At 38.8% G+C, this 144179-nt stretch overlaps 7 protein-coding genes across 7 annotated transcripts; 4 read left to right on the top strand and 3 right to left on the bottom strand.

Moving 5' to 3' along the window:
* The first annotated feature begins 23801 nt into the window (after positions 1-23801).
* On the top strand, positions 23802-35516 carry LOC126779887 (atrophin-1-like). The gene is made up of 4 exons (XM_050504037.1): positions 23802-23814; positions 30441-30546; positions 31342-31437; positions 32450-35516. The coding sequence occupies exons 1-4, from the start codon at positions 23812-23814 to the stop codon at positions 35458-35460; spliced, it is 3216 nt and encodes a 1071-aa protein (XP_050359994.1). The 5' UTR covers positions 23802-23811; the 3' UTR covers positions 35461-35516.
* Positions 35517-37082: 1566 nt separating this feature from the next.
* On the top strand, positions 37083-61735 carry LOC126779947 (zinc finger protein 57-like). The gene is made up of 15 exons (XM_050504163.1): positions 37083-37419; positions 40021-40134; positions 40825-41034; positions 44773-44932; positions 50448-50584; positions 57167-57295; positions 57710-57798; positions 58062-58184; positions 58257-58364; positions 58978-59098; positions 59317-59399; positions 60319-60436; positions 60713-60817; positions 61010-61144; positions 61625-61735. Exons 1-15 carry the CDS (start codon positions 37321-37323, stop codon positions 61700-61702), a joined length of 1809 nt encoding a protein of 602 aa, XP_050360120.1. The 5' UTR covers positions 37083-37320; the 3' UTR covers positions 61703-61735.
* An 800-nt stretch (positions 61736-62535) lies between these two features.
* LOC126780039 (mitochondrial ribosome-associated GTPase 2) lies at positions 62536-73489 on the top strand. Its single transcript, XM_050504290.1, has 6 exons — positions 62536-62854; positions 64005-64131; positions 66719-66846; positions 67498-67684; positions 72534-72620; positions 73143-73489. Exons 1-6 carry the CDS (start codon positions 62585-62587, stop codon positions 73439-73441), a joined length of 1098 nt encoding a protein of 365 aa, XP_050360247.1. The 5' UTR covers positions 62536-62584; the 3' UTR covers positions 73442-73489.
* A 2187-nt stretch (positions 73490-75676) lies between these two features.
* Positions 75677-83945, bottom strand: LOC126779982 (zinc finger protein 383-like). The gene is made up of 11 exons (XM_050504214.1): positions 83716-83945; positions 82909-83028; positions 82017-82235; positions 81050-81280; positions 80644-80762; positions 80097-80193; positions 79675-79790; positions 77851-77962; positions 77193-77294; positions 76228-76359; positions 75677-75785 (listed from the first exon to the last, which is right to left on the bottom strand). Exons 1-11 carry the CDS (start codon positions 83818-83820, stop codon positions 75711-75713), a joined length of 1428 nt encoding a protein of 475 aa, XP_050360171.1. The 5' UTR covers positions 83821-83945; the 3' UTR covers positions 75677-75710.
* Positions 83946-84723: 778 nt separating this feature from the next.
* Positions 84724-88393, top strand: LOC126780090 (RNA pseudouridylate synthase domain-containing protein 1-like). Its single transcript, XM_050504355.1, has 5 exons — positions 84724-85061; positions 86029-86266; positions 86720-86875; positions 87080-87197; positions 88152-88393. Exons 1-5 carry the CDS (start codon positions 84969-84971, stop codon positions 88354-88356), a joined length of 810 nt encoding a protein of 269 aa, XP_050360312.1. The 5' UTR covers positions 84724-84968; the 3' UTR covers positions 88357-88393.
* An 881-nt stretch (positions 88394-89274) lies between these two features.
* On the bottom strand, positions 89275-100442 carry LOC126780038 (U1 small nuclear ribonucleoprotein 70 kDa). The gene is made up of 9 exons (XM_050504289.1): positions 100016-100442; positions 99175-99357; positions 98756-98818; positions 97227-97308; positions 93506-93607; positions 93294-93434; positions 92392-92491; positions 91633-91802; positions 89275-91087 (listed from the first exon to the last, which is right to left on the bottom strand). Exons 1-9 carry the CDS (start codon positions 100157-100159, stop codon positions 90975-90977), a joined length of 1098 nt encoding a protein of 365 aa, XP_050360246.1. The 5' UTR covers positions 100160-100442; the 3' UTR covers positions 89275-90974.
* An 11829-nt stretch (positions 100443-112271) lies between these two features.
* Positions 112272-128784, bottom strand: LOC126779984 (serine/threonine-protein kinase ULK3-like). The gene is made up of 13 exons (XM_050504218.1): positions 128609-128784; positions 127545-127702; positions 123458-123542; positions 122633-122687; positions 122286-122373; positions 121232-121347; positions 120433-120530; positions 118007-118159; positions 117626-117783; positions 116871-117010; positions 116410-116528; positions 115832-115927; positions 112272-113639 (listed from the first exon to the last, which is right to left on the bottom strand). The coding sequence occupies exons 1-13, from the start codon at positions 128693-128695 to the stop codon at positions 113580-113582; spliced, it is 1413 nt and encodes a 470-aa protein (XP_050360175.1). The 5' UTR covers positions 128696-128784; the 3' UTR covers positions 112272-113579.
* Between the last annotated feature and the right edge of the window lie 15395 nt (positions 128785-144179).

Below are 144179 nucleotides of genomic sequence, written 5' to 3'. Positions count from 1 at the left end.
ACGGACATCAACGCTAAGGACTGTCATACGTTATATTCAATTTAAGAATATTAATTGTTTTGTTAAGACTACTATAGTAACAGCCTTCGAATGTCCCTGCTGGACTAAGGCCTCTCCTTTTTTGAGGAGAAGGTTTGGAGCTTATTCCACCACGCTGCTCGAATGCGGGTTGATGGAATACACGTGGAAGAATTTCAGTGAAATTTGACACATGCTGGTGTACTCACGATTCTTCACCGTCAAGCATGAAATGAATTACAAACACAAATTAAGCACATGACAATTCATGGTGTTTGCCCGGGGTTGAACCCACGATCACCAGTTAAGATTCACGCCTCTCGGCTTCCCTGGACGCGATATATATAAGATTATTTTCATACTTTCTCATCTGTATCCTCAGTTGGCTGATACGTGGTCATCCTTCTCATCTCCGGCGAAAGTCGCCGCGCCCTACGGCCTTGTGCCGGTGAAAGTGTGCTCATCGCCAGCAATTAATAACCTGCTGGGTCAAGTGTGGCTTCAACTAGCTTTTTTATTCAACCAATTCCGTCAACTTGAATATAATTCGTATAACCTTACCCCTATCAATTCCCTATATTAGCATCAGCTTTTATCGTTAAACAAAAATCAAATTAAAGTTACGCGTATATATTTGTAAAAGCGTTTTACTCGCGGCTTCGCTCGCTAATAATACAGATGTGCATTAATATTAGTCAATTAGTAATTATTTTATATATGTATACAATACCTACGAAAATACGACAATAAATGTCGAATAAAGTATTTTGATTTACTTAAGAAGCAAGTTTCTAGCAGTCTAGCCGGTTCTTCGCGGTAGAATCTTTAAATTAAATTTTGTTCCGTTTGTTGTTGTTGTTGTTACGTTACGATACAAAACCAATAAAGCTTACTTAAATAAACAATTTAGATTTCGAAACATCGGTGAGTGGGTTTTCCCCGGTTAACAAAAATGGAATGGAATTTGCGAAACGAAAGTTAAAATTTAAAAAACATATTTCGTATATTTTTAAATATCTGGTCCTGATATTGTATTTTAATAATTTCTATAAGTTTTACTTCAATATATTGCTTTGTGAAAGCCCGCATATTTAGGGGCCTTACCTACACATTGGGGCCGAATTTTACTAATTAATAACGATTGAGATACGTTCCCGATTCAATTCCGATCCAACTTTGATATGATTAAACTTAATTGTCAAAGTTTATGCCAATAGTCGATAATTAAATTGAAGAATAAGAAATCGGTTAAACGGCAACGATCACGCTTCGATACGATTGCGATAATTTGACAATTTGTTAGTAAAATTGGCCGTCATTTATTCTACCGCCAAATAGCTATAGTCCTGTTTTATTCTGGTTTGAAATGTGAATGACAGTGTAACTACAGGCACAATACGTAACTCCTAGTTTCCGAGGTTGGTAACGCATTGACGATATAAGATACTTGCCTTTCACGCCGAAGGTTGTAGATTCGATTCCCACCCAGGACAGACATTTGTGTGCATGATTTGTGTGACACGTCTGTTTGTCTGGGTGTAATTATCTATAAAGGTATGTATTTACAAAAGAAAAGTAGTATATGTCGTATCAGTTGTCTGGTTTCCATAGTACGAGCTCTGCTTAGTTTGGGATCAGATGGCCGCGTGTGAATAATGTCCCAGGATATTATTGTTGGAATTAATTATTGTAATTTTTTCCAACGCAACACGGTTGGAATTTCTTCCAACGCTAATGTCTAATGTGGTGATAACTACTTATTAAAAAAAACCGAAGGCTCTGATCTTTTCAGCCGGCATATCAAAATTTTATTCCATAGACAGACACAGTAACAGCCTATTAATATCCCACTGCTGGGCTGCGGCCTCCTCTCCCTTTTTGAGGAGAAGGTTTAGAGCTTATTCCACCACGCTGCTCCAATGCGGGTTGGTAGAATACACATGTGACATAATTTCATGAAATTAGACACATGCAGGTTTCCTCACAATGTTTTCCTTCACCGTCGAGCACGAGATGAATTATAATCACAAATTAAGCACATGAAAATTCAGTGGTGCTTGCCCGGATTTGAACCCACGATCATCGGTTAAGATTCACGCGTTCTAACCACTAGGCCATCTCGGCTTTTTAAACAGACACACAAGGTATCAAATCTGCCCCAACATGCGACATTGACTATAATAATTATTATAATAAAAGGACACACGCCTCATAATCGCGTATCACAGTGAATCGCTTATCTCTAGCTAGCTCAGGGTAATGATAAAGGGGATAACAGTTTGTATGAAAACCCGTCATTTTGAAGAAAGAGCTATTGAAATCAGTGTTTAGCATTCTGTATTACAACGCGAGTGAAGCCGCATTTAAAGCGCTAGTAGAATATTCTGTCTACGGACGTTGGTGACCACTTACCAGCAGGTGGTCATTATAAGACACCGACAGACAATTTCTTTTAACATATATGAATGTTTTAAAGTCATTTAAGTCTCCGAGGTGACATTTTCCGCGAGTAATGCGGATATCCTGTTCTCGTCTTACGGTGAATCAGCCAACAGCTGGCTCATTGTGAAATACATTCGCAAACCGGAAAGCTGCTGCCGGATTTACAGCTGGAAATGGTGGTGGTAGATTTATTTTAAAACTAGTTTCCACCTGTGTCTACGCCTGCATGTGTTCGGTACAGGGATCGTTTATAATAAATACACTTTATATACTTATGTCGTGTTCTTGCATTTTAATATTTTATTCACAAAAGATTACCGGGCAGCTGCGCGGGCATATTATAGTTAATGTGTGCGCAAACATACTCTTTTTTATGACATATGTAGGCGGACTTGTAAGTGGGCTATCTGATGGTAAATGGTCACCACTGTCCGAAGACACTGACGTTTTGGAATATCAACTATTATATAACATCGTCAACCATCGACTGGCTCACTCACCAACCTTCTAATCGGAACACAATAATACAAAGTGTTGCTGTTCAGCGTTAGAGTACCGTAGACGGGCTTGCACAACAACAACAGGCGCAAGTCCAACGGCTTCACATGCTGCCCGATATGAACGGAATCAGCAATCGAACCCAAGATCTATGACCTCGTTAATCACTAGATCTAAAAGGCATTCAACGTAGACATTTGTTAAGCAAATTACGTTAAGGACGACAAAGAATTTGATTTAATTACAATAAATAGTTTGAATTAGCATATTTCCGAAACGTTAGAATAGGGATGAGAAAGTAAATCAGTTACGCCTTTCTATAATTAACAATTGCATTAAGTTACAAGTGTATATAAATGTGTGAGTAGGAAGTTTTTTGTAATGCCTAAACAGCCGAAATAGCCCAGGGGAAAAACGTGTGAATAAGTGACATTGCGTGACTTGAAATTGTTTGTTATTATGAAATTTTGCATATACGTTGTATGGGATACGGAAAAGGATGTAGAGTACTCAACCCTTAAACGTGAGCGGAACCGCGGGCGGAAAATGGTAAATAATAAATTTTGTGGTTGGTACAACTGTAATATGACATAAAATTATATAAGATTATAAGATTATCTGTTATTCACGTATAATCTATAACCACAGATAATGAAAGTGAATTTATTTCTAATGTTATTATGGCTTTTTAGGGTATTGTTTTGAATCGAAAAGAGGTTGCATATACAATGCTCTAATGAGAACGCATATGTGGTTGAAATTAGACACATGCTAGTTTCCTTTAAAGCACGAGATGAATTTTATAAACACTTTAAGTACATGGAAATTCAGTGGCACTCGCCCGGGTTCGAATCCGCAATCGTTAGGTAAGATTAACACATTCTTACCTCAGAGTGATGTTGGCAGTTGATTTATACTCATTTGCTAAATAAAAAAAAAACTATGTTATTTATCATTTGAATAAATATCGTTAATTAGAACATTTCATCGCACACGTCGAAATAGTAAATCACCATATAAACGACATATGGTCAACATTTCACGTGTGATTAAGCGAGTACTTACAGAATCGCGATACTGTTAATCAAATTGAGTACTTATCTATCTTTTAGTATAAAATACTTAGGTACGAGCATATGGGCCACCTGCTGGTAAGTGGTCACCAAATAATGTCAACCATAGCTTACATAGCCAATGCGCCACCAACCTTGGAAACTAAGATTTTATGACCCTTGTGCCTGTTATTACACTGGCTCACTCACCCTTCAAACCGGAACACAACAATATCAAGTATTGCTGTTTTGCGGTAGAATATCTGATGAGTGGGTGGTACCTACCCAGACGAGCTTGCACAAAGCCCTACCACCAGTAATATAATACCAGATACGAATAGAGTTATAATGATTGCATTTAATATCAAAATAATATATAAAATAATAATAGTAAAAATGTTTTTTTTTTTTTTTTAATGGCACAAATCTTAAAGCGAATATAATTTTTTTCTTGTTACAAATTTTTTGTTAAAAATATTCATAATTTTAGAAAAAACAAAAAATAGATTTTGATGATAAAATATGCATTCTGCGTCTGAGTTACTCGTTACATTCTAGATGCATGAACTAATTAACCTAGATTTTGGCAAGAAATGTTTAAAACACTGATATGTCTGTAATTTCTAAAGTAATTTAGCACTTTTTTCCTCTAATTTCAAACTTTAAATTGTTTTAAATATCAATAGTTATTTTTGAATTGCGAAAACCTCAACGAATTTTAATGTTATCAATGCAAAATTGAATAATTAAATTGCGTAATATGACTAAAACGTTAACTTACTAAAAAATTAAATTAATCACCTTGCATTCATTTGATAAATAAAAAAATAAAAAACAAATTCCATAACGCTTACGATGCTATAAAAAGTTATAGATGACAAGATGATTGTATTTTTAAATAAAGAACACACAAATATGACGCAAGTGAAACTCGGACCGGTTATGTCAAACAGCGTTCCAAATTCGAAATATTGAAATGGCCATAACTATCGCTTTCTGCTTTTCCATATTATGCAAATTCGCCAAATTCCAACCACACCAAAACTTATAAAAGAGAAAAGAAATACATCCTGTTTTTGTATTGAATTAAAAAAAATATATAAAATCAATTTTAAACAACGACGCGTAAAGCTCAGAACGCAATGGCGGGAAAATGGCTGGAAATTTCATTGAAAATAAACTTTTAAATAATCGCCAAATAAAATTCAACTCAATTGCTTTAAAAATAAAATTTAATGTCTCTCACATATTGATGTGACTACAGGTTTCGTAGACACTGGTCACTATGAAAACAAAGTTATGTAATAATAATTTGAAAATTCAATCGTATTACTTGAATAATAAAGTATATTTTTCAATAACTTGTACAACGACTACAGGTTTAAGCGACACACTGCCTCGATGTATGGGGAGTAGCCCACTTTCTTCTGATCATCTCAGTCTTGAAACACATCTCCATGACTTTGGACTGAAATGGCAATTTAAAAAAAAAAAAAAGCGCGCGAGTGCTGTGACATTTGTGCTATTTTTTTTTAATTTAATCTTTTGACAGCTTTTGTTTTTCTTTTTTTTAATTAATAAAGTGTTTTGTGACTTTGGAGTGGATATATTTTTTAAAGATGGTAAGTTGCACAAGTTTTTATAACCATTATAAAGTTTTTTTTTTTTTTTAATTATTTACCTGTAGAAGGAAGGAAGGAAAAATGAATACAAAAATATGTAGAAAATATGGAATAATGGAGTTTATTATATATTTTTAATGCTTAATGTTTTATATTTTTTAATAACGTTTGTACGTTATTAACATAAAACGTATAGTATCTAAGAGTGTTTTAATTTACATTATTTAATTTTATCACAATTATTAAGATTAAAATACTTTCAAATAATATTAAAATATGAGTTGCATTGAAATTAATTAAATATATTCAAATTTTTCTAAATTCAGTCCTATCGCAATCTTAATTTTATTACCTTATAGGCTTAAAGCATTTTTTGTTTTTAATTACACAACTTTCTAGACGAAATCCGATATTATACAGCCTAGTAATTTTAGCTTTCTAAGTGCTTAAAGTTTTGAGTTATCTGTAAATAAAATGACTTGGCGTTTCGAATTATTTATTTAATGACACGAGTATATAAAGAATATGATATATGAATGTAACATATCTACATATGTATCTCATAGCCAAACGATCTTCGCGTCTTAATGAGGCGACGGTCAAGCATGTGTGCCTTTCACATGCACTGACACGTACATATACGATAAACTTCATGTAAATTAAGTATATATCGCTAGCAATACTATACAAATCGAATGATATATTCCGTCAGAAAAATTGCATTCAAACGTTACACAAAAAACGTTGCAAACTTTAGATTAGAAAATTTACATCTTTTTAGTTTAATAGTATAAACGTCTAAGTTAACATTAAACATTATTAATCAAATAAAACAATAATTTATTCAAATATACTCATAAAGGCACTTTTGAAACGTAACGTTATAATATAAAAAAATATATATATTAAATGTTTAAGCTACCAAATTCGAAATATAGATTCTAAAGAAAAGAACCGGCAAGAAACTTAGTAGTTACTATATAACCTTAATTTAAAGATAATATTAAAAACTTGCATAAGCTATTTCTGTGCTATGCATGTTCAAATATAATTCACGGCATTGCCTTGCTTTGAAATGTGACGTCATTTCCTATAGGAATTTTTAATTTCATTAATCAAGTTTATACTAACAGCCTGTGAATGTCCCACTGCTGGGCTAAGGCCTCCTCTCCTTTCTTTGTGAAGGATTTGTAGCTTAATCCACTACGCTACTCCAATGCGGGTTGGTGGAATACAGATGTGGCAGAATTTCAGCGAAATTAAACACAAAGTTTCCTCACGATATTTCCCTTCACCGTCAATCACGAGATGAATTATAAACACAAATTAAGCACATGAAAATTCAGACATCGGTTAAGATTCACGCGTTCTTACCACTTGGCCATCTCAGCTTTAGTATAACGTATTCAGCCCAAGATAATTTTGCTAAAAAAATACAATTACCTGTTGCCAAAAATCCCGAGGTTCATTTAAAACGATTAATCAAATATTCAGTGGTGCTTGCCAGGGCTTGAACCCACGATTCTCGGTTAAGATTCGTGCGTTCTAACCACTAGGCCAGCTCGGTTATAGGCTCCAGTTTATATTACTTTTATTTAGAAATATGTACCTATCGTTGTTCTATAGCGTTGCTAGAAATACAGTAACAACTGTTATTTCCTGTGGTACCTAGAAGAGAAATACTGTATGGTTTGCGATTGTAGTTCACCTTACTCACAGATGGGCTGAAGCGGTTGAGTCCAAGGCAGCGCTACCCACTCATCAGATGTTTACCTCTAAACAGCTATATTTAGTATTGTTGCGTTCCGTGCAAGCTCGTCTGGGTAGGTACCACCCACTCATCAGATATTCTGCCGCAAAACAGCAATACTTGATATTGTTGTGTTCCTGTTTGAAGGGTGAGTGAGCCAGTGTAATTACAGATACAAGGGTCATAACATCTTGGTTCCCGAGGTTGGTGGCGCGTTGGAGATGTAAACGATGGTTAACATTTCTTACAATGGCAATGTCTATGGGCGTTGATGACAATTTACCATCAGGTGGCCCATATGCTCGTCCGCCTACGTATTCAATAGAAAAAAAATCTTAGTTTCCAATGTTTGTAGCGCATTGGATGTAAGGGATGGTTAATATTACATCGCCAATGTCTATGGGCCGTTTGCCCGTACGGTCAGATCAGAACCAACGGCTTTACGTGCTTTCCGAGGCATGATATATTCTAGAAGTTACCGAGAAGTTTTCAACTGATAAAAGTCAATAACTTTTTAAATCTTATATATGCTATTAGAACTCTTTCCGTTCGTGTCGGATTGCCGTCAATCGGATTATGAGAGCTAGGGAATAGAGAGTGCACCTGTGTTCGCGCACACTCTCGTGCACTATAATATCTCCTGCGCAGTTGGCTAATCTGTTGGCTCTTGACTTGGCTGTGGCCGAAATCGATCTGGAGGACATTATACGCTAATAGGCAGGCGATATTATTTTATATAATAGTAAAATCCATTTACCATTAATTTAAATTTAAATTATTATTATCATGTAAATTTATGTAAACGCGAAGTGAAGTGAAAGTGCTTGAATATTAAGTGTAGCTTGTAAAGCACTTAAGCTATGAGTAATGAAGACATGTTTAGGGTTCCGTACGGATGAAATGAACTAAAAAATGGCCGACACGGAACCACGATGTTAAGGAAATTGATGGTTATCGATATACATCTGAACTCATGAATCACTCCAATGGCGAAAGCCGTGTGAAAATAAGTTGAGTAGTTTATGAGTTTATTGCGCTTAGATAGACAGACAGCTGACAGCTGTGGTAGGCACTTTGTTTTATATATATTGTGATATATTTAGGAACCCTCTTGACGCGTGTTCAACACACTTGTCCGTTGTTTTTAAAGTAGGCAGGTGACACCCCCCACTCCTTGATAAGTACACACCTGTCTGCTTCCAGTACCGTAAGTTTGTAGCTGACCACTGATAGCATGTATTTAATTTATTATATTATATATACCTTATAAGAGCCGAGATGGCGCAGTGGTTAGAACGCGTAAATCTTAACCTATGATCGTGGGTTCGAACAGGGCAAGCGCCACTGAATTTTCATGTGCTAAATTTGTGTTTATAATTCATCTCGTGCTTGACGGTGAAGGAAAACATCGTGAGGAAACCTGCACGTGTCAAATTTCACTGGAATTCTGCCACATGTGTATTCCACCATTGGAGCAGCGGGGTGGAATAAGTTCTAAATCTTCTCCGCAAATGTGGAGAGGAGGCCTTAGCCCAGCAGTGGGACATTCACAGGCTGTTACTGTATACTTTATTGAACAATCTACCTTAATTTTTTTCAAATTAATCATCGATGCCAATGTCTATGGGCGGTGATGACCACTTACCATCAGGTGGCCCATATGCTCACCCGCCTTCCTATTCATTATATATATAAAAAAAAAAAACTTTCAATTGGTGAAACAAAGGCAACGACATCGGAACGAATTATAATAACAATAGAATTTTATAAAGCAATGTCAATTATATTATTACACATTTCGACATTCCCCCTTTTATATAAATTGCGACAGAACTTTGTTTTTATATACAATAATAGTTAGTGGACTGTGTACTATTTTTATGTGGACTGTGTATTTTTTTATTATTAGTCTTTGTATATGCACCTGTACACTATTAACGTATTAATTGTCGTTGAGTTAAATGCCAAAGACCTTACTCACACGCAGCCCTAAGGCGGACTGTCTTATGAAAGATATACGAGATGAGATCTTAGAGAATTTTTAGTACTTTTTATAGTTTTTACAAATTATTAACAGACTAAAATTCAAGAACTGATGTTTTTGATAAATTTATACAAATTTATCAATCATCGAATCCAGGCTATTTACGTTATTTTACTTGGTGGGTTCATTGCAAGCCCTGGGTATATACCACCCACTCATCAGATATTCTACCGCCAAACAGTAATACTTAATATTGTGTTCCGGTTACAAGCATGCACGAGTGTAACTACAGGCACAAGGCACGTAACATCTTAGTTCAAAGTTGGTAGCGCATTGGCAATGGATGCTTAATATTTCTTACAGCGCTAATGTCTATGAGCGGTGACTTACCATCAGGTAGTCTATTTGCCAGCTTACCCATTTAATAAAACAAAAAATGTACTCGCGACAGCTCAGAGGATAAGTTGAATGTACTTTATTAAAATTAATAAAAAGGGGTTTCCTCATAATCCGGGCTCTTAGTTGCGAAGACACTCCTTTGGAGGGCTCCCTTGGTCTTCATACTTGACTACAAACCATGATTGGTAATAATCTTGATGGATATGAGAAGGATATGCACTCTATCTTCAGTATTAGTTCCTTCATTCCTGAAGACGGTGGTGCTGGCGGTTCACGCTCATTGCTTTGTATTTGCATGTATTTGCTTCCATTGGCTATAGTCGGTCAGCCTAGCACAGAAATCAATTGACTAATCCTGTCTGACCATCCAGTCGGTGAATTACACTAGCTGACTTAACCACAAGTCACGATATACACGTCACCACCACAAGAGGAAACGTCACACATATGACGTTTCCACGCATTAACCTAAATACACAGCAATAATTGTTTTTAATTATTTATTTCAATCTACCCGCTTCCTCCGATTGCAGATAGAGCTATTTTCTCTTTTATAGAATCTGTATGACGATTCGACAGGAAATGCTGCATTCTGCATTCTTGACAACATTACACGCGGTCGCTTGTACGTTATTTTAAAGTTTTCATTACTTTAATATAACGATATGAGTGGGGGTGCTAAGTACCTTATGTAAACTGACAACGTTTATACGATATTTTATTATAAGCGCATTAACTTTCGCATACATATATATAATATCCTGGGACATTATTCACACAAGGCCAAAACCAGACAACTAACATACAACATATACTACTTTTCTTTTGTAAATACATACTTATATGGATAATTACACGCAGACTCAGAACAAACAGACATGTTCATGCACACAAATGTCTTTCCTAGGAAAGTAAGTTTCCTAAGGAAGTAAGTATATAATGTACATATAATGTTCTTCATCTTCCTAACATCTGCACCACACAGCCCCCCCCCCCATTACTAGTACTTATATTTGATATTGGTAATAATTAATATAGCATTTATATAACTATGCTTATATATAATGGTCATTGAATTCCGATAACGTTTTAGAAATTACTCTATTATATAACATAGAAAATACATATTATAAAATGCGAGCTTGTCGATGCTTTCTCTATCCGCTATATACAAATACATATATTATAATCAATCATACTAAATAGACGGGTAGGCGTTGCTAGCGATCTCTCCGTATTACAGACGTTTTTCTTAAACAACGCTAAGAAAAACTGAGCCAAGTCCATCTTAGCACAGCGATACATTATTATTATTATTATATATTTAGCGTCCAGAAATGAAACTGATTTTATTTTACTGGTGGTAGAGCTTTGTGCAAGCTCGTCTGGGTAGGTACCACCTACTACTTGGTATTGTTGTGTTTCGGTTTGAAGGGTAAGTGAGCCAGTGTAATTACAGGCACAAGGGACATAACATCTTAGTTCCCAAAGTTGGTGGCGCATTGGTGATGTAAGCGATGGTAAACATTTCTTACAATGTCTATGGGCATTGGTGACCACTTACCATCAGGTGGCCAATATGCTCGTCCGCATTCGTATTCTATAATTAAAAAATCTCGCATTCGTATTTTTAAAAATAGAACACCAAATCGTATAAATAGACGTAAATAACTCACTCAATTACTCTTAAAAAATACAAATAACACTAGAACACATTCAACAAATCACAAGTCGCGCCAATAATTAATTAATTACTTTACCTTTCTGTACACAAACAAAATTGCGGTTTGAATATGGCGCGCGTCTTTTTTTTTAACAACGCTGTTTGGTCAAGGAATTTCCTATATAAGCTTATAACTTTTGCATTGTCATGTTATAGTATTGAATTAAATGCAAAGCTACCTAATTCGGAATGTAGATTATAAAGAGAACCGGTAAGAACTTTACGTACGTGGTAGGGCTTTGTGTAAGCTCGTCTGGGTAGGTACCACCCACTCATCAGATATTCTACCGCAAAACAGCAATACTTGATATTGTTGTGTTCCGGTTTGAAGGGTGAGTGAGCCAGTGTAATTACAGGCACAAGGGACATAAAATCTTAGTTCCCAAGGTTGGTGGCGCATTGGCTATAAGCGATGGTTGACATTTCTTACAATGCCAATGTCTAAGGGCGTTTGGTGACCACTTACCATCAGGTGGCCCATATGCTCGTCCACCTTCCTATTCTATAAAAAAAAATGTTCCTTTCCACCAAATTAAATATCTATACCAAAATAGTAAATGCGAAAATAACTCTGTTACGCTTTCACGTGCAAACTACTGAAACGATTTTGATAAAATTTGCTTTGGAGCAATACTACTAATAAATCGTCAATTTATCGCAATCGAATCGAAGCATGATTGTTGCGGTTTATCTATTTTCCTATTCTTTAATTAAATTATCAGCTAGTACAAAAGTAAATGTTTAAGTTTGGTTTTGACACAACGGTATATGTTAACACCATGTTGGTTCGGTTACGATCCGAATAAATATAATATGTATGATATTGTACTGATATTCATAGAAATAACTTGGAATATTCTATATTATTTGGTTATCAATATTTATTTTTTATCTTTATTTTCTGTGAAATTTCTGAAATTAATGTATTTTGGTTAAAAAAAATATTACTTCATTAGGAGGAGATTGATAGCTTCAAAACTGTTAAAAAACTAATTGATATCATGGCGACTTACTCATTGATCAATACAAAGCATTGTCAGAATCCACTCACCACTTACCTGCCATCAAGACCTTCATTGACCGCTACCATCAATACATAATTGAAACTATACTACTATTATAATGAGATAAGATTAGATTTTTTGTATGTTTGTTTGTAACGGGTAAACTCAAAAACGAGAAAACGGATTTAAAAAATTCTTCCACCTACATAAAAGTACATTATCAGCGATTAACATAGGTCATATATTATTTTCAAAAGAATTAAAAAATCCCTACGAAAATTGCAATAATGTAAGCCAAGGTATCAAAATTAGCGGCTATGATGGATAATAAATTGTTCGTCCCGACGAAGTCGTTGCGGGCCGCTAGTGCAATATATTTCCTTTCATTGATAGATCATGAGAAAATTAACATACACGCAAATTTAACCCGTTACACCTTCACAATAAGATTGATATACGTGTAGCTTACCATGAAATCGAAATTATTTTTGAAAGGTCTTTCAAATGAAAGTAAAAGTTATTTATGTAATATATAAGAGTCGTTCGTGTTTAATTTACATTATATAACTATATACATAAGTAAAAATTAAAATACAATATTAATAGGCCTTTAATAGAGCTAATTGAAGCCGGTTGGCGTGGTTGGTGGATGCTCGCCATTCACGCCGAAGGTTGTGGGATCGATTCCCACCCAGGACAGATTTGTGTGCATGAACATGTCTGTTTCTCCTGAGTCTGGGTGTAATTATCTCTATAAATATGTATTTACAAAAGAAAAGTTATATATGTAGTATATCAGTTGTCTGGTTTCCATAGTACAAGCTTTGTACAAGCTTAATTTGGGATCAGATGGCCGTGTGTGAATAATGTCCCAGGATATTATTATTACTTTCGCATTTATAATGTTAGTAAAGTTAGATAGGAATGAAGATTCTACATGATCCGACTAGCTAGTGGCTACCCACCCAGCTTCGCAACTGTCTATGGTCTACATAAATCGTTTCTATGTAATACGTGTAAACCTTCCTCATGAATTACTCCGTCCATTGGTTACTGTTGGTAGCACTTTGTGCAAGCTCGTCTGGGTAGGTACCACCCACTCATCAGATATTCTACTGCAAAACAGCAGTTCTTGGTATTGTTGTGTTCCGGTTTGAAGGGTGAGTGAGTCAGTGTAATTACAAGCACAAGGGACATAACATCTTAGTTCCCAAGGTTGGTGGCGCATTGGCGAAGTAAGCGATGGTTAGCATTTCTTATACCGCCAATGTCTATGGGCGTTGGTGACTTACCATCAGGTGGCCCATATGCTCGTCCGCCTACCTAAACTATAAATAAATTGGTGAAACCGTACGAAAATCCATTCGGTAGTTTTTCAGTTTATCGCGAACACGCAGAGGGAGTGAGAGGTTTGTTTTATAATATGTAATGACTTAATTTGTTTGACGAAGAAGAATCACTACGAAATTTCTTGCCGGTTCTCGGTAGAATCTACGTTACGAATCGGATATTTACTGTCGTAGTGTTTTGATATTTACGTAAAAGGCTTCTTGAAACTGTACTAACATTATAAATTCGAGTGACTTTGTATGTCCGTAACTTACAAGGCCGCTGAACAGATTTTGATGAAATTTGGTATGCAGTTTAAACCTCAATGAAGGCTATGTACCTAACACCAGTCTATTACGCTCGCGGTCAAAGCGCCGGGCGAAAGTTAAGTATAATTTGACTTGATTTAAGCACACAGTTAAGTTATAATTAAACAAGGTCACTCGTACAACTTATGTTATAAGCCGTTCTCTTCATAAATAAATCAATGTTTTTACATATGTCTATTTATTTGCTAATTTCTCTAAAGATTATTATTTATGAATCTAACTTTCTCTCGTATTCGTTTGCAGTTTTCTACTTTTTTTTAATGTTATTAATGTATTTAATTTAACATATTTTTATTAATATATTATAAATATTTAGATATCTACATATACTTAATGGAACGCTGTTTAATATATTTTTCGTGTAATCACATTTAATAGTAAACTATGTACAGACATTATTTTAATATACAAAAAAAAACACAATATACATTACAAATTTATAGCAAAAACACGCCGTCTAAAAGATTGTCCTGTGGCATTGTACCCAAGACGCAGGCACTATTGCCTCTGCGCCGCTAGACTTAGCCTTTGGGCTAAATAAGCGCCCGCCAGGGTTCGAAGTGTGGACCAGTTTCTTAAAAAGATCTTAGATTTAGGCGCTGTTTAATTGTGTATTTGTTAATGAGTGTTCGCGCAGTACGATTCTGTAAGAACTCACTTCATCACCTGTGAAATGTTGACACACGACTTATGGTGATATACTGTTTTGATGCGTGTTATGAAAAGTCGAGATGGCCCAGTGGTAAGAACGCGTGAATCTTGACCGATGAACGTGGGTTCAAACCCGGGCAAGCACCTTTGAACTTTCATGTGCTTAATTTGTGTTTATTATTCATCTCGTGCTTGACGGTGAAGGAAAACATCGTGAGGAAAACCTGTATGTGTCTAATTTCATCGAAATTCTACCACATGTGTATTCCACCAACCCGTATTGGAGCAACGGTGGAATAAACACAAAAAGGGAGAGGGGGCCTTAGTCCAGCAGTGGGATATTTACAGGCTGTTACTGTACTATGAAATGTTATAACTATTACGGTCAATGTCGCATGTCACTTACTCACTTTACACGACCGTTTCCGACCGGAGTCATTATTGAAAATTCGAGGAAAATATGCTATATGACAAATAATATACTTGGTTTGATAAATATAGTGCTTAGCTACCATCATTTGTAATTAGATCACCAGCTCATTTCCTACTAAAGAAAAGGGTCTTAGCAACTCTCTCAGGTTTGATTGATTTGAAATTGCAGTGCTCGACGTGAAGATGATGATTGTCTACTTTTTTAGTTAGTTTTCAACGAGCAGTTGTTTTCTCTGAACTAAACATCTCGTCAACGGAGATTTATCTCAAATTACCGCAACGGTTCCGTGAACATTTCTAAAAAGTTTTTTACGTTGAAACTACGTCGCGTGTCAAAATCACTCGGCCGATGCATAACAATTGTATATCCTATAGTTGTTATACACTAGCTAGAATGCCTTGTTGGTCTAGTGGCTGATATGAGGCTGCTGATCCGGAGGTTCTCGGTTTAAATCCCAAGTCGTGACATTAAAAGTTATTGATTCTACTGTCGAAAATTCTAAAGTCGAAAATACTGTCGAAAATGCACTATAATATGTCCTATGCAGTTGGCTAATCTCTTTTAAGACTTGGCGCCTTTTCGAAATCGATCATGAGGACATTATACACCAGCTGCTCCACTGCCTGCTCGACCCCGATTTTGTAGTATCTATTCTTTATTTCTATGTGGTTCCATAGCACAACTCCCGTGAAATGGAATTAATCTAACGTAATGCTATCACAAAAAAGTTATAGTATTTAAAAGGCACGCACGAGGCACTGAAATTTAGACACGGTGGAAATTAAGGGATTCAGATATGATTTTGATAACTTCCATCACGGACTCTTACTAATTTAACTTAAGTATGTGATTTGTTCCATCTATATTAATGTTTTTCTCCCTATCTTCAAAGGCAATGGCAAGCAAGATCAAAATTCTATTTCAGATTGCTGTGAACTAAAATCCGGTGTTCCCGTTGATATGTGCATGTACCAATTTTAATTTCCTATTTTGCTGCTGCCTCGTTTTTGTTTTTAGCTTTTCTTTTTGTAGCGAACAATAGTAATTAGTGTTTTAATTAGCGGAGTTTTTGCTTTCAAACTATTTAAATAATCCGTGGATGTATTATAATTGTATTATGTAAGAATGACCAGTGGAAAAATTGCTAACAAGCCTAATAAATATATAAATAATGTCCTCCAGACCGATTTCGGCCACGGTGACCAATCTCAAGTGAGATTAGCCAACTGCACAGGACATATTATAGTGCACAAGTGTATGCGTAAACAAAGGTGCACTCTCTATTCCCTACCTCTCATAATCCGATGGGACGGCAACCCGACACGACCGGAAAGAGATCAGGCGCAGGACCGACGTCTTTACGTTGATTGTAAGAGGAAGGGAACACGTGAGCTGGATAAATAAATTGTTCTCTACGTTCATCATTGTACTAAGCTTTTATTTACGCGCCCTCACCAATCACGCTGATGATTTGCAGCTCTATATAAAAGATGGGGATGGGGTGGATGCTGTTGTTATCCTTACACCCTTGCTACTAATATTATGAATACGAAAGTTTGTTTGTTTGTTACACTTTGACATCTTAACTGCTTATCTGATCATCATTAACTTACCTACACGTTATCAGTTGAACAGAAAAGGACATAGAACACCGCCCCCTCATATGAGCGGCCACCGAAGCTCGTTACCCATAATTTATATAACAAAACCGGTCTAGAAAGTTCGGTATACAGGTCAATACTAATAAATGTCAGACCATAATTATTGGTAGCTTGAGGTAATGATTAAACTTTGATGGACCGTTAATACCTTCCAATGGTACGTGGTCACTATCGTCTATAGACATTGGCGATGTAAGAAATATTAACAGTTTATATCACCAATGTGCTGTCAATAAGCACATGAATATTCAGTGCTTGCCCGGGTTTGAACCCACGATCATCGGTTAAGATTCACACGTTCTAACCACTAGGACATCTCGGCTTTTATTTACAAAACGTTTGGCTATTAGTTTAACTATATAGATATCTTGTTTGAAAAAATCTGATTTTTCACAAAGAAATACTAATTATAAACCGAGTGAAACTCATTCGATCGTTATTATTAATAAATAAGGCATTATATAAGCTTATATAGATGATAAAAGTGCTCGGAGTTAGTATTCATTGATTTAGTCGTACATAATATTTAATAATCTACAATTATTACACGATTCATTGATTGAAAAGTGAGTTCCTTGCCGCGTCTCGATATAATTTACACAATAAACCGGTAAGCTTTACGTTTTTAAGCGATTTCCAATAAGGACTGTTCGAATGCGACAATTGTTTTTGACGGGCCGGTTGGCGTGGTTGGTAGATTTTTTTCACGCCGAAGGTTGTGGGTTCGATTCACACCCAGGACAGACATTTGTGTGCATGAACATGTCTGTTTGTCCTGAGTCTGGGTGTAATTATCTATATAAGTATGTATTTACAAAAGAAAATTAGTATATGTAGTATATCAGTTGTTGTAGAAAATCCGTTATCAAGACGGAAAAGTTTAAATACCTCGGGTCCGTACTGCACGAGTCTGGTACAATCGACCTGGACGTCAGAGCTCGAATAAACGCAGCCTGGGCCAAATGGCGGTAAGTCACCGGGGTAATCTGTGATCGCAGGGTACTGGTGAAATTCAAGGGCCTTGTGTACAAGTGCATCATCCGACCAGTCTTATTGTATGGCAGCGAGACGTGACCAGCGCTCGCGAGACACGTTCAGCAACTTCACGTCGCGGAAATGAAGATGCTGCGGTGGAGGTGTGGCGTTACGCGACTAGATCGCATTCGTAACGAGCACATCCGTGGTAGCCTTGGCGTTTGCGATGTAGCGGTTAAGTTGCAGGAAAGCCGTCTGCGTTAGTTTGGCCACATTAGCCGTAGACCACCAGACTATGTCGGGAACCGATGCCTGGACTTTGTTGTCGAAGGCCCTAGATCCCGCGGCAGGCTCAAGAAGAGAAACTTATAAAATTGACGTTTCATTTTGTTTCAAAGATGAATTATATTCAAATGTGTAAAAAAACTTTATCAAAACTTTACACTACGCGTTATGAACATAGATAAAACGCTCACATCTATTGGAGAGTTCAGCGACCTTTCTAAGATGAATATGAAAGTGAAACAAATACGAAGATCGCTGCGTAGAATGTAACACGCTTTAGATATGCATAATACTTGTTTCCGTTGAGGGGCGGGGCGAGTTCAGGTGCTCGGCCCGGTTCGGACTGTAGATTCTACCGTCAGCAACCGGCCAGGTACAATTCAACTAATAAACTGTCACTTTATAGCAATCGAATCGAAGCGTCATCGTTGCTGTTTTTCCTATTGTTTAATTTGATTATAGACTATCAGTATAAATGTTAACATTCAAGTTGGGTTGGAACTGAATCGGGAACGTATAGGCTAGTAGCATTCTACCCCTGTGTTATGCATTTGCTCCAATTTGGTTAAAGGTTTAATGAAATAATTATAATATATATATATATATATATATATATATATGTACATATATATATATATATATATATATATATATATGAGCCGAGATGGCCCAGTGGTAAGAACGCGTGAATCTTAACCGATGATCGTGGGTTCAAACCCGGGCAAGCACCACTGAATTTTCATGTGCTTAATTTGTGATTATAATTCATCTCGTGCTTTACGGTGAAGGAAAACATCGTGAGGAAACCTGCATGTGTCTAATTTCATTGAAATTCTGCCACATGTGTATTCCACCAACCCGCATTGGAGCAGCGTGGTGGAATAAGCTCCAAACCTTCTCCTCAAAAAGAGGAGAGGAGGCCTTTAGCCCAGCAGTGGGACATTCACAGGCTGTTACGGATATATATATACATAGGCTAAGTTACCAATCACCGTATCAAGACGCTTTATCAACACTATTTTTTTACTTTCGTTATTTTAATTTCTTATTACTATTTCAATACAATTTATATTTTGTTTTGTGATATGCACTTCACTCATATTTCAATATAATCTTAATACCCATTGTTTACCTTTTCGTATTTCCTATGTATGTATATTGAGTACCGCTATGTAATATTTGTTTTTATTTTAATTTTTAAATGATTTAGTAATTATTTTATATGCTTGCCTTGTTTTCTATAATTGAAGGAGCACACATATTTTATAACGTTACGTTCACGATGTAGTTTTTTTTTATAGTATAAGTAGGCGGACGAGCGTATGGGCCACCTGATGGTAAGTGGTCGCCGACGCCCCATTAAACTTCGATAGACATTGACATTATAAGAAATGGTAACCATCGTTTACATCGCCACTGCACCGACCTTGGGAACGAAGATGTTATGTCCCTTGTGCCTGTAATTACACTGGCTCACTCACCCTTCAAACCGGAACACAACAATACTAAATACTACTGTTTTGAGGTAGGATATCTGATGAGCCCTACCTCCAGTGTAGTATAGTGTAAGCCTGTATCCTTTGTTGGAGATCTCTAATAAATATATATATATGTCAAGCCGGTTTCCGTGGTTGGTAAATACTTGCATTTCACGCTGATGGTTGTGGGTTTGATTCCCACCCGGGACAGACATTTTGTACATGAACATGTCTATGTGTCCTGAATCTTGATGTAATTATCTATATAAGAATGTGTTTACAAAAGGAAAGTAGTATATGTAGTATATCAGTTGTCCGGTTTCCATAGTACGAGCTCTGCTTAGTTTGAGATCAGATGGCCGTGTGTGAATAATGTCCCAGGATATAAAAAAAAAAAATAAACACATCCCCCCCCCAATCATTAGGAACAAGCTCGAAGTGGCACTGTATATCTAAGTTCCGGTATAAAGGCCTTGATGTTGGAATAGTCTTGAATATGTGTGTAAGTTATGATGAGATATGTCATTAAGATGCCTGGAGATGTTGTGTGGCAATGACCTAATGGCATATGATGCCCTAATGGTTCTGTGGTTAGAATACGTTTAACCGCAGATAGGACTTTTTCCCAGCATTGGAACAATTTTTACTTATAGTCGCGCCCGTGGGAGTTCAGGTGTTTGATACACTGGTCATTTCTGTTCACTTGAAAACGTTTATGCAAAATTTTATAAAAATGAGTTTAGTAGGTACGACTTAATAAACAAACTCACAATCCCATTTTTAATTTTAAAAAGGATTATAAACAAATAAGAAAATAACATAAATTATAAGTTGTTACATTTTGCCTTCTACCGCAAGCGAAGGGGCGAACAAGAGCGAAGTTAGCTGCATATGTATGTACGTTGCCCCTGATTTGTGCCTAGGGCCCCAACCAACTGAGGGGCCCCAGCCAAAAATGAAATAATTTAACTCTAAACGCCTTGCAATATCAAAGTAACTCGGGGCCGGAGCTACGTACGTAACACCGGCCCCGAGGTCCGGTTGTGAGATTTCGTGTCTGTGTGTGCGTGTTTGAAAACATGTCGAATAGCATTTCTACAAATACTTTTAACCGACTTTCATAGTTTTTAATGATTATTATTTACTACTTTCCACCCGCGGCTTCGCGTGTGGGGGTGTTGGGTACAACGTGTATGTAATATTTAATAGATCGATTTAATAGTTAAGACGTGTAAGCGTAACGAACAGATGAACAAACTCACTTTCACATTTATAATATTAGTTAGTATATATTTAACATTTATTTGACATATGTCAAAAATATAAAGAGTACTAAAATTTGTCTATGATCTCATCTCGAAATCTTTCAATAGATTTATAGAGTATAGGAGAGACAGTCCGCCTCAAGGCTTTTTTAATAGCATAGTAAGGCGGACGAGCATTTGGGCCACCTGATGATAAGTGGTCACCCTTAGACATTGGCATTGTAACCATCGCTTATATCACCAATGCGCCACCAACCTTGGGAACTAAGATGTTATGTCCCTTGTACTTGTAATTACACTGGCTCACTCACCCTTTAAACCGGAACACAACAATACCAAGTACTGCTGCTTTGCGGTGGAATATCTGATGAGTGGGTGGTACCAATCCAGAAGAGCTTGCACAAAGCTCAGTAAACTCGGTGACCACTAATATAAAGACGAAAGAGCAATAATATATACCACAAAGCAGACGCTCCGCCTGTGGAATTCCGTTAGTGACGTAAATCCTTTAATGTTTGCGATTTTAATTTACATAAAGCCTATTTCTATAAAACGTATATAATATTTATATAACTGTATTAACTTTAAAAGAGACAATCGTTTTGAAATCACAGACAGACACTTCAATTGTATTTGTTTGTACAGATAAGCCTAAATAGTTTTTATTTTTTATTTACTTGTTGCTGTTGGCTCAAATGGCCTCGGCGGCATCACGACGAGGGGCGAGTCTTTAAGATACTCAGCCGGATGTTGGGAGCCCACTTAAGGGCTCAGAATACGCGTGTCCTAAGGTACGCCTCCTGTGAAACCGAACCGAACCTTAGGGCACCGTCGACGTCTGGAAGGAGGACACTATGTTTGCAATGATCCCGTCATACGCCTAAGCGCGGACGGGTTATAATAAAAGAGGGACCTCGACCCGGCCGGCGGGGTCGCTGTGTGTTTGCTCTGTAACCTATCATGTTGATATTGGCCGATTTAATCTTATCATTGGAGGCGATAAGGACGTCTTTAAGACGCCTACAGATCGGAAAGGGAGACCACTGAGGGCTTTTTTTTGTTTTTTTTTTTTTAATTATATTTCCGGGAAGGCAAATCACTCTACCCCACCTGATGGTAAGTGGTAGTAGAGTCCAAACGGGACGACGGCCAGTGCAGACGGGAAGAATGTTCTGCACTAGCCGCCCCCGCCTTGCCGGCCCGCAAGATGCTGTACTTACAAGCCTAAAATTGTGTACAACATAGATACGTACGTAAGCTATAAGTTGCTATAACTTTTGATAAGCTGAACCGATTTTGATGAAACAAAAAGTAAGCGGTACCTTGTAATACTCCTTATAAAAATTTATATACTAGTTTTTTGTGAGATACCAGCCATTTTATATATTTAAATATTATAATTCAAATAGGTAATATAATATGTAAATCATAATGGCAAATTTCGAAGAATTTTCTTATTTAAATGAATTCCACGCAACCTAAGTAATTTTGTTAGTTTGTGAAATAACGCTAAGATTATAGCATTTTCAAGTACGAAGGCGATGGTGCTGGTTATATACAGCCGTATGACGACATTCCAACAGTGAAAGTGACAGTCAGGTGTCAAATGAAAGTTCATATATATATATAGATCTATATATATGTGAGGTCATACGTCCGTGTTTAACTTCCGAGCACTAAGATCATATATTAACATTTATGTTAAATAGGAAAACTATAAAGAATATAGCTTTTAGTTTTAAATTGTTATGAATAAATGAATAATTATACTATAATTTAATATATTACAAAATATATATGTATTAGAAATAATATATATAAATTACGATATTGCACTTTTATGTCTTTTTTTTTCTTAGACAACGATCTGAGATCGTTCAGCCTAAAAAGTCCTTACTTTATATCCAGTTTAAAAAAGATAATAATATCCTGGGACATTATTCACACACGGCCATCTGGTTCCAAATTAAGCAGAGCTTGTGCTATGGAAACAAGACAACTGATATACTACATATACTACTTTTCTTTACGTAAATACACACTTAAATAGATAATTACATCCAGACTCAGAAAAAACAGACATGTTCATGCACACAAATGTCTGTCCTGGGAATCGAAGCCACAACCTTCGGCGTGAAATACAAGTCTACCAACCACGCCAACCGGCCCGCCATAAAGATTAAAAATCAACGTCGAACTTATAAACGTTACTTAGTTATTTAGTTAAATATTATTAATTTAAAACATCAGAAGACAGCATTGTTTATTGGCGGGAAATGATTTATTAAAAATAATCAACAAAAAATATTAGAGAACAATGTGTAATCAACGATAATTTTAAAATTGAATTTTATTATATAACTAACCTAACCTTTTGACATTAATTATTATCATTGAAAAAATATCTTATTGTAATTTTATCACACTAAACATTAATTAATATTTGCTCGCCATTTCCTCAAAACATGCTCGGATACCCATTTTGTTTTTCTTTTTAATACCATATAATGTTACCATGTTGCTGCAAATAAATAATTATTATGTGTTTATAGATAGCTCAGTCGAGATGGCCCAGTGGCTAGAACGCGTGAATCTTAACCGATGAACGTGGGTTCAAACCCTGGCAAGCACCTCTGAATTTACATGTGCTTAATTTCTGTTTATAATTCATCTCGTGCTTTTAATCATCATATTCAGTCCACATTAATCCACTGCTGGAAATAGGCCTCCTATAGGCCAGGCGCGCCAATTCTCCCGGTCCTGTGCTAATCGCATCCATTGAGCACCCGCCATTTTCCTAAAATCGTCTGACCATCGGGCGTGTGGTCTGCCCACTGGCTTTTTCGCTTCTCTAGGCATAATAATAAATATATTAATTTTATCATTTTCTTCTTTCAGATACCGAGATGGGGAATGGTGAGAACCACATATTAAAGTATTATTCACATACTAATTAGCATATCACAGACAACTCTTTGGTAGAAGGGCGTATTGTCCAACTCTTAATGTTTAAATTCCAGATTATTTTTGTTTTATTAAATAGGCAGGCGGCCTGACAGATGGGTCAGTCGATAGTTGTGTCATTGTTATTATCGGTCTTTGTATATACACTTATATACTATTAACGTATTAAATGTCGTTGAGGTAACTGACATAGACCTTACTCACGCGCAGCCTCGAGGCGAACTGTCAATACTCTATCTATCTTTAGATAGATATGGAGATGAGATCATAGACAATTTTTAGTATGTTTTATAGTTTTTACATATTCCTAACAATAGTAAGTAGTCACCACCCTATCGCTTACATCGCCAATGCGCCACCAATCTTGGGAACTAAGATTTTATGTCCCTTGTGTCTGTAATTACACTGGCTCACTTACCCTTCAAACTGGAACACAACAATACCAACTACAGCTGTTTTGCGGTAGAATATCTGATGAGTGGGCGGTACCTATCCAGACGAGCTTGCACAAAGCCCTACCACTAATAAAAAGCTAACTTGAACCCCGAGAAAGGACATAGGTCATTTTTTTTATAAAACCTGCCGACCCAACAACACACGAGCGAAGTCAAGCAAAATTAGTATAGGCATATATTGACACAGTAGGCAAAGCTTTCATCGTAATTATTTACATCTCACGCAACATACATACTAATCTAAAGTCCATTAAGCACACATTAAGTGACCGTAAAAGTAGGTCTGTCTCGTGTTCCGTATATCACAGAATTCTATGTGATTTTTAAAACTCTTAATTATATTTATTATTTGTTAATATAATATTATAATTTGTTAATAAATTTTGACATCTTGTGTGTAACGCTAAGTTTAAAGTGATATTTTTACTTTTGTATCTTCTAAATTGAGTGACAATTAAGCTATACCACTGCTGGGCGAGAGTTTCTTATATAAAGGGCAAGACTTGGAGCTTATTTCACCTCGCCGCTCCAATGCTTGTCTTTATTGTATGTCATCATGATCATTATTTAATCGAATTTCGAAATTTAGTTGACTAGTTGACTACCGCTTACCACGGTAATAATAGTACTCCAGACATCGGCCACGGCGGCCAATCTCAAGAGAGATTAGCCAACTACGCAGGAGATATTATAGTGCACAAGTGTGTGCGCAAACACAGGTGCACTCTCTATTCCCTAACTCTCATAATCCGATGGGACGGCAATCCGACACGATCGCAAAGAGTTCAGGCGCAGGAATGGCTTTACGTGCTTTCTGAGGCACGGGAGGCCCACACTTCCAACTTCCAGACTCCGGGCTGTTACTGTGAATTTTTCTGACAGAAAAACCCAATAACTTTTTATTGGCCCGACCTGGGAATTGAACTCAGGATCTCCGCGTCTGCGGCCTTACATCAAGCCACTAGACCAACGAGGCAGTCAACCACCACATGTATATGTGCTATGTATGTTATATATACAGGGAACCAATCCTACTAACAAACTGTCACTTTATCGCAATCGAATCGAAGCGTGATCGTTGCCCTTTATCCGTTTTCCTATTATTTAATTTAATTATCGACTATTGTTATAAGAGTTAACAATTAAGTTTGGTTTTGAGACAGCGGTATATGTTAACATCATATCGGTTCGGTTCCGATTCGAATAAATACAGATGATTCAAAGATGGATCGGAATTGAATCGGGAAGTATCGTAACCGTTATAAATTAGTAGAATTCGGAACCTAGGTATACGGGTATCGTATAATCTCTTCCGCATTCCTGACGTTTGTGCATGCTGTATGCAAAATTCGATAATCATTTCAGTGGTTAACACGAAACGCGTAACAAACATACCTACCTTCATTTATAATATTAGTCAGATTGTTCTCGAATAGGATACAATCGAAATATAACAAATGAAAACCGTAATTTCACTACGAAACTCTAAATTCATCTGCCATTTATTACAAGTTCTTATATACTTTTAGCTTGCTATGTACATTTGTTTTCATTGCTCGATTACGTTGAAGTAAATATCGGTTTGTGTTTTCTTTTGGGTTCTACTAGCTTAAGCTTCGCACGTGTTGAATAGGGGTCTATGTACAAAATTTATATGGTAATATTATAAAGGACTTGAGTTAGGGCTATGTGCAAGCCTATCTGGGTATGTACCACCCGCTCATTACATAAAAATAATATCCTGGGACATTATTCACACACGGCCATCTGATCCCAAGCTAAGCAGAGCTTGTACTATGGAAACCAGACAACTGATATACTACATATACTACTTTTCTCTTGTAAATACATACTTATATAGATAATTACACCCAGACTCAGAACAAATAGACATGTTCATGCACACAAATGTCTGTCCTGGGTGGGAATCGAACCCACGACCTTTGGAGTGAAAGGCAAGTATCTACCAACCACGCCACCGGTCCGTCAAAACCCGCCAATCAGCATGATTAATATTTTAAACATAAACTGTTTTGGTTCAAACGGTACACGCTAGTAAAGCTCCCTGTAGCGGCAGCGGTGAGGGGTTGAATAACCCAAGATAACGATTTGAACGATGATAATGAGTTTCGAAGGTGTGGAAAAATAAAAGATGCGTAAGGCTCTCAATTCAAATTGCATGTAATGTATTAAGCCAATGTCCAGAGATCAAGGTGAAGGGGTGCGGGTACAATAGTCAAATTAACCAATCACGGCCGATAAAAGGTATGAAGTTGTGTTTGGCATGAGGTACGTAGTTGAGTATCTCGACCCGAGATGTCGCTACCCGTTCTTAACTTGATAGGAAGTATGCCTAATTACGCAAAACCTTTAATGAATTATACACTTATACCTTCCTCATGAATCACTCCGTACATTGGTGAAAACTGTTAGTTTTTGAGTTAAGCGCGTTCAAACAGACAGACAGCCACGGTGGGTCTTTGTTATATAATACACATAAAAAAAAATACAATTTTGTATGTATTTACAATCGCATATTTTATATGTGATTATATATAAATATATAATGTACATGATAAAGGACTTGAGTTAGGGCTATGTGCAAGCCTATCTGGGTATGTACCACCCGCTCATTACATAAAAATAATATCCTGGGACATTATTCACACACGGCCATCTGATCCCAAGCTAAGCAGAGCTTGTACTATGGAAACCTGACAACTGATATACTACATATACTACTTTTCTCTTGTAAATACATACTTATATAGATAATTACACCCAGAATCAGGACAAATAGACATGTTAAATAGGTGTTAAAGTAAAAAATAATAAAAGATTTTAGATGAAATTTGACAGGATGAACACAAGGCTCAAAATGATTAAGCCGCTTTGCGTGTAACGAAACGGAACACTTTTGAATCTTATTTATATAGTACTTAAATTAAGCAAATATAATCAACATTTGTTACCCTAAAGCCTCCAGACCTCTAAATCCCGTGGGTATGGAAATGCAAACAATACTTCTGCATTGCATTTCAAATTACGGAAGTGGTAGTGAGATGTTTTCTAAAATAAATACAGTGATGCCAACTTCCCTCCAAATTTGGGGGGAATCAAGATGTCCATGGGTTTTTTTAGAGAGTACATTTATTTAGGGGATTTATTATTTAAGTTTTTTTTTTCCTTATAAAAACGTACGACTCTATACAATTTATATTAAGCTTCGAATGCAACCAACAAACTAAAGCAAATATAAACTTCAAGCATGGCTATAAGTGAAATATCAAAAAACTATAATTTATTGAGAATAAAATAATAGCTCAACGGTCAGCGTTGTACAACACGTAGGAGGCCCGAGCTTCGATTTCTGGTCACCAAATGAATAAAAATCGTTTAATTTCATAGTTATCATCACAAATATTATTAGGTCATTAATTAATTTATGTAAATGTGTAAAATGTATCCGCATAAATACAACAGCTATTTTATACTACTTGAATGTATTTGTACAACAAAAAATTTTAATCGATATTTAGCGGAATTTGAAGTTGGTCCTAATATTCCCCATATTCTTTAGGAGTTGGCATTACTGAATAAATAGTGATTTACTTAAAACAAGATGGCAACACTGTCACAGAGCTCATCTGCTCCCGTTCCCAAGTGCATTAGGTTAAAACACTAAAAACCCACATACTACACTTCTTTGTCTAACAATGCTATAACAATGTCAGTTCCCAGGCTTATTATCACCAATCGGAAGTAGAATACTAGTTAGAACTGCTTACATCCAGTTTTTGTATCCACTTTAACAATACTAGCAAAATAATATATTCATTACTTCCGATAACAGATTAAAAAAATACATTGATTTGATTGTTTATTTACTTAATATACCAAAATATATGATGACCAGAACAGTACAGTAACAGCCTGTGAATGTCGCACTGCTGGGCTAAGGCCTCCTCTTTTGGGGAGAAGGTTAGGAGCTTATTCCACCACGCTGCTAAAATGCAGGTTGGTGGAATACACATGTGGCGGAATTTCAGTGAAACTCGACACATCAGGTTTTCTCACGATGTTTTCCTTCACCGTCAAGCACGAGATAAATAAAAATCACAAATTGAACATGCACGTGAAAATTCAGTGGTACTTGCCCGGATTAGAATCCACGATCATCGGTTAAGATTCACGCGTTCTTACCACTGGGCCATCTCGGCTATTGATGACCAGAATATAACATTAATTACATTTTCTAATCATTAATAAATAACATATGATAACAATAAAAAAATAATTCTTATCGAGCAAAAATATCAAGAAAAATAAAATTCCAATATGATAATTAAATTGAATGCGATTTTTTTTGTACTTAGTGTTAAAATAAAACCAAATAAGAGTTTTATATATAAAAATATTTACAGATGATTAAGATTGAATTATTATTTACAAATAATAACAACTATATTTATCTTTTATAAGTGACATCGACTGAATATTTTATGCTCGACACAGATGAAGCCAGAAAAAGTTGCTTTATTTGGCGCGCATCTTTTTTTTACAACGCTTTTATTTGGACCAAGGAATCTCCTATCTTTACTTTAAATGTGTATAATTTAAATTGTTCTGTTTTTTTCTCTTATAAATCAGTATTATAAGGGCCCCGGGGCTGTAAGATGTCCCCTAATTCCCGACCACCTGACGGAACTCTAAAATGTAATGTATCTAAAATCTAAAAAGTATAAATCAATAAACCTTTTCCCACCGCTACGTAAACTAGATTGTTCACGAGCGTGCGAAAGGAGAAAGTATTTTTTTTTTAATTCGTTGACCTGTGAACGATGATTGAATGTTACTTCCCATGTGTGACTTTAGCATTATATAGATAAAACTCACACAGACCTAATAACTCCTATCTCTAAATACTAGTAGATGAGTAAACTTTTTTTTTTTGAAATGGCTTAATAAAAAAATTTACATATACTAGCTAAGTGTCTTCGCACGGCTATATAGGAAGAGAAATGTATTTTGGATAGGATTTGCGTGAAATCCGTTCTTAGTGAGTTTCTACGTCGGGGATGAAGTAACTGTGACAAATTTCAAGTCAATCGAGCGGATAGTTTAGGAGATCTCGTGGTGAGTGGTATTTCGCTTATATAGTATATATTTACCGTGTTTATACTAAAGCAGTGCGTTGAGAAAATTTTCTTGTATAATATTATCAATTATTAGTTTTAGGGGGGGGGGGGGGCTTTCAAATGGTACCCAACATGGAACATTTTTTTTTAATTTACTTCCTTGTATTTTCGAAAGGGTTGTAGTACTGGTTAATAAAGGATTTTATCTCGAGTTAATATTTAAGCGATTTACAAATCACCCCATTTACCAACCCAACAATTCCTCCAGCACTAAGGGCGAAGACATCTCCTGTGTATTTATTTACGCGTCCATTTATATATCTGAAGCTACCGCGTCGAATACCAAAGTGAAAAGCGATATTTATCTAAATAAAACGTGTAAAACTATTTTGTTATATATTTTGATACGGTATCATACTTTGTGACAATTGACGTGAATTGAGCTAATGTTGACGTTATTTTTTTTAATAATTTAAACAGAATGATTACATAAGAGCCGAAGTGGCTCAGTGCATAAAATTCGAGAATCTAAACTGATGATCGCAGGTTCAAACATTTGCAAGTACCATTGGATTTTCAAAGAAGTGGGGTGGAAGAAGCTCCAAACCTTCTTCTAAAAGGGAGAGGAGGTCTTAGCCCAGCAGTGAGATATTTACAGACTGTTAATTTATTACTGTGGGTTATTTGTGGTTATTGTGTTACTGTGGTTTCACTAAGCCACCACCACCATCAAATAATCTACCGCCAAACAGCAATACTCAGTATTGTTGTGTTCCGGTTTGAAGGGTTAATGAGCCAGTGAGACTACAACCAAAAACCTACATAAGATCTTAGTTCCCAAGGTTGCTCGTCTACCTATTTTATATAAAAAATACTATATAGCCTATAACTGTTTCGAAGTATTTATTCACCATATTAATAAGATTAGTAATTTTCCGAAAATCTGACAAAAAATACAATTTTTAATGTTATTATATTATTTCAGTGGGCGGTGGTGTTACTGGTCGCGCTGGTGACAGCTGACGACAGTCCACCCGGCCTAGTGAGCAAGGATAACGAGCAGGATTTAGTAGCTGAAGCATCACAATCGGGTACTTCCTTCTATTTATGTAATACCAGCTGCTCGCCCCGACTTCACTCGGGTTGACCAGTTGTCTTATCTTGTTAACAGTTGTCTGATCTTAGTTGATATTTTATAGGAATATTTTTGGTACCTTGGTTTACATTATTGCGATTTTCGTAGGGATCTTTAATTTTTTTGAAAATAAAATATAGCCTATAATACTCTCTGGTAACGTAGCTTTATACAGATGAAAGAATTTTCGAAATCGGTTAAGTAGTTTTTGAGTTTATCGATTACAAACAAACATAAAAAACAAATCATATCTCTGTATAATATTAGTATAGTAAAATTAGTATAATCGAGTGAGTCGGTTGAACGAAAAACTTCTTCTCTCTTCTGATTAAGAGAGCTGATGAACCGTGTTGACCATGAGAATTTAAACCCACATGAGCTGGTGAATTTTCATGCGTTTATTTTGTTTTTATCTGTGCTCGCTCGAAAACGTCGACAGAGATTTGCATGTTGTGGCTGAAAATCTTCCACGTGTATCCACCAAATTGGAACCAGCGTGGATGGGAAGAGGCAAGCCATCGTTTGAAAGAGGACAGTGGCCCAGTTGTGGGCCATTGACAGATAGATAATTTGAGATTAAACTTAAATGTGCATTGTGTCGTTTGTCAATAATCAATGCTTATCAAGCGAGAATCCTCCAGGCAAGGTGATGTAGGGAAATTCCTTTATTTTAGAGGGATTCAAACCAAAGTAACGGTATTAAGCGGTGAAGTAACTTATTAAATATTTATAACAAACAATTTATTTTCAGGTGCGCAAGCGCAGAAACGAGAAGCAGGTTTATCAAATTCCTACGGCGAGCCGTTACCACCTGATGCGTATGGACCACCTTTAAACATACCTAGTGGTGAGTACAATTCTTTTAATGGCATGTACCGCGGCTACCGCGTAAAGGGACGTGTATTAGCCAGCCTATGTGTTTAGGGGGTGGGGGGGTTTATAATCTATTCCGTAATCCGTAACAGCCTGTGAATGTCCCACTGCTGGGCTAAAGGCGTCCTCTCCACTTTTTGAGGAGAAGGTTTGGAGCTTATTCCACCACGCTGCTCCAATGCGGGTTGGTGGAATACACATGTGGCAGAATTTCAGTGAAATTAGACACATGCAGGTTTCCTCACGATGTTTTCCTTCACCGTAAAGCACAAGATGAATTATAATCACAAATCACAGTCATGTGCTTAACATGAAAATTCAGTGGTGCTTGCCCGGGTTTGAACCCACGATCATCGGTTAAGATTCACGCGTTCTTACCACTGGGCCATCTCGGCCCATAATCTATTAATCCATCTCTATTCCATTAACAAAAATCCATCCCTCCTCACAAACTTTCACGCTTTTAATATTAGTTGGATTTCCTAGTAATCGTCCCACAGCAGGGTTCAAGTCTCTCCCCACATTATTTGTTTGTAAAGAAAGTGCAAAAGTCAAGAGAAAGTGCTTTGAGCCCGTCGTACTCGGGTTATAGTGTACTGTTGTAATTTTTGAATAAGAACTACCGAATGTGGTCAGGTATCTTTATGTTACAAGCTAGGCCTTATATACTCTAAGGAATACAAAACTATAGCGTGATTCAGAATACAACTAGCGCCCTCTAGTGACTAAAAGAAAAATTAAAATTAACAATTGATACAATAACGTGATTTGATTTGTAATAGTGCGCCTTGTACGAGTTTTCTTAGTTATTTAATAGCGTTAACGTTAACTACGATTTATACGCAATGTAAACAGCGTCGTCTAGTGACAATAATCGGAATTCAATATAAATCGCAGATAACTTCAACGCTACCGAATATCAAACCAAACTCGAATACGGCGCACAGACTGCGTGTGAGAAAGTTATTTATATTTTTTTGTTTCAGATTTGCCGCATCCCGCTCCCGTTTACGGAGTTCCAGACACACCATCGTTCTTAGAAACTCCTCCAGGTGCATACGGCCCGCCATCTCCGGTTGTATTTCCGAACCAAAACTACGAAGGGCCCCCACCACCGATCGGCAAGCCCAAGCCAGTTTATGGCCCACCAAAATTCCACTCAAATAAACCAAAACAAACTTATGGTCCTCCGAAACCGGTATATGGCCCCCCAAAGAAGAACTATGGTCCACCAAAACAGACCCTTCCAAAGCCTACATACGGTGCACCATTTAAGCCACCAAAAATCTCGTTCCCGAAGCCTGTTTATGGAGTGCCTAAACCAATATACGGAGCACCCAAACCTGTGTATGGACCACCAAAAGTCAGCTATGGGCCTCCAACACTAAATGTGCAAAGCTTCCCTGAATTACCTCTGTCGTTGCCACAAAACTTTGGCACAGTTAGTGCCAGTATTGGTAACATTGGTACAGGCGTAGGAAGTATAAGCACCATTGGAACAAACTTTGGAAGTCTAGAAACAAGCGTTGGAACGAGCATTGGTACCAATTATGACTTAGGATTAAATCTTCCAGCGCCAATATACGGTACTCCAATCACTAGTTTGCCAGTAAACTTGAAACCTAACTTCCCAATACCAGCAGACACTTATGGACCTCCAGGACATCCTCTTGGTCCTATTGGACCGAACGACCAACTAGTAGTACAAGATTTCGGAAGTATTGGTCATTACGGACCACCTCAGCCAGACCCAAATCCTAGACCACCCCATCCAGGTATACCAGCGCCACCGACACCTCCGCACGTCCTTTACGACGGATGGAAACCAATTCCAGGAATCTCAAAACCATTGTTCGACAATGTTGAAAATGTTCACACGATACAAAGTATCCAACACATCGGACATAATAATGGACATATTGAAACTTTGGACCAATATGGACCGCCGCCACCACCTCCGCTACTCCAAGAAGTGAGCATCAATATAGACGGACATTCGCTGCCAGACATCAATCAAGAGGCACACTTTTCTGGCGCACAAATATCATCAGGCTATTCAACTGTACATCAAGATGCGTTAGCGAACATTGATTTGAACGCAATCGTCGGTGGAGACTCAAACCACATTGACCAATCAAAGACGGTCTTCGAAGCACATTACACAGAAAACAACAATCCACAATCCGACTTCACATTCATTCAATCCGCTATACCTGAAAAAGTTATTGTCGATTCATACGGCGCTCCGCCTTTAGACTCCCTCTCTAATGGTCCCTACCCTCCATCACATAGACAACAAGGAGCTAAAGGACTCATACCACCATCAGGCACATATGGAGTACCGCCGAGTAGCCAATACGGCGCTCCACCAAAGCAGCTTCCAGCTAATCTACCTATACCTTACGGATCATTTTCAGGTGGTGGTCACGCTATTCATTCTGGTGGTCATTTACCTAGACATCCTATCAAGTTCAGAGATTCAGTACCCGAAGGTCTAATCCAGCAGATCGGTCAAATATCACATCACAAAGACGCCCATGGAATTGATCATGTGAAACAAGGTCCCGCATATTTACCGCCACCGATCCGTGAGATCAAGGAAATAAATCATCACTCTGGAAACCATGGGTTTAATGGTGTCTCATTCTCCATTGAACCATCGAATTTATACAGCCTACCACACTCAGGGCATCCAATAAACTTCCAATCCCAACAACCCAGTAACTTATATGGCTCGCCAATTGATTCTTATTCAGCGCCGCTCTTAACAGTCGCTGATCATACAGCTTCTGGATCTACGAGCAACGCTGTAGCAGCGACGATCGATGGTACGATATTAGCCAATTTATCCAACTTAGAGGCAGCAGCTATTTTGAAGCACTGTCCTTACCACGAAGCTATATTAAAAGCAGCTAAATATGGCGAGAAAATTCCTGCAGAATTAGCATCAAGTTATGTTGCTAGTTTGAGCTCATTGGGTTCCGCGTTCCATAAGCATCAACAAGCATTATTGTCATCCCAAAACGGTTTCAACACGCCAGCAGAAGGCAGTGAATCAGTTTCTTACAACACGAAAGATTTATCAACAGCTTCCCATACGTTAGTCCAAACTGTATTACCTAATCAAATAGATGACGGGAAAACAGAGAAAACGAGTGTCCAAAAAGGGAAACCAATAAAAGATGGCAACAAAGATTTTTACAAACAAAACTCTCTGTCTGATCAAATATATCACACGTCAGAAAATATCAAGAATTTGAGCGAAGAAACGAAGCAGCTACAACAGAAGATTGTCTCTTCAAGTCAAAATTTACATCAAGTAAACGAACAAATAGCTAACTCGCCAGCTAAAAACAACCAGGCGACGTATTCCGTCCAAATACAATCAGCTGACGACGGCCGGGGCAAGGCGACATCACCATCGATACCCCACGAACAGCTCCTATCAGAAGGACTTCTTCAGAGCATATTACAAGCTATCGAACAACCAGCTCAAGGTAAAAACAACGACCATCGCAGTCAAACGAAAAATATTTATAAGCAATCAACAAACCATCATCAAATAAATCAAAACTATTATCAGACAAGCGTCGACAGTTTGGAACAGGGACTGGTTCTTCCAGCCGGATACGAACCAGTTGACAGATCTAAACAACAAAAAGACCTTGAAGTGCAAAGCACCAATGACATCAAGCATTTATTGCAAAAGGAGAGTCATCAGCACTTCAACGACTTCAGTCACGGTGACTGTGACCAGCGAGCGGACAACTCCGTGACGCACACGATTGTCGTCCCGCCGCCCAACGTCGACAAAGTCCAACCCGTGGAAGAAGTCGAAGACAATGACGTAGCTATTTACTTCGGAGAACCGGCAAAGGATAGTGATGAGAAAAACCAAGAACCGGTCACGGAAATATCGGTAGCAACAAGTATAAGTGAGAACGTAAATAAATATGGCAAAACGCCGGAGTTCGGAGAGAAGATTAAAAAAACGTGAAACTCGTTGTTTATGTTGTAATCTAGTCTATATAGAACCAGTGAGCTGATAGGACATTTGACAGCAAAAAAAAAGTATAGCCAGATGGATCGTTGTACGTTTATGTTAAATATATTTAAAAAAAAAACAAATATTTAAATATAAATTTGTCCATTCCATTGTTCCATTTAATCAAAATGCACGTTTCATTTTTTAAATGTCAAAAAAATAGATGTTGCTAGTTGAGTGAATCCAATTTGAGAATGACATAATAAATGTCAAAATTGTTTTATATAAACTTCACTCAGTATCTTATCTTGTGTGGTATTAACATTTTTTTACCAACAAATATATAATATGTAGAAGGTCGAAAATAATCTTGCCTTAGACTATGTATGTGTCTTTTGTTTATTACAAATACATATAAATGAGTAATTTTATTTCAATTTCAATTATAAATAATATAGACACAAATAAGCTCACTGGGGCCATTTAAGATAATTGTTAGAGGCTCTTATTTAAATTATTTCAATAAGTTATTATTAAACAGCGCCATCTGTTGACAATTTAAAACTCGCCCCAGTTTCATCGATCTATTTATCATAGATCTTTGGAAACTATGGGCGCGTTTTAAATTTACTATTTATAAATGTATTTATACCAATAATATTAATTTTAAGAATATTTTTTGGGTATTCTCTCGGTAATTTATTATTAAATTATTATATGTGTAACTAGTACTTACTAGTGTTAATCGATTTACTTATTTATAATCGTATTGACTGTCGTTTTGTTTAATTCGTTTTTAAGCATGTGAAAGCGATTAATAAAAACATACATTTATGACTGTTTTTTATTTTTGTTTCTTGCCTTTACTCGTAGAAAGAAAGGTCCGGACTTAGATATCCAAAGTTAAATCCCTAGGCACTGACTTTTGAGGCCAAATTCCAAAGCGGTATGAGTAAAATTATATTATTCTTTGGCTGAAGCCGTAAGCCAGTGCCTTGTAGGCTTTATTCCCAATAAAAAAAAACATATTCTCAACGATTAGCTTGTCATTAAATAATTCCTAGGTTTTCCTTCTAGAAGATGTTTACCCTTCTACGATTGTAACTCAAAAGTTAATAAAAAAAAGGGAATGCCAATGTACTCACGAGAATTTATATGTAAGCATGTGAGTTCGTGTACCGATTTCACACACACACATTAACGCACTTACAATAAAAATCTAACGCTGACATCACCTGACGCTCAAAATCTTACGCTTACTCGTCTGACGCCCGAAGTCTCAGATTGTCTCGATATATAATCTACCAAAAATTATGCGTTACATTGTAAGCAGTATTTTACGGTTCACAATCATTCGACAGTTTACAATCTCGCGAAATAGATTATAATCTAATGGTATTTACAATTTTACGGTAACAATTATATTCTAAACTTGCCTAAATGAGCTTATGAGTAAATTTTTAAGATTTCACAGATAAACAAACATATCTAAAAGCGATGACGTTAAGCGGTAGCGTAGCGTTTATATTTCTTTATATTTACAATTATTTTTTGCTAGCCTAAAGTGTCACAATCATAGGCATAGGCCATGCCTGATAACAGTAGCTAATATTTCAGTGCCCATAATCAATGTGCGCGGTAGAGCGTGATGTATTGGTACTGTGTTTATCGCAAATATCTGAAGTCCGCTTTATGCTTAGTCCTTAGCCCTAAAGTTGACATTTTTAAAAGATGGCTACATTGAAAGAATTGAATTTTCACCTGTCAAAAAATTTTATTGATGCAATTGAAAATAAACAAAATAAATAAAGTAAATGTGAAATATCGAATAACTATAATATTATGAAAATAAGTGCAATTTGAATATTTAAAATGAATTTCAACGTTTGTGAAGGTTGCTTAAGCAAAAATAGAAACTTAAAGACTGTGGATGAGACCGATAGAAATTTATTTTACAGTTTTATCAATATTGTAAGTAAATTATTATTTTATTGTTAAATGAACAATTACTTCTAGATATAGAGATTAATTTAAAATTTTATCAATTAGCACAATAGAACAAAAAAGTTTCTATACAATTGTTTTCTTTGCATAAAATTGAAAAAAAATAGATATACCGATTTAATATTTTCAGCTTCTAGTGAGCCTTACTAGATATTAGTATCGCTGTTATTATAAGGCAATAACGTTTTCTTAAATGAAAATCTAATTACTCAATATTAAATTTTAATTCTATCAAATTGCTTATAATCATTCAGAAACCAATGCTTTTCAGTGCTAAGAATAAATATGGACAAATTTTACAGCTAGAAATTTAAATATTTTTAAATTTAATTTTATAATAACATCATTTGAGATGAATGAATAGAGAATGCATTTTTGTCAGTGTATGTTAGCAGTATACTTGTGCCCTTAAATCTTGCATAGTTGCTTAGTCTCCTTTAAAATTGGCTTATGTGACCGAAATCTGTTAGGAGGATTGATTGATAAACAATTTATAAATATAAAAAATATAAATAAATTTATTAGTTTCTAACTCAAATAAATATATAATTCCTATAGTAACACATTCCCTTCTATAATGAAATCCTATGTTTATAAAACTATATTTACATAGATAAAATAAATATACTAATATACACTAAACTTATAAATAAATATTCTGGGACATTATTCACACATGGCCATCTAATGTAAAACTAATCAGAACTTGTACGATGGAAACCGGACAACTGATATACTACATATACTACTTTTCTTTTGTAAATACATACTTATATAGATAATTACACCCAGGCTCAGGAGAAAGAGACATGTTTATGCACACAAATGTCTGTCCTGGGTGGGAATCGAACACACAATCTTCGGTGTGAAAGGCAAGTATCTACCAACCATGCCAATGGCCCATCAATATATATGATAATTAGCGTGTCTCAGAGATGGTTTCAGCAAATAATATCATCATACAAGTAGCCCTATTTCACAGTTTCACTTGGTTTAAATTTAGTCTAGTGTCAGTTTTTTTTTTTTTTTTTATAGAATAGGAAGGCGGACGAGCATATGGGCCACCTGATGGTAAGTGGTCACCAACGCTCTTAGACATTGGCATTGTAAGAAATGTCAAACATCGCTTACATATCCAATGCGCCACCAACCTTGGGAACTAAGATTTTATGTCCCTTGTGCCTATAATTACACTGGCTCACTCACCCTTCAAACCGGAACACAACAATATCAAGTATTGCTGTTTTGCGGTAGAATATCTGATGAGTGGGTGGTACCTACCCAGACGAGCTTGCACAAAGCCCAACCACCAGTTTATGTTCTTATAATTAAAAACATAAGTTCTTGCCGGTTGTTTTCACTGGCACTTTACTATGAACCAGAGATAGTTCTACATTTAATTTAAAATTGTACAGTTACCATTCAATAGTGCTAATAAGACTCTACTTGAATTAGAAATATATTTCTGTACCTCTATATATAAACAGGCAAAATAAATTACTTCTAAACCTTTTTTGGTTGTCAAACATTTAACTTTTTTTTTGTTTGATGATTTAAGTGTTCCTAAAAAAAATTATAGAAATAAAATGTTCGAAATAAGCAAATGTATGTATATTTTCCTCAAATTTTCAATGATGATTTATGGTTGAATTTCAACCACTGAGCGTATATTAGTAAAATTTTATTAGCCTATGAATTTTCCGATCAATTTGCTGACTGAGTCCACATATAGCTTATTTAAATATAAGCCACCTTGTGATGTTATATAACAACTTTGTATGTAACCTGTTTACTATTAGACAAAATATAGTTCTTACCCTAAGCAGAAAATAGGAATTTTTTTAAAAAGAATATGGTGATAGGGCTTAGTGAAAGCCCATCTGTGTAGGTGACGCCCATTCCGTACATATAGTGCTGCTAAATATAATTCTTTGCGATGTTTTCCTTCTCCAAGTATGAGATGAATTATAAACACTTGAACTCATGATACTTTGGTTAAGTTTGTTCGGATTTTGTATTCGGTTAAATAAATGCTTATTGTCACCGACTAATAATAATGGACGTGAAAGTGTTTGTTTATTTTTGTTTTCCCTTAACATGTTAACAACTCAACTGAACATCATGAAATTTTGCATACACATTGTCAGGGGTTCAGAAAAGAATTTCAGAGAATGTAGGCCCGCATAGGCGGGCCGGCCGTCAGAGCGCCACGGTAGCATGCTAAAGCGATCCCGTGGCGCTCCTCGTTAAGACGGAAAGGGTATCGCTGGTTTTATAGTGGGTTTTCCGATGTTCGGGGTGCACTCGGCGCCTTGGACACCGGCGCGCCTCACATACCCCTCACTGTTCCCGTTGGGGAAACGCGTAATGCGTTTTTCCAGTGTTAAAAAAGGGGGTCCAGAAAAGAACATAGAAAACCTATATAGGGTACCACGTCTCGGAAACTAGTCTACAATGTTCAAAGGGGTTCAAAGGGGTTTTGTGGAGGTCCAAGGCAAGAGGAGGAAAGAGTTCCAAATACTATATGAATAGTTCCAGTTTATATAATAATAAACATATCTTTTACAGAATTATAGCAAAAATCAGTTGGAATTGTGCTGGGAGTGCAGAGCACTATTGAATAAGTTTCAGAGGTTCAAACACCAGATCAGACATGCACATGACATACTCGTTAGTTATATGGTAAGTATCGATATAGTTTACCTGGTGGTACCATCCACTACACATATTTCACATCCAAATAGCAATAGTATTTTTGTGTTTGAAGGAGGTTCCAATTGCAACATTTTACTGGTGGTAGAGCCTTGTGCTAGCTCGTCTGGGTAGGTACCAACCACTCATCAAATATTCTATCGTGAAACAGTAGTACTTGGTATTGTTTTGTTCCAGTTTGAAAGGTGAGTGAGCCAGTTTAATTACTGGCACAAGGGACATAACATCTTAGTTCGGTTGGTGCGCTTTTTTGATGTAAGCGATGGTTATTATTTCTTACAATGCCAATGTCTATGGGCGTTGGTGACCACTTACCATCAGGTAGCCCATAGGCTCGTCCGCCTTCCTAATATATATAAAAAAAAATAACATCTAAGTTCCCAAGACAATGTAATTAATTAATATTCCTTACAACACAAATGTCTATGATTAGTGGTGACCACTTAACATTAGGTGAACTTTATAGTTATAAGCATTTATTGTTAAAATACTGTAATAAGCACACGATGTGTCTACATTATAAAAAATAAAATAAAAAAAAGTGTATAGGCAATAGGTAAGTCTGTGGATGTCATATAAATTAAAAAAAAAAAAAAAAAACTTCAGATATGCTAATCATTTTTCTCTCGGTATATCTAAGAGTAACAAATTTAATTCCAGCTTCATCACTCAACGATAGCATCACTCTCCAATCTCACGACGAGCCTGTGTAAAAATGAAATTATATATGATAGCCAAAACGCTAGCAGTCCGGAAACGCCATCATTGGCGTTCGTTAAGATTGAAGACGAAGAAAATGATTGCAATAATACGAATGGAGTCAGTGACGTGAGGGATGGAGACGATGACGACAGAGAAGGCGAGTTGATGGTGAGTGTTGTTTCCTTTCACGCACACATTTTTTTCCCCCTTTTTTGGCATGTATCTATGCTATTTGAGCGCAAAATAATAATAATATTGTCCTCCAGACCGATTTCGGCCACGGCGGCCAATCTCAAGAAAGATTAACCGACGCAGAAGATATTATAGTGCACAAGTGTGTGCGCAAATACAGGTGCACTCTCTCTTCCCTAACTCTCATAATCCGAGGGGACGGCAATCCGACACGACCGGAAAGAGTTCAGGCGCAGGACCAACGGCTTCACGTGCTTTCCGAGGCACGGGAGTGTACACACTTCCAACTTCCAGACTCCGGGCCGGTACTGAGAATTTTCTGACAGAAAAACCCAATAACTTTTTATTGGCCCGACCTAGGAATTGAACCCAGGACCTCCGGGTCTGCGGCCTTATATCAAGCCACTAGACCAACGAGGCAGGCAAAGAGCGCAAAATATTCTGCCAATGTCACGTATAAAATAGATGAAACATGTGATATGAGATTATTTGGTTTCCACGCACACATTAACGCACTCACAACAACTGATGTTACGCTGACGTCATCCGACGCTCGAACAGTCAGTTAACGCCTACCGTGCAAGATGTATGAACTGTATTTATTTATACGTAAATTCTCGTGATAACCTTATCAACTACTCGAACCATTTTATTTTTCATATATCAACTGGCCATGCACACGCACCGCACACTTCGCGACAATTTCAATATTTTCGATTTTCCCGCGTTCCATTTCTGTCACTTTCGATGACAGATGTATAGTGTAGATACACAGATAATATATATTTGTATTATAAAATACTAGTTAATGTATTATTGTAAGTTTCAAATAAAAATGAAAAAACTAGACCGGACTAACGAGTCATCGCAGACATTATGTCAATATCACGCCTGATAATTCGTCTTTTCAGTAAGTAACAGTCTGTAAATGTCCCACTACTGGGCTAAGGCCTCCTCTCCCTTTTTGAGAAGAAGGTTTGGAGCTTAATCCACCACGCTGCTTCAATGCGTGTTGGTGGAATACACATGTGGCAGAATTTCGATGAAATTAGACACATGTAGGTTTCCTCACGATGTTTTCCTTCATCGAAAAGCACGAGATGAATTATAAATAGAAATTAAGCCCGTGAAAATTCAGAGGTGCTTGCCCGGGTTTGAACCCACGTTCATCGGTTAAGATTGTTTAATGCTTTGCCTGAGTCCGTATTTCCCGATAGGTACAATGTTGGTGTCTTCAAATCCAGAGTAAACAGGTTTCTTATAGGCAAGTGTGCTACATCCTAGACCGTGTCGTTGCTTAACATCAGGCAAGTCAACAGTCAAACGCTGGCCTATTAATATTAAAAAAAAAAAAAATCACGCGTTCTTACCATCTCGACTTCAATCAACAGCCAATCGTTGTCCACTGCTGAACATAGGCCTCTCCCAAGGTGCGCCAAAGCTCCCTGTCCTCCGCCTTCCGCATCCAGTTGGTGCCCGCCACCTTCTTAAGGTCGTCGGTCCACCTGGCTGGAGGGCGCCCTACGCTGCGCTTGCCGATTCGCGGTCTCCACTCTAGGACTCGTCTGCTCCAACGGCCATCGGTCCTACGACATACGTGACCAGCCCACTGCCACTTCAGCCTGCTAATTTTGCAAGCTATGTCGGTGACTCCGGTTCTTTTCCGGATAATCTCATTTCTGATCTTATCCTTCAAAGATACTCCGAGCATAGCTCGCTCCATAGCACGCTGAGCGACTTTGAATTTGTGGACTAGTCCCGCAGTTAGTGTCCACGTTTCGGCACCGTATGTCATGGCAGGTAAGACGCATTGGTTGAAGACTTTCGTCTTCAAACATTGCGGTATAGACGACTTGAGGACTTGACGAAGGTTGCCAAATGCTGCCCATCCCAAGCGAATTCTTCGATCGGCTTCCTTCTCGAAGTTGTTCCTACCGATTTGTATAATCTGTCCTAGGTAGGTATATTCACTAACAACTTCGAGAGGTTTCCCCTCGACGTATATCGGTCCCGGCACGACATGCCTATTGAACATGACCTTGGTCTTGTCCAAGTTCATGCCGAGACCGACACACCGGGAAGACTCGCCTAGGCTACGCAGCATTTCGGTGAGTTGTTCCAGCGACTCTGCTATGATGACGATATCGTCGGCAAATCGAAGGTGTGAGATGTACTCGCCGTTTACATTGACTCCATACCTAGTCCAATCCAGCGTTTTGAAAACGTCTTCCAACGCGTTGGTGAACAGTTTCGGGGATATTACATCCCCCTGTCTCACCCCTCTGCGCAATTGGATCGCCTTCGTCTTACAGTCCTGGATGTGGACAGTCATTGTAGCGGCGTTGTACAGACATCTCAGTACCTCGATATATCTCCAATCGATATGACATCTCTGCAATGAGTCGAGCACTGCCCAGGTTTCGATGGAGTCGAAGGCTTTCTCGTAGTCCACAAATGCCATACACAGCGGCTGATTGTACTCTTCGGTCTTCTGCACAATCTGCCGAACAGTATGGATGTGGTCCACGGTGCTGTAGCCTGATCGAAAGCCGGCTTGCTCTGGGGGCTGGAACTCGTCAAGTCGTCTGGCGAGACGGTTCGTGACGACTCTTGAGAACAGCTTATACACGTGACTCAGGAGGGAGATTGGTCTATAGTTTTTCAAGAGGGTTTTATCACCTTTCTTGAAAAACAGTACCACCTCACTCCCGCTCCACGTTTCCGGGGTCTTGCCATGTTGGATGACGGAATTAAAGAGGCTTGCTAGCTCTTTCAGGACCGGAGTCCCGCCTGCCTTAAGCAACTCTGTTGTGATTCCGTCATCTCCCGGAGATTTGTTGTTTTTAAGCTGTTCTAGAGCCGCCCTAATCTCTCCTTGGTCAACGACCGGGAGCTCCTCGGAGTAATGGCGCATAAGAGGGGCGCGCTGGTCATCAATACTGATTCCCATGGGTTTATCCGATCTTGAAGAGAACAACTGCCCATAAAACCTCTCTACTTCTCCGATAATCTCAGGCCTAGAGGTAAAGACCCCTCCATTTTCAGTTTTAAGTTTTGTCAGACGCGGCCTCCCAAACTTGCGAGCGAACACTTTCGATCCCCGATTTTGCTCAATCGCAGCCTTGATGGCACGGGTATTGGAGCGTCGGAGATCGCGTCGCGTCAGCGTCTTTATTGTTCGGTTTAAGGCCTTATCTGACAAAAACGATGGTAGTTCTCGTCGTTTTCTCATGAGCTCGAGTGTCTCAGCAGAGAGTTTTGGTGCGTTGTCTCTTCTCTGTGGCGGAAAACACTTGCGGGATGTGTTTTGCAGTATTTTGACCAGCGTGTCGGTTCTCTCATCAATGCTGCTTATGGTTTCCAACGCGGTGAATTGATTTTGAAGTTCCATTTGGAACTTTTCGGAGCCTTGAGCAGCTTGGAGCATGGTAGGTCGGAGAGTAGACCTCATCATTCTCGATCTTTCGGCTTTTAAGTTGATATTTAGAGTGCCTCGAACCAAGCGGTGATCACTTCCGGTATTAAACCTGTTGATCACTGAAACATCTCTAAATATGTGCCTTTTATTCGAGATGATAAAGTCTATCTCGTTCCTTGTCACGTTATCGGGGCTTCGCCAGGTCCACCTCCTCTGAGGCTTCTTTTGAAAGAAAGAATTCATCAAATCGACGATCATCTCGACTTATCTATACTTATATATACTGATCTTTTCAGATCGATCTTAAATTAGATCCAATTGAACAAGAATCGTACGCGACCGGACGTGACGTGGAGTCCGGTATCAACGACGACAAGTTCAACGACTCAGACGACGAACCTCTGAAAACTGTGAAGGAAGAGAAAAATAAAGGAATGAGAAAATTTGGTGATAAAAGTGAGTGCAATTTGAGTTTTTTTTTTCGTTATGATATAGGTAAGCAATGACCTTAAAAAGGTGGGGGGCACCAACTGGATGCGGAAGGCGGAGGACAGGGAGCTTTGGCGCACCTTGGGAGAGGCCTACGTTCAGCAGTGGACAATGATTGGCTTGTAAGGACGGGACTAGGTAAATAAAGTAGATGTTTAAGGTTTGAAGATAAATTTATTACTGCTCTCAATACCATGTGTCAGCTGCTTATATACTACACTACATGCCCTACCAAACAAAAAAAAATGTTGGATACATTAACATTTTTTTTAATCAAAATACAATATGAAAAAGTAAAATAAAATTGAATATAATAATAATTAAACAAAATAAAACAAATATGTAAACAAAGGTATAATAATGCAGTGCTGAAATTTAATATCAAATATCATAATAGGTACAGTCATAATCACAAGTCTTAATAAACAATATGTTTAATGATCATTCAACATAAAGTCTTGTCCTATTTTTATGAACAGTTTTTTCTTTACCATTGACTAAAATTACAACATTCGGTGATAAATCTTTAACAACTGTATATGGACCTAAATATAATGGATCAAGTTTGCTAATATTTTCATTTTTAATCAATACTAAGTCTCCTTGTTTATACTCCACTGGGTTTATACTTCTATCATATTTTATTTTTCTTAAAATTTTACAATTTATGAGGTTTGTTTTAGCATCATTTTGTGACTTTTGTAACCGGTATTTTAGTTCTATTGCATAATCATCAAAATTGTAAATTGGATCTATTGTCGACCTAAGATTACTTGGTAAGTTACATTGTTTGCCAAACACTAATTCGTATGGAGTAAATTTTGTACTCGAGTGTACAGAAGTGTTATACGAAAAACACCAGTAAGGAATCCATGAACTCCATTCCTGACTATGACTGTTAACTTGCATTCTTAAATAAAATGTTAAATGTTTATGACTATTTTCAAGTGATCCTAAGGTCTGATGGTGGAAGGCTGTAGACTGTAATTGACTTATATTTAAAATTTTACAAACCTCTTCCATTGTAGAATTTATAAATTCAGTTCCTCTATCGGTCACGATCTGCCGAGGGATGCCATATCTAAGTATAAAATTATTTACTAGAGTTGTAGCTACTGTGCGCGCATCCTTACCTGCTATCGGATATGCCTCGACATATTTGGTGAGGTCGCATTGGAGCGTTAAAATGTAATTATAATTATTATCTCTTGTCAATGGACCTACCAAATCTAAATAAATCTTATCAAAAGCTGAATTTCCACAGTCCGTTATGGTCATAGGTTCTTTTATGGTATTTAAATATTTATAACGTTGACATTTACTACATTTTTTTACAAAAAGCTTAACATCATGCTCTAATCCTGGCCAAAAATATTTTTTACGAATGTTATTTAACATACGTCTTATTCCTGCGTGTCCGCTAGTGGGCAGGATATGATAATCGTTTAATATAACTCTTTTCGTATCGTCGTCTATAATTTTTGTAACTCCTTTAATTACGCATAAACGGGGTCCGGACCACTTACGCATTTTATTAATAACCTGAGCTAGCTCTTTAATTATTTGAAAATTATTCTCATCTTTTATTACATATAACGTATTTATTTTTAAATCGATACAAAATGATTCCATTTCCCTCACAGAGACAGCTCGTGTACACTGGGATTGGGTAAACAGTTTCACAAAAATTGTACGATTTGACGACGAGTATGCATAATCACCACGCTCTAATGATACGCATTTTTTAAACTTTCTCCATTCTTCTTCATTCACAAATACCAACTCCGTGTAATACTTCGGTAGTTTTAACATCTCTACAACTCTTGGGTGATCAGTCCAATCGTCAGTAGAAATATTAGAAACCGAAGTAGAATTACAAGGTTTTTCATCAAGCTTCTTCTTTTGTGCCCTTGTAAGTACTGACAAAATATGATCATTCATCGCCTTTAATTCTTCACTACTAATTTCTATGCGTGACAATGCATCTGCAGCTACATTATCACACCCTTTCACATAAGTAACCTTAAAATCATACTCTTCAAGTATTAGCCGAAATTTTAACAATCTACTGGAAGGATCTGTCATATTGTATAAAAATATTAAGGGTCTATGATCCGTTTCTATAATGAACTTTCGTCCATAGAGATACGGTCTAAAATATTTAACAGACCAAACAATCGCTAAAAGCTCTTTCTCAATCGTTGGATACCTACGTTCAGCTTTATTTAAACTACGACTGGCGTAAGCTATTGGTCTACGATCAGCATTACATAAAATCGAACCTATTGCATACCCTGAGGCGTCTGTCTGTAGTATAAATGTGTTATTATAATCGAAAATAGGATATTGTAATATTGGAGGGCTCATTAACATTTCTTTTAAAGTACTAAATGATTTTTGACAGTTTTTATCCCAATTAAATATTACATTTTTACGACATAAATCATTTAATGGAATACAGATTTGGGCGAAATTCGGAATAAACTTTCGATAATAGTTCGCAAAGGCTACAAATCGTTTGAGCTCGTCTACGTTTTTAGGAACCGGATAATTAATTAACGCCTTAATTTTTTCTGGATCTGGTTTAATGCCGTCCGCTGATACCACGTGTCCGAGGTATAAAATTTCTTTTCGAAGAAAATCGCACTTATCAGGATTTAATTTTAAATTAACTTTTCTAAGCCTTGTTAAAATATCTAACAAATTTTTATTATGACTATCTAAATTTCTTCCGAAACAAATTAAATTATCCAAATATACAAAACATTTATCGTAATTAAGTCCCGACATTGCTACTGTCATTAAGCGTGAAAATGAACCAGGACTGGTTTTCAAACCCATAGGCATACGGGTCATTTGATACTGGCCAGACGGTGTTGTGAATGCGGTATATTTCCTACTGTCAGCATTTAGCTTCGTTTGATAATAAGCTTGTGTTAAATCTAATTGAGAAAAATAAATAGCTCCTGAAAGTGAGTCTAATATATCACTTATATTCGGAAGGGGAAATTTGTCATGCATTATACAATCATTTAATTTCCGAAAATCTATCACTAAACGCCAGCTTTTATTATTATCTTCTGATTTTTTAGGTACTAATAGTACTGGGCTAGACCATTCGCTGTTAGCGGGTTCGATAATATCATTGGCCAACATTTTTTGAACTTGTTTTTCTATTTCATCACGTTGAGAAAACGGTAATCTATATTGTTTAGTATAGACCGGATTCGTATTAGCTTTTAGTTGTATATTTTGTTCGTAAAGATTACACGTACCTAACTTGTCTCCTGGCAAGAAAAATACGTCAGCATATTTCGCACAAATACTTTGTATACTAATGCTTTCTTCTTTGTTCAAATGATTCAATTTAATTAATGATAATAATTTCCGAACTCTTTTTCCGTCCAAATTTTCTTTGTTAAACGAACAAATATTATAATTCGATAATAAATCAATTTCAGGCCTAAAATAACTAAGATTAATTTCTGTTTCGCGAGTATTTAAAATTTGAATAAATATTTTTCCCTCTTTCGGTTGACAGATACTTCCAGCGATAAATACACCTTCACACAATTCTCTGGGAAATATAACACACGATTCATTCAAATAAGAATCAACTTGAAAAAACTTTTCACACCTCGGAGGTACCTTTATAAATGTATTTTTACCTAATTTTCCTAAACCTAAGGAGAGCGTAATTGGTTTGTCGAAGCTATTTAAAGTAAATGTATTATTTTCGTAATTTAATACACAATTATAATTAGTTAAAAATTCTTGTCCGATTAAACCATCTTGAATACAAGGCAAATTCTTTAAGACATAAAACTTATGTTTGAATTCTATTCCACATAAGGTAAACGGTATGTAAACATAGCCCTCGGTGTACGAGGTGCCACCAATACCATTTACGGCTACGCGTTTTGTATGTATTGGAATATTCCTATCTCTTATTACATCGTATTTAATCACTGACATCGAGGCGCCCGTGTCAACTAGCATTCTATATTTGGTACCTAATATTGTAAACTCTACGAAATTATTATATGTATTGCATGCTAGAATAAAGTTAGGATCGAAAAAACTCTAAGTTTTGGTTATTTTCCGAAGTAGTAACCTGTATATCGTTTTGGGATTGATTCATAAGATACCCATGCTGTTTTCTACCGTTATTATTTCTACCTCGCGATACTGCACGTTCAAAATTATGTCCGCGTCCTCGAGAATTACTTGTGGATCCTCTATTGTTTCCTCGGTGGTATAAACTAGATGTTTGATTCGGCATCGGCCTAAATGAACTATTTGGCGTGTAATCCATTTAAATCTTAAGAAACGGCTTAAAAATATACACTTAAAAATAATGATAAAATATGAATAAATCTATTGTCTATAATACCATAACACCTTTGCTGATGACACTATTTCACTTCTCCTTTTATATATTTTTCACACTTTTACACTCCTATTTTTTTTATAAGCATCTATTGATGCGTCTCCAGGCTAAACGACACGTTCCTGATTTCTTTCTCCAGTCTCTGGTCCACGCCTCGAACGTCTGAAAGCGCTCCTGGCCATCTCCTGACGCATCCAGTTTATGTGGCAGCGTTTATATAATTTATATATGGCAAACTTTGGCCCCAAAATTAAAAGTAAAAGAAAAATACCCAAAATTATATTTGTCACTTTCTGATTTTGGTGTATTAGTTCCACGTCGGCCGAATTCACGCCTCCTGCGGCATTTTGTGCAACCACAATTTGTTCTTTACTTTGTTCTTTGCCCATTTTGTATTATGACGCTACTAACGTTCGAACAATTAAATACACGAATGTCCAATATTACACAGAGCGACATTATATTGTTATACTGCACTTCGTTAGAACCCGAAACCGAACCTTAAATGGCAGGGTCGCCATGTAAGGACGGGACTAGGTAAATAAAGTAGATGTTTAAGGTTTGAAGATAAATTTATTACTGCTCTCAATACCATGTGTCAGCTGCTTATATACTACACTACAGGCTGTTGATTGATAGGTAAGCGGTCTGGTAATACCTGATGACAAGTTGTGACCTCGCCTATATACATTGGAATGTCTCTTGTGCCTGTAGTTACACTAGATCACCCCTCGAACTGGAACACAATATTATTGCTATTTAGCGGTAATAAATAAATATCTGATGAGTGGGTGGTACCAGACGGGCTTACACCCTTAATTACTCGTCATTCCCCCAATTTTCATGATTTGTTGTGTACAGTGATTATACAATATGAGTACATACATACATAATGAGTAAAATTATCGAAAATACAATCACGCGAATTACTTCCGGCTTTATTTACTTGAATGAAAATCCTAACACACATACCTACATAGATATAATGTACAAGAGTCGGATGGTTATTTTTCAGTACTTTGCTATCGTTCCTTCGGTTGAGATTGCAAAGACCCCCCCCCCCTTAATTGCATTCGATTATTGTTACCACAGATAAAATAAACTCAACAAAGGACACGAAACGCGAGCCGTCCCCAGGGGTGGTGCGGAACGCGCGAGTCAGCAAAAAGCTGCAACAGCTGAACGTCAGCAGCGATCAGCTGCATATGGTAGTGCTGACCTGGGAGGAGGTGAGCTGCCATTTTTTTTTTCTTTTTTTTAACCACTTTTTCTTTTGCCGCTGTAAACGTGGGATCTGATAAAGCACTTTGCATAACTCCGACATTTAACCGACATAGCTGAAATCTATTTATCAATGTTCCCTAGGGTCTCTATATTTATTATATTCTACTAAAACATGATGTATGTATTATATATATATCATACCACAAACATTACAATTACGGGAATCAGCCTTTTTTATGAGAAAAAGGAAATTGTTACAAGGGCCCAATTGTTAATGATCAGAGCGAAGTCTACATAATATTTTAGTATGCGACCTATTCATTTTAACATTTTCGAATCATGGAATTTGAGGAGGCTGATTTACAATCGTTTTATACCATATACCTTTGTCTTTTGAGCGTCGGTCAAAATATTCTCGCCATAAAAGCCAACTTGCAGCCTTAAATGTAGGTAGAACTTCTGCAAAGCTAAGTTTAATATTGAAAATCTTTCCTACAACACATGTCGTTTTAGCTCGCATATCGGCCTCCTCGTTACCTCGTATACCGATATGAGACGGTACCCATAGCAATCTCAGTTGCCGATTGTATTTAAAAAAATCATGTACTTTTGTTAAAAATATCAAAGGCGCCTCTGGATATAAAGGTATACCTTTATATCCAGAGGCGCATCGAGCCAAATGCTTCTGCTTCTGAGATCGCAATGAGTTCCAATGTCATTATGGAGACATTCTCATTTATTTTAAAACAACCCTCACAATTTAAATTTGGATCATAAAAGGCAGCACCTAAAAGGTTATTATCAGTTTTGGAACCATCCGTGAAAATTCTATACCAATCTCTATATTCCTGTTCTAGATTACTGGTGGTAGAGCTTTGTGCAAGCTCGTCTGGGTAGGTACCACCCACTCATCAGATATTCTACCGCAAAACAGCAATACTTGATATTGTTGTGTTCCGGTTTGAAGGGTGAGTGAGCCAGTGTAATTACAGGCACAAGGGACATAAAATCTTAGTTCCCAAGGTTGGTGGCGCATTGGATATGTAAGCGATGGTTGACATTTCTTACAATGCCAATGTCTAAGAGCGTTGGTGACCACTTACCATCAGGTGGCCCATATGCTCGTCCGCCTTCCTATTCTATAAAAAAAAAAAAAAAAAGATATGAAGTAGTTGTTTGTTTCAAAAAATTAATGCCTTAGTTGTTTTTTGGACCTTTAACATCATCGAGATTAATTTTAATAAGATTTTTAATTCCAATCTGTGAAACCCAAAATTGCAAGGAGAACATTTCCAACAGCTCTGACGAGTGAATGTTATATATTTTGACATTGGCTTTTATTAATAAAGATTTCTTTTTGTTTAACCAAAAATTGTTAGTTTGAAGGGTACTCATGGTTTGTAAAATTTCCAATGAAACATCCTTTGAGAGAGAAATGCGCTTAAGGACAAATTTATGTGCTAAAAAAGCTCGTCTAACATATAAAGGTGGTAAACTTATCTCGCTTTCCATAACATGGATTGGCGTGCTCCTTAAAAAACCACCTATAATTCTAAGAGCTTGATTTTGTATTTTATCGAGTTTAGAAAGGTGTGTATTAGAAGAATTTCCTATCAAAAAACTAGCGTAATCCATTCTGCTTCTGATAATAGACAAACAAAGGCGTCGCAGATGCTTAGGATGAATTCCCCATGAAGGACCAGCTAGAACTTTTATTATGTTCAAGAACTTTTTAACAACTTCCTGTATATGTATTTTCCAACGCAAACTCCTGTCCAACCAGACTCCTAAATATTTAACGTAAATTGCTGAAGGTACGGGAACATCATTTATTTTAAGACAAGGTAAAATTATCCTTGCACCTCTACTAAGGTAACAAAAGTTACTTTTCTTATTTGATATCTGTAATCCCAAAGAATTTAATTTCATCACAATAGTATTTAAAACTGACTGAATTTTTGATTCACATCGTTTTAAATCCTTATCACTGATATACAATACAAAATCGTCAGCATACTGTGAAATGTATACCTCTCCAGAAAAACATATTTCATGTGTTGCAATATTAAACAATAAAGGCGAAAGAGGATAGAGAAGGAGAGATCTCCTTGTGCTAAACTTCTGTTAGCGTTCCTAAAAATCTTGGCTCCCTCTTCAGATTGAATAAAAAATCGACGATTGCTAAGGAAGTTCCATAAATATTTATAAAATTTTCTAACCTAAATCATTAAGAGTATTAAGAACTTTTTCCACTAAAATGTTATTATATGCATTTTCTAAATCTAAGAAGCACGCCACTGTTAGAATGTTTTTGGCAAATCCCGCTTGAATATAAATTATCAACCTTGACAACGAATCTAAACAAGAATGACTTTTCCTAAAACCTACCATATAAGGTGAAAAAATACGACTTTTCTCAAAATACCATTCCAAGCGTTTTGCAATCATTAAGTGAAATAGCTTACCGTAACCGTAACAGCCTGTGAATGTCCCACTGCTGGGCTAAAGGCCTCCTGTCCTCTTTTTTGAGGAGAAGGTTTGGAGCTTATTCCACCACGCTGCTCCAATGCGGGTTGGTAGAATTCACATGTGGCAGAATTTCAGTGAAATTAGACACATGCAGGTTTCCTCACGATGTTTTCCTTCACCGTAAAGCACGAGATGAATTATAATCACAAATTAAGCACATGAAAATTCAGTGGTGCTTGCCCGGGTTTGAACCCACGATCATCGGTTAAGATTCACGCGTTCTTACCACAGGGCCATCTCGGAAATAGCTTACAGATGCATGATATTAGTGAGAGGTCGTAATTTTAAGTCATAGTTATTAGTGCCAGGCTTAGGAATAGATAAAATACGGATACTGAGCCATTGGTTGGGACATATCCTGATGTGTAAATTAAATATATGAAGTAAAACCTTTTTTGCACTTTGCGGTAATTTCTATATCATCGAATAGATTATTTCATCTTCTCCGGGAGAGGTGTCTTTTTTCTTAAGGCAATTTTCAAATTCTTCAAATGTGAAGTCTGACTCAAGAATGTTATTTGACGATGAGAAATTTGGCCTAGAATTAGTTGCCGACGCTGGAGTTAATGACTTTAATAAAGTTTCCTGTTTCTCCATAGTTACCCTTATACCACTTCTCTTTAAACCTTTAACCCAACCCATTCGACGCCACATTTCTGTACTTGATATAGTCTCATCAATAGAGTTACAAAATGCATGACGATTAGCACTTTTTGCTTTCTGAATTGTCTCCTTAGCTTCCTCTATCTTTTGTTCCAATTTATTCAAGTTATCCGGAGTCGGGTTGTTTCGAAACTGATTAAGAGCTAACCTTCGCTGAGCTATAGATAACGATAAAGATGGGGTCCAATAATTACGAGGTTTAAACTTTGCATATTTTAATAAGAGGGACGCTTACTTCAATAGCTTCAAAAATTTGTTCTATAAAGTAGTTGTACATCAACTGGATGTCGTCATTAAAAATCCCAAAATCCAAGTTACAAAACGATTGCTGAAGGGAATTTTGCCCAATTAATCTTTTTCAAGTTACGTTTCTTCAAATATGAACGAGTAGTTAGAATATTAAAAGTTATTTTGATTATAAGGCGATCACTATTCAAGTTTTCATTTAAAATATTCCAATCAGCGTTAACTGCTATATCAGAGATGATTGTTGCAAATACACTTAACAAGCTGAACCATTATTGAGGGGAATGAAGCCACATTAAGTGCCGAATCTTTAATCTGTATTCATCTGCTATCAGTTTTGTTAGACCAGTCACTTGATGTGCATTAAAATCGCCTACTATAACTGTCTTTTTACGAAAACAAGAAAATAATTCATCCCAATCGAAGTTGTTAGTATTTACTGAAGAAGGACAATAAACTGACAATATATTCTCTAGACTTTTACAGTTAAATAACTTCACATAAATAATTTCTATTCCTCTATTCGAAATGTTAACCTCGTCAACTGTATTTTTTATAGACTTGTGTAGTACTATTGCTACCCCTCCGTAGGAATCAGTTCTATCCTTTCTGAAAATATTATAATCCTTCATAAAAATCAATTTTTCTGGATTCAGCTATGATTCACTAATTAAAGCCAAATGGATTTTTTCTTGTAATAAAAGTTCAACCAAAAGTCTCACCTTTGGTCTCAGACTTTGAGCGTTCCATTGCAGCATATTAATTTTAAATATTTTAGAATTATCCATGATTAAGAACATTAAAAATACTTTCAAAACATTTTCCCTCAATAAAGCTATTGTATAAAAATCGCTTAAATTCTTCAAAAATAGCTACAACTACACCTACAATTTTCTCCTCTAATTAAGTATTTGAAATAATAACTGTTTTTATCTTATTTAATAACTTTTTAAATTCATTTTTCATCCCTGAATTTCCTGCTGCTTCTGTCTTCTGCTCTGAGCTTTTAGTTATTGAAATTTGGTCTTTATTCAATTTTGAATTTGTCTTCATTTTCTTCTTTTTCTTCGGCACCGCTTTTTCAACTTGTTTCTTTGTATTAAGGTCTTCAGATTCTTTTCGTCACTATCTGGGGTAGTATTTTCGTTATGGGGCTTATTATTAGATGTTATTTTTTATTATAATGAGGATTAGATAAATTTATAAGGTTTTCTTCACTCATAACTGGATTAAATTCTTGTGTTTCATTATTTTGACGTATTTTAAAATTATTATTTTTTTCAGATTGATTGACGTCAGCTAAAATTTGCAATGCTTTCTTATATGTAATATTTTCTTTACTCATTATCAGCCTTATCTCTTTTTCTTTTAGAAAAAATGGACAAGTCTTATCTAAAACAAAATGAGTACTTTTGCAGTTGAGACACTTCAAATTAACAGTCTCGCAATTTGAATGTTTTGAGCTTCCACATTTAGGACATATCATCTTCTTTAAAGGGCATAATTTCAAAGTATGGCCAATCTTCCAACATCCTGAACATTGGGTAACGGGAAAAACAAAAGGAGACACTTGCATTCTGCAACCAAAAGCAACTACACTTTGCGGAAGAGTAGTACTTTTAAAACTGACTAATACTTTCACTGTCGATCCATTTTCCATTTTCATTTAGGCGCTTTAGACGTTTTACAGATTGAATCACACAATCACATTCCAAAATATCGTGAGGCTCCTTTTCCGTCATATCCATATCAACTCCTTTAATAAGTCCATATGATACTCTATTTTCAAGTCTTGGCAGCGGTAATTCAATTCTTCAATTTTTTTTACAATTTAATAATTTATTTGCGTCTTGCTCTGACTTAAATTGAACACAAAATTTTATATGGTGACTTGTACTTTATTTTCACAGTGCCTGTAATATTTTCGTTTCTTAACAGTCTAGCCATAGCCATTTGTTTAGGAAGTTCACTCAAAGAAGTCATACATATTTCAGAAGTATTCGGTATTACGTCGTTCGATAGATTTTTTTGGGTTGCAGAGTCACTTCTTATTAACCGTTTTGAACTCCTTCTTGTGACAGCTATAAAACCATCATCACTATTATAGTCCTCTTCTCGATCTTTTCTTTTCTCTGCGCACCTAGTTTGGCCTCCTTCACATTCTCTCATACTTTGTAACGTACGTTCACATTCTTTAATAACCTCAGAATCACTTTTATCGCCATCCTTTAAGCCGAGATGACCCAGTAAGAATCGCGTGAATCTTAACCGATGATCGTGAGTTCAAACCCGGGCAAGCACCAATTTTCATGTGCTTAATTTGTGATTATAATTCATCTCGTGCTTGACGGTGAAGGAAACCATCGTGAGACAACTTGCACGTGTCAAATTTCACTGAAATTCTGCCACATGTGTATTCTACCAACCCGCATTGGAACAGCGTGGTGAAATAAGCTCCAAACCTTCTCCTCAAAAAAGGGAGAGGAGGCCTTTAGCCCAGCAGTGGGACATTCACAGGTTGTTACAGTACAGTTACACTTTTATCGCTCAAATTAACGAAATTGTCATCTTCACATATATTCTCTTCCATATTTTACATATGAGGGTAGATGTGAAATAAATAATATTAACCGATCGGTCGAAACAGACGAAACGCGTGCGTATCGTAAACAAGCTCGCGCTCGAGCTGCCATTTGTAACTTTAACTCGAACAATATGAGTCATATAGGTATTGTTTCATCTTCAAGCTGCCGTCGAATTTTGTACCTTAGCAGAAACGAATTACAGACGAATATCGACTAGCCAGCGACCATATGAAATCCTGAGAGGTTTCTTGAACAATATCCATTCTCAACGGAGACTTGGGAACTTCACACCCAGGTTATAGTGCACAAAGGTGTGCACACACACAGGCAATATATTCCCTCTTACGTTTATGGTTATGGAGCGAGTGTCCCATGTACCAGGAGATCATATACAGAGAGAAGGTCTCACCGAACGCGGATGATACCAATTTTGGAAGTTTTGCAGTTCTTCTTAAATTAAATTAATTCGTAGGATTGTTACTCTGAACTTAAATTATACATAAAAGTTTTTCATCGAGTTATATGCTTACGTCACTGCACCCCCATTTCCCTCTTTCCCCGCAGGTGGAGGCGGAACGTCAGCGCGCACTGCAGAGCGAGTCGTTTACGCGTCACGAGTACCGCTGCTACGACTGCGCGCTCGGGTTCAACCACCGCTGCAAGCTGGAGGACCACATGAAGAAACACGATCCTGTGCGTGACACGACAGGCATATATGTCTAAAGTAATAAATGTTGCCCACTGCTAGGCAAAGATTAACATCGCTCAATATCACATTTTCGTACAACAAGAAAATTGTCAGGCTTGCATCTAGTAGACCAACTTGGCGCCACTGATTAAGGCACTGATGGGTTTTGAATCCTATTTAATGTGATTTTAAGGTCAAACTTTATTATGTACTACGTATAAAAGATTAACAGGAAATACTTGATATTGCTGTGTACCGATTTGGAGAGCGAGAAGTGTAACGGCGGGCACGCGAGCCATACCATCGAACCCAAGATTGGTGGCGCATTGACCGTGCAAGAGAGGGGGGCCGTCTCTTAATGTCAACGTTTGCGGTTTTATACGTAAAGCGAACGGTGAATACAATCGTTGCATGTGCAGTCGTCCGGCGCCGCCGAGTGCTCAGTGTGCCGCGTGCGCTGCCGCGACCGACACGCGCTGGCCGCGCACCGCCGCCGGCACCGCGTGCGGTGAGTGGGGGGGGCCTGGGACTGTACGCGTGCTCACAGCTAGCTGCGTGTGTGTGCGGCGCGGGGGGGGCGCTCTGGGACTGTACGCGTGCGCACAGCTAGCTGCGTGTGTGTGCGGCGCGGGGGGGGCGCTCTGGGACTGTACGCGTGCGCACAGCTAGCTGCGTGTGTGTGCGGCGCGGGGGGGGCGCTCTGGGACTGTACGCGTGCGCACAGCTAGCTGCGTGTGTGCGCGCGCTAGCAGTCTCCGTGCCGCTGTGCAGGTGGCGCTGCTCGTGGTGCGGCTGCGACTGGTCGCGCGCGGCGGTGTGCGCGGACCACGTGGCGCGCGAGCACGGCGGGGACACGCCCACGCACACCTGCTCCGTGTGCGGCCTCGTCGAGACGTGAGCGCTGCGATAGATATCATTGCTGTCCCCCGGGGCACCGAGTAATATAATATATCGTTCGCTCGACAGATCTCTAGGAAAATTGCGAAACCACGTCAAAAACCACTCGGAGCGGCAGAAGTGCGAGCTGTGCGGGAAGACCTTCCGCGACCGGACCTCGTTGAGGACGCACCTCTTGTAAGTGTCAAGTCCGATAGTAAAACGGGGTGACACGATCCACTTACCACTTGTAGTGTAATTACGGAAACAACAGTCTTAGTGTCTTAGACTGACTACTATTTAAAATAGATTAATTGGTAACGGGCTATCTGACGGTAAGTGGTGACCATTGCCTATATTGGCACTGTAGAAACCATCCTTAACATCGCCAATGTGCCGCCAACCATGGAACTGATATGTTATGTTAATGAGCCTGTAGTTACACTGGCTCACTCACCCTTCAAACCGGAACATAACAATACCAAGTACTGCTGTTTTGCAGTAGAATATCTGATGAGTGGGTGGTACCTACCCAGACGAACTTGCACAAAGCCCTAACCCCAATGGGGCGCTAATTAGGAATTTTTATATATTTTTTTTTTTATCCTGGGACATTTTTCACACACGGCCATCTGTTCTCAAATTAAGCTTGTACACTACTGTTATACTACATATACTATTTTTCTTTTGTAAATACATACTTATATAGATAATTACACCCAGACTCAGGACAAACAGACATGTTCATGCACACAAATATCTGTCCTGGGTGGGGATAATATTATGATTTTAACAAAAAATATTTTTTTAGCATTCACAAAGGCGAGAAGGAATACGAGTGCCCTCGGTGTGGGAAGAAGTTCCTCTTCAAGAAGGCGATGGAGATCCATCTCGTGACGCATGACGAGTCCGCGCATTTGTACTGTCATCAGGTGAGTCCTCTCCTGTACACAATCTCCTGGTACACGAGACACTCGCTCCAAAGCCCAAGATTGGTGTCTTATCATTGGGTAAGACCTTCACACTGTTTATGATCTCCTGGTACATGAGACACTCGCTCGTTTTCGTGCCCGAGATGAATTGCGAAAAAATAAGTCATCCCGTGTGACATCCGCTTCAAATAACTGTCATCGTTTCCGTTTTGTTTCAGTGCGACATGAACTTCAAGAACCGCATGTCGTACAACCAACACTTGAAGTACAATCTGAAACACATCGACCCGGCCAAACTCAAGTACGTACGGATAATATTCGTCTACCTCTCTCGCTCTATCTGTTATTCCGTCTTCTTCCCCCCATTCGCTTTTATAAACTGTTTTTGAACGTTTGACCTTGAACTGTCATGACGTCATCGATCGACATATAAATAATCTGTGGCATTCGTTTTGAATGTCGGCGAAGTTGTTATCGAAACTTTGTAAGTAAAACTAAAGTGCATTTAAGTAGTTAAGTGTAACAGTGTCGTGTTATAAGTAATAACAGCCTGTGAATGTCCCACTGCTGGGCTAAGGCCTTTTGAGGAGAAGGTTTTTGGAGCTTATTCCACCACGCTGCTCCATTGCGAGTTGGTGGAATACACATGTAGCAGAATTTCATTGAAATTAGACACATGCAGGTTTCCTCACGATGTTTTCCTTCATCGTAAAGCACGAGATGAATTATAATCACAAATTAAACACATGAAAATTCAGTGGTGCTTACCCGGGTTTAAACCCACGATCATTGGTTAAGATTCACGCGTTCTAACCACTAGGCCATCTCGGCTTTAATCAATAACTTTGTCAGCTCAGTTGTGTTATTTCTTTTATTTTTGAAGTGGTAGTGTGGTGTGTTGCATTATGGTGTATGGTAGCGTGGCGTGTGGTAGCATGGTGTCTCGTCTACTCTATTTCAATGGAAGTAGGAAGTTGTGTTAATCGAGAGCTGTTTGTAGTGTACAATAAAGTAGAAAAATTGGCGAATCTTATGGAATGTGTAAATCGAAGTGTTGTTCATCTCTATTTCTTTTATCGTTGTACATTATGGTCTGATTTAATTTTTTAACGATGTTTCATGTTAAAATGTTCGTACGCTCCGTAGTTTTGTGGATGTGTCTTAATATGTTTTTTCCAGAGTATGTAATCATGATTGTGTATGTGTGTGTCCGTATATAGATACGCTTGTCAGTTGTGTGACAAGAAGTTCGTGAAGGCGACCCGCCTGGAGGAGCACAAGCTCGCCGTACACCTCAAGGTCACCCCCATCGCCTGCTCCGTCGCCGGCTGCAACTTCGTGAGTACATGATGAATTTATATGTACTACATTAATGAATTTGATCAAATCATGTAACATTAACAATACACTTACGTACTACTTACAAAAGACTTGACACTGCGATTTACGAATTTCAATAAATTAATCAACGCCATCTAGTGACGTACGATATGAATTATATTTTACTCTAAAAAAATGTACGGTAGGAAAATTTAATACTAACATTACTAATTGTTTGTACATTAATCCGAGATAAATATAATGTATATTAATATTTAGTTATGTGCCCGCCAGACCTGCTCGTCCAGGCCCGTGCTGCGGACACACATGCGAATGTTGCACCGCAACGCGCGACTCGCGCGCAATCACGTGTGTGACGTCTGTGGGAAGACTTACACCGTGAGTACACCACACGAGACACCATGCTACCACACGCCACTTTACCACACACCATACTACCACACACCACACTACCACTTCAAAGAAATAACTGATGGGAGAAATATACTGGATTGTTTTATATTTGCCTATTTGTATGTATTAGAATAATGTTAAGTTTTATGTACATGAAGTATATAAATGTCGGCACAGACCAAAAAGAGCCTGGAGGGGCACCTGCGCACGCACACAGGCGAGCGGCCCTTCCGCTGCGACAAGTGTCCGGCCGCCTTCGGCTACGAGGCCGCGCTCTACAACCACAACAAGCTGGTACACTTGAAGCCTAAGGTGAGTTTTGGGGGAGGGTGGTGACTAATCAAAGTAAAAAATAAACTAAACTTGGGGATTGAAATGTTATGACACTTATGCCTGTACCCACCATCATTATTACACCTCCGTTACGTTAGAAAGCACGCAAATCCTGTTTTATCGCTTCCATCGCACTATGAGAGTAAGTGTATACAGTGTGTGTTCGAAATTATTTGGCGTGGTTGGATACTTGCCTTTTACGCCGAAGGTTGTGGGTCCGATTCCCACCCAGGACACACATTTGTGTGCACGAACATGTCTGTTTGTCCTGAGTCTGGGTGTAATTATCTATATAAGTATGTGTTTGCAGAAGAAAAGTAGTATATGTAGTATATCAGTTGTCTGGTTTCCATAGTACGAGCTCTGCTTAGTTTGGGATCAGATGGCCGTGTGTGAATAATGTTTGAGGATATTATTATTGTATTATTATAATTAAAAATGTTTTTTTTCTTTATCTAGTGTGGCCGCAGCCGTATGGCAGTAGACTGGAACATCAACGTGCCGGCACCGCCGCAAACGTCCAACGAACTCACATAATGTACTTATTGATTAATAATATATATATAATTTGATTATTTGTTTTCTTTAAATAATATTATTTATCTACCCTGTTTTATTTCAAGTATAAAATACATTTTATGTAAAAAATAAGTATATTGATTGGCTTTAAGACGTAAAAAAGAAAAACCGACAAAGGTGTTTTTTTATGATAAATATTTAGCTCAATTTCGATATTTTGTAACTGTTAGCCACAGAGCATATAATCACTGCGTTCAGACTTGGGCAAAATGTAATCAGATTTATTATTAACGATTACAATGTGTCATCATTAATCACGATTACAATAAAACGAAAGTAATCATAAAACTTAGTGAGTCAAGTGTCACAGAGCATCCCCGCGCGCCCTCTTCAGAAACAATCAAAATTTGTAATCATAATCGTTTATTATTCTTCTGATTACATTTTGTCCAAGTCTGGATGTAGATTCTGCATTAGAATGGCAGACAATTGAAATAGTTGTTAAATGGTATTTATATAGTCGTTTCATTAGACAACTGGTAGCGAATTTATGAGAATACGAGATAAAAAAGATGTTAATCCTGATTCGATATATACTTTTGGCATTAATTAAGTGGAACAGGATGGAAAGTTTTATTATTAATAATTAATAAACTATTAAAAACTTAAATTGATTTTTATATAAAAAGGGATATTCACAAAATAATATTTATTGCAAATAATTTGATTTCAATAACTTTAATAAATTTATCTACTTTGATAAGTTGCGATCCTAAACGAATAATCTATTTTCCGAACTCCTATTGAAAAGTTATGTCATAATAAATGTCAACAAAGTATGCATTTGTCAAATAGAAAAACAATACATAATAACCTAAATTTATAAATGAAAAGATAATAATGAGACTTGCAATATTATATCGTGGCCCTAAATTAGCATTTTCACAAATAACTCGTAATCTATCAAATGAAAACGTGCCGAAAGCTTTGCGTAGTCTAAAATCAAAGTCTACTCGTAATAACGCACAGTATTACGTAGATTATTGTAGAGTTCGAGCTGTTGGTGGGAATGGGGGTGATGGGTGTGTTTCTTTTCTAAGTGCATGGTGCAAGGAACACGCGGGGCCCGATGGAGGGGACGGTGGTCATGGGGGTCACGTAATTTTTCAGGTATTATTTGATTTTAATTTAACTACTTATTATTTACGTTCCTGGGTGTCCTGACACTTGGGTCCCAAAAAAAAGTGACGGGGATGTTTATCCAGCAATTACTATTTCATATTCAGACTTATATATACCGTATAGAGAAGCAATAATTCACAAGAGGGAATGCGCTTAGCATTTCATAGTTCTGAACGATATTTAAGTGATAGGGTGTTTAATGTTAAATTTAACACACTAAAATAGTAACAACAAGGCACAATTGGCTATGTAAAGAATTACAGTTGAATAGAAAAAATATATATATTATAATATATAACAAGTTATTTATTTATTTATATTTCAAATAGGCAAACTGGGACATGGGCCATCTGGTCATTGATGTTCATGCCTCAAGCCTGCTATTACACTGACTTACTTGAAAATGGGAACACAATACTAAGTATTACTGTGTGCTAGAATATAGGATAAGAGAGTGGCATCTACCCAGGCGGGCTTGCACAAAGCCCTACCACTCGGTTTAAGAAATTGAAATAAATATATATTCACTCCCATTACAATAAATATATATAATATACTAAACCGATTTATAGCTATTTATATATAGCCTATTCGAAACAAAGTCAAATAAACAACTTTGACTTTTTGATCTTGAATAAGGTCCTCCAGACCGATTTCAGCCATGGTGGCAAACCTCAAGAGAGATTAGTCAACTGCGCAGGAGATATTATAGTGCCCCCAGGCGCACTCTCTATTCCCTAACTCTTATAATCCGATGGGACGGCAACCCAGGACCTCCGGGTCTGCGACATTTACATCTAGTCACTAGACCAACAAGGCAGTTAAGATCTTGAATAATATATAATATTAATAATGGAATTGTGAATAATGGCATTTGGAATGTTGAATACCATCTAAGTTGTTAAGTGGAATAGTATTGTATTATAAATAAAGATATACTATCGAATGGAGAACTGTTTGTAGTGCGTAACAGCTGAGTTATAAGCGAATCGCATGAAATATGAGAATATAAAGTGTATATAATACTTCTACTTTGATTAGAATAAGCTATAGCAAAAACAATTTGCTATGTATATATAAAGAACTTTTATATTATGTTTTTATTTAGACTAATATTGGTTTCGTATGATATTTCCAGGCTACACACTCCAAAAAGAGTTTGAACCATTGCAAGTCAGTAATTCAAGCTAAGCACGGTGACAAAGGTTCCCGGAAGGACTGCAATGGCAAAAATGCTCAGCACATTGTCATAGAAGTGCCACTAGGTATGTTTATATACTATTCTTTTAGAAGACATTATTATTATTATATGTCTTTGGATTTTAAAATGAAAGTGAAAGCGATTTTAAAATGAAATTGAGCCGGTTGGCGTGGTTGGTAGATACTTGCCTTTCAAGCCGAAGGTTGTGGGTTCGATTCCCACCCAGGACAGACATTTGTGTGCATGAACACCTCTGTTTGTCCTGAGTCTGGGTGTAATTATCTATATAAGTATGTATTTTCAAAAGAAAAGTAGTATATGTAGTATATCAGTTGTCTGGTTTCCATAGCACAAGCTTTGTACAAGCTTAATTTGGGATCCTGAATATTAACACTAAAATAGAACGATCGCGAATATTAACACTAAAATAGAACGATCGCGGTTAATGAAGTCGACTCTTAGACCAACTCTGCCTCAGGTCGAAGCTGGTTGCGAAAGCTTCCAGCTGGAACTACAGAACCGATTTGCCATGTTGGAAACCAGGCAGGGCATTGACGACGCCACCAATGGTCTGGTGCGTGTCATCCGCGAGGTAGGCCAGAATTACTTTCGACAAAAGAGCAATGGACATAAGTCGAAGCTCTCAGGCGAAACTCTGAACGAGATGACGAGGAGACGAGAACAGCAGAACATGACGCCATCTGAGTGTCAGGCACTTAACAGGAAGGTTAAAAAACTAATAAGGCGTGACACAAGACGAGCGAATACCCGGAATATTGAAGATGCTATAGCACTCAATAGGGGCTCAAAGGTTTTTGCAAAGTCACATACCTCCTGTTGTCACCTGACAAAACTCAGAACCATACAAGGCACAACCGTCACCTCAAAACCAGAGATTCTAGCTGAAGTCGAAAAGTACTATGGCGATTTATACTCATCACGAGTACCTCCACCTGAGTCCCACAGTGCGGATGACCCACGAGCCAGACTAACACGCCATCTATCAGACAATCTTCCCGACATCGATTTGGGCGAGATTAGGATTGCTCTCGGGCAACTTGGAAACAACAAGGCTCCAGGAGATGACGGAATTACCTCAGAGCTTCTCAAAGCAGGAGGCACACCAGTTCTGAGAGAGCTGGCTAACATCTTTAATTCCGTCCTCCACAATGGTATAACACCGAAGACATGGAGCAGAAGTGTGGTGGTGCTGTTTTTCAAGAAGGGCGATAAAGCTCTTCTGAAAAACTACCGCCCCATTTCACTTTTAAGCCATGTTTACAAATTGTTTTCGAGGGTAATCACGAATCGTCTTGCCCGAAAATTCGATGACTTCCAACCCGTGGAACAGGCTGGGTTTCGAAAAGGCTTCAGTACCGTAGACCACATACACACACTAAGGCAAATAATACAGAAGACCGAGGAATATAATCAGCCTCTATGCCTAGCGTTTGTGGACTACGAAAAAGCCTTCGATACCATCGAGACCTGGGCTGTTCTGGAATCTATGCAGAGATGCCTAATTGACTGTCGGTATATCCGGGTGGTAAAGTGTTTGTACGAAGCCGCAACCATGACCGTCCAAGTACAAGATCAGAGCACAAGACCAATCCAATTGCATCGCGGGGTAAGACAGGGAGATGTAATATCACCGAAACTCTTTACCAATGCATTGGAGGACGTCTTCAAGACGCTCGATTGGAACGGACGCGGCATTAATATAAATGGCCAACACATTACACATCTGCGATTTGCCGACGACATTGTCATCATGGCGGAGACTCTGCAGGATTTGGAAGAGATGCTAAACAGCCTGAGCGATTCTTCAAGACAAGTAGGTCTCGGGATGAACATTGAAAAGACCAAAATTATGGCAAACCGTCATGTATCCCCGAGACCAGTGGTCGTAAATGGCTCTCCACTTGAAGTTGTGCAGGAATATATCTACCTGGGCCAAACTATACAACTTGGCCGGCACAACTTTGAGAAGGAGGCTAAAAGAAGAATACGTTTGGGCTGGGCGGCATTCGGGAGGTTACGTCATATTGTTGAATCGTCTATCCCACAGTCGCTTAAGACCAGGGTCTTCAATCAGTGCGTCCTACCTGTAATGACTTACGGTGCCGAAACGTGGACACTTACCGTAGGACTGGTCCACTAATTTAGGGTCGCTCAGCGAGCAATGGAACGCGCGATGCTTGGGGTTTCTCTGGCAGATAGAATCCGAAATGAGGACATTCGCCAGAGAACTAAAGTCACCGACATCTCGCTTAGAATTAGCTCGCTGAAGTGGAAGTGGGCTGGTCATGTCTCCAGGCGCATTGATGGCCGATGGAGCCGACACGTGTTGGAGTGGAGACCACGCTTAGGCAAACGTAGTGTAGGACGCCCTGTGACAAGATGGGCCGACGATTTAAAAAAGGTGGCAGGTTCGGGATGGATGCGGACTGCCCAAGATCGGGATGGTTGGCGTTCTATGGGGGAGGCTTTCGTCCAGCAGTGGACGGCAAAAGGCTGAAAAAAAAAAAAAAATTGGGATCAGATGGCCGTGTGTGAAAATTGCCCCAGGATATTATTATTATTATATTATTATTAATTCAAATCGCTTGAACAGACTTACAATTAAATTTAAACAATCTATATTCTTTTAGGTACAATAATAAAGGATAGCAATGGCCGTGTCGTTGGAGATCTAGAGGAGGAGGGTACGATGTTCGTCGCGGCGAGGGGGGGAGCTGGGGGGAGGGGGAATAAATTCTTCCTGACGGATACAGAACAAGTAATGTTTCTTTTGTTTTTTTTTTTTTTTGTTTTTAATATAAGTTGGGTAAAGTGTTATATAATAGATTGATAAAATTGTTAAGTATATAAAATAATAGTGTCTGTTTGTCATTTCAAAACAATAAGTATAATATTAGAAAAAACTTAGAAAACTATTATTTTTGAATAAATTTGATGATTATCATAGACAAACGATAATATAATAGACGAAAATAAATATTTAATGTGAATATCAGGAAATAAATATGAATAAGCCGAGATGGCCCAGTGGTGAGAACGCTTGAATCTTAACCGATGAATGTGGGTTCAAACCCGGCCAAGTACCACTGAATTTCATGTGCTTAATTTGTGATTATAATTAATCTCGTGATTGACGGTGAAGGAAAACATAGTGAGGAAACCTGCATGTGTCTAATTTTACCGAAATTCTGCCACATGTGTATTCTACCAACCCGCATTAAAGCAGCGTGGTGGAATAAGCTCCAAACCTTCTCCTCAAAAAGGAGGCCTTAGCCCAGCAGTAGGACATTCACAGGCTGTTACTGTACAGTACTGTAATATCAGGAAAATTCTTCTAAAGCTGTTTTAAATATAATATATTTATTAATAAGAATTGTTATTGAGATAGTGATGTGAAGGTATCCTTCAGGCCCCAATGATAGCCGAGTTCGGTGCAACGGGCGAGACCTACCAGTACACACTGGAGGTGCGGTCCATGGCCCACCTCGGCCTCATCGGGTTCCCCAACGCTGGGAAGAGCACCCTTCTGCGGGCGATCACCCGCGCCAGGCCCACCGTCGCCCCCCACCCCTTCACCACGCTCCGACCACACATCGGTATGGACCTGAACAAACTTATATATTGATTTACTATTTATTAATGATTATCTACATTAATATTAAGCGCCAATAACTTTATCTGTCGCTCTGTTGCGCTTTTACGTTTAAATCACTGAACCGATTTTAATGAAATTTGCAATGAAGCTGAAACGCCAAAAAAAAAGACATAGACAATTCGTTTAATTAATACCGGCCGCAGGACGTTAATACTGTACGAGCGGTATACTGTCGTGCAACGCCATCTAGCGGCGAGTTGAGACATAGTGCATAGTATTAAAAACTTCTCCATGAAAAACACATGCATGTACAAATTCCAATGCTGATTCGAAGTCGATTAATCTCAAATAGTTACACAAACAGCCATATATATGTGTATTTTGTCTATTTACTTGCTCACCTAAGTATATACTGCTTATCAAAATTTTTTATGGTATAGGTAGGCAGACGAGCGTATGGGTCACCTGATGGTAAGTGTTCACCAACGCCCATAGACATTGGCAACCTTGGGAACTAAGATGTTATGTCCCTTGTGCCTGTAATTACACTGGCTCATTCACTCTTCAAACCGGAACACAACAATACCAAGTACTGCTGTTTTGCGGTAGAATATCTGATGAGTGGGTCGAGGAGTATAGATAAATTAATATATTCACACATTCCATGCGATTCGCCACCAGCTCCGCTGTATCGTACACCACAAACACTTCTCTATCAATGTATCTCCATATACAACACGACACTGTTACACTCGACTACTTACATACACTTTAGTTTTACTTACAAAGTTCCGATAACATGCCGAAATTGCTGCCACAGATTATATAAAGGTCGATCAATGACGTCATTACAATTCAAGGTCAAACTTCTTTATCTTTACTCGTGCTATTGGAATCAATATGTAAAAAAATGTTTAACAACGGACATGATTTAAAAAAAAACGTTTATAAAAATAAATGAAAGAGATGTAATGATGGGTAAGAGCGAAATATGGATTGCCAGCTTCCTACACAAGCGTAGCCTTCGAGTTTTAGTTGATGGTTGCGCTTCACAATTCTATGTAGTGAATGCTGGGGTCCCCCAGGGATCTGTGCTATCTCCCATACTCTTTCTTTTGCATATCAATGATATGCTCTCCCTTGGGAACATACATTGCTATGCAGATGATAGTACAGTGCATGGTGGATACCACGGACGTGCAGTGGCTGGGCGGGCGGAAACTGAGGAGAGGCGGGAGAATCTTGTCATTGAACTCGATAGGACGTTACAGCTCATTGCCAAATGGGGTTCTGATAATCTTGTTGAGTTTAATGCCAAGAAAACACAGGTATGCGCTCTCACAGAGAAAAAGTCACCATTTTACCCACATCCCTCCCTCTGTGGCATACCGCTGATGATACAAAGCAAAATCGCCATGCTGGGGATGGACGTTCGCTGCGACCTTAGTCCAAGGGATTACATCGAGGCTATTATAAAAACAGCTTCACGAAAACTCGGAGTTCTGAACAAGGTGCGGCGTTTTTTCACGCCGCAACAACTGTGCCTGTTATACAAAACACAGGTACGGTCTTGCGTTGAATATTGCTCGCACCTTTGGGATGGCTCCGCTAAGTACCTACTGGAGGCCTTGGACCGGTTGCAGCGACGTGCAATACGCATTATTGGCGACGTAAAGGTCACAAACACCCTTGAACCTTTACAATTGCGTCGCGAGATAGCAGCACTGAGCGCTTTCTATCGACTGTATCACGGCGAGTGTTCTGAGGAATTATTCTCTCTAATTCCTGCTTCCCCCTTCCTTCTTAAGTCCACGCGAGCTGGTTCTCGATGTCACCGCCTAACTGTGACATCAATTCCATCGCGCACAAAGAAATTTGGCAACTCCTTTCTTTGTCGCACTACCAAAAAATGGAATTCCTTACCAGCTCACGTGTTCCCCTCCTCTTACAACCCGGGTTCCTTCAAACGAGGCGTGAAGAGGCATCTTGCGGGCCGGCAAGGCGGTGACGGCTAGTACAGAACATTCTTCCCGACTGTACTGGCCGTCGTCGCGTTTGGACTCTACAACCACTTACCATCAGGTGGAGTAGAGTCATTTGCCATCCCGGACATATAAAAAAAAAAAAAGATAGATGTTGTTTCTCACGGAGACACAAATACTCCGTCACACGTTACACGCTTGAAGAATCCTTCAAAGCGAAAGCCGGAGTATGCTTGTTCGTCAGGACGGATGTTTGCTGTCACCGACTGCGCTGCTTGGAGGACCCCTCCTTCTCCATGTTGGTGGTACGTGTGGACCTGGTTCGTCAGAGTCGAGTCTACGTGTGCCTCTACAGATCCCACAATGGTGACTTGGAGACAAGCCGATTATTTGACCATCTTAGTCGGGTGGCAGATGCTGCGCAAGAGCAATTTCCTAACACGGAATTGGTGTTTTTGGGGGATTTTAATGCTCACCGCGAATCATGGTTGAAATCCTTCAAAACTAACCATGCTGGAAGGACTGCTCATGCGTTTGCTCTCACACATGACTTGACCCAACTGGTTGATCAGCCCACCAGGATCCCAGACATTGATGGGCAAGCACCTTCTCTACTGGACCTTCTGCTGACTTCTCACCCGGTGGAATATCAGGTTGTGGTTCAGGCTCCTCTTAGCTCTTCGGATCACGGCCTTATATCTACCAGAGAGCCACAGGCCAAGCTGCCGCCACTAGCGGTATGCAAACGTCGCGTTTGGCACTATAAGTCGGCAGATTGGGACGGTATGCGCGACTACTCTGCGTCGGTCCCTTGGAAGCAACGTTGCTTCAGTGGAAATGACCCGACAGCTAGTGCCACTGCTGTTGCTGACGAGATCATGTTGGGAATGGAATACTACATTCCTAGCTCAGATCTCGTCAGTAGGGGTACGCGTAACCGTTGGTTCACTCGTGAATGTAGCGATGCTGTATCATCTAAGCAGGCGGCATATCGCAAGTGGATCAACGGCTGCATTAGCGGGGCATCTAACATTGACTCACTGAAAGCAAACTACAATAAAAATTCCAAGTCCTGTAGAAAGGCATACATGAGAGCGGATGCACAGCGCATTGTACAGATTGGTCATGATCTTGTTTCGCATCCTAGGGACTCCCGTAGCTTCTGGCGTCTGACCAAGTCTGTGCAAAACAATTTCTGCCAACCTTCGCTGCCACCGCTCAGAAATCCGGACGGATCGCTAGCTCACAGTCCGCAAGAGCAAGCTGATCTCCTGGCTAAACTCTTTGCCGATAATTCCGTCATCGATGATTGTAGTGCGCTGCCACCTACAATACCTTCATGTGGCCATACGATGCCTGACATCAAAATCAGGCAACGTGATGTGCGTGAGGAGCTGCAATCACTTGATGTACGGAAAGCTAGCGGTCCCGATGGGATGCCAGCTATAGTGCTGAAGAAGTGCACAGCGGAGCTGTCTCCTGTGTTAACGCGCCTGTTCCAACTTTCTCTCTCTTCGGGATGTGTGCCGGAGGCTTGGAGAAGAGCTAATGTGCAAGCGGTTCCCAAAAAAGGGGATCGGTCTGACCCGGCAAATTATCGGCCAATAGCTATTACCTCAGTACTTAGTAAGGTGATGGAACGGATTTTAAACAACCAACTGATCCATTACCTAGAAGATCACTGTCTAATTAATGATCGTCAGTACGGGTTTCGACCAAAACGGTCCACAGGTGATCTTCTAGCTTACGTAACACACCTCAGGGGTGAAGCTATCGACAAGCATGGAGAATCGTTGGCTGTCAGCCTCGATATCTCCAAGGCTTTCGACAGGGTCTGGCACAGAAGTCTTCTCTCCAAGCTGCCGGCATATGGTCTGCCTGCTCAGCTATGCACCTGGATTGCCAGCTTCCTACACAAGCGTAGCCTTCGTGTTTTAGTTGATGGTTGCGCTTCACAATTCTATGTAGTAAATGCTGGGGTCCCCCAGGGATCTGTGCTATCTCCGACACTCTTTCTTTTGCATATCAATGATATGCTCTCTCTTGGGTACATACATTGCTATGCAGACGATAGTACAGTGCATGGTGGATACCACGGACGCGCAGTGGCTGGGCGGGCGGAAATTGAGGAGAGGGCTTTTTTTTTTTTTTTATAAAATAGGAAGGCGGACGAGCATATGGGCCACCTGATGGTAAGTGGTCACCAAACGCTCTTAGACATTGGCATTGTAAGTAATGTCAACCATCGCTTATATAGCCAATGCGCCACCAACCTTGGGAACTAAGATTTTATGTCCCTTGTGCCTGTAATTACACTGGCTCACTCACCCTTCGCTTTCTATCGACTGTATTACGGCGAGTGCTCTGAGGAATTATTCTCTCTAATTCCTGCTTCCCTCTTCCTTCTTAAGTCCACGCGAGCTGGTTCTCGATGTCACCGCCTAACTGTGACATCAATTCCATCGCGAACAAAGAAATTTGGCAACTCCTTTCTTTGTCGCACTTCCAAAAAATGGAATTCCTTACCAGCTCACGTGTTCCCCTCCTCTTACAACCCGGGTTCCTTCAAACGAGGCGTGAAGAGGCATCTTGCGGGCCGGCAAGGCGAAGGCGGCTAGTGCAGAACGTTTTTCCTGTCTGTACTGGCCGTCGTCGCGTTTGGACTCTACTACCACTTACCATCAGGTGGAGTAGTCATTTGCCCTCCCGGCGAATATAAACAAAAAAAAGATAGTAATGTGTTATTACAAAATAAATATAATGTAATAAAATTATAGACTAGCGCTATCTCTTTCACTCTTGTTTCTCTTTCACTCTTGTTTGGTTTCTTGGTAAATTCAAATGTATGTGATGTTGTTTTCTCGGTAGGGATGGTCCCGTACGATGACTACGAACAAGTCGCGATAGCTGACTTGCCCGGTTTGATACCCGGGTCGCACAAGAACTACGGTTTGGGTGAGAATTATACTGCTTGCAATTTTTTTTTTAGTAACAGCCTGCTAATGGTCCGCTTTTTTCAAGCCTCTACTAGTTTGGAGCTTACTCTACTACGCTGCTCCAATACGGGTTGGTCGAATTTCAGTGTAATTAGACATAAGCAGGTTTTCTCACGATGTTTGCCTTCACCGTAAAGCACGAGTTGAATTATAAACACAAATTAAGCACATGAAAATTCAGTGGTGCTTGCCCGGGTTTGAACCCATAGTGGGTTAAGATTCACGCGTTCTAATCACTAGGCCATCTCGGCTTCAATTATTATTTGAGTTATAATTTCAAAATTATAATTAAAAATATAATTTTATTTATAATTTCAAAATGTTTGTTAGAATAAAAGATTTTGTATCGTCTGTGACGTGGAATATAGATGGTATTTTTTGACAGAATTTGCATTAATAAACAAATGAAATAAAGCAGTTCGTGCTTTATTTCCAAATCACACCCCCCCCCCCCCATAAATTTGCATCGTGATAATCGCAGGCATCCAGTTCCTGCAGCACGTGGAGCGCTGCCGCGGGCTGATCTTCCTGCTGGACGGCAGCAGCTCGCCCGCTGCGCAGTACGCGTCGCTGTGCCGCGAGGTGGCGCTGTACAGCCGCGCGCTCGCCGCCCGGCCGCGCTGCGTCGTGGTCAACAAGGTGGACCTGCCGGCCGGGCGGCGCGCGTACGAGCAGCTGCGCCGGCACCAGCGCGCGCTGCCGCTCTCCGCCAAGACCGGTGCCCACCTGGCGGAGTTCCTCAGGGTCGTGCGCGACATGTACGACGCGGACGCTGCGTAGTGCTCAGTTCAGTTTTTATCGTTCCTGTTAATAAAATATTTAAATTGAGTGCCTTTTTTATTTACTAACTTAAACACTTGTAACTAAGAAATGAATTTTATTTTTTACTTAAAAAAATAATCTGAATATAATATTATCGTTTAAAACAGTAAAAAGCAAATGTTTCACATTTTGGAGCCAAACAAACACTATATACATATATAATAAAAAATATATAAAAATTTAGTAATTTAATGACAGTCAAATTTGTTTAATATTTATCTTTACATAAATATTAAACAAATTTGACATTCAATTGTGATAACGTTGGTCTATAGATAAGTTATCTGTGGTATTCGTTGTGGAATCTTGAAATATGACGTTTTAAATGTCACCGAAGTTTTTACCGGAACTTTGGAAGTATAGTTAAGTGGATATAAATTGTAAATCCTTTAACTGCCATCCCCGTAATATTAAGGGTTTTAGAAAAGATAACGCACCACCTACATAATGTTACGTAATGCTCATATCGTTAAAAACCTTGAGTATATTAACTAAGTTATATATATTATTATAATTAACTTACAGCGAAATGTGGCTAGAATACTAAAATTAAGTCGTTCAGCGGTGCGAAGAGTGTACAAACGCTACTTGGAGACTGGGGAGTATCGCCGGAGACCAGGATCTGGTAGGGGGCGTGTCACGAACCCGACCGATGACCGTTTTATTGGTTTGACGTCTTTAAGAAACCGACATCTTTCGGCTGTTGACGTTCAAGGTAGACTCCGAGAAAGTCGTGGAGTGTCTGTGAGTGAAAATACTGTAAGAAGAAGACTTCGAGAGCAAAACTTAATCCCTCACAAGCCAGCAACAGGACCAAAACTCACAGCATCCCATCGACAAGCAAGACTACAATTTGCTAGGCAGCACGTCGATTGGACACGACCAATGGGAGACAGTATTGTTCAGTGATGAAAGCCGAATGTCTCTAGTAGGCTCTGATGGACGACGTAACGTCATGCGAAGGCCAGGAGAACGCTACTCTCAGTGTTGCATTCGAGAAACAGTCCGATTTGGTGGAGGCTCTACAATGTTTTGGGGAGGTATTTCTTTGGCGGGACGCACAGAGCTGTTTTTTTTCCGTAATCGTGCTGTTAATGCTAAAACTTACATAACGGACATTCTGGAGCCTCATGTGATTCCTTACGCTGGATATATTGCACGACAACGCACGACCTCACGTCGCTAGAATTGTTAAAGACTATCTCAGGGAAGTCGAAATTCCAGTTATGCAGTGGCCAGCCAATAGTCCGGACTTAAACCCGATAGAGCACCTCTGGGACCAGCTAAAACGTACGTTTTCGAGCACGAAATCCAATTTCAGAAACCCTGAATCAACTGGAAGCTGCCCTAACTGAAGAATGGCAACAGACCCCACAGGAAGACATTAAAAAGCTAATCAGGTCACTTAATAGGCGTATGCAGGCAGTGATTAGGTCAAGAGGAGGAAACACTCCCTATTAAAGTAAGATTTAGGCACCCAAATTTAAAAACAAACGGCATAATCGTTTTGTACACAAAAAAATAAAATTGCGTAAAATTTTGTGTTTTCGTGTTTTGTCACATATTTACCTAAAAACCTATTTTTTGCGCACTATTTCTGTTTTTGTACAATCCTACAATTGCATTTTTTCATTATCAATCTTAAAAATATAAATATGTGGTAGTTTAAAACCATACGATAGCTTTTTTACAAAAAATGTAGGTGGGTCGATTTTGTTGGAGGCCAGTGTATTTAATTATATATATATAACTTAGTATACTTTATTTTCAATTATTAGTGTACTTTTAACTGCCTTGTTGTTTAGTCTAATGGCTAGATCGCGAGGTCATGAGTTCAAAATATATTGGTTCGGGCCAATAAAAAGTTATTGAGTTTTCTGTCGAAAAATTCTCAGTAGCAGCCTGGAGTCTGGAAATTAGATTTTAGTGTGTACACTCCCATGCCGTTACACTCAGAGAGCACGTAAAGCTGTTGGTCCTGTGCCTGAACTGTTTCCGGTGTCTGATTACCGCGCGATCGGATTATGAAATGCTTCTGTATTTGCGCACACACATGTGCACCAAAGCAGGTTTTTGTCACAAACCCTCGTTCTTCAGGCATCTCCTGCCATTAGAACATTTTTATAATATGTTTAACGTTTAGACCAAATTACTTATTAGAAATCATGAGCATGCTTAGTGAAACAAACAAAATATATTGTATAGTATTTATTATATAACATTTGAGCTAGACGGGCCCCGGGGACGGCAGCTCGGCTGATAACTTCTTGCTTTTCTTTGTCTTTTTCGGTTGGATTTTCATCTGAAAAAAAAAATACATTTAAATCAGATAACGATAATGATTTAAGTTATTAATAAGTTAAAACTTGTATGTTAACTGAAATTTGTGTGAAATACCAATTATTGTCACTAGGTGGCGCTATTTTCACGCCTCTCACACGCATCAAATGCACGTGACTTTAACAAAATTACTTTTTAATAATAATAATAATAATATCCTGGGTCATTATTCACACACGGTCATCTGATGCCAAACTAAGCAGAGCTCGTACTATGGAAACCAGACAACTGATATACTACATATACTACTTTTCTTCTGTAAATACATACTTATATAGATACTTTAAAAAATACTACTCAACTATATACATAATAATGGACTCTTAGAGTAGTACTGTATAGTGTGTTTGTGTGTTTGTGTATTTGTTTGTGTGTGTGTGTGGGGGGGGGGGGGAGGTATGTACCTTGTAGTGCACCTCCCGCACGTGTCGGTAGAGCGACGAGTACCAGCCGAAGGCGGCGCTGCACTGCTCGCACGAGTAGGGCGTCTCGCTCGTGTGCATCGCCACTATGTGGTACTTCAGCTTGGCCGCGTTCTGCTTACACGGACAGTCATACGCGATTATTCGACGTGATTAATAAAGATTAGATTAATAGCTGAAATTGAGAGAACCCAGTGGTTAGAACGCGTTAATCTTAACCGATGATCGTGGGTTCAAACCCGGGCAAGCACCACTGAATATTCATGTGCTTAATTTGTGTTTATAATTCACCTCGTGCTTTACGGTGAAGGAAAACATTATGATGAAACCTGCATGTGTCTCACTTTATTAAAATTCTGCCACATGTGTATTCCACCAAACCGCAATGGGGCAGCGTGGTTGAATAAGCTCCAAACCTCCTCAAAAAGGGCCCAGCAGTGGGACATCCACAGGCTGTTACCGGGTTACCAGGATACCAGCTTATCCATTGTCAATTTACTTGTTTAAACAGCAATACTTAGTATTGTTCTGTTCCAGTTTGAGGAGTGAGTGACATCTTAATTCCCTAGGTTTATTACAGAACCAATATCTATGGTCTGTCTATGGGGGTCCACTTATCATCACATGACCCTTGCCCGTCTGCAGTTCCGAGACTAGCAATGTAAAAATCGTAGTCGATGCTGACCCTTGGGCTAATAAGCTCCCACTCCTAATAAATTTAACTGGAGGGAGAAATAGGAATATTAATAATTTACAATAAAGTCCTATTAAGTTTTCGTTCAAAATAAAAAAAAAAATCCTTGTTGCCAATTAATCTTAGTGGAATTCTGGATTGCTAAACTGGTCTTGTCCATGACGGGATCTTCAGAACTTTGCAGTCGGCATACAGAATATAAAATAGACTTTAATGTCAGAGCACTAAGAGTCATAACGATCGAACGCCCCACCTGATAGGACTTCCCGCAGACGTGGCACAGGTTGTCCTTCTTCTCCTTATTCCTGTGTACGTTCTGCATGTGCACGTAGAGCGACGTGTGGCACTTGAACGGCTGCAACACACGGACACGCAATCACAATAAGCGACACACTTGTTAGATATGAGGTTCACAGATTTTAATCAAATAATAATGATGTATACTGTCTTAATAATAAGGTTATTATATTTTTTACAGTTAATTTTGGGAACTAAGATGTACCGGTTTGAAAGGTGAGTGAGCCAGTGTAATTACAGGCACAAGGGACATAACATCTCAGTTGCCAAGGTTGGTAACGCACTGGTTATGTAAACAATGGTTAACATTTCTTACAACACCAATGTCTATGGGCGTTGGTGACCACTTACCATCAGGGGACCGATATGCTCGTCCGCCTTTCTATTATATAAAAAAAATGTCCCTTGTGCCTGTAATTACACTGGCTCATTTGCCCTTCAAACCGGAACACAACAATACCAAGTACTGCTGTTTTGCGGTAGAATATCTGATGAGTGGGTGATACCTACCCAGACGAGCTCGCACAAAGCCCTACCACCAGTAAACATAACAATCTAATCTAGAATGTCTGTAATGTGTAATGACAGCTCGATGCCCCCCCCCCCCCGCTCACCTTGTCGCAGAGCTGACAGCGGAACTTGATCTTGTTGAGGTGTTCCCAATCGACGTGGTCGCGCAGGCGGGTCTTGTTCACGAACCGCTTGCCGCACTCGTTGCACATGAAACTGAACGGAACGAATGTCAGCCGACGACGTCTTACGTCACAACTCACTACACGGGAACTGAGAGAGTGAGCGTGATGACGTCAGCGTGAGTTACGTCAATGTGAGTTAGTGTGCCGAGTAAGCACAGATGGCCTAGTGGTTAGAACGCGTGAATCTTAACCGATGATCGTGGGTTAAGCCCGGGCAAGCACCACTGAATATTCATGTGCTTAATTTCTATTTATAAATCATCTCGTGCTTGACGGTGAAGGAAAGGATCGTGAGGGTGCATGTGTCTAATTTCATTGAAATTCTGTCACATGTGTATTCTACCAACCCGCATTGGAGCAGCGTGGTGGAATAAACTCCAAACCTTCTCCTCAAAATGAAGAGGGGGAATTAGCCCAGCAGTTTTTTTTTATAGAATAGGAAGGTGGACGATGGGCCACCTGATGGTAAGTGGTCACCAAACGCCCTTAGACATTGGTATTGTAAGAAATGTCAACCATCGCTTATAGCCAATGCGCCACCAACCTTGGGAACTAAGATTTTATGTCCCTTGTGCCTGTAATTACACTGGCTCACTCACCCTTCAAACCGGAACACAACAATATCAAGTATTGCTGTTTTGCGGTAGAATATCTGATGAGTGGGTGGTACCTACCCAGACGAGCTTGCACAAAGCCCTACCACCAGAATAAATAACAGCAGTGGGACATTAACAGGCTGTGACTGAGTTAGTGTGCGTGAGATCGTTACACGAGCGCACGTGTTCACACATCGACTCTCGTGAGTGACCATGACACTTACATTTTTTTTATAACACTTTAGAATCGTCTCAGATAACTTTAGATTCTCCACAGAACTGACAATATAGACTCTTGTAGTAGTTAATAGTTTTCAGCCAATAGTACATAGTTAATAAAATACAATTATATATTTTTAAAATAGGTAGACGGGCAAATGGCCACTTGGTGGTAAGTCCACTGCCCATAGACAATGGAGCTGTAAGGAATATTAATCATCCTTTGCAATAAATGCATTACCAATTAATGGAATTATAATGTTATGTCTTTATAGTTCCCCTGGCTCACTCACCGATCAAACCGGAACACAACAATTAAATTTTTATCATCTAGACTCGTACTATGTACTCGTACAATGTGTGTGCGCGTGACTCACGATAGTCTTATTGAGTACGTCCTATTTATTAATGTCTTTTTTGACATTTTAAATATATTGATAGACCAAGTCAATTTAGGGGGGGGGGGGGGGAATGTACACAAATAATTCTATCGAGATTCGATAGCTACTAATATTTTGACATCTAAAAACTGTAGAACAGTAGTCATTGCGCTCTCCGATCGGAGGACCTAGCGCGCCGTGCCTGCATGTGTGTGTGTGTGTGTATGTGTGTGCACGTGACTCACGTGAAGTCGGTCTCGGCGACGTGTATGCGTGCGTGTGTGTGTGTGTGCACGTGACTCACGTGAAGTCGGTCTCGGCGACGTGTATGCGTGCGTGTGTGTGTGTGTGCACGTGACTCACGTGAAGTCGGTCTCGGCGACGTGTATGCGTGCGTGTGTGTGTGTGTGTGCACGTGACTCACGTGAAGTCGGTCTCGGCGACGTGTATGCGTGCGTGTGCGTGTGTGTGTGTGTGCACGTGACTCACGTGAAGTCGGTCTCGGCGACGTGTATGCGTGCGTGTGTGTGTGTGTGCACGTGACTCACGTGAAGTCTGTCTCGGCGACGTGTCTGCGCGACACCCGCAGGTGCTGCCGGTAGGTGGCGACGGACGCGAAGCGCTTGTCGCACGTGCGGCAGTGCAGCTCGCCCGAGTCGCGCGCCTGGGGGGCAGACACAAGGCGGGCTGTTTTAAGCCGTTTATCGAATGTCCGGTTATCCAGTGAATGTCCGGTTTACATTGATCCAGTATTTCGATTACTATAATTTGGGAGTTCATCAGCAACTCCCGTTATGTTGCAGGTGTCCTTGACCGACGGTGACCACTTCACATCAGGTGTACCGTTTGCGTTTTTTTTAACGCAGGACTGATGGGGAACATCAGTTTCTTACAGATTCTTTTCGTTACAGACTGCTTTATGAAACAACGGTAGACTCCACATCCGGTTTGTTGCGTTTAACACACTTACCTTATGACTCCTCATATGCCGTCCCAGGTTCGATTTCCACTGATAGACTTTCCCGCATCTCGGACACGGATATCGGTTCTGTCCTTTGTGCAGTACGCTGTAATATAACGACAAACATTCAATAAAAAATATTTACAAGTTGTAATTACACATGCTGCCGATAGATGGCGTTAGTAATTAATTAAATCGCGCTTCAATAGTTCCTCAACCGATATTGATCAAATTTGATATAAGGCAAGTTTGAACCCCAAGGCTATTTTATACTTAACACCCAAACACACAGGAGAATATACTAAGAAATCAGTTGCGTTTTAATATAAAACACACATAGATAGAAAAACCTTATTCAAAGACAGGATTTAGCTGAATCAGAGGCGTTTCAGAATTTAAATAAATTAATAAAACGATTCGTAACTAGTTGACATATGTATAAATGAGCCGTCCTTATAAGAGCCATCTATGTTTAACCATTTATATACAATGTATATGAGTGGTGACCGCTTACCATCCGCTAACCCGAGACTAATTTATAGCAAGACGGACTTACTTGAGGTGATATCTGTACGTCTTCCGTGAGCTGAAGATCTTTCCGCACTCGACACACTGCGGCTTCTCCGGCAGCTGCTCCTTGCTGCGCGGTCTCACGCCGTTCTTCTGAACCGTCTCCTGGAACAGCGGGAACAAAAGAATAAGTATGTGCTGTGTTGATATGTTATCATGATTTCACTTTATATCAATTGGGCTCTGTGCAAGCCCATCTGGATAGATTTGTGTTCCGGTTTGAAGGGTGAGTCAGTATAAATGCAAGCACAAGGGACATCATAGTTCCCAAGGTTGGACATGCATGATAACAATGTCTATCAGTGGTGTCCATTTACCATTAGGTGGCCCATCAGCCAGTTTAGCAGCCTCTTATAATAGCTGATGCTGCCTAGGCATTGTGTTATTCATACCTCAACTGTATGTTCACTCTCCACATGGCTCTGTAACTCCGCCTCATCTTTGAAGATCACCCCACAGTCCTTACATTTAAACTCGTCAGTCTCATTCACAAACCACTTCTTGCTCTCTGTCTCACTGTCAAGGCACTCCGGTTCAACGTCGCTCGCTACTTTTATTGTCTTCTTTACTTCTAAATTCTTCTTTTTTAACTTGACTTTTTGTTTTGTTTTCTTTTTTGTTATCTGTCGAAAGATAAAAGATAAATTAAGTGTTTATTTTAATTAAACAAACAGGCAGATAATGGGTCACCTGCTTACATTGACACTGTATGAAATAATAATCATATACATAGCCAATACACCACAAATTTTGGGAGCTAAGATATTTGTCCCTTGTGTCTGTAGTTACACTAGCTCACTCAAACCCAAACAATAATAAGTATTGCTGTTCGGTGTTGGAATATCTGACGAGTGGGTGGTACCTAATAAAATGGGCTTGTACAAAACCATACAACAATTTAATATGATGTTTAATTTAGGAATAAAAATTAAATTTATAATGTATTTAGCCTTATATATTTATTCCTTCTTAGAAATAATCAAACCAGTAATACAGTAACAGTAACAGCCTGTGAATGTCCCACTGCTGGGCTAAGGCCTCCTCTCCCTTTTGAAGAGAAGGTTTGGAGCTTATTCCACCACACAGCTCCAATACGGGTTGATAGAATACACATGCGGCATATTTTCAATGAAATTAGACACATGCAAATTTCATCACAATGTTTTCCTTCACCGTCAAGCACAAGACGAATTATAAACACAAATTAAGCACATGAAAATTCAGTGGTGCTTGCCCAGGTTTGAACACAGGATCGTCGGTTAAAATTCACGCGTTCTAACCACTAGGTCCTTCTTCAAATTACTGTTTCATAGAACACTAAGTATAAACCTCTTGTATTTAAATATCTTATAGACTTACCTTTTTAACTTTCTTATTTTTAACATCGTCGTCTACAACTAAATCATTTACAAACGTCTCCGGCTCGTAGTGAGTTTCATCGTTGTCCGTTATTTCATCTTTAACATTGAGATCATCGATTTCAACTTTAATTTCACTCTCCGGATAACTAATACTGTGTACGGAATGCATTTGTAACTTTGGAGGCTTTTTTATAACATTTTTAAAGTCCGTCGTATTCTGTAATTAAGAAATTACACATATTAATTACATGAGCAGACTAAGGTAGGAGAGGGTAATGAGATTTTGCATAAAGTTATTTAAAATGACGATATTCAATTTTAAATCTTTATGCTTAATTTTTACCCTAATAACGAAAGTTGAGGATACCAAAATTATTTACAATATTAACTTATGCTTATTCTAATATTCATCGTCATTCATTATAAGCATTTAAGGTAAGGCAAAAATTTAAATCCACAACTTTATATTGCTGCTCCAGTTGGAAGAATGAGCATTGGTAACAACAAGCAAAGCAGGGATAATATATTATTTCCTTTGGTTGTTAGCTTGAGGCCGGAGTAAGAAATGGTTAACACTTTACAATACAAATGTCTGTGAGTGATAGCAGCTGCTTACTATAAATGCCCAATTTGCTAATGCATTTCATTACTAATTTTTTACTCTTTTTATAGAATAGCTGATGTTAAGTGGTCACCACCATATAAACATTGACTGTAACACTGTAAGAAATATTAAAAATTCCAAGCTGAAAACTGGCTCACTCACCCTTCAAACCGGAACACAAAAATACTAAGTACTGCTGTTTTGCAGTATAATATCTGATGAGTGGGTACCTACCCAACTGACACAAAGCTTGATTAACAAACTATATACTAATGATAAGACTTACATAATCCAGTAATTCTTTATAGCAGTATTGCGCTTGCCTCTTGAATTTTAAAAAGCGATGTAACATAGCCTTACACTCCCAGCAAATACGGATGCTAACAGACAACATGTTCTCTGAAATCTAATACATAATGGTTTTTACATAATTATACTTATTAAATACTATATGATTTGGAACAAGAAGAATAATGGCCGACGATTATATGAGACCAAAATTCTTTTGAAGATTTTATGTGATGACTAGCTACCTGTACCATCTCTGCATGAGTCAAATAACGTCCAGATAAAATGTTTATATCATAATACTTCATATAAGTTTTGCTTTACGCATCGCAGGCCAGTAAAACTACATAAATACGAAGCAGTCATCCTGATTTTTTTTCGAAATCTTTAGCAATTATCGTCATATTTCAGCCAATTTACATAAAACTATAATGAATCATACACCTAAACCTTCCTTATGAATCACTCTGTCTATTGGTGATAATCGTATCAAAATCTGTTCGGTAGTTTTAGAGTTTATAGACAGACAGACGCGGCGGTGGACTGTTTTATAATATGTAGGGTTATTGTTAATAAAATTTTTAATAATAAATCATTGGTGTCTTTATCCACTCCTGATAGGAGATCAATCAATGTTAAAAAAATAGACACTTCGTTATCTTATTACCGCATAAAATATTTTTGTTCCGAAAACGAAAAACATTCCAAAATATCATAATATAAGGAGTAATTTAATAATTAGACAGTCCTTTAATTGAGATATATATCTTATTCGCAACAAATCATTTTAGTTTACTAAACTTACAGAAATTTCATTTAATATTTGAATATAAGGCTGTTGCAGATCGGTCCCTTCGATGTAAAACAAATAACGCCCTGAGCATAAACAGGCTGTGCATAATTCCTCCATTTCTATGTTTTAATAACTTCCTTAACTTTCTTTAAGTTATATTTATTTATGTTTAAAAAAGTATTGATTGTATTGTTTTTCGTGAAAAAGTTTAGCGTCCTCTTGTAAGTTGCAATAATGCATCCTTTGTCATATATGAGAATGACGTTAGGAGTTAGGACTTAGGGCTTTGGCGTTTGATAAATGTTGCCAGTTTACAACGCCACTTTGTTTTGTGTAATGTATAATCCAGTGTCTAAAGCGTATTGCCTGATTAGCGTATACATTACTAAATTGCAGCTTAAAATGAACAGAAAGATTATTAAAATACAGACTTTGACAAATGTAATCAGATGAATTAACTTTGATTTATTCTGAAGAGAACGTACGAGGATGCTCTGGTGCATTCACTTGACTTACTCTAATCGTGATTGATTACGTGTAGAAATTGTAAATTATTAATCTGATTACATTTTGCCCAAGTCTGATAAATATTTTTCATTTCATATTTGTTATAAACTATTAAAAGTAGTAAAGCATAGCTTTCTTCTTTCTATTATTTTTATTTCATTTTAATTTTGTTAGTTAGACAATGAAACACGCATGTTTTTAAATTAAATATCGAAATAGGAGGTAAAGTAATTAAAGCTACTGCATTGTGAGTTAAGCGTGTATATAAGCGTGAATAAGAAAAGTTATATGCTTCCTTTGATATGTCATGAAATAATACTTTTTTTCGTCCTTAGTTTAAATATTAAAATAGCATATGAGTAAAAGTCTGCCATAGGTATTTTTAATTTACTAATTTAATAAACTAATTAACTTTTGACGTTCAAAAGTATATAAAAACTTATTTAAATAAAAATATTTCTGTTTTTAAAAAAGTAAGCGTCAATTGATATTTTTCAAACATTGCTAGAAAAAAATCTAATTAAATGTGAAATTTTAAAAATACATGAATATAAAGCCCAGGACAAAATGCATTTGGAGGAATTACTGAACGCTTCTCTCGATAGAGCTATCCAGACGGCGTTCCAAACTCTCCTTTTGCATTTATGTCCGAGGGTATCAAACTTTGTAACAAGCATAAAAATTGAACAGCTAAATCCCAAGAGGTCGACTTTTTTACACTTTTAACTTTTTTTTATTTGGATTAGTGAGTAATTAATATGGCTGTCGAAAAGATTTACGAAGATGATGATTATGTTATAGTCAATAAACCGTTTGATATGTTCATAAACTCAAATAATGAGAATGAAAAGGTAAGCCAGCTTTAAATTTCTAAGCAGGTACCTCTCTAAATATAAATTCATTTCGTATTAAGATCAATCAAATACATTTTAGGTTATATTTTTGTTGTTATTGCATAGCTTGACGTTGACATTATTTTTTTTTTACATATCTGGATAGTGGATACAAGTCTTACTGCTTATACAGTTGATTGTTTAATTTCATGGATTTTTTGACACAATGACTGTATACTTAATCTAAACGAATGTAAATCGTTTTCTTACCGTCATGAAATTACCCCAAATATAGATTTATAGAAGCTTTAACATAAGTTTGTTTTTATGTAAAAAAACAATTTATTCTAGTTAATGGAGTTTCAATACTTGGATTAAAATTTTATAGCTGTCTCACATATTTTAGTTACGTCATCCATTCTCGATGGAAAATAGCTAATTACAAAGCAGGTATTAATAATCAGGGTAAAATAGACTGCTATACAGTGACGGCACATGGCAGACGCTCTGTTATGAAGTCGTTTTTTTTATTGTAGAGTTAGGCGGACGCGCATATGGGCCACTTGATGGTAAGTGGTCACCAACGCCCATAGACATTGGCATGGTAAGAAATGTTAACCATCGCTTACATAGCCAATGCGCCACCACCCTTGGGAACTGAGATTTTATGTCCCTTGTGCCTGTAATTACATTGGCTCACTCACCCTTCAAACCGAAACAACAATACCAAGTACTGCTGTTTTGCGGTAGAATATCTGATGAGTGGGTGGTACCTACCTAGACGAGCACAAAGTCCTACCACCAGTAAATCATGTTTCTCCGCCGCTCTATGCTCCCATATGTGTGGCGCGTATATATACTTCGTTTTTATATACTATTTTATTAAACACCATATTTCTGTAGTTATAAATTCTTTCAATAGCCGTTCACTTGAATATTTTACATCCCTCCTACCATATCGTTTGATTTTTCATTGAATTTCCAGAACACAGTAGCTTGCCACATCGCGTCACACGACTCCCATCTCTCAACGTCATCGAACCCCTTACATTTCGCCCAACGTCTCGATTATTCGACCAGTGGCGTTCTTTGTATAGCAAAGACTAAACAGGCGGCTGCTAGGGCCGGGAGACTCTTTGAGAAGAGGCTGACGAGGAAATACTACGTGGCTGTCTTGCGACGGCATCTTCAATTTGACGTGGCTGATATTAAATACGCGATTGGTGAGTAACTGGTTCGCTCCTAGACTGTTTGTTCATCTCAAGATGTAGTGGACGATGGAGCGAGCGAATCTATTTAGTGACAGTTCACTTCATGTTTGAATTTAAGTTTGTACATGCCCGGGAATACAGTTGCCGGCAGCGAGTTTAAAGTTTGATGTGCACATTATAAAGCAGTCCCCAAAGCGTTCTGGTCTCCGATATTTCGGTTATAGAAGAGGGTTTGAGGTTTTTGGGGTATCCGTAACGCCATCAGTAATTATGTTGCGATTGTTAAAAGCTCGCCCACATTCTGCCGGACGGATTGTAACGAAAATAGAATAATACCTAATACGCTTCGTATTTCAAGGAATAGGATAAAACGTATCTATTTTATGAAGTAATCGAAAGTACATTAATATTATGAAATCCATAAGGTAGCAAAGTAATAAAGTCTATTTACGCGTAATTTTTCAGGAGAAGATCTAGCAGCGGAGGGCGTCCACAGGATGGTGGCGGTGACGGGTGGCGGGGGCGGGGGGGCGCGCGCGGCGCACACGCGGCTGCTGGCGCTGGAGGCGGGCGCGTACGGCGGGCAGCCCGCCACCGTGGTGCTGCTCAAGCCCATCACGGGTGAGACTTGCTGACTGCCGAAAATCCTCGGTTGGGAGTTGACCTTTGAATTTTCCTGAAGAGAAATTCTCAGTAGTAGGCCAGAGTTAGGACTGCTTACACTCCCGTGCCTTGGATGATATATGAAGCGATTGAACCGTTTCCGAGTGGCTCGTATTAAGGCTCGATTCGATTCGTCGTAATGCCGTCTGCTCTCTGGTTCAGGTCGCCCCCACCAGTTGCGGGTGCACTGTATGTCTGTCGGTCACACGATCCTCGGCGACTACACGTACAGCGACAGGAAAGACACCGCCCCCCACCGGATGTTTCTACACGCTACGAGGTGTATATTTATCTTTTTATAATATATATATATATATAAAAGCCGAGATGGCCTAGTGGTAAGAACGCGTGAATCTTAACCGATGAATCGTGGGTTCAAACCTGGGCAAGCGCCACTGAATTTTCATGTGCTTAATTTGTGTTTATAATTCATCTCGTGTTTAACGGTGAAGGAAAACATCGTGAGGAAACCTGCATGTGTCTAATTTCATTGAAATTCTGCCACATGTGTATTCTACCAACCCGCATTAGAGCAGCGTGGTGGAATAAGCTCCAAACCTTCTCCTCAAAAGGGAAAGGAGGCCTTAGCTCAGCAGTGGGACATTAACAGGCTGTTACTGTTCTGTTATAATATCCTGGGACTTTATTCACACACGGCCATCTGATCATAAACTAAGCAGAGCTCGTACTATGAAAACCAGACAACTAATATATATATTTTATTTTACGTACAAAAGTCCGATAGCGACTTCATCGACATTAAATTTAATTATTTCGCAAATCCATAATGAATACCATAGATTATTTTAGATCTCGACCAATTACTGGTGGTAGAGCTTTGTGCAAGCTCGTCTGGGTAGGTACCACCTACTCATCAGATATTCTACCGCAAAACAGCAGTACTTGGTATTGTTGTGTTCCGGTTTGAAGGGTGAGTGAGCCAGTGTAATTACAGGAACAAGGGACATAACATCTTAGTTCCCAAGGTTGGTGGCGCATTGGTGATGTAAGCGATGGTTAACATTTCTTATAACACCAAGGTCTATGGGCGTTGGTGATCACTTACCATCAGGTGGCCCATATGCTCGTCCGCCTTCCTATTCTATAAAAAAAGAATACCATAGATTATTTTAGATCTCGACCAATGATACCGCATCAATTCAAGGTCGAAGTTGTTTGTTTGTCTATACTCTTGTGGTCGGAATAGACTATAAATATCTTTTATCTTCCTCAGGTTAGTTTTACCGTTTCAAAGTAGCACGCTGGACATCCAGACACAGGAACCGTTTTTCACGGACGAACGGTTCGCGTCCAAATGGAAGTCTGACAGGGTTTTGTTTAAGTACAGGAGTAAAGAGGACTTCGCGTCCGTTTGTGACGTCATCGATGAGAACCTCGCTGATGGGCTGCGGTACGAGGAGTTTTGTTGTCGAGAATGAATTGTGATGAAATAAATGTTTTATTTTCTTACGTTCATTATTCTTATAATAATTATTGACACACACGCAGATAAAAACACACACGCATATATATATGCGCACGAACAGACATTTTTCTCAAAAGCAATATGCTTTTATTCTTTATATATCGGTTTATGGCGGTGTATTGAGAGATGGTCTGGCATAGGCCTAGGCATAAGGTTCTGCATTTCCGTTTTAAGTTAAGAATATGTCAAATCTTTAAAAAGTATTTAATTATCTATGGTCTCCATCTTTCAAGTATTGACAGTCCAGGAGGTAACTCTGGCGCCATATAAATAGCGTACAGTTGTAACCGTAACAGCCTGTGAATGTCCCACTGCTGGGCTAAAGGCCTCCTCTCCTCTTTTTGAGGAGAAGGTTTGGAGCTTATTCCACCACGCTGCTCCAATGCGGGTTGGTAGAAGTTGTAAACGCTAATTAATAGAATAAAAATAAATATACACTTTATAACTAAACGCAACTGCCTAGCGAGACAAACTGGCTGCGTTCAGGTACAACCCGTCCAAGACGTGCATCAGAATGACTGTACAAAGTAAGAAATAAGCTTTAAAATATTAAATATACATACATACATAAACATTTAGTACCTTTAAGGGTACCTTCTGTTTCAAAAATATTAAAAATGTTATAAAACCAAATGTATAAAAACAATTGCACAATACGTTTTTATCTTGACGTCAGAATGACCGGCCATTTTAATTTTTTTTTTAATTTAAGTACTAAATATTTAAACAAAGGTACTAAATGCTGGTAATATTATAAAGCTGATCTGTGTTTTTGTACAGGCGTTCTGATGCACGCCACTGTCTTATTCAAATCAACAGTAGTGTTGCCATTTGTATAAGTAAAAGGTTGGGTTATTAAATAAAAACGCAATTTTATATTATTATATTTTTTTATCACCTTATCTAGAACACAGGACATTTTAATATTTAGAACTAAAAGTTCATTTTAAACAATGGAATCGATTGTTGTACACAAATCTCAACTTATTTGAGCAGAATAAATACACCTCTCTCATTCTAATGCAGAGGGTTAAAAGGGGATAGCCATATAAAACCCAGCCAAGTGTCGAGCATATGTGGATTTAAGTGATGATTGCTGGTTCGAACTCGGGTAGTCCCCCGCTGAATTATCGAGCCTAATTTGTTTATAACATATCTCGCTTTGAAGAAAACAATGAGCCGATTTTTAGTCGACAAAGGCAGGTTTCCTCACAATGCCATCCTTCTCTAGCACGAGATCAATTACAAACACAAAAAGCACATGATAAATCAGTGATTTTGTCCAGGATTGAACCTGCAATCTTCAGCTAAATATCAAATAAATATTTTAATCCTTTCAAATTAGTTTAAAAAATATCGTATACAACATAATCAACGAGAATCGGTATTTATTGCTTTGAACATTACCGACTTCACCTATAAATGATATTAAGGGATATTAGTTAAACGACTGTCTTCTTCTGTCGAATGTCAAACCAACGATGAGAGAAAGAGACCAATCAATGTTTAATATACACCCGCTAAACATTTATAAACAAGGCCGTTTTTTTTTTATAAAAAAATCGCTATTTCTTAATCGTCTAAAACTCGGGGATTCACAAACTCACCGTGACGTCTGAACTGACTTCACCCCATCGTCTCATTGGTCATCATACAGACTAAACGAAAAATAATACCGTAGACTATAATTATGGTCAAAACTATTTACGTGTTCACACACATAGTTATACATTACATGAGTCAAAATAAGGCAAAAATGTTTTATGCTGACCGTACACTTTTGGTTCATTCGTTATCATATATATAATAAATATCATATATAATATTTAAATACTTTGTGTTACTCCCAAAGTGACATTACGCTATAAACGATATTAAGCGCTTAAACAAAACATAGATTTTGACGAAAGACGAAATTTATCAAAGAGAAAAAAGTTTCAAATTATTTACATGAAATATTTTTATTAATATTCCTGAACGAAAGGTTTATTCTAACAGTTTAGTGGGTTTGCTGTTATATATCAGACTACCCATGTAGGCTGTTTAAACTAAAGTGTCACCTAAGACACCCACTATGTCTCATGTTAGAAAAGTACGGTTTGCAAAAAAAAAAATCTGATTACTAGTGGGGGAATACTGTCTGCATTTGCGCACAGATTTGTCAACTATAGTATGTCTCGTGCATTGGCTAGTTTGGAAAGCAAAAAAAAATTTTTCCATTTCACGTATAATGTTTTGGCGTAGGGTACAATCAAATACAGCTGAAACGAAACGCAATTTTCACATGGTCCCTTTAATTACGCAAAATCAATTAAAATCACAATGGTAAGTGATCAGTAAGATCCGTTCATATCGTCTATTAATGCACAGATGTTGAAATTGTGTGTGTATAATATTCAATAGCTACGTAATTAGTGAGAGAACATCGGAGACTTGCATCCTGTACCTACTTGGCAACGGATCCCGATGGTGGTGTATTTATGACTATTCCCAAAGTGTACGTGGACTGACAGTCCAGCGTCAGCTGTAACGTCTGAGATGCCAGACGCCTCGTGTGAGTTCGTGTATAGTTTAATAGTTATAATCATCGCCGTTAGCTTCTTCGGGGTTATACTTATTTTCATCCTCGCTCGGCTCCTGTTTGATCTGGACGTCGAGGGCCGGCAGGCTGAACTCTGGATAATCTGGTTAATTGAAATATACATTTATTATAGTATTTAATGGTGGGGATATGGCTAAGAAGTTCTCGTCTCGTACCACCCACTCACTCGATGGGTGAGTGAGTCTGTGTAGCTACAGGCACAAGGGTGAGGATGTAAGATGCTGTGAGGTTGGTGGTTGGCGCAATGTCAATTTCTATGGGCTGTGATGGTGAGCACTCGCCATCAGGTGCCGTATGGCTCACCGTCCCGTGCAGTGTTACTAGTGGTAGAGCTTTGTGCAAGCTCGTCTGGGTAGGTACCACAGATCATCACATCAGATATTCTACCGCAAAACAGCAGTATTTGGTATTGTTGTGGTTTGAAATTTGAGTGAGCCAGTGTAATTACAGGCACAAGGGACAAAACATCTCAGTCCCCAAGGTCGGTCGCTCATTGATGATGTAAGCGATGGTTAACATTTCTTATAACACCAATGTCTATGGGCGTTGGTGACCACTTACCATCAGGTGGCCCATATGCTCGTCCGCTTTCCTATTCTATAAAAAAAAGTGTCGCGGGCAGCTCACCGTCCTGCGGCTCCTCCTTGATCTTGATGTCCTCGGGCTTGACCTTGGGCTCCTTCCTGTCCTTGTCTCGCCTCCTCCTCTTGTCCTTATCGCGGTCCTTGTCGCGCTCCTTGTCGCGGTCGCGCCGCTCGCGCCGCCGCTCGGACCGCGAGCGCGACCGCCGCCGCCGCCTGCGGGGCGAACACACCAGTTTAGATATTTTACTACAATAATACGTAACAGCCAGTGAATGTCCCACTGCTGGGCTAAAGGCCTCCTCTCCCTTTTTGAGGAGAAGGTTTTGAACTTAATCCACCACGCTGCTCCAATGCGGGTTGGTAGAAAACACGTGGCATAATTTCAATGAAATTAGACACATGCAGGTTTCCTCACGATGTTTTCCTTCACCGTCAAGCACGAGATGAATTACAATCACAAATTAAGCACATGAAAATTCAGTGGTGCTTGCCCGGGTTTGAAGCCACGATCATCGGTTACGAGTAACGCGTTCTAACCACTGAGAAAAACCATTCCTGAGAAAAAAATTAAATTCGAAAAGCAGTCTTTTATCTAAGTTAGTCTTTTGTTTCCTGTAATGCTGCAGCAGCAACTCTTCTAAGAGGTCTTCCCTTACGGGCTACTTTTTTAAACCTACCCAACACGAGGTCCAGAACTTATTATATGTATATGAAATTAGAGATTTATCACTCAACACTTGCGTCATAACGGCGGGCACGAATAAAATTATCATTGACACGATACAAATATCAAAGCACTCGCCTCTCGGTATCGTCGTCTCGCTTCTCCCTCTCGCGTTCCCGTCTGCGCGAGCGAGACGCTGAACGTCGGCGAGAACGAGACCGACTACGACGTCGGCCACCTGCAAAGTAAATAATAATCTTATATAGTATTTATTATCTGTGGATACAATCACTTCATTATTTCCTCAATTTATTTAAGGTTGGTTTGTGGAATATGTGACGATTCGATGGTACCCACCCGTCCGGGTGCGGGCTCGTCCAAAGGCCTACCATCAAGTTATCAAAGTAGCATAATAATAATGTCCTCCAGAATGATTTCGGCCAAGGCGGCTAATCTTAAGAAAGATTAGCCAACTGCGCAGGAGATATTATAGTGCACAAAGGTGTGCGCAAACACAGGTGCACTCTCATAATCCGATGGGACGGCAATCCACCAGACACGACCAGAAAGAGTTCAGGCGCAGGACCAACGGCTTTATGTGCTTTCTGAGGCACGGGAGTGTACACACTTCCAACTACCAGACACCGGGCTGCTACTGAGAATTTTCTGACAGAAAAACCCAATAACCTTTTTTTTATTTTTAGGCCCGACCTGGGAATCGAACCCAGGACATCCGAGTCTGCGGCCTTACATCGAGCCACTAGACCAACGAGACAGTCAAAGTAGCATACAGCCTATACTAAGCATAATAGGCAAATTTAAACAACTATGACCTTGTATGACGCGATATCATATTCGACCTCGGTCGGCGTCATATTCATTAGTCATCGGAACTTTGTAAGTAAAACTAAAGTGTATGTAAGTAGTCGAGTGTAACAGTGTCGTGTTGTATATAGAGATACATTGATCGAGAAGTGTTTGTGGTGTACGATACAGCGGAGCTGGTGGCGAATGGCGCGGTATAGTGTAGTGTGGCTCACGGTCGCGCTCGCGGCGCTCGTCGCGGTCCCGCTCGCGCTGCTCGAGGCGGTACCGCTCCCGCTCGCGCTCGTTGTCCTCGCGGCCCGAGTGCTTGATGTTGACGTCCGCGCCGCCGCGCCGCGTGCCGCCCAGCCCGCCGCCTGCGCACACACACACACGTCACGCCCCGTCCCGCCACTCGCCCCCGCCGCTCCGTCGCGCCGCCCCTCACCGAGTCGCCGCGGCAGCCAGCCCTTGACGGTCCGCGCTCGCTCCACGTCGACCAGCACGCGCTTCCCGTCGATCTTCTTGCCGTCGGCGTGCTTGTACGCGGCTGGAACACATCGCCCGACTCTATGTAATCCTCTGTCGACTCGCTTCCGGACGAGCGACATTTTTTTTTATATTATATAAATAATTTTTTTTAAATAGCAACTGTGGGCAAGTGGAGGGGATGAAGGTTTCAAATCGATATTAATGCTGATAGATTTAATTTTTAGCACCGTTATCGAATACTGAATCCTATTTCGTTCAGATGGAAGAGGGATAATGGGGGGGGGGCGGATACTATATTTGTATATTTATTTCTACTTTTAAACAAACGTCGCCCGCGCGGAATATTTCTAAACAAATATGAATAGATGTACATGGACATAAAAATAACTCATCACATTAAACTGGTTCAATTTCAGAGTCGAAAAAAAAAAAATCCATGTAAATCTACAAACGTTCGACGTCGCTTATATTACCTTGAATACGAAATGAGCAACGTCAAACGTTTCAAGTGACAACATTTAAAGAAATCGAAAAAGTGTTTTTTTTTCCAAAAAAAAAAAAAAACAATTTCGCGACATATTCAGATATACCTACTATGATACCTACCGACCGAGCCGAGACGTGATTTGACATAACTGACTTTATATACCTACCATTGGCGCTCGCTTCGTATCGCCCACAACATATACGGCCGAATTATGTTATATTTATTTATATTTTATTTACTTACATATATATACTTTTTTTTTAAATCGCAGCGAAGCGACGCGGCGTTAACTTTACCATTTACCTGGTGCGCTTTACTTACGTTCCATTGCGCATATTTAAAAACAAAAACAAAAAATTACAATAATATTCCAAGTGAAAAAAAAAACGACTCGAACTTTGAGAATAAAATTTCTAAATAAACTTCCATACTTATCTTTAGATTTTCGTTTTATAATCCAACACTTGAATTGTCACACTTTTGAATAATGATAACAATAATAATAAAAAAAAAAAAAACGGAACAATAATCGAAGTCCTTCGACAGAAATTTCGAAAAAAAAAAAAAAAAATTACAAAACCGACATCGTTATTTCATATAACGGTCGCTGTCATCGTATCGTTCTATATATGTGTGTATTAGCGGTTTACGAACGTTGTATGCTGGTATCGAATCTTACCACATACAAACCTATAAAACAAGGCCGGTTATCTCGACATTGTGTTGTGTCATAACGGCTGGGTCTGTGGTGTGAATAGAAAAAGCCACTTATTAATCACAAGTCAATACTTCAACAAGCGACTTACGTACGTGGGCGCGTTACCAAACTGCCCAGAGGGTTTTTTTTTTTTAAAGATAAATATCAAGCTAAAAGCCGAAAAGGTAAAGAAATAAAAATTTTGTTTTTTTTTTTTTGCTGACGCTTACGTATGATATCTGTCACGTGTATTAATTTGCACAGGCCTTAGTTATTGTTATTATCGCTTTATCATATAACTCAAAATGTGTTTTAAATTAATTATATATTATATGAGATTTACTATCGCTTCAACTAACGCGCACGTAAATTTAAAATACTATAAAAAACTTATTATTGCTGACAGTACCCATACACCACAAAAAGAACCCCAATCAACGCTACGCCCGTAAAAACAGCAGATAATGTTATTGAAAAAAAAAAAAAAACAAAGAAAAAGATTAAAAGTGAGCTTCTCATTAAAAAAAAACCCTCCAAGAAGTTCATATAAACCTAACTTTGTTAATAATCTTTAGAATATATTAAAAAACAAATTGTCATAATATATTTAGATAAATCGATCTAACCGAATTCAATCAATTAGAAAACTAACCCCGTTTGAAACTATTAATATGATACGTGTCTTTAATTCACACAGCGGGTCTTTCTAGCTGGAGCATCATGAGCACCGCTGACCCTGGAGTGGAGTTGAAGTTTCTAAAGACAGTGCATGGCAATAACAAGAGATGCCGAAAGTTTTAGTGAAAACGTCTTAAGCATACCGGTTTAAACATGCAAGGCTAAATGCTCTGATAATGGAGTTATTATGGGGAGGAAAAAATGGGGGGGTGCCGGGAGTGAACCTCTAAGCTATTCTATTTCTAAACGGTCTCGAATGGTGATTATTTTTATATAGATATATTGCGGGTTGGTGGAATACACATGTGGCAGAATTTCAGTGAAAGTAGTCACATGCAGGTTTCCATACGATTATTTTACCATCAAGCACGAGATGAATTATAATCACAAATTAAGCACATAAAAATTTAGTGGTGCTTGCCCAAGTTTGAACCCACAATCATCAGTTAAGATTCACGCACTCTTACCACTGGCCCATCTCGGCTTTATTAATTAATTAATTATATTTATTTGTTAAAAATATTCATTCTAAAATACCTAAACTTTAATATCAATTAAATATTTTAAACGACTATGTTGCCATTGAACATTATTTCTTGGCAGACTGATAATGCTATTTATTTCTTTCTATACTAAGATTCCACAGCTACCTTGAACTTTGTCTATTAATAAATTTAAACATATATCAAAGACATATTACTCAACACAAAATTATATAAATGAAAAAAAAAAAGCATGGAGTTGGTACTTGTTGATTACCAAACAGGATATAATATACATAAAGTAATTGTATTTGATTATCTTATTAGAAAAGAGTAATTACTGAGATTCTTGCAAGTTCTACGGTGTAAAAAAAAATATGTAAATATGAAAAGAAATGTTTTAAAAACCCCATTCAATAACTAGACATATATTCTAAAAAATTTAACACGATTCTCTAAGTTCAGTCTGACTAGGTGACTTCTCTTCAAACGCTCCACATTAGTTTTGATAACAGGCAAATGGGACAATGGGCCGCCTGATGGTAAGTGGTCAACACATTGACGCCGTAAGATATATTACCCATTCCATTGCCAATGTGCCGTCAACTTTGGAAAATAAGATTTTATGTCCCTTGGTCCTGTAGTCACACTGGCTCACTCATTTCTCAAACCGGAATGCAACAGTTCTTAGTATTACTGTGTAAAAGCCATTGAATAATTGGACTTTATATACGCGGACTGCAAATAACAGCACGAACGAAGTCGCGTGAAAGCTCATAAATAACAGTAACAGCCTGTTTATGTCCCACCGCTGGGCTAAGGCCTCCTCTCTCTTTTTGAGGAAATTTCTTGCTCAAAAATATTTATATAAAATTGAAATTTTTCACAACTACATTGAATGGTAGCTTCAATTCTTGTATGTCCGAATTAATCAAGAATATGAAGCGATAAACACAACATACGAGCCCGGGGACAATAATTTACTACAAATATCTAAATATATTACGACTTTTCATATTCATGATACAAAACTCACAAATATGAACATTATAAAATGAAATAATTCAATAAAGAAACATGGCTGATAGACTATGACATGCTTACTAATATTATAAATGTTAACATCTGCTTAACAATTTAACTGACCATCATGAAGATTTACACCCACATTGTCTGGAGGTACAGAAAAAGACAGAGGGTACGTATACCCAATACCCAACCCCCTCCTCACAACACGGGTGGAAAATAGTTGTAAATAAAGAATAGTTTATAATACCAGCGATATTTCTTCTCTTGTTATGTTTACGAGTTAAATATTAACCGGTCGACTTACAATGCATGTCTCTCTCATGTTCGTATTCAATGAAAGCATATCCTCTCGGTTTTCCATTATCTTTATTATATATCATATGAATCTGAAACAAATTACAGGTTTTTTTAAAGTTGGTCCTTCTAGCCGGATAACGGGAATGGCTGATATTGTGATGGTGGCAAGTCTAAATGAAATTAGTTAGGCAGGCTGGCAAATGGACGATTTAAGTTACTATCACCCATAGACATTCCTTCGAATAAAGTGGACTTTATATACGCAATCGACTACAAATAACAGCACGAACGAAGTCGCGTGAAAGCTCAAAAATAACAGTAACAACCCGTAAATGTACCACTGCTAGGCTAAAGGTACTCTTCTCCTTTTTTTGAGAAGAACGTTTGGAGCTTATTCCATCACGCTCGAATGCACGTTGGTGGAATACAAATATGGCAGAATCTCAGTGAAATTAGACACATGCAGGTTTCCTCACAATGTTTTCCTTCACCGTAAAGCACGAGATTAATTATTATAACAAATTATGCACATGAAAATTCAGTGGTGCTTGCCTGGGTTTGAACCCACAATCATCGGTTAAGATGACGTTCTAACCACTAGGCCATCTCGGCTTTTTTAGACATTGGTACAGTAAAAATATCAACAATGCCTTACATTGCCAATGAGCCAACAATATGGGGTTGAGATGTTATGTCCTTTATGTCTGTAGTTATTATGGCTCACTCACCATGCAGACCAGATCAGTGATAAGCGGGTGGTACCACCATGTAAAATTAAATCATTGAATTATTGCCACCTATAGTTGCTAACAAACTACTCCATTGTCTCATAATTCGATCGGTCACAGGCTATAAGTAGCCGGAGAAGGCAAGGTTACACTCCCATATATTAAACATCAATAATGCCTTGATGTACGGGCCTCCAAGTAATGTAAAAAAGTAGCAGGATTCGATCCTGACCTCTTGAGCTATTGTCGTCCCCACTCTTAACACAATTGTATGCTAATTGGAAGTGTAAATAGGAATATTAATAATTCCTTATAAACGGGCATTACTAGCATTCTTTTAGAAAAATATGTATTGGAAATCTCGTAAAAGCGGCGGTTCTCTATCTAATATTTCTCTAGTTAGATTGCTGTCCCATTGGGTTTTGATAGTATTTGTGTTTTTTTATATATTATAGATAGGCAGACATATGGACCACCTGATGGTAAGTGGTCACCATCCCCTACATCGCCAATTTACCACCAACCTTGGGAAGTAAGATGTTATGTCCCTTGTGCCTGTAATTACACTGGCTCACTCACCCTTCAAACCAGAACACAACAATACCACGTACTGCTGTTTTGCAGTAGAATATCTGATGAGTGGGTGGTACCTACCCAGACGAGCTTGCAAAAAGCCCTACCACCATTTGCATACACACTAGTCATATATAATCTTATACCATTATCTAAGTAGCTTTGACTTTTTAAATATGTTGCATAGTACAGTATTATTTCTTAAAATGAGATGAACAGACAAAATGATACATACTTTCTTTATTACTCCATATCCTTCAAACTCTCTCCGAAGCTTGGATTCAGATGTGTCATAGTTCTGTAAATAAAATACACATGAAAGACAAATATACACTTTAAATACTAAAAACTTTTAATTGACGAACTACGAGTAGCCAACATAATGTCCTTAAAATAAATAAATGGTCCAAATGGTCGATAACATAAATTTTTATCATAGAAATTGGTATGAATTAGATAAAACCCTATTTCGTATTAATAAAAAAAAAAATAATAATTTTTAAGGATAACATTTGGAAACAGAAAGAGGCCTATGCTAAAGGAATGATGAAATGAGGATATTAATAAAAATATGTAAAATGAGTTGCAAGAAACAAGAAAACTACATTTGAAAACACAATTTAAGATATAAAGAGCTATTATATATTCACTCACTATTCTAGCAACAAACAAAGTCTTGAATGGATCGCCCGTGGCCGGAGCGTTGGTTGTGGGGTCCCATAATGCTATTTCTTGCTCTAACTTGTATGCAGTCTGCTCAGCACGCTCTCGTCTTCGTCTTTCAAGTCTCTCTTCTCTTGTTTCCACTCTGGTAGGTGGAGGTGTTTCAGACGGGTGCTATCAAAAAGAGAAATTTTTATTAATTGTTAGTGTTTCTTCCATACAACTATTAACTACCGTAACAGCCTGTGAATGTCCCACTGCTGGGCTAAAGGCCTCCTCTCCTCTTTTTGAGGAGAAGGTTTGGAGCTTATTCCACCACGCTGCTCCAATGCGGGTTGGTGGAATACACATGTGGCAGAATTTCAGTGAAATTAGACACATGCAGGTTTCCTCACGATGTTTTCCTTCACCGTAAAGCACGAGATGAATTATAATCACAAATTAAGCACATGAAAATTCAGTGGTGCTTGCCCGGGTTTGAACCCACGATCATCGGTTAAGATTCACATGTTCTTACCACTGGGCCATCTCGGCTATTAACTACTTCAATAATATTTGTCGTTTTTATATAACTTCGCTATGAATAAGATACAAATACCGCCATTTGTTTAATCAAGCAATACAAACTGCAAACCGCAAATCGCTAAGAATATCAGTCTTAAGGCATTATTTATGTATTTATTATTTAAACACTTAATTTTTTAAGCCTCGATTGAAGGCATTAGATCAATATTCAATATTTATGCAATTTTTAACTTACTATTCACTTTTTTTTTAATTTAAAATCGATTATATGAGGTAATGATCGCAGCGACACGGCATTTTTACTAACCTCGAAAATATGGAGAAAAGCGCCGACTCCATCGTAGCCTTTTTGTTTCTTCTCATGGGGAAGTTTTGCTGCTGGCGGTAAATAGGGGATTGGATCCCGTGCCGCGAATAGGGCAAGAAGATTTGGTGGTAGAAACTGCGTCATCGCCACGCCATATAATTATCATAAATACATCTATTTATTATCTTTCACTATACCATCCACTAGCACATTCACAAATGGTATGTTTGACGCTACACTCAACCAAGAACTAACTAATAAGTGTTTATTTAAATTCTTCAATGTCGTACACAAATAAAGTCTTGTGCTTGTCACAATGTGAACGCTAACGCCATTTTTAGTTTGACGATTGCGACGCCATATTGTTATTTGTTAATGTTCAATTTTTTAATTATTTCCGCCATGGCTTCTTGGCTCTTAGAATAATATCATAAGTTATGTTATGTATATTATACCCCATTTATTTATTAATATTTTACATACAATATAGGTTGAATTTTTTCACGTGATTGGACGAGGAATAACGATAAAATGCACAAAAAAGTCTCGGGATCGATGACCTAGAATAGTGTCAGTGTCGTGACTTAAAATAGCTGATCTGCATTGTTGGTGTTTACTTCAGTATTTTATCCTACTTGTAGTCTATAAAAAAAGTGTCAGCTTATTTTACAGTTAATCGTTAGTGAATTTTCCAAGAACTTTTAAATACCATTACAAAATATTAATCCTATTTAATTAATTTGGTAATCATTGGCAACAACTTACTGTAACAAATAGAAATAATAATTATAATTGAGACTATCACTCTAATATATACAATATTGTTATTTTAAAGCTGGAGCTGAATTTGTTGTATGTTCAAACACGCTAAGATTACACAACAATAAAAAAAACAAGTTCTAAATTAAAAATCAATTTCTGTTTGAACCACGCACGAGGCGTGTATATCCATATCAACGCGGGTGATATCACAGAGAAAAATTCATGGTAAAGAAAAAATAAATAGTAAAATGTATATATTTCAAACAAAACAAAGACATCATTAAAAAAAACTAATAAAAAAATCAAGTTAGTTTACATTAATCGTATTCCCTAATTAATAAAATAGTTATAGTCACCAACAAGCCGAGAACGGCCAATGAAATACCAGAGATAACAATGCAACGGAAATTTCGTCCGAGACATGAGTTTTCGCCATGTATGGGCCCCGTCACCCGTATAGCGTTTAAGGCGGCCGGTCCTTGGACTTTCGCCTTTTTCAAATTCATCGTCTAATCAAAGTGTGCTGAAATGAAATTTCCATAATAGTGTTATAAATGTGACGAGGTTTTTTTGAATAGAGATAAATAAATGTCCCGGTCTGATAATGATATAGGTTACTTTTATCCTAAAATACACGCAAGAGCGAAACAGCGGGTACAACTAGTTTGCACCTAAAAATCGGCATTATTGACTTGGGCAGAATGTAATCAGATTACTATACCGTGTAATCGTCAATCACGATTACAGTATAACGAAAGTAATCAAAAAACTACATAGAATATATAAAGATATTATGGGCTATTATTCAGAGATTTGATTGAATCTTCGCTATCGAAGTTATGTTTCTTTGTGAAATACAAAGATATTTAATTTTGAGTTGATATATTGTATTATGTGAACTGTGTTAATGAGCTTATTACCCAGGTAACAATATAAATATTCATTTGGCTTACATGTTTTTTGTACTTGCAGCAAGAGTTTAACGATGAGCACAGTGAACGCCAGCGCCGTACCGCTAAGTCCGATTATAACGAGCCATGTGACACCATCATTTACACGAAACGATCGTATTCCTTCTAATACTTGAGTCTGTGTACTTCTGACTACATCTACGATGAAAAATTAGCATTTTTTTAAGGTACCCATTACACTGGCGTATCCACAAAAACTTCTTCAGTTCAACGTGAAGTTACTAAGGTTTTTTTTATGGTAGATAAGCTTGACGGCAATGTCAAAATGACTTAAGTTCATAAATGATGTTTTCTTAATCTTATTTCTTTTCCAGCGTTAATTCTCAGCGAATACTAGTTAGCTAAATATATACGCTACGCAGGTAATATTTAGCACTGTAGTGCACAATGGGGTGTGCAGTTGTACTCTGTATTAGGAGCAACTGCCTCGTTAGTCTAGTGGCTTGATAAAAGGCTGCAGACCCGGAGGTCATGGGTTCAATTCCCAGGTCGGGCTAATAAAAGTTATTGGGTTTTTCTGTCAGAAAATTCTCAGTAGCAGCCCGGAGTCTAAGAGTTGGAAGTGTGTACACTCCCATGCCTCGAAAAGAACTCTTTCCGGTCGTGTCGGATTGCCGTCCCATCCCATGACAGTTAGGGAACAGAGAGTGCATCTGTGTTTGCGCACACATTTGTGCACTACAATATCTCCTGCATAGTTGGCACGGCGGCCTATCTCTCTTGAGATATGGACGGATCTCGCCGTGGCCGAAATCCGTCTGGAGGACATTATTATTTAGAAATATGTCAAAACTATAAAAATACTAAAAAAAATCTATGATCACATCTCGATATCTTTCAATAGATAAGAGTATTGACAGTCCGCCTCAAGGCTGCGTGTGAGAAAGGTCCATGTCAGTTAACTCAAGGATAATTAATACGTTAATAGTATATAGGTGTATATACAAAGACTAAAAATAACAATGATACACTTTATTCTTTCCAATCATTATGATGTGAGAGTAACCTGACACGACTGAAGAGTGTTCAGCTAATGGATGGAAATTTACGTGCTGTCCGAGGCACGGAAAGCGAATGAATGAGAATAGGCGAATAAGAATTATTAGAAAGATAAACTCAATATACTTTAAAACATAAGAAAATGTACTTACAGGTTTTATTGGTTGCATTTGAAATAACTCTGAAAAGAAATGAAACTTATCAAAATTTTAATTAAATAATGTGTCAAAATGAATGGCACTTTTTTGATGCCAAGACTTTGGCAAAATGTAATTGGATCATTAATATATATATACTACCATTACATATATATATATATGTAATGGCAAATGGACCGTACCGTACCGTAACCGTAACAACCTGTGAATGTCCCACTGCTAGGCTAAAGGTCTCCTCTCCTCTTTTTGAGGAGAAGGTTTGGAGCTTATTCCACCACGCTGCTCCAATGCGGGTTGGTAGAATTCACATGTGGCAGAAATTCAGTGAAATTAGACATATGCAGGTTTCCTCACAATGTTTTCCTTCACCGTAATTCACGAGATGAATTATAATCACAAATTAAGCACATAAAAATTCAGTGGTGCTTGCCCGGGTTTAAACCCACGATCATCGGTTAAGATTCACGCGTTCTTACCACATGGCCATCTCGGCTTTTTTTGAAATGGACCACCTGATGATAATTCAGCACCGCTTATAAACATTGGCTGTGTAATATCAACCATCACTCACATCGCCGATGCGGCACCGACCTTGGGACCCAAGATGTCATGTGCCTGTGGGTCACTCATATTTCAAATCGGAACAGAAGACCGGAAGAACAATAATAAATATTGCTATTTAGCGGTGGAATATCTGATCAGTGGATGGTACCCAAACGGGCTTGCACAAAGGCCTGCCATCTACTATCAGGTGAAGAAGACAGGGGAGAAATTCTACGAATTTATAACGGTCATTACGTTTCCGATTCATCGTCACATTAATAAATTGTTAACTATTACGTCGATAAGATGTGCAATCTCAAGAGAAATTAGCCAACTGCTCAGGACATATTATAGTGCGCAAGAGTGTGCGCAAACACAGGTGCACTCTCTATTATCTAACTCTCATAATCCGATGGGAAGGTTACCCGACAAGACCGGAAAAAGTTTAGGCGCAGGACCAATGTCTTTACGTGCTTTCCGAGGCACGGGAGTACACACACTTCCGACTTCCAGACTCCGGGCGGAAAATCTTCGACAGCGAAACCCGATAACTTTTTATTGACCTGACCTCGGGGTCTGCAGCCTTATAGCCAGTACAGAGGCAGTCAATTATGTAAATAGTGGACATTAAAGAATAGGAAGACGATATAATTATAATATCCTGGGATAATATTCACACACGGCCATCCGATCCAGACAACTGACATACTACATATACTACTTTTCTTTTGTAAATACATACTTATATAGATAATTAAACCCAGACTCAGGATAAAACGGACATATTCGTGCACACAAATGTCTGTCCTGGGTGGGAATCGAACCCACAATCTTCGGGGCGTGAAAGGCAATTATCTACCAACCACGCCAACCGGCTCGTCTGAATATAGAATTGCGCTGTTGACAATTTGTTAGTAAAACTGTCCGTTATCAATTAAATCTCTTTATTTGAGCACATTTGCAAATATGTATGTATGTAATAATACATATGTATGTTTGTATTAATTTCCATCTAACAATATAGATATATGTTCATGTAAACAAAACGTACGTGTTGGCCGTATTAACACTGTCTGTCATTAATTTGATACAGAATTTTATAAAGCAATGTCCATTGTCACGATCGTAATTTATTCAGTTATTCATTTACGTTTACGTTTCTTTAAAAATTTTAGTTACTTGAATTTACAATGTCACTATTGTTTTGACAAATTTAATGTAATGCAACCTTCTTGGTAGATTTCAAATCGGTTTCGATTTGGCAACTTGAAAAAAAAATAGTGTGAGCGCCAAGTGAGTCGTGTACCGATCTCACGCACACATTAACGCACTCATACTAACGAATATTACGCTGACGTCATCTGACATTCGAAATCTTTCGCTTACTCCTCTGACGCTCGAAGTCTCAGTTACCTTGTGCCGAGCGCTAAGATTTACACAGCAAAAAAATACAACTCATTTATATCTTGGCTTTGCTAATGTTGTCACGTTGTATGAGCGATGAGATGCGACACATAGCGATCAATATTTCACACATGTGACCTATTCAATTTGTCTTGTGCGAGATTTTTTACTTATATCGGATGTAATTCTGATTGTCACTAGATGGCGCAGCTTTCATTTTATATAAATCGTAGTCCGTAACAGCCTGTGAATGTCCCACTGCTGGGCTGAAGGCCTCCTCTTCCTTTTTGAGGAGAAGGTTTGGAGCTTATTCCACCACGCTGCTCCAGTGCGGGTTGCTGGAATACACATGTGGCAGAATTTCAGTGAAATTAGACACGTGCAGATTTCCTCACGATGTTTTCCTTCACCGTCAAGCACGAGATGAATTATAATCACAAATTAAGCACGTGAAAATTCAGCGGTGCTTGCCCGGGCTTGAACACAAGATCATCGGTTAAGATCGAAAGATTTGAGTCTATCAGTTTCCCACCATAAAGAGTCTATATGTTTAATCTGTCAATGTTGCCAGATTAAAAATATAGACATCAATGTTGCCAGATTAAAAATATAACAAATTCGTACATCGCGTCTCGTCGTATATTAATCAACGCGACAACTGAGGCCGCAAATGAACACATTTTTCGTCGCTTCGCTTTGTACCGCTGAGAACAACGATCGTTCACCTAGGCTATCTGGGTAATTCGTTGGAGGGAATGTTGCCATTTGATATATATAACTTATCACATTATCATTCGCTATTTTGCAATATATTTGCTACAGTGATTTGCATCGTTGAGATGAGATAACGCACACTCGAGAAAAATCTTTTTTTTATGAAATAGATAGGCAGGCTTAGATGTGCCACCTGATAGTAAATGGTCACCAACGCCCAGATTAGTGTTAAACATATCTTACACACATATATATATATATATATATATATATATATATATATATATGCCTGTAGTTACGCAACAATACCAAGTATTACTATTCGGCGGTAGAATATCTGATGAGTGGTACCTGTACCTACCCAGACGGTCTTGCACAGAGCCTTACCACCAAATATTTGACCTTCTTCCATCAGGTCGCCTATTTGCTCATCATTTCATAAATAACTAGTAAATCAATATATATCAATATCTCACACTTGGAGATGTCCACTCAGGCCCGTGTGGGTTGTGGGACCTACATTACCTACCACACACAGCGTCCATACAAAACATCAAGCATATGACCGTCGCGAGCCGAAGGCGCGCGGTTACTAAAACGTAGGAGCACATACGCCGAGTTTTGTATGGACACAGATAGGCGCGTATTTATATGGTGCCCCCCGCGGCGACGGTGCGCCCCTCACCTCTCGTACAATTCGTAAGAAATAATTATTGTTCTTACATACTCAATCGCTATTGGTAGAAAAGCCAATGTTTTGATTTGTACATAATTTTCTTAAAGAATTTTATTCTTGTTATAGCCCTTCCGATTGGTTATTAATAATTGTCATTTTTGTATATATATCTGTGTAAATTTCAAATAAAATCATTCCACCTGAAGCATCAACAAGTTTATTACGATACTCAAGAAACCTCCGAAATAGTTAGGGAAGCAATAGCCCTTACAGTGGTGACCTACCGACGTTGAGAAAATGGATCAAGATACTGCTGCTCAAGACCCCAAACCTCTGGCCGAGGTAGACCTGGCAGCCATCTCCGTACAGTCACGGATACTACCATTCTGGAGGGACCTTCCACGAGCCTGGTTCATACAATTTGAAGCTGTCGTCGACCCCTTGAAGACGTCCGATGATCAGAAGTTCCGTTACGTCCTGCAACAGCTGCAAGCCACGGACCTGCAACACGTCACCGACATTCTATACGACACGCCGGCTACTGATAAATACATCACATTGAAGAACCGACTACTCGCCGTATATGAAAAATCAGACGTAAAGAACTTCCAGAAGCTCGTCAGCGGTCTACAGCTGGGTGACCAGAAACCCTCTCAATTACTTCGCAAGATGCGAGAACTAAGCGCCGGTATGATTACGAACGAAGGGCTCCGTATCGAGTGGCTTAACCATTTACCTACTCAGATACGCGTTGTTCTATCCGTAAATACCGAGTCATCACTCGACACACTCGCCGCCATGGCCGACAAGATGGCGGAATACTCCGAGCCCGCGATGATCGCCGCTGTATCGACCGCAACAACAACTACGAACGACGCCGTATCAACACAAATAGCAATGTTATCGAAGCAGCTAGAAAAATTGTCGCTACAAATCAACGAAATACGCGGCCGCTCCACACATCGTCAATACCGTCGCTATCGCTCCCAGTCAAGGCCACGATCCAATTCAAACTCAACAAGAAACAAATCATCTGTGAAGCCCGGCGATGCCACGTGGGAATGTAAATACCATTACCGATTCGGCGATAAAGCGAAGCGTTGCGAATCGCCATGTTGCCGAAGAAACAAAGCTTTAAACTAGCTCCGACATCGACTACGGCGGACCTCGATGTCCCTACTGCCAGCAACCGCCTATGTATCTACGATCGCAACACTCGAGAACGTTTCCTCGTGGATACCGGCGCCGATATATCCGTATTATCAGCATCAAATTATAGTAGCAATACAAAAATCGAAAACGCCTGCAGATTATTTGCCGCAAACAACACACCTATCAAGACGTATGGCGAAAAAACGTTAAGATTGGATTTTGGTTTACGACGAAACTTTCTATGGACATTCATCATCGCTGACGTCAAAACATCGATCTTGGGAGCTGACTTTCTACGACACTTCAAACTATTAGTAGACCTGCATAAGAAGAAACTAATAGATAAAGTCACCGAACTTTCCGTCGATGCTATTGAAATTTCTACAGGCGCTGAAACAGAAACAGAAAAGGTACACGTAATCGGCACAAACCAAGCCTATTACCACGTACTGAAGCAATATCCAGATGTACTTCGACCCATGTCACTCAAACAACCTTCGAAGCATAACGTCGTCCACCATATCGAGACAACTGGCCCGCCACTCTACGCCCGTCCGCGTCCGCTTCCACCGGATAAGTATAAAGCTGCAAAGACTGAGTTCGAGAATATGCTGGAAATGGGCATCTGCAAACCGTCAAACAGTCCCTGGGCGAGCCCGCTACACGTTGTGAAGAAGAAGGACGGCGGCTTACGAGTTTGCGGTGACTACAGACGTCTAAATGCGATCACACTACCCGACCGCTATCCGATACCTCGCATACAAGACTTCACATATCAACTTCATAACAAGACAATATTCTCGAAGATCGACTTAAAAATGGCTTACTACTGGATACCAATTGCTGAGGAAGACGCACAGAAAACCGCGATTATAACTCCATTCGGTTTGTTTGAATTCAACTGCATGACCTTTGGACTACGTAACGCGAGCCAGACATTCCAGCGATTTATGCACGAAGTACTCCGAGGCGTCGAAAACTGCTTCTGTTTCGTCGATGACATCTTATTATATTCCGAAAACGAAGAAAAACACATTGAATTATTACATCAAGTATTACAGCGATTAGAAAAATTTGGCGTCACACTGAAAATAGAAAAATGCGAATTCGGAAAAAGCAAAATTAATTTTCTCGGTTACGAAGTCTCAGCGGACGGAATCAAACCGACTGAAGATCGCATCGAAGCCATTTCAAAATATCCGAAACCGAAAACCATCGTCGAGTTACGTCGCTTCCTAGGCATGTTGAATTTCTATCGAGACTGCCTACCACATCAAGCCGAACTTCAACACGAACTCAACAAATATTTGCACAACCGTAAGAAAAACGACAAAACCCCGATCGAGTGGACACCGGAAGCCGACGTAGCCTTTGAAAATTGCCGTCAAAGCATTTTAAAAGCTACAACTTTGACTCATCCGCTACCCGGTACACAACTCAGCATCATGACTGACGCTTCAGATCACAGTCTCGGCGCCATACTACAACAGAAAGTAAACAACGAATGGAAACCGCTCGCATACTTCTCAAAAGCAATGAGTGCTACACAACGCCGCTACAGTGTATACGATCGCGAATTACTAGCGATCTATACAGCTGTAAAACACTTCCGACGACTCATCGAGGGATGCGAAGTGACTGTGTACACCGATCACAAGCCACTTGCCTACGCACTACATCGCCAAGCAAATAGTACCGACACTCCGAGAAGAGAACGACAACTACATTTCATTAGTCAATTCTGCTCAAATATCAAACACATACAAGGGGAAGAAAACACAGTCGCCGACGCTCTCTCACGCATAGAAGACATTCAATGTCCGACGATCATCGATTTCAATCAATTAGCCATCGATCAACATAACGACGAAGAACTAAAATCATTACGAAGACAACCTAACTTGAAATTCGCCGACGTCGCGATGCCTGGGATACAGCAGCCAATTACATGCGAGCTGTCTACCGCGACGCCGCGACCGTACCTACCGAGTATTTATCGCTACGCAGCATTCAAAGCGCAACACGATCTATGCCACCCGAGCGTGCGGACATCAAGAAAACAAATAAGTTCGAAATACTTTTGGCCGAACATGAACACAGACATCGGTACATGGACTAAGGCGTGTATTAATTGTCAACGAGCAAAAATACATCGACACGTCGTCACACCCTTAGGCGAGATCCCGCCGTCACAGCGCTTCGAACATATACACATCGACATAGTCGGACCGCTAAGACCGTCGAAGGAGTGTCGATATCTAGTGACTATGATCGATCGCTGTACGAAGTGGCCCGAAGCAGTACCGATACAAGATATAACAGCTGAAAACGTCGCAAAAGCCTTATACGAACAATGGATCGCACGTTTCGGTTGCCCGCTGCGTATATCAACGGATCAAGGACGTCAGTTCGAATCCGAGCTATTCAATTCTCTCATGAAAAGATTCGGAATTACAAGAATTCGAACTACTGCATACCACCCGCAATCGAATGGCCAAATTGAGCGATGGCACCGAACCCTGAAAGCTGCACTGATAGCGCGCGAAGCTACAATTCAATGGACGGACGAGTTACCCACCGTGCTACTCGGTTTACGCACGGCGTTACGCAGCGATAACAACTTTAGTCCGGCAATTATGACCTACGGTACTACTCTGCGCATACCCGCGGATTTCTTCGTACCTACACAGTCGAAGATTGACGACGCCGAGTATGTACGCCGCCTCATCGAGACCATGGCAACGCTACAACCAACGCCGCGCTCGCACACGCCGCAAAACAAACCATTTGTTTATAAAGACCTAGCGACGTGTACGCATGTATTCGTGCGCAACGATACAGTTCGAGCTCCACTAACTCCGCCGTACGATGGGCCTTACGAAGTTTTGAAACGCTACGACAAGTACTTCCAGATACAACTGCCAACACGCACGACAGTTGTCACATTGGACCGACTCAAGCCAGCATATACATACAACGAGTCGCCATCGTCTGAGGACCCACCGGTCAGCAGCAGATGCCAGGACAACTCCGGAGAGTTGTCTTCCAGATCTCGTCGTGTAGGTCGGAACCTACACGACGAGATCTGGAAGAAAAGTCAAGCCATCCGTACGATTTTCTTGAGGGGGAGTGATGTGGGACCTACATTACCTACCACACGCAGCGTCCATACAAAACATCAAGCATATGACCGTCGCGAGCCGAAGGCGCGCGGTTACTAAAACGTAGGAGCACATACGCCGAGTTTTGTATGGACACAGATAGGCGCGTATTTATATGGTGCCCCCCGCGGCGACGGTGCGCCCCTCACCTCTCGTACAATTCGTAAGAAATAATTATTGTTCTTACATACTCACTCGCTATTGGTAGAAAAGCCAATGTTTTGATTTGTACATAATTTTTTTAAAGAATTTTATTCTTGTTATAGCGCTTCCGATTGGTTATTAATAATTGTCATTTTTGTATATATATCTGTGTAAATTTCAAATAAAATCATTCCACCTGAAGCATCAACATGTTTATTACGATACTCAAGAAACCTCCGAAATAGTTAGGGAAGCAATAGCCCCTACAGGGTCTTGGGGTAACTGTTCGGGGCGATGGCCCCCTGTAGTGGTAGCAACGCCGTCTGCAACTACAGACGGGTCACTGGGTAGGATCATCGTCCATGGTGTTTAATTCGCGATCAAGCCTCGGCGATCTGTGTCTGTGGTGGAGTGGTGGGTCCGTGTTTTCTTTTCCCGTCGCTCAGCGAGGTCGAGCCCGTAAGTCAGCGAGGACGAGTAAGTGGTCAGTGTTGAGTGAGGTCGCGTGGAAGTCCTCTTGGGTCTGGTGGTCGCCGATGGTATGGCGCAATACCGCGCAGGTGCTGGGATCGTGCACCGTCAGCGCGGCCAAACATAGAGGCGCTCAGGCGGCGAACGTGGTCTTCGTGGCTCTCCATACGCAGATCTCTGGCTATCACTGCGTTTCTCACGTAGCGAGGAGCTCCGGTAATAATGCGTAATGCTAGCGACTGCTGCGCCTGCAGTGACTTGCGGCTTGTTTCGCTAGCCAGCGCGAACCAATATCAAAATAAAACCACATCAATATCTAAATAAAACCACAGCTTATATAGAATAATATTTATTACGCATTTACAAAATACAACAAGTTTATATAATTACAGTAACAAACAAATTAATGCTGTAATCACGTGTGTACTCGACATACAAACAAAAAAAAAACACAAAATATTTATACTGAACGAATACTTTATAAAAAAAAAAAACAAATTGGCCTGTAAGTTTGTTTCTATGCCTTTGATAATTAAAAAAAAATTACAATCATGTCATCCTTCGAAATCCTTGTTCTAACTTTTCATATTTAATATTATAAACGCAAAAGTGAGTTTGTTACGTTTAAAATACTCGACCGATCTACGTGAAATTTTGCATACATCAGGTAGTACAGAAAACTACATATGGCACCTAACCCCCCCCCCCCCCCTCCTTTCACACACGGCTAAACTTTATGATAGGTATATGTCAAAACTATTAAAAATACAAAAAAAAAATATCATAATATTGAACTTGGCTCTCATTTCAAATTTATGTTCTTGATGAGATAATGACCTTACAGCGTGACTTAAAGGGTGAACCTTACAAGTATAACAAACAAACATACTCCACTTTCGCATTTATAACATTAGCACAGATTAAAAATAACTCAATGGTATCACAACGTATCTTTTACAGATTAAATATGTAAAATATTATTATATGCAATTAATATAAAAATTAAAATATATCTAAACATGAACACATAAATGCTTAAATTATATTTAAAAAAAAAAAAATCAACAAAATAAAACATTTTCCTAGAAAATACTCTAAAACTGGAAACGTTGTCTTTTTAAACTTAAATAGATAAAATTAATTAATCAACATTAAAACAACAAAGTAGAAAATTTAAGTTTAGTTCACACCTGTTAAGTGCAAACAAAGTAAAGTTGAAACAAGTGTGAACGCAGCATTATACATGTTTAGTAAAAGATCATAACGAAATTACAGCTGTGTAACTTTGAAGCTTGCGAAATTGTACACACGTAATGCTACTGCCATATCTGTGCTCATTATTTTGAAACATCTGGCAGAAGCTTTACATTTACAACTTGAACGTGAGATCCTTTGAACTATATAATAAAATGTCCAAATATCAGGCAAGATAGAAAAATGATCACAGTTACTTCCATACATACATTCTCTGTGCCTTATAACTCGAGTCTTGAGTCTGCTGGACACATTATAGTGCACAAGTGTGTGAGAATGAAACGGATGCACTTTCTATTCTCTCACTCTCATAATCCAATTGGAAAGAGTTCAGGCTCAAGACAGCTTTAAGTTCTATCCAACTCAATTTATATCGACCAGAATTGGAGTTTGAACCCATGACCTCTGGCCATACCAACGCGTATAATATAAAGTCTAATAAAGGCACTTTGGATATTATAATTGGTACATATATGGACTAGTGACTTATATATCTACAATAACTCCATTGTGACTAAAGCCCATTCTTATAAGAGGAATAAAGATAAGCAAACCTTATATTTACAAATGCCATGCGATTCGCCACCAGCTGCGCTGTATCGTACACCACAAAAAGTTCTCGATCAATATATCTCTATATACAACACGACACTGTTACACTCGACTTTTTATATACACTTTAGTTTTACTTACAAAGTTCCGATAACAACTTCGCCGACAAATCGAATGCCACAGATTATTAAGATGTCGACAAATGACGTCATCACAGTTCAAGGTCAGTAACAGCCAGTTAATGTTCCACTGCTGGGCTAAGGCCTCTTCTCCCTTTCGAGGGCAAGGTTTGGTGCTTATTCCACCTCGCTGCTCCAATGCGGGTTGGTAGAATACACATGTGGCATAATTTCAATGAAATAAGACACATGCATGAATTATAAACACAAATTAAGCACATGAAAATTCAGTGGTGCTTGCCCGGGTTTGAACCCACGATCAACGGTTAAGACTCTTCAAGCTTCAAGGTCTGTTGTTTATTTATCATTACTCCTGCCATTAGTACAGATACACATATCAAAATAAATTAAAACATTTAATCGTTGATAGTATTTTTGTCGAGGAGACCCCGCTGCTGGGTCCGAGTCCATATGTATTTATAATTCACGTTATCCTGCAGAGTTCGTTCGTTTCATCGGCCTTCTGTGTTTTATCTTCATCAGCCTGTAAACAAAAAAATATATAAAACAAAATCATTTGAAGTTAATCTTTTTATTTTCGGACGAGCATATCGGCCACCTGATGGTAAGTGGTCACCGACGCCCATAGACATTGGTGTTATAAGAAATGTTAACCATCGCTTAGATCGCTAATGCACCATCAATCTTGGGAACTAAGATGTTTTTTTTTTTTTTTTTTTTATATTCGCCGGGAGGGCAAATGACTCTACTCCACCTGTTGGTAAGTGGTAGTAGAGTCCAAACGCGACGACGGCCAGTACAGACGGGAAAAACGTTCTGCACTAGCCGCCTTCGCCTTGCCGGCCCGCAAGATGCCTCTTCACGCCTCGTTTGAAGGAACCCGGGTTGTAAGAGGCGGGGAACACGTGAGCTGGTAAGGAATTCCATTTTTTGGAAGTGCGACAAAGAAAGGAGTTGCCAAATTTCTTTGTTCGCGATGGAATTGATGTCACAGTTAGGCGGTGACATCGAGAACCAGCTCGCGTGGACTTAAGAAGGAAGGGGGAAGCAGGAATTAGAGAGAATAATTCCTCAGAGCACTCGCCGTGATACAGTCGATAGAAAGCGCTCAGTGCTGCTATCTCACGACGCAATTGTAAAGGTTTAAGGGTGTTTGTGACCTTTACGTCGCCAATAATGCGTACGGCACGTCGCTGCAACCGGTCCAAGGCCTCAAGTAGGTACTTAGCGGAGCCATCCCAAAGGTGCGAGCAATATTCCACGCAAGACCGTACCTGTGTTTTGTACAGCAGGCACAGTTGTTGTGACGTGAAAAAGCGCCGCACCTTGTTCAGAACTCCGAGTTTCCGTGAAGCTGTTTTTATAACAGCCTCGATGTAATCCCTTGGACTAAGGTCGCAGCGAACGTCAATCCCCAGCATGGCGATTTTGTTATGTCCCTTGTGCGTAAACCGAAACACAACGATATGAAGTACTTTTTTTTAACGATGGTAAAACGCTTTATGTGTTTCCCCCACGGGAACAGGGGGGTGGTATGTGTGGCTCGCCGGTGTCCAAGGCGCCGAGTGCGCCCTGAGCTTCGGAATACCCACTAAAAAACCACCGGTACCCTTTCCGTCATATTGAGGAGCGATACGGGATCGCTTGCGCATGCTACCACGACGCTCTTACGGGCGGCGTGCCTATGCAGGCCTCCATTCTCTAGGGGGATTAGCAGGGTACTGAGACCCCCCTAGTCCCGGCGAAACAATATAAAGTACTGCTGTTTTGCGGTAGAATATCTGATGAGTGGGTGGTACCCAGACGAGCTCGCACATAGCCCTACCACCAGTTAACTAAGCTAGTAATACAAAATACTGGATCCTTATTGGTCAATTATTACGTCATCGGTTGTCTGACCAATGAAATTATAGATAAGTCTAATTTGTTTATATTGCGTAATCGATTTTTCATTTTAAAGGACATTGTCCGCCATTTTTAATGCGAACAATAATTGAAATCGTTTAACAGACTATAACATCTCGAAAACTATTAAAGTACAGAGAAAAATATCTGTATAACATTTAAGGATTTTAAAATGTCAAATTCAGAGAAACGAAAAATATCATTTTCATTTAATACCGTCAGGTGACGTCAGCGTAAGTTTCGTTAATGCGTGTGCGTTTGTGTGCGTGAGATCGCACACGAGCGCACGTGTTTACACGTCAATACTCATGCACATTTCGACACTTACATATATATAGGCCTCTGCTTTGACAGATGATTTAAGCAGCATTTTTTTTTGCAATTAATAGGCCAGCGTTTGACCGTTGACTTGCCTGATGTTAAGCATCGACACGGTCTAAGATGTAGCACGCTTGCCTATAAGAAACCTGTTTACTCTGGATTTGAAGATTACCTATCAGGAAATACGGACTCAGGCAAAGCATTCCAGTTTCGCAGTGCGAATAATAAATGTAAACGGGGAATTTCCACTATGTACCTATGGCGCTTTGGTCGCGTTTGCCTGGCCGTTCGATATTAAATAGCATCTCGAAGACACTTGCGTTCATGATTTAAGAGACCGAGACGAAAGAGGATCCTTCGGCCGCACTCCCGAAGAGTGTCTGCGCCCCCAGATGGGCTGATGGGTTTGGAGCCCGTTCATAACGCCTCGTGGGTTTTTCTTTTAATAATTCGGCACTCAAAATGTGTTGTACTTCTATAAACACTTACGATGGACGAGTCCTTATCGCTGAGGTAAGGGACCGGCCGGCGGAGGAACCTCGACAGCGCCCCGCGGGGTTTCTCTTTCTTACTAGATTCTTCTATCTGGAAACATATTAAAAAAAAGCGCTCATAAAGTCTATTGTCTAGATGTAAGGTCGTTGATTCAAATGTGTGTAGAAGTTGGAGGACCTGAATGAGGTCCAAGCCAAGCCTTCTCAAGAGAGGGGATGTTAGTCCAGCAGTGGGACGATTATAGACATTTGTTAGTCTGTGTATCATTTGTGTTTTGTCACATCAATCCTAAGGAAAGCCGAGATGGCCCAGTGGTTAGAACGCGTGAATCTTAACCGACGATCGTGGGTTCGAACCCGGGCAGGCGACACTCAAATTGCATGTGCTTAATTCGTTATTTTAGAGGAATTTAGAGGAAACCTGCATTTGTATAATTTCACTGAAATTCTGCCACATGTGTATTCCACCGACCCGCATTGGAGCAGCGTGGTGGAACGAGCTCCAAACCTTCTCCTCAAAAGGGGGGGGGGGCCTTAGCCCAGCAGTGGGACATCCACAGGCTGTTACTGTACCGTAGGGCCCAACGCGTCTCCTAGCTGTATACACCCAAGCGCGCGCGCCCCCTCGTGCCCGCGCGCCGCGCCGGCCGCCCGCGCGCGCGCCGCCGGCTCGGCGGCCGAGTCGTCTGGAACTATTGATACGTTCAATTAGATTGATGATGGTGGCGGTGATGATGGTGGTGATGATGATGGGAGTGGCGATAGTGATGGTGGTGGCGGTGGTTGTGACGGTGGTGGTGAAGGTAGTGGTGATAATTATGATGATGGTGATCATGGTTTGAGTTGAAATCTTATTGCAATTTTCGTAGGGATTAGGATAGTTTTTTAATATGTATTTTGAAATATAACTTATTTTACTCGTTGTTATCCGAGTTGTTTAGTTTATGTTACAAACAAACAAACAAAAAAACTAATTCTTTTCTCTTTATAATATAAGTATGGATATGCAATGCTGGTATAAAAAGTCGACTCACCGTATTCGTAGCTCCAGCCCCGCGTCTGTGCCCCGGCGGGGGCTGTTGCTGGCTGTGCCGCTCGGTGTGATTGCGAGTCGGCGCACGACCCGGTCTGGCCCCTGATCAGCCGTTTGATTTCTTCAGCCCTCTCCATGTATCTGATGCAACAAGATATTTAAGCAAAGCCTTTCTTCAAAAATTAAAGATTTTCATACCCTTTGTAACCAAGATTATCAGTTTCCGGAGTCTAGAAGTTGGAAGTGTGTACACTTCCGTGCCTCGGAAAGCACGTAAAGCCGTTGGTCCTGCACCTGAACTCGTTCCGGTCGTGTCGGATTGCCGTCCCATCGGATTATGAGAGTTAGGGAATAGAGAGTGCACCTGTGTTTGCGCACACACTCGTGCACTAATCTCTCTTGAAGTCATCATCACACAAGGATTCAGTTGGGATCCAGTTGAAGCTGTTCAGTTACAGGTTAGTAGAATTGTCCCCCGTGTCTGAAAACCCTTATCATTATTTATTTATTTTTAGGGAAACACAGACTTTTCCGACGATAATAAGACAAGGGAGGGGGGGTATTAACTGAGAGTTCGAGCGTGATGACGTCAGCGTGAGATTAGTTACTGCGAATTAGTGTACGTGAGATCGGCACACGTTCACACACGTTCACTCATCAACTCCCGTGAGTGACCTTGGAACTCACACAATATTTTCAACCTGCTGGCACGCTTAAGGCGAGCAGGATGTGTCCAGTGTGAGTGTGTCTGCGCACCTCGTCAGCTTGGCGGCGAGGGCGCTCCGGCGGTCGGCGTCCGTCTCTGCGCCGACGGCCGGCACGAGGTACCGCAGGCCCTCCCCGTAGGCCTCCAGGGCTTCCGGCAGGCGCCCCGAGCAGTCCAGCTCGATCGCGTGCTTGATCAGCAGGACTGCCTACCGATTGAAAACAAACTATGTTTACATCTATGCGTGACAAAAAACTCATATTTGTACGGTCAGCAAAAACATTTCAAATTACAAGAATGACGTAATAGCTCATAAAAAAAATGTAATGCATATTAATATTATATATTGATATCTCCGTAACTCGTCGCGTCTTATATAAATATTATATATATTGCTTTAATATTTTTGATGACGCAGTAAGTATTCTTACCTTATTGTAGTTCTCCTTGGACGGCATGTGGTTCAGGTCGAGGTAGTCATGCGCGAAGAACTCCTCGTACGATATCCGCTTGTCGGGGTCGTGTTGCAGCAGACGCGTCAGGAGATCCCGGCAGCCGGCCGAGATCGAGGAATTGGGGGGAATCTGATGATGAAAACACATTGAGAATAGTTTATTTGACTTCGTGGTGGGGCTTTTGAGTCAAGGGTGAAAAGTTTCTATTGGTGGTAGAGCTTTGTGTAAGTTCGTCTGGGTAGGTACCACCCACTCATCAGATATTCTATCGCAAAACATCAGTAGTTGGTATTGTTGTGTTCCAATTTGAAGGGTGAGTGAGCCAGTGTAATTACAGGCACAAGGGACATAACATCTTACTTCCCAAGGTTGGTGGCGCATTGGTGATGTAAGCGATGGTTAACATTTCTTACAATTCCAATGTTTAAGGGCGTTGATGACCATTTACCATCAGGTGGCCCATATGCTCGTCCGCCTTCCTATTCTATAAAAAAAAAACTACGACTACAGACTTAACAAGGCGCATTTGCGATGTAAGGGATGGTTAGTATTTCTTACACCAATATATATGGGCGGTGGTGACCACTTACCATTGGTGGCTCATTTATCTATATATATATATATGATACCAGAAAAAGACGATGACGACAGATTTAGGTCACGGCGGACATACTTGCGAGAGACTAGGCAACTGGCGTGTGTGCGAAGGTGCACACACGCATAATCTGATACGACCGGAGATAATTCAAGTCTAACGGCGGTACGTGTTGTCCGAGGTACATAATTGCAACCACCAATCATCAGCCAGGGCGAGCACCATAAAATATTCCTCTGCTTAATTTATAATTCATCTCATACTTGAAGGAAAGCATCATGATCATTGTTATTAATTATCTGTGGACAATAGCACTAGCAGCATACACGTTAGCTGACACGGGCTCCTTTTGTTTATTATTACTCTTTTAGGCGGGTATTTGTTATATGTTGTAATCTTGATATAGATATTTAATGACTTCTGCCCTAAATAAATATAATTTGACAAACAGTAACAGCCTGTGAATGTCCCACTGCTGGGATAAGGCCTCCTCTCCCTTTTTGAGGATAAGGTTTTGGATCTGGATTTGGATGGATTCCAACACGCTGCTCCAATGCGGGTTGGTGGAATACACATGTGGCAGAATTTCAGTGAAATCAGACACATGCAGGTTTCCTTACGATGTTTTCCTTCACCGTCAAATACGAGACGAATTATAATCACAAATTAAGCACATGACAATTCAGTGGTGCTTGCCCGGGTTTGAACCCACGATCATCGGTTAAGATTCACGCGTTCATATCGTGACAGGCTTAAACATTTTGAGAGAATAAGTCTTGAATCCCGAAGAACACTTTTATCTCTAACTTTCTTGTACAATATTTTTAATAATAATATTGATAGACCCGAGATTTTGGCCTCGATGACATTTAATTTACCTCGTAGCAATTCCAGACGAATAGGTAATCTTTTGCATACAGGACAAATTTAGGGAAAAAATCACTTATACCCCGCTTATCTGATTCATACAACAGCATTTCAAAACTAGTAGCTGATTTGGTTTTCCATAATAGCCTGTCTCAGTTCAAACGCAACATTTTAAATTATCTAAACACCTACCCTCGTTGAACTATCTCGCTAAGGTCCAATTTGATTATTTACCGCTTATATAAGGATATTCTTCTCTAAAATTATATTTAAGTCAATATTCGTAGATTTAATAATCATTTCACAATCTTTTTAATAATTTTAATAATGTAATTTTAATTTTAATAATGTATTTGTATTTTATGGACTTGTTTTACTTAATTTAATTTAATGACTATTTATAATTTACAATTTATAATGTAATATTTAATTTAAATTTTTCAATTATTGACCCTATTTAATAACTATCTATAATGTGATGCTTTTATGAAAGATGTGATAACCTATAATTAGTGGAACATTTGTCAAAAAACTTTGAAATTTCTATTGTTACTACTTTGTAAATCTGTAATGTATCTACTGTTGGTTGTCCAAAATAAATAAATAAATAAATTTCTTACCACTGAGCCATCACAGCTTTTTTTTTTAAAAACGTCGTCACCCAATGACGGGCCGGTTGGCGTGGTTAGTAGATAACTTGCCTTTCACGCCGAAGGTTGTGGGTTCGATTCCCACCCAGGACAGACAGACAGACAGTCTCTTTGTCCCGAGTCTGGGTGTAATTATCTATATAAGTATGTATTAACACAAGAAAAGTAGTACAAGAAAACCAGTTGTCTGGTTTCCATAGTACGAGCTCTGCTTAGTTTGGGATCAGATGGCCGTGTGTGAATAATGTCCCAAGATATTATTATTATTATTATTAATGATATCCACTCACTTCGATCGGCGCTCGCCTTTGTATTTTGTCGAGCAGTTCTTTGAAGGTCGCCGACGAGTACGGAGCTTTGCCGAACAGACATTCGTACATGATAACGCCTGTAATTATTACACGTTTCGTTAATATATCAATACAATATCCATTTTTGGTACAAACGTGAAAATGCCAGGCAATATAAAAAAATGCCAGGTTTTTGAATTTGTCGGTTATGCAAAACCGACCCCTTATTGGTAAGTGCCGATATATATAATTATATATTTTATGAAATAGTTAGGCCAACTGGCAATTGGGAAACCTAATGGTAAATGGTCACCACCGCCCGTAGACATTGGCGCTGTAAGAAATGACCTTGAACATGGAACTAAGATATCTTTTTATTTTATAGAATAGGAAGGCGGACGAGCATATGGGCCACCTGATGGTAAGTGGTCACCAACGCCCAAAGACATTGTCATTGTAAGATATGTTAACTATCGCTTGCATCGCCAATGCTCCACCAACCTTGTGAACTAAGATGTTATGTCCCTTGTGCCTGTAATTACGCTGGCTCACTCACCCTACAAAACGAAACACAACAATACCAAGCACTACTGTTTTGCGGTAGAATATTTGATGAGTGAGTGGTACCTACCCAGACGAGCTTGCACAAAGCTCTACCACCAGTAAAAGTTATATTGGCTCGGTCACCCTTTCGGCTGGAATAAACAATACCAAATACTGCTGTTTGGCGGTAGAATATCTGACGAGTGGGTGGTATCCACAGACGGAGCACAGAGAGCCCCACGCGTGGGCAACTCACCAACGCTCCAGAGGTCGACGCGCGCGTCGTAGTCTCCAAGCAACATCTCGGGCGCCATGTACAGCGGCGAGCCGCGGACGCTCTTCGTGCTGTCCTCCGACAGGTGCTGGGCGAAACTTTAAGCCCAAAAAAAACATTCTAAAACACGTGAGTCTCAATCGAAGATCGTGGGTTCGATCCCGGATGAGCACCACTGCATTATCTCGCATCGCATCATTTGGGTTTATAATATGTGGACACTCGAAGACTTTATTGATTTTAGTGTATTTAAAATGTGATGCAGATTGGCTTGCTCATATCGCCACCACCTAAATCAAAACTCACACACACACACACACAAGCATACACCCAGACATTTACTAACTGCATCCGTACGTAATTGACGCACTTAGACACGTACGAAACGATTTGCTTCCTCGTTTCTGAAATAAACCGCTAAGGTCTGATCCATTTTCCCCACCACCTACAATATAGTAACAGCCTGTAAATGTCCCAGTGCTGGGCTAAGGCCTCCTCTCCATTTTTAAGAAGAAGGTTTGGAGCTTATTTCACCCCGCTGCTCCAATGCGGGTTGTTGGAATACACATGTGGCAGAATTTCGATGAAAAAACACATGCATGTTTCCTCACGATGTTTTCCTTCACCGAAAAGCAAAAGATGAATTATAAACAGAAATTAAGCACCTGAAAATTCAGAGGTGCTTGAAGCCACGCTCATTGGTTAAGATTCACGCTTTCTTACCACTGGGCCATCTCGACTTTATGGACTTTTATCTACAATATGGGTACCTTCAAGTCAAGAGTGAATAGGCATCTTCTACACATTATTTGGCATTTATGAAGTTTTAAGGTCCATATGTTAATTGTGTAGTTACACTGGCTCACTCACCATTGAAATCGGAACGCAACAATGCTAGATATTGCTGTTTGGTGGTAGATTATCTGATGAGTGGGTGGTATCTACCAAGCACCAGCTGTTCAAGCATGGAATCAACATATAAAGATCCCTTCGACATGCCTTCGTCCCTGTATATATGTATGTATATATGTCTCACCCAAAATCGGCGACCTTGAGCACGTACTTTCCCTCGGATCCCTTGTGCAGCAGCATGTTGTGTGGCTTCAGGTCCATATGGACGACGCCTGCGAACGAACACATATGTTAGTGACATATATATATAAACCGGACCGTATTACGTTTCCATAGAGTGACTTTCCAAGGTTAAGCCACTGAACCGATTTTGATGAAATTTGGTTTGAAGAAGGAGCAGTGAAGCTGTAACAGATATACAGAGTACTTTTACATTTTTAATATTAGGTTAGAATAAAATAGATAGTACATATGTATTGGACAAGTAAGAGATAAAGACGATAGCAGTAGAAATACATAAATAAATAGTACCTTTCTCTCGTAGAAATTTTAACGCAGACGCAAGTTGCTGTAGGAAATATAAAACCTGAAATAAATATGTTTATATATAATTTTTTTTTTCGAATTGACATGTTGCTGCTGGCCCAAGTGGCCTCGACACCATCACCGGGCGAGTCTTTAAGAAACTCAGCCGGATGTTGCCCTCTGAAGGGCTAAGAATACGCGTGTCTTATGGACGCCTCCTGTGAGCCTCGGTTTAGGATACCGTCGACCCCTGAGGAGAGCTCTGCCGAGCCATGAGCGGAGCAAAGCACGGGAGAGGCCGCGGATGCGTTATATCAACACGATCCCGCAGCCTCTCCGATCCGTGCCGAGGACGGCCATCGCAGTGATTTTAGTGGGTGAGAAACCCACATAACGCAGTTTCCCCCCTATAGGAGCTGGGTACCTTTCTGAAGGTTTGGAGCTTATTCCACCACGCTGCTCCAATGCGGGTTGGTAGAATACACATGTGGCATAATTTTAATGAAATTAGACACATGCAGGCTTCCTCACGATGTTTTCTTTCACAGGTTTGAAGGGTGAGTGAGGTGATAGTGTAATTACAGGCACAAGGGACATAACATCTTAGTTCCCAAGGTTGGTAGCGCATTAGCAATGTAAGCGATGGTTAAAATTTCTTACAATGCCAATGTCTATGGTCGGTCGGTGACCACTTACCATCAGGTGGCCCATATGCTCGTCCGCCTACCTACACTATTTAAAAAAAATCACCTTATTCTAACAATCATTAACATCAGTATGCTGTTACTGTTCAAAGGGCGTGCAAAGCATTTGTATGTATGTTTCACTCACCCGTTTCTCAGGAACTCTTCCATATTTGTGGATGTATTTAGACAGGTCACCTCCACAGCAATATTCCGTTATGATGTATATATTTCTGAAATATTATACAGTATATAGTATTGACAGCCTGCTAATGTTCTACAGTTGGGCTAAGGCCTCCTCCTCCTTGAAGAGGAGATTCGGATTTAATCCACCGTGCTACTCCTGTGTAAGTTGGTACACATGTTGCGAAATTCCACAAAACTCAGCAGGTTTCCTGACAATGCTTTCCGTCATTGTGTATAAGATGAATGATAAAGACAAATGAAAATTCCCTTGTGTTTGTATTCCATTCTATTATTCTTAGACCAAACCAATACAACTATGCCGTGACATTTCAACAGAAAAAATATTTGAATGCTGTGGTGTAGATATACCTCTCCTGAAATATCAAATTATTTGCTTAGACAGAACACCTAACTCGAAATATATTCTTTAATAAACTTAACTCATTTTTAAGTAGACTTACCAAACAAGATAAAAAATCTATAATTTTAGCAGCTGATTTTAACATTGATGTATTAAAAAGTAATAAAATCACAGGAGAATTTAAAAACATTCTATCAGAATATAATCTTAGGTAGGTACCACCCACTCATCAGATATTCTACCGCAAAACAGCAATACTTGATATTGTTGTGTTTCGGTTTGAAGGATGATCCAGTGTAATTACAGGCACAAGGGACATAAAATCTTAGTTCCCAAGGTTGGTGGCGCATTGGCTATGTAAGCGATGGTTGACATTTCTTACAATGCCAATGTCTAAGGGCGTTTGGTGACCACTTACCATCAGGTGGCCTATATGCTCGTCCGCCTTCCTATTCTATAAAATAAAATAAAAAATCTTAGATTAAGCATAAATGAGCCAACACGATAAAAATCGTTCATAGATAATATCGCGACGAATATTACCAAAGCTGGAACAATCTTGAAACAGTCTTATCTTTCAGATATTCTTTCAGATTTCATGATGCCAAATAATACAAATATCTTTAAGCAATCCAATTCAAAAAAAATAATTCGTGCTACATATTTAAACGCAATTATTGCAATGAAAATATTCTAAAATTTGAAAATTCATTACAAAATATGGCTTGGTCGGAGGTTTTTAAAGCAGATGATAAATTGAACTTCGCTTTTAACAATTTCTATGAGATATTTAGCATGTTTTAATTTCTGTGCTTTCCCTTACAAAAAATTTAAATTAATTCTAACGTTGCAAAATTAAAATGGATAACAAAGGGTATTAGGAATTCTTGTATATATAAACAAATAAACAAAAATCGGCAGATCTAAAAAAGACATATGATAGTCATTCTAAAATACTAAAATCATGCATCAATTGTTCAAAAACTAAAGTTAATAATAAATATATACAAACTGCAAATAACAAAAGTAAAGCGACGTGGGACATAATAAAAAATAAAAAAGATTGTAAAACTATTTGTAATGAATTTACCGACATTATCTTTAATAACAAGAAAATTGATGATGCATTGGAAATCGCAAAAATATTCAATGATCACTTTATAGGTATCACAAAAAAACATTTAGCAAATAATAAACCAAAGTATTCTTTTGCAATACACGACGTTAGTTCTAGCATATTCTTGTATCCAACATTAAATGTGGAAGTAGTGAATATAATAGGTAAACTAAAAAACTCTAAATCTGTACGCTATGACAATATATATATACTGGTGGTAGGGCTTTGTGCAAGCTCGTCTGGGTAGGTACCACCCACTCATCAGATATTCTACCGCAAAACAGCAATACTTGATATTGTTGTGTTCCGGTTTGAAGGGTGAGTGAGCCAGTGTAATTACAGGCACAAGGGACATAAAATCTTAGTTCCCAAGGTTGGTGGCGCATTGGCTATAAGCGATGGTTGACATTTCTTACAATGCCAATGTCTAAGGGCGTTTGGTGACCACTTACCATCAGGTGGCCCATATACTCGTCCACCTTCCTATTCTATAAAAAAAAAAAAATATATGTACGAGCGTCCTGACAAAATGCAAATATATTATAGCACCTATTCTATCGCATTTAATAAATCTCTCTTTTTCAAAAGGAATTTTTCCAGATAAATTAAAAATATCTATCATAAATCCAATATATAAAAAAGGTGATCGCAATAATATAAATAATTATAGGCCAATTACATTAATTCCAGTGTTGTCAAATTTTTTTGAAAAAGTCATGCACAATATATTAACGGATTTTTTAAATAGAAATAACACAATAAAAGAAGAACAAAATGGATTTCAAAAAAACAAATCATCTACTTTAGCAGCTTTTTCCCTTGTTAAAAAACTATAACAGAAAATATTAAAAAAAAAGTTTCAATAGTAGGTATTTTCTTTGACATGTCAAAGGCATTTGATTTCGTGAATCATAATATACTGCTCATGAAATGTGAAACGGCATTAGAGGACCAACTCTAAGTTGGATAAATAGCTATTTAAAAAACCGTACGCAACATTTAGAAATATCAAAAATAAACAACAAATCCGAATTAACTACTTTTAAATCTCCCAATCTACAAAACAACTCGGGCATCCCACAAGGTAGCCGTTTGGGTCCACTGTTATTTACATTGTACATTAATGATTTACCCAATGTTATAAAATATCATTGTGTTTTATTTGCCGATGACATAACGTTAGCTGTACCTCATACTAAAACTAACGTCGCCTTTGAGGATGATGTAAATAAAGCTGTAGAATCAGTGTTGTCTTGGCTAGAATCAAATGATTTATGTGCCAACATATCAAAAACGCGATTTGTCCAATTTTCAAATTCTAAAACTAAAAAAGAAAACTAAAAATTGGTTATCGTGGAATGGAACTTGAAGAAAACAATGATGTAAAATTCCTTGGTGTACAATTGGATCATCATTGTGATTGGAAACAGCATTTAAGTAATCTTACTTCTAGAATAAATAAGTTTGTTTAAATAAGTTAAGTCAAAGATGCTGCTCTCACTGCATATTATGGATATGTAGTTTCTTTATTAAATTATAGCTTAATTTTATGGGATAATTCTACTAATTTTAATAATGCTTTTATCTGTCAGAAAAAGTGTATACTGTTTATGCTATTTTTGCAATTCAACCTTTAGATTCATGTAGACCGATTTTTAAAGTTAACAAAATCTTGACACTAGCTGCATTGTATACAATGGATGTGGTCATGTTTGTAAAAAAAATATCTACATTTATTCGAAAAAGCAGGTGATGAAGTGAAGCGAAGCAGGCTTGGATAAAGAGATCCTGCTAGGTTATTGATACCACCACCACCACCACACCACCAAACATTGATATTTGCCCCTGTGTTCTCGTCGAATTTAATTAATTATTGTTAATTTTAAACCAATTTTTATTTTCATCCCTTTATACATATATTAATAAAATTATTTTAATGTACAATTGGTGTGATCTGTATTTTATATTAATTACTTGTTAACAAATATATTTGCGTGCCTATCGCGGGCGAAATGTATTAGAAACTTATAAAGAAATCATAACATCTGTAAAACTATGTTTCATGCAAATAAATGATTATTATTATTATAACCGCTGGGTCATTGAGCCATAAAAACTATTTAACTTTAGTAAAAGTAAGTACGTTTTAGAGCCATTTATGTATATTGCTTGACACTTAGCAAATGAAAAATGGCTATAGGCAGTGTTGACCTTTCATCAGGTGCTTCTCTCAGTGTGCCCACTTATATTTTTTAATAGAATAGGAAGGCGGACGAGCATATGGGCCGCCTAATGGTAAGTAGTCACCAACGTCCATAGACATTGGCATTGTAAAAAACGTTAACCATCGCTTACATCACCAATGCGCCACCAACCTTGGGAACTAAGATGTTATGTCTCTTGTGCCTGTAATTACACTGGCTCACTCAACTTTTAAGCTGGAACACAACAATACCGAGTACTGCGGTTTTGCGGTAGAATATCTGATGAGTGGGTGGTACCTACCCAGACGAGCTTGCACGAAGCTCTACTACCAGTAAAATAAAACATTAATATATAATTTGTTCGAACCTGTCGTCCCATGTGAAGTGTTTCATGTGTACTATGTGGGGATGTGTGAGTGTCTTCAGAAGTCTTATTTCTGTTATCAAATTATCTATTGCAGCCCCAGAGTGCTTCACTCGCGCCTTATCTACGCACTTTATAGCCACGATCGACCGAGCTCCCACCTGAAATATAATAAGCACACTTTACTTGGTGGAGTTACAGCATACCGTCGGAACGACATTTGTATTCGTGTGACATACATGCACCAACTATTGTTAATTTTTGATGTAACAATCAATAAATAGTTTTTTTTTTATAGAATAGGCAGGCGGACGAACATATCAGCCACCTGATGGTAAGTGGTCACCAACACTCGTAGACATTGGCATTGTAAGAAATGTTAACTATCACTTACATCACCAATGCGCTACCAACCATGGAAACTAAGATGTTATGTCCCTTGTGCCTGTAATTACACTGGCTCACTCATCCTTCAAACCGGAACACAACAATACCAAGTACTGCTGAATTGCAGTAAAATATCTGATGAGTGGGTGGTATCTACCCAGATGAGTGACTGAATCACTCATCAACTTTGTACATAACAAATTTTATTAATAATGATAATTAATTAAAAATCTTATGATATGAAATAGGGCATATTACACATTTTATATATGACAAATAAGTGTATTAGTAGTGTAGTATTCGTTGATTTTCAGGCAGAATTAAATCAATTATACAATATTCGAGCAGGCTATTGCAAGTACCTTAGAATCGTCAGACCTTCTCCTCAAAAAGAGGAGAGGAGGCCTTTAGCCCCAAAATGAATGCAAAATTAAAGCTTTTTAATTCTTAAAACCTTATTGTTAATAGAAATGATTTTTATTTTTATTTTTAGAAATTCCCAGCAGTGGGACCTTCACAGGCTGTTACGGTAGAATCATCATTTTAAAAGATAAATTAAATTCTGTTGGAAATGTAGATTCTACCACGACGAACCAGCAAGAAACTAAGTTGTTACATAAATAAATAAATACAATATTTAATAAGATAACAAAGCAAATATGTGTATCAAGTTTGTTCACCTTAGTATACGCTTTGTACACGGTTGAATAGCTCCCAGAACCTAATTTCTCCGTCACCACATACCCTTCGATCTTCGGGAAGGACATTTTATTCTATTTCATATTCCATTAATAATATTTCAAATTAATTAATCGCGATTTCCATCAATGACTTTCTGTCAAACAACAATTTTTGATGTATCTTTATGACTGCTGACAATTGACAGTTTATTCTATTTGTACATTATTGTATTGTAATGTTACTTAAGAAAAGGTTAAATGATAAGAATTTCTAATGCATAAATAATGTTTTTATTCAATTAATATTTAATGATTAAGTATTTTCTGTTAAAACACTATATAATAAATTTGCAATAAAACGACACTTCAAGTTTTAGTGACTTATGTAGTTGCATAGATGGCGCTATGCGCTCATTTTTTATTAACAATAAGGTTTTAGGAATTAAAAAGCTCTAATTTTGCATTCATTTTACGTGTTAACAAATATAGAAGTATGTTAACTATAAAACTTACTTTGTTTATGAGCTAAGGTGTCTATTTATTATTAAATTACTCAATTTTGATTATAGATACATCATTTACATAACTAGTGTCTCGATCACCTTTTCAACAGCAACACTTTACAAGTAGTACGTATTGCTGTTTTTCGGTAGAATATATTATAAGTCGGTGGAACCTACCCGGACTTGATAAAAGCCCTACCGCCTAGTCATTATATATATAGGTATGTTTATAAAATACAATTGAAATCATTTATCCTGCAAAAAAATCAACGATATGATGGACATCAAGGAGTACAAATAGCACAGTGGTAAGAACGTCTGAATCTTGACACGATTATTATGGACGCAAAAACTCAGGCATGGTACTGATTTTCATGTGGTTAGTTTGTTTATAATTCATCTCGAGCTCGGAAACATCGTGGGAAACCTGCATGTGTCTAATTTTATTGGTAATGTGCCGCATGTGTCGCATCTACTTGTATTAAAGTATTATTGTTGTTATAATATGTATATATTGTACTTTAGTCTTTGTATATACAGCTATATACTATTCACGTATTATTATCATTAGCGGCGGTAGACAATTTTTAGTACTTTTTATAGTTTTCGGTGGAATTATCTTCAAACCTCAAAAGGAGAGGCTTTACCCCAGCAGTGGGACATTTAGAGAGTGTTTCCTAACTTTTATTTTTTGAACATCAACGAATTTTCCCAAGGTTTATTATCGTCTGTAATCTATGATCGAGTAATAAGTCTCATTTATCAAGATCTCGTTAACATGCCATTTCAATTTTATAATAGGCAAAGTTGAAAGTAGCTCATAACTTCAATTTATTAGTGCCGTACGTTAGACACGCCTCAAGCTTAATGTTACTTATGACTTTCAATGGTATAAACTAGCTTCAATTATTATTTAAGAAAAAAAATTGTTATTCGATTGTGGTGTTTCGAAAGAAAGAATTTAATTGTTTAAGGGATTGGAGGGCTTTTGGCTCGAAAGACAACGGATGGCTGGTTCAGAAACATTTTTTTTTATTTGAAATAATTTGATGTTGTTTTGAAAGATTATTCTGTTTTATGTTCAATAGGTATGCAGATGGCCACGTAATGGTTAGTGGTCATCACCGCCTATAGACATTGGCTATGTAAGGAATGTTAATATAATGATTCTGAAGAACTGCGGATTAGCAAAGAACGAGTTTGCATAAAATTTGCGTGAAAAACACCAGCTGAGTACCTGAGCATGCTCATACCGCACGATAAGCAACTACTTGTGAGCTGCAAGGACTTTTTGGAGATAATGGATATTATTGCATTCAAGTGTATTTATCTCGGGGTACAGTATATTGAAAAAGAAAAAGTGCAAATCTCATTTTATTCACACGAACCGTGGAAATATTTTTGTGTTAAAAATAATACATTTTTTAAATTTTTTTTTATAGAATAGGAAGGCGGACGAGCATATGGGCCACCTGATGGTAAGTGGTCACCAACGCCCATAGACATTGACTTTGTAAGAAATGTTAACCATCGCTTACATCACCAATGCGCTACCAACCTTGGGAACTAAGATTTTATGTCCCTTGTGCCTGTAATTACACTGGATCATCCTTCAAACCGGAACACAACAATATCAAGTATTGCAGTTTTGCGGTAGAATATCTGATGAGTGGGTGGTACCTACCCAGACGAGCTTGCGCAAAGCTTTACCAATTTCGGCCTTTGTGTTGATTATCTACCGACACAATTCAGTCGAATTATTATATGTATTATGTAAACAAAACGTTAATAACGACTTTTGTCTCATAAATTATACGTATTGCTTTGTGAGTTCAACGTGCATGCGAAAATGCTCATTACACAAAACCAGTGCATTTGCGTTTATTTCGCTATAAACGAGTCGTATCCCTTTGAAATACACATCATTTCGGCAACAATAGTTGCTGCTTTGAAATTGGTTTTACGGAGTGTGCTGTGTTGTTTTTAGTAATATAATTTCCATTCAATAGAGGTAAACAAAAATATTGCGCCTGTTTAAAATAAATAGCATTAAATAATTCACACAAATTATTGCTATTGAGAACTCAAAAAAATCGTGAAAAAAAATCTAGATTTCGAACCGGTGATAAAGTTAAAAGTAAAAGTAACAACTTGTAAAAGTCCCACAGCTCTACTTTTAAGGAGGTTAGAGCTTATTCCACAACGTTGCTCCAATGTGGATAGGCGAATACCTACAATATACAAGATTTTCATTTAAAACATGCAGGCTTCCTCTCGATGTTTTGATTGCCTAATAATAAATAAAAAAAAAAACAAAATCAGTGGTGCTTCCTGAGTTTGAATTCGCTTTCTGCGGTAAAGATATTTCTAACCACTGATCGTGGCTCAATTGCCAATTACGATTCAAAATTGCTTATTAGAGCTACTCTTAAGCAAAGTTTATTTTAATTTTAATTATGTATTTTTTTTGATTGACAAACGTCTTGATTATAAACGCTTTGACTGATAGAAATTTAACTTTCGTCATTCATGTCTTGTAACTTGATGTATTTGCCTTTAAATTTCAAAATATAATAAAAAAAAAACGACCAAGTCCGTGACGTTAACACGTGAGGTGTTCGCCCAGTGATCAAAATTTGACCGTAATTATTATTGAAAATATAAATAAAACATATGAATTTGTATGGTTTTCAAAATGTATTAAATTTCAAAATTTAAAAAGGTATGAACAAGGCACTGAGCTGTTTTGTCTTAGCCTATTAATTAAAAATAAAAAATATATTATTGAAATAAATAATTTATATCGAGTTAAATACGCATCCTAGTTAAGTTCAAGGGCAGTGTATACGCGATCCTAGCGGCGTGCGCTCGTGAGCCGTGATGTGACGCAGGATTGTGACTGCAACGCTATCGTTTTCGGGTAAACTAAAATTGTAAGGTACCTCTAACTACTCATAAAATATTTTTTTATATCGATAAAATATTTGATCATACAACTTTAATAACTGAAGGATTGAAATTTGTTGTTCAATAGTAATTTGTTTATTTATTTTTATTTGCACAAATCATGCAAAAGCACTTATACTTAATACGAAAAGGCCTTATCTTCCAGCTGTCTCTAAAATGAACATTGTTGTTTTTATTATAATCTGTTATCATTTTACATCGATTCTATTAACACATAATTATATATTTTTGTTTTTTTTTTATTAAGTTTATGTTACAAAGGTTTCGTGAAAGAGATCTCTGTATATAAAGCCGTCTATGCACGTAAATCCTATGCTATAGGAATGTGCTATGATATTTGTGCGTAATAAACAGTATTAGTTAACCTAAAACAAATCTAATATATGTAATAACAGTACAGTACAGTAACGGCCTGTGAACGTCTTACTGCTGGGCTAAGGCCTCCTCACCTTTTTTAAGAAGGTTTGGAGCTCCAGTGCGGGTGATGGAATACACAAGTGGCGATTTTCAATGAAATTAGAACCATGCAGGTTTTCTTACAATGTTTTTCTTCGTTAAAACAATAATTAACAAAACACAAATTAAGCACATGAAAATTCATTCTTGCCCGGGTTTGAAATCACGATCATCGGTTAAGATTCACGCGTTCTCGGCTTACTTTATAAATTGAAGTTTGAAAGTTTGAAGTGAGTTAACTTAAGTTATTACCAAGCCCCCGTAATAGCTACCTTAAGTGTGTACCTTGTGCTCATAACGGCCCTTAAGTATAACTTAATTGAAGGGTGGATTTAATAAAATGACACTTTATCGCTATCGGAACGGAGCGTAATCGTTGGCACTTACTCGTTTTTCTATTCTTTAGGCCGGCATGGCGGGGGCGGCTAGTGCAATTCTTCCCGATTGTACTGGCCGTCGTCGCGTTTGGAATCTACTACCACTTATCACCAAGTGGAGTAGTCATTTACCTTTCCGGCAAATCTTCTTCTTCTGCCTAGCGTTTTCCCGGCCTAGTAACGCCAGGGTCCGCTTTCCTGCATCTATGCCTCCACTTTGCCCTCCCCGCAAGTATAAAAAAAAAACGTCACATTATCATCGAGACAATAGATCACAATTAATTATTGTTTTGACAGAACTATATACGATAATATCATCGTCTGGACTTGAACGGATATAAAGTCAAAGTTGAATCGGAGAGGAATCGGCATCGTATGAATTAATGGAATTGTGAAAATTGACAATTCTTTACTGGTAGTAGGGCTTGTGCAAGCTCGTCTGGATACGTATCGCACACTCATCAGATAATCTACTGCACAACAGTACTTGGTATTGTTGCGTTCCGGTTTGAAGGATCAGTGGGCCAGTATAATTACAGGCACAAGGGACATAACATCTTAGTTCCCAAGGTTGGTGGCGCATTGGAAATGTAAGCGATGGTCAAAATTTCTTACAATGCCAATGTTTATGGGAGGTGTTGACTACTTACCATCAAGTGGTCCGTTTATCCGCCCTTTTTATATATATCTGGAAAAAAGTAGTCTTAATTTAAAGCGGTTAAGCCTGCGAAGCGCTATTATATCATAATATTATATACTGAAACTTTCTCCGAAACACGCCGCATCTTTTATAGTACAGTACAGTAACAGCCTGTTAGCGTCCCACTGCTGGGCTAAGGCCTCCTCTCCCTGTTTGAGGAGAAAATTTTGGAGCTTAATCCATCACGCTGCTCCAATGCGGATTGGTAGAATACACATGTGGCATAATTTCACTTAAATTAGACACATACAGGTTTCCTCACGATGTTTTCCTTCACCGTCAAGCACGAAATGAATTATAAATACAAATTAAGCACATGAAAATTCAGTGGTGCGGGGTTTGAACTCACGATCATCGGTTAAGATTCACGCGTTCTAACCACTAGCCATCTCGGCTCTTCTTCTTATATAAGTTCTACGTAAATTATTTTAGTAGTTTTTTAATTTGTCGTTACAACAAAAGACGTCTTACTGGTATAGATAAGATATAAGGTCTTAAACTGTCACACTGGGTGGAAAACAATAATTTTGTTCAGACCATTTAACTAACGAACGCTCACTGATAAATGTCTCTAGCACCGCACCCTATGTCCGCCTTCCAAATAGAACTATGAGCCCTCCAAGTTGGGTCTGTGCCAGGCTCAAGCATAAAACTGTCAGTTGGATTGCCGCTGCAAATATTTTTAAACAAGGATGTATTTAAAGTGATTTGTTAAATAAAAAATTATAAAACACTTTAAAATATACATACTTGTATATCTTAAGGGAGTATAAATATACATATTTCTATATATATAAGCGAAATAACACTCATCACGAGGTCTCCTAAACTATCCTGATTGACTTGAAATTTGTCACAGTTAATGCTTCCCCTACGTAGAAGCTCACTAAGAACGGATTTCACGCAAATCCTATCCAAAATACATTTTTCTTCTTATCTATATATCTATACTTACAAAGTGGAATGGCGATATTGTAAGGGTGGTGGGGAGCCGTTGAATGCGGTTAGCGCAAAGTCATAGTGGAAATCCTTGGGAAAGGCCCTTGTCCAGCAGTGGTCGTCTTCCAACTGATAACTATACGATGATGATTATATATCTGTAAGCTAAGCATAGAGACCATTTCAAGGAACCCAAACGCCTGCTGCAAGTTGGTGAGTTGGGTATTCTGATTCCAGATCAGCCTCAGATCGGAGAATCATGTTTTAATTTTTGTGATTTTATTGAAGTCAGAGACTATGTTATATCTTCAACACAAATACACTTCAATCACAAATACAAACGCAATTAAACAATTTGATTGATTTGAAGATAATTTATTGTTTGAATGTACCAGAGGTAATTATTGACATCACGAATCGTTTCACTGAGCACAATTGTCGGCATAGTATCCTACATAAATTCCCCCCATACATTCACGAGAGGCAACAGCCTCCAAGTAGAGGCTATCCACTGTGCTCTTGCTTGTTGGAGGATATCGGCTACTTTGAGTATAATGACTGTTAAAAGTGTTAGTAAGTTAGTGTACATAGCATATAATATGTACGATTTTGTACATAACGGTTTGACGGTTACTTGGTTCATAGTTGTTTAATGGTCTTTACTCTTCTTGTGGTTGGAATAGGCTTTAGAATTATATTTTGTGGCGATTCAGCTTTACAAAAATTATCCAGCTATATATGTTGCAATTCTATTAAAAACTTTTATTAGCCATTTATTTCCTTGCGCAGTGCTGGCACCGAGCCAGCTCGTACTCCAATCCAGATCTGATGCTACAAGTTTTATACCCACTTATCCTGTACCGTTTGGTGTTTGAATGTGTACATATTTGGCGTATTTATTTTAGGAGCAGTGGGTCAGATCAATCAATGGTCCTCCTGGCTGGCCTAGGCCAGTCTGGGTACGGGCCTCGGGGTTGCCCCCCCTACCCGGGATGGTCCTCCCCGACGGTTCATCCGTCGTGTCGATTCATTTAGGCCCATAGGGCCAGGGTCGTTGTGACCCAGTGGCTATCTTTCTTCAACGGTAATCTTGTTCACTAGTAATGTCGTCCTACCGTGTCTCCAGATCGTCGTCGTCCTCTTCACCGATGCCTGCATCGGCGCTGATGGTCGGCGACAATAGGAGCTCACGAGGTAACGGACACCCCTCAGGTGGTCTGGCATGAAGCGGTGCTATACCGTGGAGGTGTACGCTCGCACTGCTATCTGCCTTAGCAAATAGCGAGCGAGCGAGCTTGCGGACGAACTCCTCCACGGTGGGCGTCCTGGTGTCTCTATGGATGACATCATTTCTGACGTACCTCGGAGCTCCTACAATCAAGCGTAGGCATCGGTTCTGTTGGATCTGTATCCTCCGCTTCTGGTACGCTGAGCAGAGTGCGTACCAGGCGGGGGCCGCATACGTCAGGCGCGAGCGGACGTAGGCACCGTAGACCCTCAGTCTGGTCTTCAATGGAAGCCGCGACGTGAAGAGGGTGTGCAGCTTAGACCGGGCAGCCGCGGCATGACTCACCACCTTGTTAACGGTGGGTATCATGCGCAGCCTGCGGTCCAAGTGACACCCCAGGTAGCAGACTGAGGTCTGCCATCCCACGTCCTGGCCTCGAAAGGTGAGCCGACGCATCGGCTTATCAGCACCGACAAGCAGAGCGGCCGTCTTATCGACGTTGACAGCCATCCTCCACTTGTCTAGCCAATCCGGTATCAGATCCAACACTCGTTGCATCTTGTTTATTGCGACGATCTGGTGGTAGGACGACGAAAAGAATGCGCTGTCGTCCGCGTACAGGGCCAGCATCACATCCTCTTCACCCTCACGCAGATGGTCGCGGAGGGTAGGGATGTCGTCCGTGTACACCGCGTATAGACGCGGTGACAGGCAGCTACCCTGGGGTACTCCGGCTCGAATGGGGCGCGGCTGAGAATCCGCGCCTTCCACCGAGACATAGAAGCTTCGGCCTTCCAAAAACGACGCCACTACTCGCACATACGCGAGAGGCGCCGAGGTGTTCAAGAGCTTAGCCAGGAGTCCGGCATGCCACACCCGGTCGAAGGCCTTCTCCATGTCGAGAAAGACCCCGACGGTGGGATGCCCTTTGTTTCGCTCACTGGCTAAGTGGCTAAGAACTCTCGCCAGCTGGAGCGTCGTTGAATGGTCGCTGCGGAACCCGAACTGCTCCTAAAAGTGGGTCAGATGGTGTATGATATCGTATGTTACCAATCGCTAGCGATAGATGGCGTTGATTGAATCTGTCACATTTCTGAATCGCGCTGTCTAGATTATAAAGTGTGGAAGTAATTATGTTATTGCCTTGTTATATATTCTATATCTTGTAGTTATATTCATCGTCATAGCTACGGGGTGATGGTTACCAGGGTCGCAGCTTTCAGGGAGACCTCTTTACTCTTTGCAGACCAATTTCTACTGCCTGTGCCCACAGGCACTCTTATTTAAAACATGGCAACAGAAATACATTTAACATTCATTTAATTAGGCCGCAGACCCGTAGGACCTGAGTTCATCCCAGGTCGGGCCAATAAATAGTTATTATCGAAAATTCTCAATAGTAGCCAGGAATCTGAAAGTTGGAATTGTGTACCCTCCCGTGTCTCAGAAAGAACGCAAAGCCTTTGGTCCTGAACTCAGACTCTTTCTGGTCGCGTCAGATTCGGATTATGACAGTAAGGAAATAGAGAGTGCACTGTAATATTTCTATTATTTTATTAGTATTTTATTTGCGTAGTTGGCTAATTTCTCTTGAGATTGGCCGCCGTGGCCGAAATCGGCCTGGAGGACTATTATTATTATTACCGATTACAAACAATCGAATCTTATATCGCATCGTAGGTGTCCATGAGTGGCAACATTCAAATCTTGCACATACGCTCAGGAGCCCTAGCTGACGGTGATTATTCTGGCTCACTTGCCTATTATTTAATACTAGTGCCCGCGACATTGCCCACGACAATGAAATGAAATGCATTTTCGCCCACACTTTGGTTTTGATAAATTTATTCAATTTACAGACACGCGGTTTCTACTACTTTATTATATGTACAAAGCGGATTGGTATATGGGGCAGTAACAGCCTGTTAATGTCCCACTGCTGGGCTAAGGCCTCCTTTCTCTTTTGAGGAGAAGGTTTGGAGCTTATTTCACCACGCTGCTCCAATGCGGGTTGGTACAATACACATGTGGCAGAATTTCAATGACCGTCAAGCATGAGACAAATTTTAAGCACAAATTAAGCACATGAAAATTCAGTGGTGCTTGCCCGGGTTTGAACCCACGATCATCAGTTAAGATTCACGCGTCCTAACCACTAGGCCCTGTCGGCTCGGGTATATAGGGCAACCGATGGTAAATCACATTGCACTTAAGCTATCGACTATCGTCCTAAGAAACATCATACACTCTTAACGGATACCATTGTTACTAAGATATAATGACGTTTAATTACACTAGTGCACTAAGCGTTCTTGGTACACATTCCGAACCGGTAGCGCTTGACGATTCATAAGTACTTATAAAAGTTAACGTATTGTTGTTTATTTTAGCCTCACAAATCATTCTATATAGTTCCAAGTGAAAGATTAAAGTGAATATGTATGGAGTCGTTGCTGGACAAAAGAACAGCACAGAAGAAAAAGAACAGGTGAGCTGTTGTATTTACTTTGATGTCCTTGTCTTGGTCAATGCGACATTTTTTACACGTACAATAGCAAAATGCATATATGTATGTATATAGTAAGTACTTACATACATAAGTTATCCTAGTACCTATAAAAAGTATATGTTTCTCGATCAGTAATTCCTTCAGTGTCCTACTTAGTACTTAAGTTAAGTGGTCTATTAGCGGTGTGAGGGAGGACTATTATCACACCGTGTCGAGGTGAGCACTTACTATCAGGTTAGTGGTCCTACTCAAACTGGCACAAAGCCCTATCACCAAGTAAATACATAGTATAATATCTAAAAGGAAATAAGACTAAAATAAATCGTTTGCTAGTTATGTTATGAGACTTTTTGCTACCGTAATACGTGTGAATTGAAGCGAGTCGAGGGTCACAGGATTTATCGCGTCTGCACTTAATGGTTTCGATTTTCGACGATAATGACTCACAGCTTCCGTTTTTATATAATGCCATTGAACGGTCATATTTCATTGGCCGAATGAGCGCGATTGTAAGTGGTCACCGCGTGTAGACATAGGCTTTGCAAGAAATATTAATCATCGCCCACATCACCAGTACGCCATCAATCTTGAGAACTAAGGTGTCATGTATTTACACTGTCTCACCCTTCAAACCGGAACGCTGTAATTACACTAGCTCACTACAAGGAACATAACATCTTAGTTCCCAAGGTTGATGGCGCATTGGCGATGTAAACGATGGTTGTTAACATTTCTTACAATGTCTATGTTTAAAGGCGTTGGTGACCACTTACTATCAGGTGGCTCATATGCTCGTTCGCTTACCAATACTATAAAAAAAAAATACTTTCTGCTTCTTATTTGTATTAGATATTAGTGGAAATTTGATTACTTTGTGTTATTTTATTGTTATTTATTATTTCTACATTGTACGGTTTTTTTCCAAAAAATAAATATGTATGTTTGTTTTCAGATGGAAGAAAAATCTGAAACGAAGAAAGGAATACGTGATAAAGTATTGCAGTACTTCAAAAATCGCTTCAACCGACATGTCGGTGAGTTTAGATTTTTCTCCATATTAAGGTCCTCCAGAGCGATTTCGCCTACGGCGGCAAATCTCAAAAGACATTAGCCAACTGCGCAGGACATATTATAGTGCACGAGTGTGTGCGCAAACACAGGTGCACTCTCAATTCCCTAGCTCTCATAATCCGATGGGACGACAATCCTACACGATCGGAAAGAGTTCAGGCGCAGGACCAAAGGCTTTACGTGCTTTCCGATGACAAAATAAAAGCTGAGTTAGCTAGTGTAACTACGTAACATCTTAGTTCCCAAGTTTAGTGGCGCATTGATGATATAAGGGTTGGTTAATATCTCTTACGTCGTTTGTGTCTACGGGCGGTGGTGATCACTTATCATCAGGTGGCATGTGTGGTAACATTTGATAGACTATCCATTTATATAGATATAACATAAAAGTATAACTGACTAACTGGCGTATCAACGCACAGCCCAAACTAATGGAGCTGGTGACATGAAAACTTGCATACAGGTTCCTTATACACAGTAGATTAGTAATAAAGAAGGATTTTAGAAAATTTAACCCTTAAGACAGTGATAAAGGGATGAAAGCTTGTATGAAAATCTTTAATTTAATAAGAGCTATGGAAATTGAAACTTATCAATTCCGATGTATGACGTAAGCGAAGTCGCGTGTAAGCCGCTAGTTTGACATAAAAAAATAAAAGTTGTAATAAAAAGAAAATAACACTTGTTATAAAAGGGGATCTCTTAAGTGGGATCCCTACCAGGCAACCTTAAAGCAGAGGAATTGGTTTGGGTCCGCCGAGCCACGAGCGGAGCACAGCACGGGAGAGGCCGCGAATGCGTTATATCACGATCCCGCAGCCTCTCCAATCCGTGCCGAGGACCGCCATCGCAGTGGTTTTAGTGGGTAAGAATCCCACATAACCCGGTTCCACCCCTATGGGACCCGGGTACCTTTCTAAAGGTTTCCACTGCGAGAAAAAAAAGGAATGGGTCTAGTTATGATGTAAACGGTTTTTTTCTTATTTTATTTAATATAGGCAATCTGACTGGCCCACTTTTATAAAAAAGTCCATTAAACCCGACTGCGGCAAAAATGTCGCTCTGTAAAGTACTTTCAACGCCATCTTCCGTTAGTGCTAATAACTACTAAGGCTGTACGCGTAGTTCTCTCTTCATTCATAGAGGGTGTTGTGTTGATACCGAATGTTAAAGAGACTTCGCTCTCAGCCTGTTTTTTCCATATTGCGGTACGGGTAATTTATTGTACAATATGGCGTGCATTATCGGGCGAGGAGAGGATATTCCAATAAAATATTAGCACTTCACTATTACTATGCTATAATTATCAATTTTAACACTATTACAATTACAAAATTACAAAAAAATTATGAAATAATTCCTGATTTAGCTATGACGTCCGTCAAGGTCCAAGATGGCCCAGTGGTAAGAAAGCGTGAATCTAAACCGGTGATCGTGGGTTCAAACCGGTGATTATAGTTCATCTCATGCTTTTCGGTGGAGGAAAACACCGCGAGAATACCTGCATGTTTCTAATTTCACTGAAATTCCACCAACCAGATTAAAAGATTTACGACGATGTTCTCATTAGTTATATAAATAATTGTATTGACATCTGCCTTACAGTAATATGAAAAGTATTCACTTGCGCATTTAACAGGGTGTTGGGGCGGAGGACAGGTGCTTGCTTTCTTTAGATTTTATGTCTGCTCCAAAACAAATGGTATTCACTGGTGGTAGGGCTTTGTGCAAGCTCGTCTGGGTAGGTACCACCCACTCATCAGATATTCTACCGCAAAACAGCAATACTTGATATTGTTGTGTTCCGGTTTGAAGGGTGAGTGAGCCAGTGTAATTACAGGCACAAGGGACATAAAATCTTAGTTCCCAAGGTTGGTGGCGCATTGGCTATAAGCGATGGTTGACATTTCTTACAATGCCAATGTCTAAGGGCGTTTGGTGACCACTTACCATCAGGTGGCCCATATGCTCGTCCACCTTCCTATTTTAAAAAAAAAAAAAAAAATGTCATGAAAATCGGTTCAGTGGTTTAGCCGTGAAAGCGTAACACACAGAGGGACATACTCCGGTTCCAACGCAGGATGGACGGGGAAATGGGCCACCTGATGGTAAACTTGGGTTCCTTCAAACGAGACGTGAAGAGGCATCTTGCGGGCCGGCAAGGCGGGGCGGCGAGTGCAGAACATTCTTCCCGACTGTACTGGCCGTCGTCGCGTTTGGACTCTACCACTTACCATTACGTGGAGTAGTCATTTGCCATACCGGCGCATATAAAAAAAAGTGGTCACCACCGCCCATAGACATTACCAATGTAAGAAATATTACCCATTTCTTACATCGCCATTGCGAATCAACCTTGGGAACAAAGATGTTATGTCCTTTGTGTACCTAGTTGTACTGGCGCACTATCCTTCAAACCGGAACAACAATATTAAGTATTACTGTTTAGCGGTAGAATATTTGATGAATGGGTGGTACCTATACGTGCTTTCACAAAGCCCTACCACCTACATATATCTATAAGCCGTGGACAAAGTTTGTTCTTTTTTTTTTTTTTTTTTTATATCGCCGGGAGGGCAAATGACTCTACTCCACCTGATGGTAAGTGGTAGTAGAGTCCAAACGCGACGACGGCCAGTACAGACGGGAAAAACGTTCTGCACTAGCCGCCTTCGCCTTGCCGGCCCGCAAGATGCCTCTTCACGCCTCGTTTGAAGGAACCCGGGTTGTAAGAGGAGGGGAATACGTGAGCTGGTAAGGAATTCCATTTTTTGGAAGTGCGACAAAGAAAGGAGTTGCCAAATTTCTTTGTTCGCGATGGAATTGATGTCACAGTTAGGCGGTGACATCGAGAACCAGCCCGCGTGGACTTAAGAAGGAAGGGGGAAGCAGGAATGTTCTATGTTTCATACAATTGTAACTAATGTTGTTATTATTAATTTCTCTTATCTCATCTTAGATGCAAATAAATAAATAAATATTTTGCTAATTGCACTCGTACAAACTCGGGGGGGGGGGGGGGGACTCGCTAGTTAGTAATGTAACAAATATTGTAATTAATAATTCTGTCCGTGTCTTTGCGTCCGTCTGCAGCGACCGGTGAACTACAAATAAACCAATCTTTGTTTTTGACAGGACAATCTTATTGATTCGCGTCGGATATATTGCGAATATTTCTCCCTACCGAACGATTTAATACAAATATTAGTGTCAGTATGCCGAGGTGACGCAGTGGAGTTAACGTCATGAGAAAACCTGCATGCATCGGCTGATGCCTGCATGTGTCGGATGGGTTATTCCTCTTCAATAATCCGCATCGAGAAGTAGCTATAATAAGTCCCAAAAGCCTCATCAAAAGCAGAGCATGTATTTGTGTTCGCACACACACTTGTGCATGTCCTGCACAGATGAATTTAAAGTAAATAAACCATGTATACAGAAGTCATTAGTTATAACTCTAAGCCGAGAAGTTGATCATTAAAAATATCAATAGAACTGTAAAAAATCCACAGGCTGTTAAAAAAATATGTCTTGCAAAGAAAGTGCCCCCCCCACCCTTAGTGAGTAGAGCGGCTGAGCGATGTTTACTGGCTTGTTTGCATTGACACGTCTTCTTAGTGTTGTACCTTTATTTTTAATATCGATATTTGTTTTTATGTACTACTTATTATAAAACAGTTTTCTCGATCAGTCTGTTTGTACGCGATTAACTCATAACTACTGAATGGATTTTCATACGGTTTTCACCAATGGTCGGAGTGATTAATAAGGAAGGCTTAAATGTATAATTTATTATGGTTTTGTAAAAATTTACTGAAATATAACGATAAATGTCGGAGAAAATCGTGCCGGGTTTGAGTTTTACCTACTGTAAACCATTAGAGTGATATGTTTTATATATATAAACGTTTTATGTAGAACATTATTCTACACGTGCGAAGTCGGGACAGGTTTTTACTGGTGGTAGGGCTTTGTGCAAGCTCGTCTGGGTAGGTACCACCCACTCATCATATTCTACCGCAAAACAGCAGTATTTGGTATTGTTGTGTTCCGGTTCGAAGGGTGAGTGAGCCAGTGTAATTACAAGGAACATAATATCTTAGTTCCCAAGATTGGTGGCGCATTGACGATGTAAGCGATGGTTAATATTTCTAACATTTCTTAAAATGCCAATGTCTGTGGGCGTTGGTGACCACTTACCTATTCAATAAAAAAAAAATATACGAAGTTAATTATAGTATATTTTTCAAATATACCAAAATGTAGCTATAATAGCGCCTATTTATAGAATAAGACGTATCGATAAACGGTCCCATCACTGCTCCAGGTCAAGCAGTCGACGTCGGAGTTAAATTTTAATTCGTACCTCAAACAGCCGCCCTCATAGGCTCGTTAAGAAAACTCCCGACTCCATTTAATGGACGCCATTATGATAAGTGAGTTAGCGTAAAGAGTATTTAATATTATTATTATTATTAATAATAATTATTATTATTTATTTATTCAAGTAACAAGACTCGTATATAAAATTACAAAAAAATAAAATAAACACTACTATCTTCTGCTTATACAATTTACTGGTCCAGCTGATACTTCACAACAGCGGTTTATAAATATGATTAGAATTTTGTTTGAGCTGGCCCGCACCCTGTGAACCAAGGATGCACACTTTTTTCGCATTTATGCCTAAAAACAGTAAAAAAACTTAAGCAATACATATTATAAAACAAAGTGCTCCGCGTCTTTCTGTTTGAACATGTTAAGCTCAAAAACTACTGTAATGATTTCCATACAATTTTCACCAATGGACACAGTGACGTA

This window comes from Nymphalis io, chromosome 30 (assembly GCF_905147045.1).
Source record: "Nymphalis io chromosome 30, ilAglIoxx1.1, whole genome shotgun sequence".
Taxonomy (NCBI): domain Eukaryota; kingdom Metazoa; phylum Arthropoda; class Insecta; order Lepidoptera; family Nymphalidae; genus Nymphalis; species Nymphalis io.
Note: the sequence above shows the minus strand (reverse complement) of the source record. Positions and strands in the feature narration are given on the sequence as shown.

Coding starts and splice junctions, on each gene's coding strand:
- LOC126779887 (XM_050504037.1), top strand. Junction 30,547..31,341: donor AGCTGAAGCATCACAATCGG/GTACTTCCTTCT, acceptor ATTTATTTTCAG/GTGCGCAAGCGCAGAAACGA. Junction 31,438..32,449: donor ACCTTTAAACATACCTAGTG/GTGAGTACAATT, acceptor TTTTTGTTTCAG/ATTTGCCGCATCCCGCTCCC.
- LOC126779947 (XM_050504163.1), top strand. CDS start 37,321: ATGAATTTCAACGTTTGTGAAGGTTGCTTAAGCAAAAATAGAAACTTA. Junction 37,420..40,020: donor TTTACAGTTTTATCAATATT/GTAAGTAAATTA, acceptor TATCTTTTACAG/AATTATAGCAAAAATCAGTT. Junction 61,145..61,624: donor TGGTACACTTGAAGCCTAAG/GTGAGTTTTGGG, acceptor TTCTTTATCTAG/TGTGGCCGCAGCCGTATGGC.
- LOC126780039 (XM_050504290.1), top strand. CDS start 62,585: ATGAGACTTGCAATATTATATCGTGGCCCTAAATTAGCATTTTCACAA. Junction 62,855..64,004: donor GGGGTCACGTAATTTTTCAG/GTATTATTTGAT, acceptor TGATATTTCCAG/GCTACACACTCCAAAAAGAG. Junction 72,621..73,142: donor GCACAAGAACTACGGTTTGG/GTGAGAATTATA, acceptor TGATAATCGCAG/GCATCCAGTTCCTGCAGCAC.
- LOC126779982 (XM_050504214.1), bottom strand. CDS start 83,820: ATGGAGGAATTATGCACAGCCTGTTTATGCTCAGGGCGTTATTTGTTT. Junction 80,194..80,643: donor ACGTACAGATATCACCTCAA/GTAAGTCCGTCT, acceptor GTTATATTACAG/CGTACTGCACAAAGGACAGA. Junction 77,295..77,850: donor GCTGTCAGCTCTGCGACAAG/GTGAGCGGGGGG, acceptor CGTGTGTTGCAG/CCGTTCAAGTGCCACACGTC.
- LOC126780090 (XM_050504355.1), top strand. CDS start 84,969: ATGGCTGTCGAAAAGATTTACGAAGATGATGATTATGTTATAGTCAAT. Junction 86,876..87,079: donor GCTGCTCAAGCCCATCACGG/GTGAGACTTGCT, acceptor TCTCTGGTTCAG/GTCGCCCCCACCAGTTGCGG. Junction 87,198..88,151: donor ATGTTTCTACACGCTACGAG/GTGTATATTTAT, acceptor TATCTTCCTCAG/GTTAGTTTTACCGTTTCAAA.
- LOC126780038 (XM_050504289.1), bottom strand. CDS start 100,159: ATGACGCAGTTTCTACCACCAAATCTTCTTGCCCTATTCGCGGCACGG. Junction 93,608..97,226: donor ACATGAGAGAGACATGCATT/GTAAGTCGACCG, acceptor GATGTGTTCCAG/CCGCGTACAAGCACGCCGAC. Junction 91,088..91,632: donor CAAGGAGGAGCCGCAGGACG/GTGAGCTGCCCG, acceptor TCAATTAACCAG/ATTATCCAGAGTTCAGCCTG.
- LOC126779984 (XM_050504218.1), bottom strand. CDS start 128,695: ATGTCCTTCCCGAAGATCGAAGGGTATGTGGTGACGGAGAAATTAGGT. Junction 120,531..121,231: donor CGTCGACCTCTGGAGCGTTG/GTGAGTTGCCCA, acceptor TAATAATTACAG/GCGTTATCATGTACGAATGT. Junction 116,529..116,870: donor GGGCTGGAGCTACGAATACG/GTGAGTCGACTT, acceptor ACGTATCAATAG/TTCCAGACGACTCGGCCGCC.